General features: G+C 48.4%; 8 protein-coding genes and 2 long non-coding RNA genes across 24 annotated transcripts in view; 2 read left to right on the top strand and 8 right to left on the bottom strand.

Annotated features, from left to right (window-relative positions):
- The window catches only part of NUP93 (nucleoporin 93), a 115,967-nt gene extending 109,501 nt beyond the window's left edge, over positions 1 to 6,466 (bottom strand). Inside the window, exon 1 of one of the 2 annotated variants that reach the window (XR_014804924.1) lies at positions 6,373 to 6,455. The gene's annotated coding sequence lies outside the window, so the exon portion shown is untranslated. 2 annotated transcript variants of the gene reach the window in all.
- Positions 6,467 to 44,815: 38,349 nt separating this feature from the next.
- On the bottom strand, positions 44,816 to 46,478 carry MT1A (metallothionein 1A). Its single transcript, NM_001001266.2, is given in 3 exon segments — positions 44,816 to 45,047; positions 45,736 to 45,801; positions 46,401 to 46,478. Coding segments are annotated over 3 exon segments (186 nt in total). The 5' UTR covers positions 46,429 to 46,478; the 3' UTR covers positions 44,816 to 44,955.
- Positions 46,479 to 50,897: 4,419 nt separating this feature from the next.
- MT1E (metallothionein-1E-like) lies at positions 50,898 to 57,736 on the bottom strand. Of its 3 annotated transcripts, none has more exons than XM_084958510.1 (3): positions 57,642 to 57,736; positions 56,977 to 57,042; positions 50,898 to 51,133 (listed from the first exon to the last, which is right to left on the bottom strand). In XM_084958510.1, exons 1-3 carry the CDS (start codon positions 57,667 to 57,669, stop codon positions 51,042 to 51,044), a joined length of 186 nt encoding a protein of 61 aa, XP_084814636.1. In that variant the 5' UTR covers positions 57,670 to 57,736; the 3' UTR covers positions 50,898 to 51,041.
- LOC110260926 (uncharacterized) lies at positions 52,167 to 69,508 on the top strand. Of its 9 annotated transcripts, none has more exons than XR_014805663.1 (5): positions 52,185 to 52,315; positions 54,432 to 54,536; positions 62,515 to 62,616; positions 64,025 to 64,167; positions 69,431 to 69,508. It is a non-coding gene; the product is annotated as an uncharacterized LOC110260926 (long non-coding RNA). The 9 variants fall into 9 exon arrangements; XR_014805657.1 differs by having other exon boundaries at positions 69,346 to 69,507; XR_014805660.1 differs by having other exon boundaries at positions 52,197 to 52,315; positions 54,182 to 54,536.
- LOC100739663 (metallothionein-1C) lies at positions 60,999 to 62,616 on the bottom strand. Of its 2 annotated transcripts, NM_001444772.1 has the most exon segments (3): positions 61,041 to 61,230; positions 61,933 to 61,998; positions 62,578 to 62,616. In NM_001444772.1, coding segments are annotated over 3 exon segments (186 nt in total). In that variant the 5' UTR covers positions 62,606 to 62,616; the 3' UTR covers positions 61,041 to 61,138.
- MT1D (metallothionein-1E) lies at positions 66,267 to 67,527 on the bottom strand. Its single transcript, NM_001444770.1, is given in 3 exon segments — positions 66,267 to 66,490; positions 66,819 to 66,884; positions 67,446 to 67,527. Coding segments are annotated over 3 exon segments (186 nt in total). The 5' UTR covers positions 67,474 to 67,527; the 3' UTR covers positions 66,267 to 66,398.
- A 2,720-nt stretch (positions 69,509 to 72,228) lies between the features above and the next one.
- MT-2B (metallothionein-2A) lies at positions 72,229 to 73,109 on the bottom strand. The gene is given in 3 exon segments (NM_001444771.1): positions 72,229 to 72,460; positions 72,665 to 72,730; positions 73,009 to 73,109. Coding segments are annotated over 3 exon segments (186 nt in total). The 5' UTR covers positions 73,037 to 73,109; the 3' UTR covers positions 72,229 to 72,368.
- Positions 72,684 to 80,307, top strand: LOC146402239 (uncharacterized). 3 transcript variants are annotated; one of them, XR_014805650.1, is made up of 4 exons: positions 72,684 to 72,829; positions 72,988 to 73,156; positions 73,699 to 73,811; positions 74,378 to 74,664. It is a non-coding gene; the product is annotated as an uncharacterized LOC146402239 (long non-coding RNA). The 3 variants fall into 3 exon arrangements; XR_014805649.1 differs by lacking the exon at positions 73,699 to 73,811; XR_014805652.1 differs by lacking the exons at positions 72,988 to 73,156; positions 73,699 to 73,811; positions 74,378 to 74,664 and adding an exon at positions 78,250 to 80,307.
- A 1,763-nt stretch (positions 80,308 to 82,070) lies between these two features.
- MT3 (metallothionein 3) lies at positions 82,071 to 83,472 on the bottom strand. Its single transcript, NM_214056.1, is given in 3 exon segments — positions 82,071 to 82,321; positions 83,107 to 83,172; positions 83,413 to 83,472. Coding segments are annotated over 3 exon segments (207 nt in total). The 5' UTR covers positions 83,444 to 83,472; the 3' UTR covers positions 82,071 to 82,211.
- A 20,310-nt stretch (positions 83,473 to 103,782) lies between these two features.
- Positions 103,783 to 106,473, bottom strand: MT4 (metallothionein 4). The gene is made up of 3 exons (XM_021093888.2): positions 106,370 to 106,473; positions 104,572 to 104,637; positions 103,783 to 104,046 (listed from the first exon to the last, which is right to left on the bottom strand). Exons 1-3 carry the CDS (start codon positions 106,398 to 106,400, stop codon positions 103,955 to 103,957), a joined length of 189 nt encoding a protein of 62 aa, XP_020949547.1. The 5' UTR covers positions 106,401 to 106,473; the 3' UTR covers positions 103,783 to 103,954.
- Between the last annotated feature and the right edge of the window lie 34,911 nt (positions 106,474 to 141,384).

The following is a 141,384-nucleotide window of genomic DNA, read 5'->3' as shown; positions in this document are numbered from 1 at the left end:
ACCTTCCCCCAAATGTCTAATTGACTCATTTTCTAAATTCCTGTAGGCCTTGTAAAGTCCACCAAAGTTAGAGCTCCATCTTCCTTCTTTCCTTCATTCATTAAACAAATATTTATTGAGCATCTACTACATACTGTTTGTTCAAAGCAACAGGAGTGGAGCTATGGAAAAACCAGACAAGGTTCCCAGTCTTGAGGAGTTTAAGTCTATTAGGAAACAGACAATAAAAATGCATAAAGAGATGCATGATACCAGGTAATAATAAGTGCTATTAAGGAGCTAAAATAGGGAAATGTGGTAAAGTGAACGGTGGGACTGCTTTAGCTGGGGTGTTCTGAAAAGCTTTTGTTTTTTTTTGTTTTCTTATTTTTTTTGTTTTTTTTTGCCTGCACCATAGCATATGGAAGTTCCGAGGCCAGGGATCAAACCCACACAACAGCGGTAACCTATGCCACTACAGTGACACCACCAGATCCTTAACCCACTGTGCCACCAGAGAACTGAGAAGTTTCTTTTAAAAGGAACCTTTGGGAGTTCCCATTGTGGCGCAGTGGAAACAAATTCGACTAGTATCCACGAGGACGCGGGTTTGATCGGTGACCTCGCTCAGAGGGTTAAGGATCTGGGGTTGCCCTGAGCTGTGGTGTGGGTGGCAGACTCGGCCAGGATCTGGCATTGCTGTGGCTGTGGCACAGGCCAGTAGCTACAGCTATGATTTGACCCCTAGCCTGGAAACTTCCATAGATGTAGACCTAAAAAGCAAAAAAATAAAATAAAAATTAAAAAAAGGAAAGCTCTGAACAGAGACTTGAATGAAGTAAGGGAGTAAGCTATGGAGACATCTGTCAAGGACACAAGGCAAGTGTATTCACTCTTTGAGAGCAGGAGGCCAGAGGGCTGAAGCACACAATCATGGGGAATGGGGAAGGGTGGTGGGAGAAGAGGTCAGGGCAGGGTCAGACCTCACAGGCTTCCCAGTACCAGGCTAGGACTCTGATTTCAGCCTATGTGTGTGACGAGAGCTAGTGAAGGGTTGAGTCTTCTCCAAGGTTTCTTCCCACTGCTGTGTGAGACCAGAGGAGGGAGGGGACAAAGAACGAACCAGGCTAATCTATCATTCAGAAGACACGATAAATGAGAACAGTGTGGAACAGAGTAACAGCGGTAGATGAGACCCCCTGCCCTGCACCAAAAAAAGAACATGTTTTACATATGTTTTAAGAGTAGATTTAGTATAGACGTGAATTGTTGATATTGAGTGTGAGAGGAAAAAAGAAGTCCAAGACAATACCAAGGCTTTAGGCCTGATTAACTCAGACCATGAACGTGCCATTTACTGAAATGGGGGAGATGGGAAAAGCAGCGGGCTTGGCATCAGAGGGCTGCCATGAGGATGGCATTAGAATACATAAGTAAAGCCCATGGCAGAGATTCACATGTAGCCAGAGCTCAAAAAGTGACTGTTGTCCTTTTTTCTACTGTCATTAGTTTCTTCTAAAACTTAGGTCTCTCCTTCCCTAAAATAATTCCTCACAATAGAGGAAACTGGGTGAGGGGTACAGAGGACTCCATACTATCTTGCATGTTTTCTGTAAATCTAAATTAATTTTAAACTAAAAAGTTTATTAAAGGAGTTCCCAATGTAGCTCAGCGGTTTAAGAACCCAACTAGTATCCATGAGGATGCAGATTCTATCCCTGGTCTAATTCAGTGGGTTAAAGGATCCAGCATCGCCCCGAGCTGGTCACAGGCACAGCTCAGATCTGGCGTGGCTGTGGCACAGGATGGCGGCTGCAGCTCCAATTTGATCCCTAGCATGGGAACTTCCATATGCTGCAGGTACAGCCCTAAAAAGCAATATTAAAAAAAAAAAAAAAAAAAAGTCCTAAACCCCATGTCCTCCTCTGCCTCCCAATCTCTTCACAAAGAGATGGCCATTCTTTGCCATACCTCATTCGTTCATCACCCACTGCAATCTAACTTCTGCTTGCCTCCCTCCCATATCCTGAATTCCTGGGCAGTCACCCATGACCTAACTGCCAAATCCAATGGACTCGTCAATCCTTTCTCACACCCTCTGACAACCTGACCAGTCCTATCTTCCTGAAACTCTCTCTTCCCTTGACTTGGAGATTCTACCTTCTCCCGGTTCTTCTCCTGCTCTTCCAGCTCCTCCCTCTCTCAGCCTCCTCTGCTGTGGCTTCTTTACCTACTGGGCTCTCATATGCCGGGCTTCTATCCTTGGACCTCCTTTTCTCACATTATGTATTTCTCTGGATAACATTCACCTGGGCCATGGCTTCAACTACAATTCTGACCAGTGGCCATTATTCTTCCAGATGGCTACAGACCTCTCTGAATCCGTTCACATACACCTGCACACAACAGAACCACACCCATACTCTTGAGCTGGCAGTGTCAGGAGGCTCAACACTGCCCTTCCCCAGCAAGTCCATCCAAGGACCTCTGAGTCAGGCAAGGATCCTGACCCATTAAACAAAGGTGACTTCCATATCTCTATGCCCAGCCCTGCTCTCCCCAGGCCAATTATTTCCAACTGTCCATCTGACACCTGCACCTGGCTGATCAATGGGTGCCTCGAACTACACATACTCCTAGCTCCTCACTTCTCCCTCCTCTCAGCTGCCACCGCCACCACCAGCACCACCACTTCCTCCTCTTGCGTTTGTGATCTCTGTTGGCAAAACGGACCCAGTCAATTCAGTCAGAAACCACCTGAGAGTCACCTGAGCCAATCTCCAGCTCTACTTCTCAAATCTTTTGCAAAGGTGAACCCTCATTTCTTTTGCCCCCACTCTAACCTCTCGCTTTTCTCCTGATTACATCAATAGTCTAAACCTTTTCATTCCTCTAACTCACACTCCCCTTGTCTAGAAAGGTCTTTCTGAAGTGCTCCCCTGCTTTTATCCCCTCAGGGACTCTATCTATCCTCTACAGGAGAAGCACTCACACTTTACCATGGCCAAACAGGGCACCCTCCAAATAATGGGCACTGCCACCCTTATCATCCTCACATCTTACTGCCCTCCCCCCACCCCCGCAGACACCCTAATAATGCACTCCCTGGGGTGCTCCATGCTGTTTCCTCCCTCCACACCCCAGCACATGCAGGTACACACTACTAGAACACAAACTCACCCTGTCGCAGGGGAACTCCTATATATCTTGCAAAGTCAGCTGGGACAGTCCCACCTACCACAAACCCTCCCACACTATCCTGAACCTTGTGTTACTGTTCTTCCCAGGCCAGCTGGAAGACGTAGGATGATTTCTTCCTAAGTCTGTCCTCCTTTCTACATGGAGAATTCCTGCAGGTAAGGTCCACAGACTGCTCAGCTACTAAGTTAAGCACAAAAAAAGATACCAAATGTGAAGTTCCCACTGTGGCATAATGGGTTAAGGAGCCGCACTGTCTGGGGGCAGTGGGTTAAGGATCTGGTGCTGCTGCAACTGAGGCTCAGCTTTGATCCCTGGCCTGGGAACTTCCATATGCTGTGGGTGCAGCCAAAAAAAAAGGTACCAAATAAATGTTTGCTGAATTAAAGTGACCTGACCCCTAAACATACCTAGGGTCTTCACCTTCAGGTCTTTGATCTGAGCCCTCCCTCTCCTTAGCACATCTGTCTTTCTACCTTAGTTTCTACTTCAGTCCATCAGGAAGCAGGTTGAGACACTCAAACTCACCACATCTCCAAGTATTTGCACTTGCTATTCCCTTTCCAGGAATGCTCTTGCCCTAGATACTCCCCTCTCTGGTTTCAATTGGGTCTTTATTCAGATAACTTTGTCATCTTTTTAAAAAACAGCCCTGCTGCAACATGCTATCCCTGCATGTTTATTGCTGGTGGTGTCCTCCACAGAAACAGCAGCTCAGTGAGGGCAGGGCTATCTCAGTCACTGCCGGATCCCCAAGCCTCTAACAGTGCCAGGTACACGGATTTATTTCCTATTTATTGAGTACCTACTGTGTGCCAGGTCTAGGTGCTGAGGATACATGAGGGAACAAAACAGATTAAAAAAGAAAAAAAAAAACCTTGGAGTTCCCGTCGTGGCTCAGTGGTTAATGAATCCAACTAGGAATCATGATGTTTCAAGTTCGATCCCTGGCCTTGCTTAGTGGGTTAAGGATCCAGCATTGCCATGAGCTGTGGTGCAGGTCACAGACGGGGCTCGGATTCCCACGTTGCTGTGGCTCTGGTGTAGGCCGGTGGCTACAGCTCCAATTGGACCCCTAGCCTGGGAACCTCCATATACCGTGCGTGCAGCCCTAGAAAAAGACAAAAAGACAAAAAAATAAATAAATAAGTTATAATTTTAAAAAAACCCACTTCACATTCTAGAAGGGGAAAACAAACAATACACAAGATAAGTGAATAAAATATAAGAACTAAAGTGGTAAAGGAAGATAGGAAGCGAGAAAAGCCTCGCTAGATGACTGTTGAATAAAAACCTGAAAGAACTAAGGAAGCAAACCATGAGTACTGAACTGCAAGCACAAAGGTCTGAGGCTGAAGTGTATCTGCCATGTAGAAGAAGAGGAGGGTAGCAAAAAATCAAGGTGGAAAAGTATCAGTGGGTCAGATCACATAAAACCTTACAGCACAGTGTAAGTTCATCTTTAAATGAGAAGAAGACCCATTGGTTGGTTTAAGTAAATGAGTGATATGATCTGACTTGTGTATCAAAAGGATCCTTGTACAGTCAGCATTGCCATGAGCTGTGGTATAGGTCGCAGATGCAGCTTGAATCCCTCGTTGCTGTGGCTATGGCATAGGCCAGCAGCTACAGCTCCAATTCAACCCCTGACCTGGAAACTTCCCTATGCCTCGGGTGTGGCCCTAAAAAAAAATAAATAAATAAAAGGATCCTTCTAACTGCTGTGTTTAAAAGAGAAGTCAGAAAGTGACATGGGAGACTATTTCAGTTATCCAAGAGAGAGAGTTCCCATAGCGGCTCAGCAGGTTAAGGACCCATGTACATGCAGGGTGGATCCCTTGCCTGCCTCAATGGGTTAAAGATCAGGCAATGCCACAAATGCAGTAGAGACTGCAGATGCAGCTCTGATCTGGCATTCCATGGCTGTGGCGTAGGCCTCAGCTACAGCTCCAATTCAACCCCTAGCTGGGGAACTGCCATATGCCACAGGTGCTGTGGTAAAATTAAATAAATAAATAAAAATCCAGGCGAGAAAGAGAGCAGTCAAGCATGACTCACTGGTTATAGGTCAGAGCCTTTTACACTACTGAGAAAAGGAAAAACAGCAAGAGGAGTCTGGAAAGAGAGGTGGAAGGGAGCTTGCTATCTTGATAGGTTCCGTTTGATTCCCAACCATCTCAATGAAGATATTAAGTAGGCAACTGGATATAGATCAAGGGAGAGGCTCAGGCTGGAGATTAAAATGTGAGACCTGTTCCCTAACACATAGGTATTCAGAACTATAAGCTTTGAGTGAGATCACCATAAATGAAAAATGAAAATGTCCCAAACACAAATAAATGCACAAAGAATTATAGCTGAAAGAAAGATGTGCTAAGATGTCCAAGGACATCCTCTCACGCCCGCCCCCCCCAACGACAGAAAAGAAAGGTGACCCTTACTCATGCTGAAAGACATTTCTGTCAAAACAAAAAAAAAATCGAAACCGTCTTCTCACACCCGATAAAGGGCAAACCCCGACCAGCGGCTCTGTCAATGGGTCAGCCAAATTTTGAACAAAGACCCCTGCGGTCGGCCCGTAATTTCTTAAAAAGAGATCCGGTAAACATAGGCATTGCCTTTGCAGAGGATGAGGTGCTGTGAACCCAGAGAAAGTAAAGGCCACCTCCAGGTTCTAATTACTAGTTATCTTCCCGGATGAGAAGGAGCATTTCCCCTGGATGCAGACAGAGACGACAGGCCAAGGCTCGGAGTCATCACCCTCGCCTCAAAGAACCTTTTCCTCCCAACAGGGTGTATCCCCGAGGGGCGAGCGAGTTGGCAGGGCGCAGGCACGAAAGTTATCAGGCGCACTGTGGTGGAGGGGTGGGCTGGCAGGGTAAGGGTGGGCGTGGCACGCCGGCAAAGCGCTGCAGCGCGGGAGGAGGGCAGTCGGAAGGCCAAGGCTCTGTATTCAGAAAGAGGGCAGATAAAAGACACTGCTGAAGCGCAGCCTAACGCTGTAATGGGCGGGGGGGGGGGGGGGGCTCGACAGGGCGCTGTGTCGCCGGCGTCAGGCGTGCCGGCTGCCATGAGGCGAACGGGAAGTGTGCGCAGCACCGCTCTGAGACTAGCGACTGGGCTCTACCTAGCCTCGGGGCCCTGGGTTCAAGGACATGCCTCGAGTCGGAAGGACCCGGCCAAAACCACCCTTACCTGGCTCTGCAGCTTTGTCCGCCGCTCAGGTCCGGGCTTGAGAACGCGGCCGCCGGTTCTCGCGCCGCGCGCCTGCGCTTCCTGATTGGCTAAGGCCGGCTTTCCCAGAAGCCCCCGCGCGGCGCGCCGCCAAATGAACTTTATGGAGACCCAAGGAGGAGACACGGACAAGGACGGGGTTGGGGCGGAGCTGGGTGCTGGGTGGGGGCGGGGCCTTCGGCTGAGTTGTCAATCCCCGAACGCCAGCGGCCCTGCCCTCACCCCGCCCAAGTGGTTAGTCAGCTATAGCCTGAGAAAGCGATTCTACAATTGCCTGCGGATTTCTCGCCCTTTATTGTGCGCCATCAGAGTACCAGGCACTATTCTAGGCCCCGAGGGGCACAGTGGTGATCACGACAGGCAAGATCCTGCCGTAATAGGTTCTCAGGCTGATAGGGAAAACACAATAGAATAAATCACTCCGAGTTTGTTAAGGACAATGACGGAAAAAGCTGGGTGATGGGAGAGAGAATGCCTACATGGTCAGAGTAGGCTTCTCTGAGGTGACCGCTGAGCTGAAACGTTGATGAGAAAGGGGCGGCCCAGGAGTTCCTGTTGTGGCTCAGCGGGTTAAGATCCCAGCTAGTATCCACAAAGACGCAGGTTGGATCCCTGGCCTTGCTCAGTGGGTTAAGGATCTGGCCTCATCGCAAGCTGCAGCATAAGTGGCAGGTGCACCTTGAATCTGGTGTTGCTGGGGCTGTGGTGTAGGCCGGCACCTACAGCTCTGATTCTGTTTGACGCCTAACCTGAGAATTTCCATACCATGCGGCTGCGGCTATGGAAGGAAGGAAGGAAAAGGAAAGGAGGAAGGGAGCAAGAGTCAGCCTAGTCTTGAGTCTTGGCTGCGGAACTTTCCAAGTAGAGGGAACAAAACTGAAGGCTCCATGGAGTTTGAAGAACAGAATTTGACTGGAAGAGGATGCTCCAGGCTAGGTGGAGTAAGACAGACTTTGCAGTTGAAATTATTCCTCGTGCAAATGGAAGCCACTGGACAATCGTCTAGCTCTCTGAGTGGAGAATGGACAGTAGGCAGCAGATGGGAGCTTGGAGACTACTGCTTTGTCCAACACATAAGGATTGTGGGACTAGAATTGTCACAGTACCCACTCATACAACATATGTTAGTGCTCACAATGTGCCAAGAGTGAACAAGGCCCAGTCATGATCCGGTGAGAAAGCAGGAATTAAAAAGTATATCTTTTTTTTTTTTTTTTTTTTTTTTGTCTTTTTATCTAGCGCCGCACCCGTGGCATATGGAGGTTCCCAGGCTAGGGGCTGAATCAGAGCTTTAGCCACCGGCCTATGCCAGAGTGACAGCAATTCAGGATCCGAGCCGCATCTGCGACCTACACCACAGTGCATGGCAACGCTGGATCCTTAACCCATTGAGCAAGGCCAGGGATTGAACCCGCAACCTCATGGTTCCTAGTTGGATTTGCTAACCACTGAGCCATGATGGGAACTCCCCCTTAAAAGTATATTTCCATGTAACGTGCTTAGTGCGTGACCAGAGCTATGTAAGGATGCTGTGGAGCTCAGCCCCCTCTCTATTCCCTGATTCCCCCTATGAAATGCCCAGTCATGGAGTTCCCATTTTGGCTCAGCAGATTAAGAATTTGACTGGTATCTATGAGAATCCCGATTCAGTCCCTGGCCTTGCTCAGCGGGTTAAGGATCGAGCATTGCCACAAGCTGCATTGTGGGTCACAGATGCACCTTGGCTGTGGTGTTGCTGAGGCTGTGACATACACCAGCAGCTACAGCTCTGATTTGACCCCTAGCCTGGGAACTTCCATATGCTGCAGGTGTAGCCCTAAAAAGAAGGAAGGAAGGAAGGAGGAAAGGAAGGGAGGGAGGGAAGTAGGAGGGAGGAAGGAAGGGGAAAGGCTCACTCATCTCTATGCAAACCAAAGTTGAGTTCCACTGATGCTGGACTCTGTTCCCTACTGCAACAGTACGTTGCTGATTAAAATATGTCCTTACAACTCTAACTAGTATCCAGCTTTGTTTAACAGTTCATACCAGCATATTGTGGGTTCTGTAAAAATGATTGTTGCTGACTGACAATATGTATGGGTATGGCCCTTGTCCTAAAGTTATCAAATATATCCAGATCCTGTTGTGGTCAGATGATAACTACAAGTACAGCAGCATCTTGCATCTGAATAATGTTTTATCCCTTTACATTGTTTTTTTTTTCCATTATGTAAAGAAGAATTTTTAATGAGACAAATACTCAAGTAACACTGCCAAATGAAAAATCAGGACATTTACCTTTTGAAGGTGAGTATCTCAATATTGTAAAACCCAGCTATTCCATTCCTTGATCCACACCCAAGAAAAACTTTTACGCATGTGCACCAGGAGATATTTGCAGGAATCTTTATAGCAGCATGCTGACAGAGGAAAAAAAACAGCAAGCCAAATGTCCATTAACAAAAAAAGTATAAATAAAATGTGGATATTATGACAGTGGACTATTATCACACAGCAGTGAAAATGAGTATGCTATAGTTATAAAGACAACATGGGCGGATCATGGAAACATAATGTTAAATGGTAAAAGCAAGTAGCAAAAGACTATATAATATGAGCTCAAGTATTCTAATAAAGCTAAAAAGTAAAACCAAACATATTATGTATACATAGATACAATTGTGATAAAACTATAAAACACTGAAATAATAGGAATTTTAAGACTGTATCTCTAGGGATAGAAACATATTGAGAGGATCACCTGGGAAGACATAAGATATGTTTTAGGAGTTCCCACTGTGGCTCATTGGGTTAAGAACCTAACATTGTCCGTGAGGATGTGGGTTCCATCCTTGGCCTCGCTCAGTGGTTTAAGGATCCGGCCTTGCCACAAGGCATAGGTGGTGTAGGCCGGCTGCAGCTCTGATTCAGCCCCCAGCCCGGCAACTTCCATATGCCACAGGTGAAGCCCTAAAAAGGAAAAAAGAAAGAAACGTATGTTCTAGTTTTTAGGTTGGGTAATTGGTTCATGGTGTTGATTGCATTGTTATTCCTTATTATCTATATATTACATATAAATAACTTTGTATATATAAAATATTTTTATGGTCTTTTTGTCTTTTTAGGGCCACACCTGTGGCATATGGAGGTTCCCAGGCTAGGGGTCCAATCAGAACTGTAGCTGCCAGCCTACACCCACAGCCACAGCAACTCAGGATCCGAGCCACATCCGCAACCTACAACCACAGCTCATGGCAACGCCGGATCCTTAACCCACTGAGTGAGGCCAGGGATCGAACCCATGTCCTCATGGATGCTGGTCAGGTTTTCTAACTGCTGAGCCATGAGGAGAACTCCCTAAAATATTTTTAAATAATAAGGGAAAAATTCTCAAGAAGAAAAAAGCAGAACAATATAGCTATAATTTCAACTTTGTCAGAAATACCCATTAGAAAAGGAGAGAGAAAGAAATATGATAAAGAATGGAGTCTCTAAGGATTCACAGGCCCTTAAAAGCTGGTGCACTTTTCAAAGCTCACCAGTGAAATGACCGTGCATTCCTCCCATAATCAGAAAAAATAACAAAAACTTGGCTTTGCATTTCGTTTGCACAAGAATTAAAACTACCATCAGCTTCTCAGATATAAAATCCAAAGAATTTCCTTTGAGGATATCAAACGTACCTCCCACTCCTTGAACTGTCTTCTTGTCCAAATGTCACAGACACGAGTTTCTTTCTCCTGATGACATGGTTACTATCACCGTCATTTGTTTCTGTCTGTTAGAGTTTTCTCGAACTTTGCTTTTAACTGAGCTCAGAACCTTTCAAGCATTGCTGAGGATTGTTCTGAATGTGCTCCCGGGTATTTGTAAGACCTGCCCTTTCTCCCAGAGTTGGGAATTGCACACTCTTTCTTCCTTAGAAGAGATCTGGGAGCAGCAGGGAATCCTTAAGTTCCTCCATTTAGTCTATTGGTGTCCAAACACACTTTAACAGTAGAATCCCTTTTTCAAAGGAATTATTTGGTGAAGCAATTATAAATAATAATTTTTTTTTCTTTTTTGGTCCACACTTGCATCATATGGAGGTTCCCAGGCTAGGGATCCAATCAGAACTGCAGCTGCTGGCCTACAGCACAGCCACGGCAATGCCGGATCCTTGACCTTAACTGAGTGAGGCCAGGCATGGAACCTGCATCCTCATGGATACTAGTCAGGTTTGTTACCTCTGAGCCACAAGGGGAACTCCAAAATCTCAGTACTAAAAACTATAAGGCACTGCTGAGAGCAACAAAAGAAAACCTAAATAAACATAGGGATATACTATGTTTTTGTTTCTTCATTTTTATAAAAAGCATATGGAAGTTCCCAGGCTATGGGTTGAATCAGAGCTGCAGCTGCTGGCCTATACCAGAGGCACAGCAGCACAGGATCCAAGCCACACCTGTGACCTACACTGCAAAGCTGTGGCAATGCTGGACCCTTAGCCCACTAAGTGAGGCCAGGGAACGAACCTGCATCCTCATGGACACTATGTCTGGTTCTTGACCTGCTGAGTTACAATGGGAACTCCCTGGATTGAAGACACACCATGATAAAAGTGTCAATTCTCCCTAAAGTGATCTATAGATTCAAAGCACTTCCAGTCTTAATTCTAGGAAGTTTTTTAAGAAAATGAATAAGGTGTTTCTAAAATGTATTGGAAAATGCAAAAGGCCAAGAATGTTCCTTCTAGACATTCATAAAAAAGATAAACAATGTTGAAGGGGACTTTTTTATACTTCCAAATATTAAGACCTATTTAAAGCTATAATAATTTTAAAAGAATTGGCCCAAGCATAGATAAATAAACCAATGACCAGAAATGGACCCAGACTTATATGGTTACCTGATTTATGGCAAAAGTGATTCAGAGGGGGAAAGGATGGAATTTTCAGTAAGTAGTATTGAGCCTATTGACTATGGTGGGAAAATTTCATCCCTACATTATACCATATACCCAAAATAAATTTCACATGGATTATAGATCTGCTGTGAAAAGAAAGCACAATAAAACTTCTGAAAGATAATATAGTAGAATTCACAACCTGAGATTGGCAAGCATTTCTTAAATAAGACACAATAATCCTTAACTACAAGAAAAAGACTGATAAATTAGATACCATTGAGAGAGCAAAGGAATTGGAAGAAATCTACATTTCTCCAAGACTATATCCAGAATGTATAAAGAACTCTAGAAATCAATAAGACGGACAATCCAAATAGAAATGAGCAAAAAACTTGAATAAGTATTTCACAAAAGAGGATATTTATGATGGTTAATTTTTATGTACCAACATGACTGAGCCATAGGGTACCCAGATATTTGGTCCAGTCTTATTCTGGATGTGTCTGTAAGGGTATTTTTGGAGAGATTAACATTGGAATCAGCAGACTGAGTAAAGCAGATTGCCTTCCCCAGGGTGGGTGGGCCCAATCCAATCAGTTGAAGGCTTAAATAGAACAAAAAAGCTAAGAGAGATTCCTTGGCATGACTGCTTCCCAGCTGGTATATTGCTTTTTTTTTCCTTGCCTTGAGACACAAACTAAAACACCAGCTTTTCCTGGGCCTTGAGCCGGTTGGACGAGGACTGGAACTACTACCAATTCTCCTGGGTCTCCAGCTTGACTTTTCTGGAGAAACATGACCAGTAAAATATCAAAATAGCAATAAGTTTATGGAAGGCACTCAACATTATTAGTCACAGGGTAATGCCAATTAAATCTACCATGAATAACCACTAAATAGCCACCAGGCCTTAATGACTACATTCTCCATGAAATACAATCTCCTTCCAAAAAATAAACCTGTTTTAAAAGTATACTTGTATGTACCCAATAAATGCATGGCCATCACTACAATCAATGTATAGATTTTCTTCCTCCTAAAAAGTTTCCTTCTGTCCCTTTATAGCCAACCTCTTATTTCCCAACACACACCCCAGAAAACCACTGATCTGCTTTCTATCATCATAACTTAGTTTTGCCTGTTTCACAACTGTATGTAAATAGAATCATACCATATATTTTGTGTCTAGCTTCTTTAGCTCAACAGGCTTCTTTTATTCATCCAAGTTGATGCCTGTATCAATAGTTCATTCTAATTGAAAAGTATTAATTGCACAGATAGACTCCATTTTATTTATCCATTCATCCTGATGAATGCTTGAATTATCTCCAGTTTTTGGCTGTTTTGAATAAAGATGCTAGGAACATTCTTGTATATGTTTTTGTGTCAACATATGTTTTCATTTTTCTTGTGTAAATACCAAAATTTCTGGTTCATGTGGCATTTATGTGTTTAACTTTATAAGCAACTGCCAAAATATTTTCTAAAATGGTTGTACCATATCACATTCCTATCAGCAACATAACAGTTCCTATTGCTCCAAACTTAATACTTGGTATTATCAGATATTTTTCTTTATTTGAGCCCTTCTGATAGATGCATAGAGTATCTCTTTGTGGTTTTAATTTTCATTTCTCTGGTAACTGATGATAATGTTGAGAAAATGGCTAAATTTAAAAATTGACTAAACCAAGTGTTCAAAAGTTGTGAAGTGAGGATTCTGGGCTGATGGCAAAATAGGAAGCAGCTGCACTCTGTCTCCTCACCGGGACAGCAATTGCACTGGCACTGTTTGATGTAACTATTTTGGAATTGTGGGTCTAATGAAGCTTGCAACTTCCAGGGGAAGGCTTGGGTGGTAAATTGAACTTAACTTCAATCTATGTTAGCTCAGCTATTAATCCCCACCCCCGGTCATGTGACAGACAGCTATGTACATATTCCTGGAATATCTTACACACAGTTGCAGGAGCCAGGGTAGGCAAAGAGGGCACTGTCCTCCAAATGCTGGGGAATCTGTGCTCTGATCGCTATTTCTGATCTCAGAGGTCCAAAGAGAAGGGTGGCCACTGTTGTTACACCTGCTCCCACTGTCGCAAGTCCCTCCCCCTCTACTTAGCGGAGATGACTTCCAGTTTATTTAAAGGGCCAGTACCCTATTTCTGCCAGCTCCCCTTTATTTTTTTCTTTTTCCTCAGACGTTAAAGACTGGAATATTCAAAAGCAACTACATATAAGGGTAAAATTAAAAGGTGACCACCTGTGCCCTAGGAAAGTCACAGGCTCAGAGAAGATACAAGAAGACCTTAAGTTTACACCTCAGGCTGACCCTTGGCACAGAGATAGCCTGCAACAATCATAAAAACAAAAATAACAAAAAATGAGCAAACCTTGGGGAAGGGAAAGAATCTGATTTCCGGGGTTACTACCTTACTAGATTCAAGTGTTCACTTTTTAAAAATGGCAAAGCATACAAAGAAAATAAATAGAAAAGTATGGCTCAGTCAAAAGAAAAAAAATAAGTCAACAGAAACTGCCCCTGAGAAAACCCTAACGACAGATCTGCTAGACAAAGACTTTAAAACAACAGTCCTAAAGATGCTCAAAGAGTTAAAGGAAGATAGGGAAGAAGTCAAGAAAATGATATGTGAACAAAATGGAAATGTCAGTAAAAACATAAAAAACATATTAGAAACCAAAAAATGCTGGCACTTACTCTGAATTCAGAAATTGTGAAAAGTACAATAACTGAAATGAAAAATTCACTAGGGGATTCAAAGGCCTATTTAATCAAGCAGAAGAAAGAATCATAAACTTGAATATATGACAATGGAAATTATCAAGTCTGAGAAACAGAAAAAAAAATGATTGAAGAAAAGTGAGCAAATATATCTGTGGAACATAAGTGAACAAACATATGCACTGTGAGAGAAGGAGAAGAGAAAGAAGGAACAAAGACAAAATGTTTGAAGAAATAATGGTTGAAAACTTTCCAAATTTGATGAAGGCATGACAAACATCCAAGAAGTTCAATGAACTCAAAGTAAGATGAAGTTAAAGAGACCCCCAAAAACATACTTTATAATCGAACTTTCAAAAGACAAAGAGAGGAGTTCCCCTTGTAGCTCAGCAGGTTAAGAAACCAACTTGTATCCATGAGGATGGGGGTTCCATCCCTGGCCTTGCTCCATGGGTTAAGATCTGCTATTGCCACAAGCTGCAACATGGGTCACAGATGCGGCCCAGATCTGCTGTTGCTGTGGCATAGGCTGGCAGCTGCAGCTCCGATTTGACCCCTAGCCTGGGAACTTCCATATGCAACAGATGTGGGGGGGGGGGGAAAATCTGGAGTTCCCGTCGTGGTGCAGCGGAAACAAATCCAACTAGAAACCATGAGGTTGTGGGTTCGATCCCTGGCCTAGCTCAGTGGGTTAACAATCCGGTGTTGCCATGAGCTGTGGTGTAGGTTGCAGACACGGCTCGGACCCCGCGTTGCTGTGGCTCTGGCGTAGGCAGGCAGCAACAGCTCTGATTTGACCCCTAGCCTGGGAACCTCCATATGCCACGAGTGCGGCCCTAAAAAGACCCCCCCCAAAAAAAAAATCAGAGAAAGAAGCAATTGAGAAGCAACTTGTCACATACAAATGATCTGCAACAAAATTATCAGCAGATTTCTCATTAGAAACCTGTCAACCAAATATCCTGTATCTGGCAAATTGTCCTTCAAGAATGAGGGAGGAGTTCCCTTATGGCACAACAGATTAAGGATACAGCATTGTCGCTGCAGTGTCTTGGGTCCCTGCTGTGGCGTGGGTTCTATGCCTGGTCCAGGAAATTCCACAGGCCAAAAAAATAAAATAAAAAACAGAGGGAGAAATTAAAACATTTTCAGATAATCAAAAGCTGAGGAAACGCATTACCATTACACATTCCCTTCATGAAAAGCTCAAGGGAGTCCTGCAGGGTGAAATGAAAGGACACTAGACAACAACTTGAAATTGTGTAAAGAAATAAAGATCTCAAAAGGTAAATACAGGTGCACTTATAAAAGCAATTAGTAATGTAATAATGTAGCTCCACCTTTTGTTTTCTAAATGCAACTAGTATATGTTTGTAAATTATTAGTCTAAAAAGTTGCCACTGTGGTAGCTTTGGTTTCTAACACCACATGTTGTCTTCTACGTGATTTAAGAAACAAACGCATTTAAAAGAACTATGTTTACGTTTTGGGGCACAAAATATATAAGGATGTAATTCTGTGACACCAACAACAGAAAGGGATGGAGCTATAAAGGAGCAGAGTTTTTGTATGTTATTGGAATTAAGCTGGTATAAATTTGAGTGTTACAACTTTAGGATGTTAAACGCAATCCCCATGGTAACCATGAAGAAAATTGCTCTAGAATATACACAAAAGGAAATGAAAAAGGAATTTAAATATTTCACTATGAAAATTTAAGTAAGCACCAAAGAAGATGGTAAGAAACGAGGGACAAAAAAAAAAAAAAAAAAAAAATCTCTAAGACATACAGCAAACAGATAGCAAAATGACAGAGGTCTTGCCTTACCAGCAATTTCCTAAAATGGAAACGGATTGAATTCTTCAATGGAAAGACAGTGATGGACAGAATGGATCCAAGTATGTACTGTCTAAAAGAGATTCACTCTGGGAGTTCCCGTCGTGGCGCAGTGGTTAAAGAATCCGACTAGGAACCATGAGGTTGCCGGTTTGATCCTTGGCCTTGCTCAGTGGGCTAAGGATCCGGCATTGCTGTGAGCTGTGGTGTAGGTTGCAGACTCGGCTCAGATCCCGTGTTGCTGTGGCTGTGGCGGAGGCCGGCAGCTACAGCTCCGATTCGACCCCTAGCCTGGGAACCTCCATGTGCCGTGGAAGCAGCCCTAGAAAAGGCAAAAAGACAAAAATAAATAAATAAATAAATAAATAAATAAAGATTCACTTTGGATTCAAAGGCAGAAATAGATTAAAAGTGAAAATATAGGGGGGAAATTCCATGTAAATAATACCCCAAAAAAATAGTGGAAATGACTATACTATTATCAGATAAAATAGGCTTTAAATCAAGAAAGATGACAAGAGACAAAGAAGGACATTATACACTAATAAAGTTTCAATATAGCAAGACTATATTAACAATTACATCTTCATACCTAATAACAGACCAGTGACATATATGAAACAAACATTGACAGAATGAAGGGAGAAATAAATAGCTCTACAATAAAAGTTGCAGACTTTGATATCCCACTCTCAACAAAGGGTAGAAAAACAGAATATAAGTGAGGAAACAGAGGACTTAACACAATAGAACAATTAGATGTGACAGGCATATACAGAATAAAGACAGAATACACATTTTTCTCAAGTGTCCATAAGACATTTTCTAGGATACGCCATGTGTTATGCCACAGATTAAGTCTCATTAGATTTTAAAAGATAGATATCTGGGAGTTCCTGTTGTGGCGCAGTGGTTAACAAACCTGACTAGGAACCATGAGGTTGCAGGTTCTATCCCTGGCCTTGCTCTGTGGGTTAAGGATACAGCGTTACCATAAGCTGTGGTATAGGTTGCAGATGCGGCTCGGAACCCGTGTTGCTCTGGCTCAAATTAGACCCCTAGCCTGGGAACCTCCATATGCCGCGGGAGTGGCCCTGGAAAAGGCAAAAAGACAAAAAAATAAATAAATAAAAAAAAAAAGATAGATATCATAAAAACTACCTTCTCCAATCACGACAGGATGAAATTAGAAATCAAAAACAGAAGTAAAACTGGAAAAAAATTTAATGTGTGGAAATTAAACAACACACTCTTTTTTTTTTTTTTTCCTTGTCTTTTTGCTATATCTTGGGCCGCTCCCATGGCACATGGAGGTTCCCAGGCTAGGGGTCGAATCAGAGCTGGAGCCACCGGCCTACGCCAGAGCCACAGCAACGCGGAATCCGAGCCGCCTGCAATCTACACCACAGCTCACGGCAACGCCGGATCGATCGTTAACCCACTGAGCAAGGGCAGGGACTGAACCCGCAACCTCATGCTTCCTAGTCGGATTCGTTAACCACTGCGCCACGATGGGAACTCCAAACAACACACTCTTGAACAACTAATGGCTCAAAGAAGAAATTACAAGGAAAAATTTTAAACAGCTAAATTTTCTAAGATGAATGAAAATGAAAACACAACATATCAAAACTTATGGGATGTAATAAGAGCAGTAAAAGGGGGAAATTTATAGCTCTAAATACTTTTTTTAAAAAGTGACTTCTCAACAAATAACTATATACTTTAAGGAAGTAGAAAAAAAAGAACCAAGAGTTAGCAGAAGGAAGCAAATTATAAATATTAGAGCAGAAATACATGAAATAGAGAATTTAAAAATATAGAAAAATCAAAGAAATCAAAAGTTGGCTCTTTGAGAATATCAACAAAATGACAAAACTTTATCTACATAAGAAAAAAAGAGAACTATCATGTCACTAAAATCAGATATGAAAGTGGGGACATTACTACAGATTCTACATAAATAAAGATAAGAACACTATGAACTGTACCCCAACATATGATAGATGAAATGGGCAAATTCCTAGAAACATAAAACCTGCCAAGACTAAATCAAGAAAAAAGAAAAAGAAAAGAAAATGTGAGTAGACCTATAATTACTAAGGAGATTGTTTCAGTAATCAAAAATCTCTCAACAAACAAAAGCCTTGGCTCCACTGACTTCAGTGGGAAATTCTACCGAACATTTAAAGAACTACTACCAATCCTTCTCAAACTTCTCCAAAAAAATGATGGAGAGGGAACATTTCCTAACTCATTCTATGAGGGCAGTAATACTCTGATACCAAAGCCAGTCAAAGACACAAGTAAAAATTCTCAGCAAAATACTAGCAAACAAATTTCAGCAGCATATGGAAAAGATTATGTACCATGACCACGTAGGACTTATTTCTGGAATACAAGGATGGTTCAACACATGAAAATCAATGTAATTCTGTTATTCATTAACTGAATGAAGGAGAAAAATCACATGATCATCTCAATTGATGCGTAAATACATTTGACAAGATTCAACAACCTTTCATTATAAAAACACTTTACCAACTTAGAAATGAACATAATACAAGCCATATATGAAAACCCCACAGCAGGCATCATACTCAATGGTAAAGAGCTGAAAGTGTTCCCTCTAAGATCAGGAACAAGGCAGGGATGTTTGCTTTTGCCACTTCTATTCAACATAGTACTGGATATTCTAGCCAAAGTAATTAGGCAAGAAAGAGAAATACAAGACATATAAATAAAAAAGTAAAAGTATCTGTTTACAGATAGGCTCTTATATGTAGAAAACCATAAAGATTCCACAAAAATACCTATTAGAATAAATGAGTTCAGCAAAGTAACAGGATACCAAGTCAACACAAAAAAATCAGTCACATTTCAGTATACTAACAGTGAAAAATCTGAAAAGAAAATTATAAAAATAATTCAATTTACAACAGCATTGAAATAATTTAGAAATTCAGCTGCAGCTTAGGTTGCAACTGTGGCTCACTGGGAACTCCATATGCCTTGGGGCAGCCACAAATTAAAAAAACAAATTAGAAATTAACCAAGGAAGTGAAGAACATGCACACTGAAAACCACGAAACATAGCTGAAACAAAGACCAAAGGAAATACATTTTATGTTCATGGATTAGAAGACATAATATTGTTATGACGTCAAGGATTTCCGGTTGTGGTACAACAGAATCAGCAGTGTCTCTGCAGTGCTGAAATGCAGGTTCAGTCTCCAGCCAGCACAGTGGGTTAAGGATCTGGTGTTGCCACAGCTGCAGCATAGGTCACAACTGCTGCTTGGACCTGACCCAGGGCCTGGGAAATCCATATGCCATGGGATAGCTGAAAAACAACAAAAAAAGTCAGCATTACTCAGTTCAGTGCAATCCCTATAAAAATCCTTATGACATTTTTTGCAGTAGTACAGAAACCTATCCTTTATGGAAGATCCTCAAAAATTAAAAATAGAATTTCCATATAATCCAGCAATTCCACTTCTGGGTATACACTCCAAAGACATTATGGGAGGGTCTCAGACTGAGACCCATGTTCATGGGTCTTTGTACACCCATGTTCATTGCATTATTTACAATATCCAAATCATGGAAGCAATCCAAGTGTCCACTGATGGACGAATGGATAAGCGAACGTGGCATACAGAGACAATGGAAAATTATTCAGCTTTAAAAAAGGAAAGGGGAGTTCCCATCATGGCTCAGTCGTTAATGAATCCAACAAGGAACCATGAGGTTGCAGGTTTGATCCCTGGCCTTGCTCAGTGGGTTAAGAATCCGGCATTACCATGAGCTGTGGTGTAGGTTGCAGACGTGGCTTGGATCCTATGTTGCTATGGCTGTGGTGTAGGCCAGAGGCTACAGCTCCGATTCGATCCCTTGCCTGGGAACCTCCACATGCTGTGGGAGCGGCCCTACAAAAGACAAAACTAAATAAAATAAAAAGGAAGGAAATTATGACATATACAACCACATGGATGAAACTTAAGGGCATTATAATAAATAAGCCAGTAACAAAAAGAAATACTGTAGGATTTCACTTACAGAGTAGCCAAAATTGTAGAGATGTAAAATAAAATAGTAGCTGCCAGGAGCTAGGGAGTAGGAATGGGAATGGGGTTATTGTTTAATGGGTACAGGACTTCAGTTTCACAAGTTTGAAAAGAGGGATGGTAGTGACGGGTGCATATTATGAAAGGATTTAATACCACTGAACCATACTTTTGAAAATGATTCAGATGGCCGATTTTATGTTACATGTATTTTACCACAATTTCTAAAATGTTTTTAAGGCTGAGACCATCATATACTGCGGAGGAGTTTACATAGGAACATTCACTTTGGAAACCTGGAAAAATATACTAAATCTAAATACACACATATTCTGTGATTCAACAGTTCCATGTATGTATATTGTATATACCTGCCTGTCTATATGTCTATCTCCTACATAAATGTGTACACATGTTCACGAAACCCATACACAACCATGTTCATGGCACCATTATGGGCACTAGCCCCAAAGTGGGAACGACCCAAATGTTCATTAACAGAGAATGGATAAACAAACTGGGGGTGGTCATACAACAAAATACTACGGTAACTAAAAGAATGAACTACATCCACAAATAACCACATGAATGAATTTCACAGACGTAATAGTAAGCCAAAGAAACCAGACACCAATGTATGACTCCATTTACATCAAGTTCAAATCAGACAAAGCTAATCTGTGGTGGCAGATTGTCAGGTCGGTGGGAATTTGGAAGGGAGGAAGGATTGTTGACTAGGAATTGAAATGAGACAATTTTCTGAGGTCTGGTAATGTTCTGTTTTTTCATCTGGATGCTGAGGACATGGATGTATTCACTTTTTAAAAATTCATTAAGCAGTACATTTAAGATCAGGGTACTTTACCACACATATATTATTCATTACGCAATAAAAAGTTTTTAAAAAGTTAAACACTGTGGAATATTCAATATTTTTGCTTCCCAGAATTCATATCCCTTCCCTCCCCTCAACCATTTGCAGTTTAGAACCTTGTTCCACTTCTTTGGTATTCCCCACCACCCTCAGCATGTGGTACCACGAAGGAAAGCAAGCAATATGTCTAAATGACACACAGAATCCAGCGCCACAATTGCCTCCTATCTTGAGCTGCTGCTGCCAGAGAGGTTCTTAGTGGGTGGCAGCAAATTGCATAATGCTGTGTGATCTGTGCCTGAATGATCAGCAATATTCTTTAAAAGTCATGAAAAGCCTAAAAGGGTATGCGTCTTACTTTGCACTTCAGATGAATTTCATTTCAGCTGCACAAAAGGTGACTTGGCATAATCAGAGATGGCAAACAGGCTTTGACTGGAACACTAGCTCCTGTGTGTTCACACTTGGTCAGGTCTACCAGAAGTCCTGTGCTCAGGATGCTGAGAGCAGGTCCAGGCTCGCTGGAGGAACACTGGGATCATTCGGTGTATCGGTCAGGATGTTTGAGCTCCAGATAACCTATTGAAATTGGCCCGAACAATAAGGAAATGTTTTCAATCTAATTAGAAGTTTGGAAGGAGATGTCAGGGTGGTCGATCCAGCAGCTCACAGTATCCGGGCACTTTCCATCTTTCTTCTGTGTTATCCTCAGGGTGAACTCCATCATTTGGGCATAAAGATGTTGCTGATCAAACAAGATAGACAGTTCTTACCCTTTAAAATGGCTCATAATCCTTGGGCTCGGTCAGAGTTCCTGACCGACCCAGGACACGTAAAGATATTCTCTCCTGGATTTCCTGCCATAGTGCAGTGGGTTAAGAGACTATGATTCCTGTATTGCTGCAAATGGATCTCGGAAACTACTGTGTCGACTTGGAAGCCAGACATATAAGAATACATACTATGTGATTCTACTTTTATCAAGTTCAAGAACAAGCAAAGTGAATCTCTTGACTGGCAAAGGCACAGGAAAGTTTTTGGAGTGCCAGTAATAACCTATCTTGATCTGAATTGCAATACAGGTACATACATATGTAAAAAGGTATTGAGCTTTATACTTAAGATTCATTTACTTTACCAGATGAAACGATATCTCAAAGAAAAGATGAATAAACTTCAAATGAAAGAAAAAGTGATTCACATCTAACATTGCACTTGAACCTTGCCACAACCCAGGGGCAGCAGTGCAGGGCTAATCATCATCAAGCATCCTGGGGGACCCTAAACTCCAGGAGGAACAAATGACTTACCCAAGGCTGCAGAGGGAAGTAGTGGTAGACCAGAGCCCACACTCAAGTCTTTTGATCTCGAGGCCAGTGTTTTCTAGTCCGGAAAAAAAAAAAAAAAAGCCCTCACGGACGAACTCTGAAAGAGCTATCCAGTGAAATCCTTAAGTGGTCTTTCTTGCCAAGTTTCTGAATTGAGATTGGAAAAAAATCCCACATTCTTATTAATCAGCAGCTAACTCTCAGATGACATGGTGAAGGTGGTAGGATTTTTTAAACATCTGGTTGTTTTATTTGTTATTAAACAAACTGACTACTGCCAAAAAAAGAAAAAAAAAAAGACCATCCTTCACATCTCTTCATTGCTGCTGTTTCAAAACAGCTTTGCTGACATCTATCAACTTTGTTTATGTCAAATTGCACAATTTGTCACTGATGCTGAATTTGCCAAAAGAAAAGTGAATCTGATTGACAAGGCCCCAGGGCTTCTCGCTCTTCCTTTTCAACGTTCCAGATGTTTAAAAAAAAAAGTTGGATCCATCCACAGGAAGTCTCATGTGCAGGTGAAAAACGTAAAGGAGCCTGGGAAATATGGTTAGAGTTTCTGCAGGAACTTCGCCTCCTGGAGACCCCATCTTCTTGATTGGTTCAAATTACCCTCCGTTTTCAATTTCTGCCTTTCAGTGGAGCCATCTGTTTTGAGGCCCATCTGTCAGGGGCTCTGTCGTGGTTGATTATTAAATGTATTTGCAGCTGGAGGTTCAGAGGGGAAAATAACATATGACAAAAGAAGTATCCCCCAAAATGAAAGTAGAAAACAGAAACAGACTCCTAGCTATTACCACTCTTAGAAATCAGAGGACTTAATGTTTCTCTGAAAACCCAGGAGAAAATTAGTATCAGCAAACAAGCCTGGTGGACAGTAGTGGACACCGGGTGGCATTGGAGCTTTCCACCATAGCTTCTCCTGTCCAAGAACATGCAGGTGTATTCTGGGGGAGATTACCTCTTTCATGCTGTGAGTATCCCCACATGGATAATAATAAGATAATAATAATCTACCATGAAGGGTTGTCTAAGGATTAAATTAGTTAATACATATTAGGAGCTTAGAGCAATCTTACACATAGTAGGCGCTCAATAAATGCTAACTTTTTTCTTTCTAGCAGGGCCTGTTGCCACAATACTCTAGAATTGAGCAGAAGTGTCTCTGACCCACCAGGACAAAGCTGCCATCTGTCTTCCCACCCCACCCTATACCACGTATCATAGGACACTGCAGTTGTGTATAACTTTCATCAGACGGCGAGGCCTTAACAGCTGCAGCATGGCATGTTCAGCTTTATTCCACCAGGGGGCGCCAGGTGAATGTTAGTTGAAAAAGGTCCAGCACAACCCACTGGCCCCAGGACTCTCAGAATGGTGGCTCCAACACCCAACTGCTAAATAGAATTGGCACCCTCAGCATCTGGTCCAAGTCTAGGCTAACAGTGGCATGTGTGGCATAGTGAGGCAGGGCCAGCTCCTGTATGTGACCCTACCTTGGTGATCAGTGGTTCTGTAATATTTCTGGGCACTGGAAGCATTTTCTGAAACACTAATACCACCAGAACCTCTCTTGCCTTGAGCTAGAAGACTCCTGAACCCTCAGATTTCTGTGAACCAAGGTCAGAGCTTACCTGTATGGAAACCATTTCACATGTACTTACCAGGCTACAGCCCCTGTCTGAAGTCTTAGATGTCTCATTTTTATTTTTTTCATTGTTTTTTAGAGGAGAAAATTAAAAACACTCCTCAGAAAGTCAGGAAAGTGGCACTCAGATAAGAACAAAAGTTTCTTTATCCACCTGGCTGATAATACAGTTTTAATGGAAAATATATTTGTTTACCTTTTTAATCCATATATGTCTTCAAGACATTTACTTTTTGTAATGCACTTGATTTTGTATTATGAGAAGTCTGATCTTTTGTTTCACAGTTCAGTTTAAGCTGTTTTTTGTTGTTGTTTGTTTGTTTGGTTTGGTCTTTTTAGGGCCATACCCATGGCCTATGGAGCTTCCCAAACTAGGGGTCAAATCGGAGATGTAACTTCTGGTCTACACCACAGCCACAGCAACACTAGATCCGAGCTTCGCCTGGAAACTACACCACAGCTCATGGCAACGCCAGATCCCCAACCCACTGAGCAAGGCTAGGGATCGAACCTGTGTCCTCATGGATGCTAATCAGATTCATTTTCACTGAGCCATGACAGGAACTCCTAAACTGGACGATCTAAAGGGAGAGGTTTTAACCAACATGGTTTCAATTTTTAAAATCATCAATCAATTTCCAGGATTAAAAAAAAATTTATCCTGGCAATAATCAATGTTTCTCTTTTCTTAAAGAAATTAATTCGTGCAAGTAAAATTAAAATATGTTCATTTCAATGCAAGGCCTTGTATAAAATAAGCACTTAATAAACGTATTGAGTGAATGAAAGGAATACAATAACCTGAGAAGAAACGGACTTGAACTTGTGGATTTGACTGGGCTGGACCTAGCCCATTGTTTCATTTCACCCCAGCGGTGCCATTTAGGGAGGATCCATTATGATCTATGTTGGCAAAGAGAGCTCTTTGCTCCCTGCTTCCTTTCAGCAAGCGGGGAATGGGTGCTAACTCAATAGCTGACTCTGAGAGTGCATGGGAGTTGCTTTATCTCTACCTGGCGAATAGTCAGCATCATACTTTGTATCAGAAGATGTGTAATTAGCATACAATGAATTAACAGCTTCTCGCTTCTCTGGGACAATGAATGCTGGAGAACCCCACTATCAAAAAGAGAAAGTTTGGATTTCCCACTGTGGTGCAGAGGAAACGAATCCAAATCTGACTAGTATCCATGAGGATGTGGGTTTGATCCCTGCCCTCTCTCAGTAGATTGGGGGTCAGGCGTTGCTGTGAGCTGCAGCGTAGGTCACAGACACCGTTTGGCTCCCGGGTGGCTGTGGCTGTGGCTGTGGTGTAGGCCAGCAGCTGTAGCTCCAATTCGACCCCTAGCCTGGGAACTTCCATATGCTGTGCGTGTGGCTCAAAACTAGCAAGCGGTGGGGCGGGGGGGAGTTAGGGGAAAGGACCTTGTATGGCAGACATTTATGCTGTTTAATTTAATCTTTCCAACAACTCTTTCAAAGTATCCCTATGTTTCACAGGGGAAAGGAAGCTGAGCAGAGGACGTTGCCAAGGTCCTGTAGCTAAGGAACCAGAAAAGGATCTGAACCCAGACTGGTCAGATGCTGCAGCCCAGGGTTTTGCCTTTTTAGTAAGGATGATCAGCAATGAGGGGCTGCTGCTTAGACAGAAGGGGCTGAGCTGCACATCCCACAGCAGGGACTCAGAGGAGGCAAGAGAAGCAGTGAGGGTGGTGCCAGCGGGCACCTCCTTGCCATACCCACGTCCCAGCCCTGGCACACTGCCTGTCATTGGGGCAACAGAATTTTGCCCTCTGAGATGCTCCATGGCCAGACCTCACTGTACCACTGTGGTTCTCAGGCATTCCCATAATGCCCTGGGCAAAAAATCAGGGGATCCTATGCCTGTGACTTGTTTGGGTGTCAGGGGATAAGCAGGGGGCAATTCACTTGCCATCTGAATCTCAGCCCCACCATGTGTCACGGGAAGCCAATGCTTGTCCAAGTCCAACCCATCTGGCAGGACATGATGAGACTCCATGGAAAGATGTGCTTGGAAGTGCTTTGAAAATGCAAGAGACTGTAAGAATGTTCCAGATTCTTCAATTTCTTTCCAAAGAAAAGAAGTCCCAGAGAAATTAATTGCTGTCTAGTCTTTTTTTTTTTTCTTTCTTTCTTTTTTTTTTTTTTTTTGGTCAGCATCTGTAACAAAGGAATGAAAAGTTGATTTTCTTTTATCCTCTCAAAGAAAAACAGCCAGGTGTAGAGGTTAGTATTTGACTCAGCTGTGTAAACAAACAAAACCCAATAATGGTAACAATACCCACACCTAGTTGTTTAAACAAGGTAAGATATTACTTCTTAGTCATGAAAGGGAAGTCTGAAGAGAGGCCATCCAGACAAGGTGGTGGCTCCTTAGTCATCAAGGACCCAGGCTTCTGCAATGATGCTCTACCATCCCTAGCATCCTGCCTCACTGTCCAAAGTGGCTGCTTAGGATCCAGCTATCATGCCTAGGTTTCATCTAGCAGAAAGGAGGGCAGGGACCTGAAGCAGCTCCTCATTCCCTTCGAGGGAGGATATATTCCTCTGGTTTTACATCCTCTTCCACTTACCAGTCACTGGACACAACTTGGTCACATGGCCACCATGGGCTTCAGAGTAGGCTGGGAAATGGAATCTGAACTGGATGACCACATCCCAGGTAATCATTGGGTTCTTATTACTGAAAGGAAAGGGATGGATATTCGGGGCAAAACTATTGTCTCTGACCCATCATATCTTGAGTTCTTAGGTTCCAGATTCTTTGTTCCACATGGCATGTGTGTGTGTGTACATGCATGCATGTATTAGGAGGAAGAGTGCCAACAGGAGAAACAGGGCTTACACTATAAGAATAGATGTAAGAACTAGTGAAAATGAATAATTATTAATAATAATTTAAAAGAGAACTTCATTTTTCTAAATGGTCAAAAGACTTGAATAGGCACCTCATGAAAGACCTTATAAAAATACCAAGAAACATGAATAGTCCACATCCTTCGTCATCAGAGACTCTAAATTCAAACCACAATGACCCACTACTTCATACCCACTAGAATAACCACAGTTTGAAGTCCGAAAGTAACGAGTGTTAACAGAAATGTGAAGCAACTGGAACTCTCACATTCTGCTAGATGGAATGTGAAGGCTACAACCACTTTAGAAAACAGTGTGGCAGATTCTAATAAAGACCCAGCAATTCCACTGCTGGAGAGAAATGAAATCACATTATCTACAAAAAGACCTAAGAGTGCTCAGGAGTTCCTATTGTGGTACAGCAAAAATGAATCTGACTAGTATCCATGAGGATGTGGGTTCAACCCCTGGCCTCGCTCAGTGGGTTAAGGATCCAGTGTTGCCTGAGCTGTGGTGCAGGTTGCAGACGCTGCTCGAATCCCACGTTGCTGTGGATGTGGTGTAGGCTGGCAGCTATAGTTCTCATTTGACCCTAGTTTGGGAACTTCCATATGCTGCGGGTGTGGCCCCAAAGAGGAAAAAAAAAAAAAAGCAGCTTGGTTTCTTTCTTCTTTGGGGGGCTGGGCCCATGACACACAGATGTTCCCAGTCCAGGAATCAAACTTGCACCACAGCAGTGACCTGAGCCACAGCAATGACAACACAGGATCCTTAACGAGGCAACCAGGACCCCCTGTAGCTTTCTTCATAATAGCCCCAAACCGAAAACAACCTGAATGTCCATCAAAGAAGCATGGCTAAGCAAACCATGGAGCAGGCCTACAACGGAAGCTCGGAGATGTGAAGGAATAAATTACGGACATATGCAATAATACAGATGAATTTCAGAAACACTGGGCTGAGTAAAAGAAGTCAGAACAAAGAAGTACTTGCTGTAGGATTCCACTTACCTGAAGTTCATGAATAAACAAAACTAACATGGGATAGAAATCAAAGGATGGTGTGGGTGGGTGAGAGGGGGAGCATTTTGACTAAAAGAGGAGGAACTATTAGGGTCATGGGTATGTTTTGAGTCTTGACTTGGGTCATGGGTATGTTTTGAGTCTTGACTTGGGGGGGGGAGTGTTTTACGAATTGCCAGCCCTGACTCAGAGATTCTGATTCATGGGATCTAGGAAACTGACATTTTTCAGCTTAGGAGTTGGCTTTTTTGTTTGTTTTTTTAAATGGCCGTGCCCATGGCAGGTGGAGGTTCCTGGGCCAGGGTTCGAACCCATAACACAATGTTGATCTGAGATGTTGCAGTGACTATGCCAGATCCTTAAACTGCTGGAACTCTAGGAATTGGTTTCCCCCCACGCCTTTTTACAGCCCCTCCTGCAGCACATGAAAGCTCCGGGGCTAGGGGTAGAATCCAAGCTGCAGCTGCCGGTCTATACCACAGCCACAGCAACACCAGATCCGAGCCGTGTCTGTGACCTACACCACAGCTCACAGCAGTGCTGGATCCTTCACCCACTGAGCAAGGCCAGGAATCAAACCCACATCCTCATGGAGACTAAGTTGGGTTCTTAAACCACTGAGCCACACTGGGAACTCTAGAATTGGCATTTTTGTCACCGCCTTCCTCGGGGTGTTGAGATGCAGGAGCACAGGACAGATGTGATTTCTGGAACTGGGGAGGGGGGTGTGAAAGCCATGTGGCTCTCAAGGTTCCCCACGCTCCAAAGGACCACAAGGTGGGGATGGGGTGAAGTTCGGGAGAGAGGCCTGGGCCCACTACACTCAGGGTCCTGGAGGAGGTCCTCAGTTGGGAAGGTGCAGGAATGCGGGGGCCGCTGCTGCCTATACTGGGCCTGGGGGGTGCAAGCAGGGCCCATCACAGAGGCCCGTGGTCAGCAGGGGACAGCGGGGAGACTACCTGTGTGGCCTGCCTGGAGCGGCTGGAGCTGAGGGCCAGCGGAAGCGCACAGCACAAGGCATGGTGACATCAGTGTCCAGAGCTAGTGTTACCAAACCAGACTTGAGTCCACTCACCTGCGTGCAGTAAAGCCCATCTACGGACACCAGTCGTGGTGGACGAAGGTGCAGCGTGTATCGCAGGGCGTCCAGCATGGAGTCCAGGCAGCTGGAGCGGATGGGTTTCAGGGAAAGGTTTTTAAAGACAGAGAGAGGGTGCAGCAGGGCGAGGGGCACGTGATCGGCTCATGGAGCATCTTGATTGGTTGCTGGTGAGGTAATTGGGAGGCACGGCCATCAGCCTGCTGGTTCCAACCATTCAGGGGTCTTCGAGCTTGCTCAAGGGCAGCCTACAGTTAACTTCTTCCACCTGCTGGTGGGAGGAGTGGTGGGGGGTGGGTTGTGGGTTCAGTCTCCGCAAAACATCGGAGAAGGATCTGGCTCAGGATATTATCTCTGGCTCTTGAGGAAGACCTGAAAGCCTCTGACTTTGTTTAATGGCTGAACTATTGTTATTTTGCCTTGCTTCGCTAGTTTCCTTTGTTTCTGCACTTTTCTCATGTCTCTGATTAAATGTATTGTTTGGCACTGGGGGAAGGCCTAGGAGGCTAAAATTTTTCTGTAAACAAGAGGCAGGCAGAGGACATGGTGGGGGGGCGGGGGGGGGGGGAGTCTGTCCTGGGAAGGCCCTGCAGGTTCCTGCTCAGCTGCAATCCTCCCCTTGTCTTTGATACTCTTCCATCCTCCCGAGGAACAAGTGTGGGACAAGAAAGGGACTGAAGTGTCGAATGGAGAGATTAATCAGAAACTTGGCAGGGGAACTCAGTGTTAGGAGACCCAGTTTTACTTGGAATCACACAAATAGTTAACATTTATTGAGCACTTCACAAGGGCTAAGAACTTAACATGCGTTTATTCCATTCACTATCCCTGTATTATAGATGAGAAAACTAGATACCAGGGGACTGGGGCGGCGGGGGGGCGGGGGGGAGGCGGTGCTGAACAACCTTCCAAGCTCTCACAGCTGGGCCTGGAGTCAGGCGTTGAACCCCGACAGTCTGGGTCCAGGGCTCGCATCCTGACAGTTCATGCTGGTCTTTCCCTTCCACTCACGCCCACCCCTGTGCCTTTGCTTTCCTGGGCCTGAGATGAAATGCTGTAGCCAGGGTTAGAATATGGAGTTTCGGAGTTCCCATTGTGGTTCAGTGGCTAATGAATCCAACTAGGAACGATGAGGTTGCAGGTTCGATCTCTGGCCTGGCTCAGTGGGTTAAGGATCCTGCGTGCCGTGAGCTGTGGTGTAGGTCGCAGATGTGACTTGGATCCCACGTTACTGTGGCTCTGGCGTAGGCTGGCAGCTACAGCTCCGATTAGACCCGTAGCCTGGGAACCTCCATGTGCCGTGGGTGCGGCCCTAGGAAAGGCAAAAAGACCAAAAAAAAAAAAAAAAAAAAGTTTCAAGAGACAATATAATTGAGGTTAGACTCCTCAAATCCTTGGTGAATGGGACGCCACAATCCCCGCAGGGTCAGCAGATCTCATAAGTGAGTGAAGAGGGCCGGTATGAGGCATTAGGGAGTGGTGGTGACTGTAGTACATGCCACTTTAACGGAGGAGACCATTACTGAGATGGTCCCATTAGGGCCATGGTCTGGAGACTCAGATTTTTGCTCTTGTTTTTTTTAAATTATGGTTGCTTTACAATGTTCTGCCAATTTCTTCTGTACAGCAAAATGACCTGGTGATAAATATGCATACATTCTTTTTCTCATATTATCTTCTATCATGTTCTATCACAAGTGATTGGACAGAGTTCCCCGTGCTGTAGAGTAGGACCTCATTGCCCAGCCATTCTAAATGTAATAGTTTGCATCTACCAACCCCAAACTCCTAGGCCGTCCTGCTCCCTTCCCTCCCCCTTGGCAGCCACAAGTCTGTGCTCCATGCCTGTGTGGAGACCCTGAGTTTTAACTATTTTGATCCTTATGGTCCACATTCCTGTCCAGTGAAACATGGGGGGTGGGGTGTGATGCAGCCCCCTCCCCCCGGGGGGGGGTGCCGATTGCAGTGGTGGCTCTCCTCCTCCTCCTGGGTGTCCTGTAGCAGGACGGATGACAGGCTGATGACCTTCAGAAAGTCACGTCTCACCCTGCTAGAGATGAGGGTGTTTATCTTTAGCCCACATTCCTCTGCATATTGAACCTAAACTTTCTGAGGCAGCCAGTCGAGTCCCACACTGCCCTCCTGTCTGCGGGCACCCCTCCTTCCTGACTCAGTAGCTCCATCCCGGGATCTAAGCACCCCCTCCTCAGCGACTCCTTTGCCCCCTGCCAGCTTCCTCCAAAGGCTCACGTCTGCCAAATCTTAGGATTATCCGCCTCCCCCTTTATTCGCCCACATCTTCCCGCAGCCTCCTGCTCTATTTATCGGCTGATTTGTGTTTGTTTCTTTCCTTTCTCAAATTCCATGTGAGCCATCCGGCAGCCCCATCTTTCATCTCCTTCCATATCTCGCTGCAGCCTGAGCTTGGGTGTCTGTGGGCTCTGCAGCCGGATATGAAAAGAGGAGAGATTCATTTCCTGCCTCCCGCCTCTCCAGCCCCAAACCTTCCAGTTTAATCCAAGAGCTTTGAAGTTTTTTCGCCTTTGCTTTTGTTTTTGTCATAAACAACAGACATTCATTGTTTTCGCTGTTCTGGAGGCCACACATCCAAATTCAAGGTGCCAGCGGGTTGATTTCTTTCTGAGGCCCATCTCTGAGGTTTGTGGATGGTTGTCCTCTTACTGTGTCCTCACATGCTCTTCCCTCTCTGAGTGCCTGTGTCCTAGTCTTGTCTTAGAAGGACACTGGTCATATTGGATGAGGGCCCCCTCCGTGACCTCACCTTAACTCAATCATCTCTTTAAAGACTCTGTCCCCAAATACAGTGACATATGTGCGACTGGGGGTTAGAGTTGCTTTAACCTCACAGATAGCTTCTTAGGAAACCTCACTCATCTATAGGTGTCAGCTGGGGTGACGCAGGACGTGGGTGTGTGGGCATTCCAGACCCCCTCACAGGCTGTCACCATCCTCCTTCTAACCCTGTGGCCTCTGCCTCCCCCTAAGCTGCCAGGGAGGTTGCAACCCACCCCTGAGTAGGTGTGAGAGAATAAAAGCCCACCTCCTTGCTCACAGCAGGACAGTTCAGCGGTATGACCTCTGCCCCAGAGCACCCCATCGGGAGAGGTCAAGGATAGAGGGTCCCTGGCGACACATGCGTGCTAGGCCCCCTCATTCCCTGATCGGTTTCCCTCTTGCCTTCAGCAGTCACATGCACAGAATTCTTGTCTCCAGCTCTGCATATGGGCAGAAGAGGGTCAGTGCTGGGCACAGGAGGGAGCAGGGCAATGCCTAAAACAGGCTGGCATGTCTGCCAAATCTTAGGATTGTCCTGAACTTCTATCAATAACTTCAAGACACTTAAATCCCATTATCATAGTAAAGAAAGTCTTTTTTTTTTTGGTCTTTTTGCCATTTCTTGGGCCGCTCCTGCAGCACATGGAGGTTCCCAGGCTAGGGGTTCAATCGGAGCTGTAGTCGCCAGCCTATGCCAGAGCCACAGCAACTAGGGATCTGAGCCGCATCTGCAACCTACACCACAGCTCACGGCAACGCCAGATCCTCAACCCACTGAGCAAGGCCAGGGATCAAACCCGAAACTTCATGGTTCCTAGTTGGATTCGTTAACCACTGAGCCATGACAGGAACTCCTAAAAAAAGAAAGTCTTAATTTGCCAACCATAGGGACCAAGCTTGATACACTACAGCACACGCTTAGGACGCATATGATGCCATCATTAGCGGTATCCTGCAGAGTATGGAGAAATGTTGACATTTGTTGAAGCTGGAGGATGGGTACATTTCATTTTACACTACTCTCTTCCTTCACATATGTCTCAAAATTTCCGTAATAAAATCCTTATAAAAAGATGGATGGGGAGTTCCCGTTGTGGCTCAGCAGTAATCAACCAGACTAGTAACTATGAGGATAGGGGTTCCATCCCTGGCCTTGCTCACTGGGTTAAGTATCCGGCATTGCCGTGAGCTGTGGTGTAAGTTGCAGACGTGGCTTGGATCCTCTGTTGCTGCGGCTGTAGTGTAGGCTCTTTTAGTAAGGGAGATACTAACTACTAAAAACTCTCATTCGCAAAGGAAACAGTTAAAGCACAGAGAGGTTAAGTAATTTGCCCAAGGTCATGCAGCTAAGAAACAGTAAGAAATAAGTCAGACAAGGCAAACTTGCAAATTAAAGCGCTCCCAAGACGCCACTGATCCTATTGTGCCACAGCTGGAACTCCCTAAATATGTCTAATTACCTCCAATTGTACTATGAAATTGTCAAAAACATCTTCACAAAATGAATTCAACTGTGACTGACTATAAATTATAAATGCATTCCAAATAGGGCCATTAGCAACAGTGAAGTTGGGGGCAAAATGTGTCCTAAAAATTCAAACTAAGGCCCTAGGTAAAAGGCGAGGGGCGCCTTGTCAGTTCATGCTAACTCCAAACTATTTTCCCAAGTGTCTGTCTGTCAGCTGGGAACTTAGAACTCCCTTTTAGGATTTACACAAAGCAAGTTTGATTGTCATAACCTTTTAAAATGCTGGTTGGTTGATAAGGGTAAATTGGGATTTTCTCCAACTGGCAATGAACAAGATGACCACCAGGGGGCAGAAAACAACCAGTAAAAGAAGTCAATCCTTTTTTAAACTATAAAGTGCTCAGGCTTGCAGATTTGAACTAGAGCTGGGCTCTATGACGCCTAGAATTCTGGGTAACCTAGCTAAATTATGTTAACTGTTTCTTTTCTTTTTTTTTGGCGGGGGGTGCACATGGAGGTTCCCAGGATAGGGGTCCAACCTGAGCAGCAGCTTCTGGCCTATACCACAGCCACAGCCGCGCCAGATCCGAGTCGCGTCTGCGAACCACACCACAGCTCAGGGCAACGCTGATCCTCAACCCACTGAGTGAGGCCAGGGATCCAACGGGCGCCCTCATAGATACTAGCTGGGCTGGTTAACTGCTCAGCCACCACGGCAACTCGATGTCGCTGATTCTTGAAAAAATACATGTAGCTTTCAATCTAACTGCTATTCCTTCCACATTTTCCCGGAGTCTTGATGTAAAGAAAGATCTTAGAAGATAAATGAATAATTATGTCTGTTCTCAGCTGGAGATTATTTTGCCCCCCAGGGGAGATTTGGCAATAATCTGGAAGTAATTTTGGTTGTCACAGCTAGGGGAGTGCTACTGGTATTGGGTAGGTGGAGGCCAGGATGCGGCTAAACACCCCGTAGTGCACAGGATGGCCCCCACAAGAAGGAGTTATCCGACCCAGGGTGCTGAGGTTGAGACACCCTGGATTCAACCAACAAACAACAAAGTCCTGCCCCTGATGAAGTGACACCACGGCTCCCTGGGGCCCTGCTTTCTGTAGCCCAGCCCCCTGGCCAGTAATGCTGCCGCACTGAATTGGGCGAGAACATGGGACGATGGGCCCCATCGCTGTCCCAGAGGAACTGACAGTCTCTGGGGACTGAAATCTCAGGTGTCTCTGTGGCCAGGGTGGTAATAAAAAGGGTGAAGTGAACCAGAAGTGAGTAAAATAGGGAGTGGTGGGGACTGTGGCAAGCTGGAGGCTCTCAAGTGACAGTCACCACCCGTCCCAGCTCAATGCCACTGTGGGGAAGAGTGGACCCAGTGTTGCTAAATCTTCAGCCTTTCTTTTCTTTCCTTTCTCTTTTTTTTTCTTTCTTTCTCTTTCTTTCCTTCCTTTTTTTTCTTTCTTTCTTTCTTTCTCTCTTTCTTTCTTTCTTTCTTTCTCTCTTTCTTTCTTTCTTTCTTTCTTTCTTTCTCTCTTTCTTTCTTTCTTTCTTTCTTTCTTTCTTTCTTTCTTTCTTTCTTTCTTTCTTTCTTTCTTTCCTTCCTTCTTTCTTTCTTTCCTTTAGGACCGTGCCTGTGGAATATGGAAGTTCCAGGGCCAGGGATTAAATCTGAGTCAAATCTGAGCAGAAGCTTCGACCCACACCACAGCTGCAGCAACCCTGGATCCTAAACCCACTGCACTGGGCCAGGGATAGAACCTGTGCCTCCATAGAGACAAGCTGGATCATTAACCTGCTGCGCCAGAGCAGTAACCCCCGGATGCATTTTTTTTTGCTTAGAGAACTGGTCATTAAACGTCTACCAGCACTGCCCTGAAGTTCTAGCATTTTGTGGTGGGAAGATTTAGTGCTCTAAAGACGTCTGCTCTCATCCTCTCCCTCTGCCATGTGAGGACACAAGGGGAAGGCAGCTGTCTGCAAGCCAGGATGAGTTCTCACCAGAAACCAACCAAGCTGGCATCCTGATCCGAGAACTGCGAGAAAATACATTTGTTATTTAAGCCAGAAAGGGGGGGGGGGGAGTCTGCTTCCTCCAAATTGATCCATAGATTCAATGCAATTCTCATCAGAATCCACAGGAATTTTTTCCATGCAATTTTTATAAGATGATTCTAAAATGTATATGGAAGAGCAGGGAGCCAGGAATAGCCAGGACTTTTCTGAAGACTAGCAGGGTTTGGGGGTGGGCGGGGGGTGTGGGCAGGGGTGAGGAGAGAGGAGCTTGTCACTGCTAGCCATTAGGGCTTATCCTGCAGCTTTAGCCAAGAGAGCCCAGAAATGTTCTCCCACATCCATGGCACATTCATGTATGACAGAAGTGGTCAGTCAGATCAGTGAAAGGAAGAAGGAACTTTCACTAAATAGACCTGCTCACTTACGAGGAAAAAAATGAAATTGGATGCTTGGCTCAACACTATTGCAAAAATCCATTCCAAGAGAGATGAAGGACTTCTACTGAAAAGCAAAACTTTACGAGATATACTTTAGATATTTTGGGGTATTCAAATGTGTTTTAGACCTTGGAGTAGCAAACAATTTCTTAAACCACCAAAAATGGATTATATTATAAAATTTGATAAATCTGACTGCTTTAATATAAATAACTTTTGCCCATCAAAACAGAAAGAATACATTTCAAGAGTGCATAATGAACACTTACAATGCAGTAAAAAGGATACAAACAACTCAGAGTTCCCTCTGTGGCACAGCGGGATCAGTGGCATCTCTGGAGCGCTGGGACCCAAGTTCCATCTCTGGCCCGGCACAGTAGGTTAAGGATCAGGTGTTGCCACTGCTGCATAGGTTGCACCTGTGGCTCAGACCCGATCCCGGCTGGGGAAGTCCATATGCTACGGGGTGGCCAAAAAAGAGAGAGAGAGACAGAGAAAAAGGATATAAACAACTCATAAAGAGTAGGCACAAACAGAAAGTAATGACATTCTAGAAAGAAAGACAAAAAGACAGACAGACAGAAAGAAAAAAAAGAAAGAAAAAAGAAAATTCACAAAGACAGGGGTATGTCAAAGGGACACAGGAACCAATTGAAAGAGCTCCTGATGGCTACAGCTGAAACAATTTGAGGAACAAAATAAAGTCCTCTTGGATTACAAACCCAAAGTGTAAAATAAATACCCACGAATCCATGCTGACATAAATAAATAATAAATGAGTAAATAAATGAGGAAGATATAAATTACCTGTGTAGCAGAATTTCAACTAGTGTGTGTAGACACCTGCCCTGAAGGAGCAAAACTTCTCACTCCGTAGATGCCTAAATATAAAGTGACTTCCTTCCAAAGAGCAAAGCATGGAGAGTGGAGAACAGTAACCGTACAGGAGAGACACCTGGCTACTTCGGCCAGGTGGGCAAGGTGAAGGTCGCTTGTGCTAAGTCAAGGTGATATGTGAGGTGGTGAGGGCCTCTGTGGTCTTCCTCCCCAAATGCACAACCCCCATCTAATGATGAAAAACACATCAGACACATTCCAGTAGAGGGCATCTTGCAACACTCCTCAGATAGTGGCCAAGTCGAGCAAAGTCTGGGAGACTGTCCCAGCCAAGCGATGCCCAAGGAGACATGACGACTAGCTATAATGTGGTTTTACGGGTTTTGTTTGTTTCTGTCTTTTTAGGGCTGTACCCTTGGCATATGGAGGTTCCCAGACTAGGAGTCAATTCGGAGCTACAGCTGCCAGGCTACACCACAGCCACAGCCACACCAGGTGCAAGCCACGTCTGTGACCTACACCGCAGCTCATGGCAACGCTGGATCCTTAACCCACTGAGCAAGGCCAGGGATCGAACCCTCAACCTCATGGTTCCTAGTTGGGTTTGTTATTGTTGAGCCACACGGGGAACTCTTATACGGAGGTATTTTGGCTGGAATCCTGGAACAGAAAGAGGACATTAGGTAAAAGTTAAGGAATTCCAGATAAAGCATGGACTTAATTTAGTTCTTTTTTTTTTTTTTTTGGTATTTCTTGGGCCGCTCCCGCGGCATATGGAGGTTCCCAGGCTAGGGGTCTAATCAGAGCTGTAGCCCCCGGCCTACGCCAAAGCCACAGCAACGCAGGATCCGAACCGCGTCTGCAACCTACACCACAGCTCACGGCAACACCAGATCGTTAACCCACTGAGCAAGGGCAGGGACCGAACCCGCAACCTCATGGTTCCTAGTTGGATTCGTTAACCACTGTGCCACGACGGGAACTCCCTCACTCAGTTCTTTCAAGTGAGTACAAGTTAGTGACAGGCATTTCTCAGAAAAAAACAAAACAAAACAAAACAAAAACAGCAACCCACATTTGGCAAGAAACCTATGAAGAGATATTCCTCATCTTCAGCGACAGAGAAAATGCAAATTAAAGTTGCAGTGTGGTACCCTTTTGCACGTCTTTGATGGGCAGAAATTTAAAAGTCCCAACGTTCCAAGGGAGGATGTGTGTCCACCCGCTCTGGGCTGGCCCTGCGGGCTCTCATGAGGAGTCTGCCTTTTGCAGGGAGTGAGATGGAAACCAGTGGAGGGTTTTGAGCAGAAGATCCCTCTGGTTGCTGGGCTGAGAATAGATTACAGGAGGCAAGGCAGACATGGGAAGATGAGTCTGGAAACTAGGACGAGAGAGCAGATGGTAGCTGGGACCAGCGTGGTGGCAAGTGGGGGTGGTGACAAGTGTGGGGCATCTGCTTGATGCCCTCTATCACCCTGTGTTCTTGAGTCCCCACCCACCCACACACACCCACACTATGGACTGAGGGCCCCTGGTGGGCAAAGACTGTCTTATTCATCATTGCTAATCAGTGCTTGCCCAGCACAGTGGAAGCACCTAGGAATGAATACATGCTCAGCCTCAATCACATTGGTCCCTTGCCCCACAACCCTCCATGGCTCCCCATTATCTGGGAAATGATCAAACAAGGCTCTCATTCCCATCTCCAAGCCTTTTCTTACATTGTTTGCTCCTTCGGGAGACTCAGGGGTGCCAAGGGCCCTGCACACATGCCCTCTTTGGGCACTTTTTTCCCAGGGGAGCTTGTCTTTGAGGCTTTCATGTCGTTTTTTCCATCTGTACCAGGGACCTGGCACCATGTGGCCCATAGAGGCATGAGAAGCCTCACCTGATCGATACAAACGTTGAACCCCTGCCAGAAAAGGAAGTTTCCCAGGCCTGAGAGTGGCAGGTCCTAAGGGCAGGAACTGCCTACCTGCCCAGATAAAACCTCACCCATGGGCGTGTCTCACAGGCCCAGGCAAGAAGGAATGTGACTCAGGATGCGAGGTGGTGTCCAGGCCCCGGTCCTGCTCTGCCCTCAGAGTCTCAAACCCTGGGCATTTCTCATGGCCATTCTTGGGCACAGCATGTGGTCCTGTGATGCCACGGAGGACGCACCCTTGCCCCATCACCATCTTCGCCATACTCCTTCATTAGAAGTGATAGAACTAAGTGGAAGGTCATTTGCTGGAAGGTGGGGGACCAGGCTCAGAAAGAGGGCTGAAACAAGGAAATGCCACAGGGTTGGGAAGCAGGATCCACAGATCTGGTCTCGGGGACCAAAGGATCCCATCAACACACATGCCCGTGAAGCGTGTCCTTGGAACTCATTCTAGCCCATGTTTGCATTCCACAGGCGAATGTCTGATTGGCTGAGGCTCCCTGAAGAGCAAAGGTCTGGACCTCTAGCTTTTTTAGCTGGACACCTGGATTTCCCCTCCCTCCAAGTCTGTGTTTGATGGGGGCAGAGGGTATTCCCCGAAAGGAAGTTGATGGGGTGTTCCTTTGTGGCATAGCAGGCTAAGGATCTGGTGGTGTCGCTGCAGCAGCCACTGTGGCATGGGTTCAATCTCTGGCCCAGAAAATTTCACATGCCACAAATGAAGCCCCAAAATTAACAAACAAATAAATAAAATTTTAAAAGGAAGCTGGGGGATGGATGCTGGACAGCCAACTTGATTCATGTCCATCACAAGCCTGAATCCACTCCCAGAAGTCACTTCTCTGGATGAAGAATTTCCCTCTGTCTCTGGAGGACCACGTGACACTGGTAAAGCTTCCCAGCTGGGGTGTCCCAAGGTCACTGAATTGCTAGTGGAAGTCCTGGCTTAGCCTTGCTATGGGGGTGTGGGGGTGCAGGAGTGCTGGGGAGGTGTCTCGGGGACAGAGCAGAGGCTAGGCAGCCTGCGTGGCTGTACCCCCACCCCAGTGATGGCTGTACCAACCCCCACCCCCACCCCATGATGGCGAGGATGTATCAGGCAGGCCAGGGTGGCTGGTGCTCGGGCTCAGATCCCATCCCCCAGCTTTCGAAGCAACCTCTGGAATCCCAGGCTCTAGTCCACCTATTCCTGCATATCGCTGGAGCCTCGATGACAGCACCAGCTACCCCACCTTGCTTCTGTCCCCTCCCTTGAGTGCTCCAGAATAAGTCTGTTCAGTCAGAGGCAGAGGCTCAGAGGAGGGATTTCTGAGCCCTGAGAAGTCCCTACTGCTGGCCTGGAGCTGCAACCCAGCCAGCCTTTACATCAGACCCCAACCACCCCGCTTCTCACTAAGCAGAAGTGTCTGCAGGAGAGTCGGCAGAGGGAGCTGGGGCCGGTCGTTCGATGTGGGGGGAACCCGGGACCGGCTTTGCTGAATTCACAGCTTGGCCCCAGGGCGGGAAGTGAATGTGGGCCTTCAGCCAGCCAGGAGTGGCTGCATTGATCACTCTGAGTACCCAGCAGGGATTATGATGCCAGCGGGGCCAGGTGAGTGTCCTAAGGGGACACACAGGTGCGTGATTCAGTTTCTCTTCTACCCCCCACCCCACAGGGGCTCTGAGCAGACTTGCCTGACCCTCCCCCCAAACCCAAAGAGCTGAATTCATCCTTGGATTAGTTCCATTCTTCCAGGTTTCAAGGAAGAGACTCACGTGGCCTTTGTTGGTGGAGGCGCGCCCTGTCTGCGGGTTGCTGGCTATCTTCAGCCACGCTCTCACCCTTCCTTAAATAAGCCCAAGAGTGGGCGGGGGCAGCATCTAACCCCACACGGTATCTGGTTGGGTTCAGCCAATGGACACTGGCAGATGGGAGAGGGAGGGCAGGGGGTCACAGAATCTGTTTTCCAGGCTCCCTTCTCACAAGGTTGAATGTCAACCTATCTGAAGAGCACAGTTCTTTTTGGGGTGTCCCCTCTTACAGCTATAACTGGTCTCTCTGGGACAAAGTGACAGCCTTGTCCTTACCCTCCAGGCCTAACCTTTTTTTTTCCCTTTTTGGTTACCCCAAAGCATATGGCATTCCACTCTGCCGAGCCAGGGATTGAACTTGCATCCCAGTGCTTCAGAGATGCCCTCAATCCTGTTGTGACAAGTGGGAACTCCCAAGCCCTAAGCTTGGTAGTGGTGCTACTGCTACAGGCCTGGGAGTCTTCCCATTTCTTGTTTCTTTCTTAATCCTTCCAACTCCTTTGTTTAAAAAAAAAAAAATCACTTTATTAAACTCTCCCAGACAGCTGACTGGTTTCCCTGATGTGCTGAATTCCTGGGACTTCTTGGCACTGGAGGAAAGCCCAACTGTGGTATGCAGAGTCCTGCCTCCCACTAGGGCATCTGAAGGTGGCCACATCCTCCTCCTCTCCAGCCTCAACTAACTGGATTTCCTGGGACCTTCCGGTGGCGATGGGGGTAGGGGGGTGTTTGGGGACAGCGGAAGCAGGAGACGGCTGCGCCAACTGCAGCAGCTGAGCCAGACTGCTCCTGGGGCATGCCTGCTGCTTGCCCTCCCATAGCCCCCTGCCCATTTTCTGAGGTTAATTCTCCATTTCCGGTCAATTCCAGAGGACCCCAATACCCTTTCAAAGTATTGCTGTTTCATTTATCTTCGTTAGAGTCCATTTCTGTTGCTTTCACTCCAGGAGCCCTAAGTGATGCAGGGTTTGCTTTCGGAATTCAAAAGGAGGTGAAGTGTCATCGGGACTCTTCTCAGCCAATGTTCAGCCCCTCTGGGTCCCTACAAGACTGGGCAGCACAGCAGTTCTCTCAGAAACCCATTATGCAGCTTGGTCTAATGGTCCTCACGGCCAGCATATGGGCTGGACTCTTTACTGTCCCCGTGACGTTGGTCAGTTGTAGCATGAGTCCCATTACCCTTTGCTCCACCACCTGCACCTTGAATGCGCACTTCTCAGGAGAGAGGATATGATTGGCTCCATTTGGGGAAACGAAGCATCTGCATTGGGCCAGGCTGTCATGTCCTCTTCTTCCCTTCTTCCAGAAGAGTTAGCCTCCTGCTCTTCCAGCCTACTCACCAATGCTCCAGTCTGTTCTGGCCAAGAATTGACCATGTGAATGAATGAATGAATGAATGAATGAATAGAGAATAGGGTTTACTCCTGGCTTCCTGGTCAAATGGAATCACAAACTGAATCTCAAGGCCTCCCCACCTTTGTCCTAGCTTGTCTCACACTTGGCTTATCCCAGAGGCCCTGTGGAACGGGCTGTTCTCCCAAAGGCAGGAATGTTCCGACTCTGTCACTCTCTGCCCCAGCTCAGCAGCTGTATCTTAAGGTGATAAATAAATGCTCCCTGAATTCAACAGGCACTTGCATAAGACCTCCTCCAGCTGAAGGATTGGGTCTTATGGATTCGTTTTCTGCCCTCTTGGTGCCTCGCACAATGATTTGCAAATAGTTGGGGCCGAGTAAGTGCTCAATAAACCAAACAGAGAGCATTTATGGATCACTTTCTGATTGTCAGACACATGTCTGGCCCAGAGGGAAGGAGCACTTACTGAGCCCTTTTATGTGCCAAGAACAGTGTTGGACACGTTAAACCTCACAACGAGTGCAGCACAAATGCGCTTTTGTCCCCACTTTAGCGATAAGATGTATGAGGCACAGAGGGGCCCCAAAATTCCCTGAGTAGTGGAGCTGTGGTTCTAGCCAGGCAGTCTGGCTCCAGAGCTGATGTGTTTAATTGCTTTACTAGTTAAACAAGGTAATAACTTCTGTAATTAAACAAAACATTCTGATGCAGGCATTTAAAAAAAATTATAAATGAATCTCTCCCACAAAACGCCCATAATGGTCATGCCCGCCCCACCCCTTGGGGAGATGTCACTCCAAACACGGCTTGGAAAGTAAAAAGCTGCCAGTTGGGTGACTGTGTTTGTCAGGCCGGCTGAAAACATCATGTACCTTTCCCCAGAGAGGTTTGGCAACTGCGGTTCTCCAAAGGGGAATTGGGAAAGAACCACAGCCAGGCACATTTGCGACCTTGGCACCAGGACTTCCAGACCAAACAGAGCCGTGCCATGTCATACCCCTGCCGGAGCCCCCACAAGGCCGTGCCCGGCTCTCTCACCAGGAAGCAGTGGCTGGGACATTAGCCCACCCCGAAGGTGGTGTTTCCCTAGCCTGAGCCCGCAGGAGGCTGGAGCGCCCTCTCAGCCTGGCTTGGTCTCTGCAAAGACACTCAGACACGGCATCCCGCGTGGAGGGGCCTGCTCGCCTCTCCTTCCACAGACTGACAGCAACCAGGTTCCTCCAGGCTCCCTCAGGCCCCAGGATGGGCAGCTGTGTGTTGGGGGAATTGGCTTCCAACACCGACTGGGATGGACATAGCGCCTGGCAGAGGCTCAGTTCATTCCACAAAATGATCCTGTGTGACCGTGTCAGGGGATTGCAACCTTGGGTACCTGTCGAAAATGAGGGTTCCCCCTGCCTGTCTTAGACCTAAGAAGTCAGATTGGGGGCTGGGAAGAGGGTAATGGGATGGTAGCTTGGGACTCTTTATTTTATTTTATTTTATTTTATTTTATTTTATTTTTGCTTTTTAGGGCCACACCTGTGGCATATGGAAGTTCCCAGGCTAGGAGTCAAATTGGAGGTGCGGCTGCTGGCCTTTGCCACAGCTCAGGGCCATGCCAGATCTTAACCAACTGAGCAGGGGCAGGGATGGAACGCATGTCCTCACGAATACTAGTCAGGTCCCTTACCTCTGAGCCACAACAGGAACTCCTTTTTTCCATTATAGGTTCTTACAAAATATTGAATATAGTTCCCTGTGCTTTAAGTAGGTCCGTGTTGTTTATCTGTTCTCTATATAGTAATGTGTTATCTCTTAATCCCAAACTCCCAATTTATCTCCTCCACATCCCCTCCCTCCCAGGAGCTCTTTTGATTTAAGTGATTCTGCTGAGCAACCAGGAAGGAGTCCCTCAGAGGAACAGGCCACGTGGTCTCCCCTCTCCCCTCTCCAGAGGGAGCTCAGACTTCCCTCAGACACTGTCCCAGACACAGTGGCCTCCTTGCTCTTTCCTGAAGAGACCAAGTTCTCTCCCACGTCAGGGCCTGCGCTCAAACTGTCCCCTCTGACGGTCAAGCCCACGGGCAAACGTCTCTTCACTCAAGCTCACCGTCACAGCATTCCCAGTCACAGCCCTTTTGCTCTTTTTTCTTCTCTTCTCTTTTCCTTTTTGTTTTTTGTCTTTTTAGGGCCGCACATTCAGCATATGGAGGTTCCCAGGCTAGGGGTCTAATCAGAGCTGTAACCGTCAGCCTACACCACAGCCATAGCAATGCCAGATCCCAGCCGCATCTGCGACCTACACCACAGCTCACAGCAATGCCAGATCCTTAACCCACTGAGCAAGGCCAGGGATTGAACCTGCAACCTCATGGTTCCTCGTTGGATTCGTTTCCGCTGTGCTACATGGGAACTCCCCTTTTGTTTCCTTTATTTGGTAATTGTCTGTCTGTAGGACCATCTGTAATTGCAGGGCTTTGCAGACTCCACGTTACGTCGCCACTGAGCCCCCAGCAGGGTTATAGGGCCTACAGTGGGCACATCATACGTCCCTCTAACATGAACATAGGTGTTGATACAGATACCAGTTACCCAGTTACTCTGCAGGAGGAGGTAGAGGATACATGTTGCCATAGCTCAAAAAAGCAGAGGCAAGGGGTTCCCTGGTGGCTCAGCTGGTTAAGGATATGATGTTGTCACTGCTGTGGCATGGGTTCAAACCCCGGCCTGGGAACTTCTGCATGTGGCAAGCGTGGCCAAAAAAAAAAAAAAAAGCAGAGACTAGCCCAGGCCAGACTGCAAGTGGCTTTGACCCCGCCCCACCCCTCCTGCCTATTTTCCCAGCTTCCTCAGGGCACAGGTTCTCCTAAAGCTCAAGTCCCATGTTTCCAACACATCAGGAGGCATTTGAAGCAAGAGGAACCTAGGTGAGTTTATTGTCATTCAGTGATTTCATAGAAAAAGGAAAGAAGCATCGGGTCAAATTGAGTATTTTTAAAAATGCAGGTCTGTTCCCACTGTTCCATTTACATCTGGGGCAGGGTCTCCCCTACATCAGGCCCAGCAGCTGCACTGGTCATGTGGCCCTTTGCAGATGCAGCCCTGGGCACGCAGCACGGAGGACTGAAGGTGGCCGGGAGATGCCCACGGAATGAACATGAGAAACTGAGACGCTTCTCTGCCACCAACATTTATCGTGAAGACAGTGGAGACCTCTATGTGCCTGATGCCATTATGCCATGTATAGGAGGCTTTCCTTTGGATCTGAGAAACTGAAACTCAGCTAACCTGACTTGCTTAAGGCTCTCAGTGTGTTAGGAGCTAATCTTTGCTGCAGAAACCAGGGGTCTGTTCTTCCTGCCCAATACTCCACCCTAGTCCTAATGGACATGAAGTCTCCTGCTCAAGACAAATAAAGGAAAACAGAGCCAGAATGAAATTGACAACTTTTATTACAACTCACATATTTCACAGAAAAAGGGATGTAGCATGAAGTCAGTGCATGTGAAAAATAGCAAAATACAAGTTTGTCCAAGTTGCTCTATTTACATCTGGGGCAGGGTCTCCCCAGACTTCAGGCACAGCAGCTGCACTTGTCCGAGGCCCCTTTGCAGATGCAGCCCTGGGCACACCTGGCACAGCCCGCGGGGCAGCAGGAGCAGCAGCCTGGGGAAGAAAGGGCAGAGTGAGAGTCAGAGGACACTTTATGGGGAATTGCCCTTCCCATCTGTAGGCCTGGCACAAGCTGTCCCCAGGCTCAGGGCACCCTGACTTGAGGATGAGTGCTGTGTCCTGAGAAAAGTGCCCTCAGACTCCAGGTAAAGGCTGCCTGCTCCATCTGAGCCCAGGTCAGAGCAGTCTTGGAGAGACAGTGACAGGGCTTTCAGTCAATCAAGGGAACAACAAAGTCCTCCAGATGAGGGGGCAAAACCCTTACAGAGTTGCTTGGTGCGTGGGAGGGCTGCTGGGGGCTGCGTCTACAGCAAAAGACTCCATCCACAGTTCAGAGGAACTGCACCTTGTCACTAAGTTCAAGTATAAAGTGCTCAGGACACTGGAGGCTACAGAAAGCTGCATAGGGACACAGAGGACCTAGGTTCTGGGCTGGACTTCATCTATGACAATACTTGGTAACCAACCTGGACTCAGTTTACACTTTTAGAATGAGAGGTTGGGACACAATCATCCTTACGGCTCCTTCACATCTGACTCCAATTCAGGTGCTAAGGGATCGGACATAGGGTCACAGTCCTGCTCCTGCCTGCTGAGCTCAGGGCTCCCTCCTCTGACTCAGCCCAGACCCCAGACTCCAGGCCCCAGGCCCCCAGACCCCCAGGGAAGGCCCCACACTCACTCTTCTTGCAGGAGGTGCATCTGCAGGCTTTGCACGTGCAGGAGCCTGCGCAGCTGCAGGAGCCGCCTGCCAGCAAGGGAGAGACAGCAGTGAGCAGGAGCGGGACCCAGGAGCCACAGCAGATGTCAGCAATGCCTCCCTCCCCCTCCTGCTCTGTCAGGGCCCAGCCCTGGGAGCTCCTGCCCCACTCAGGCACATGCAGAAGCCCCAGCTTCTCTCTTCGGGTGTTGGATGGTAGGTCCCCTCCTGACTTCCTCCACAGGCAGGTCCCAGGCTCCAGACCTGACTGGGGCTGACTCCAGGCTGATTGGGGCTGAGGGCCAGCACCTTATGAGCCGAAACCCAAGGAGGCAATGTCCCTTCCTCCCACCAAGCCTTGGCAGCTCTGAGGCCTGGAAAGAGCATAGAGTCAAACCCAAATGTCCCTTGATTTGCTGGGTAACATCAAGAAGGGCGGCCTGTAGCCTCAGTACCCCCAAACTTAAAACAGAGGCAAAAGGAGACTGGAAATGCCCCCCAGGACCGTGGCTAGGAAAAAAGGCCTGGAATAATGACAGGAGTCCACCTGTGCTCCCACTCACAATTCCCCTTTCTCTCACCCCAAGGACCCCACGTCCTGTGCCTGGGATGGGGCATCCGGAGGCTCGAAGCCAGCCAACTCTTACCTGTGGGGCAGGAGCAGTTGGGGTCCATGAGTGGAGGCAGGTGAGACCAAGCAGAGAGCAACGCGGATTCACTGGTCCAGTAGGAGGCGCCTTGCAGTGTAGGCGCCCGCGTGCTCAGGTTTATACCCCAGGAGGCGGCCCGGGCGCAGAGGCTGCCCCGCCCACTTGCCCTCGCCCGGCACATCCCCGCCCGCAGCGCCGGGTCCTGGGCGGTGAGCAAACCTCAGGGCAGAGCGCACGGTTCCGGGAAGGCGGCCGGGCTCCGTGCGCACCGCGCCGGCCTCCCCCTCGGCGCCCCCAGCGGGGAGGGACTTCGCGCCGCGCGGCAAGCAGCGCCCCAGCCTCCCTGCCCGCCCCTCCCCAGCTCTCCGCGAGGTCGGCAAACGCCAGTGTTCCCCGATCTTCTGGGAACCCAGCCCCCGTGTCCTCGCCATCGTCCCCACCCCCAGCCCCCGCAACTCTGCCCTGAGGTTCGCCCTTTCCCGAAGCCCGTGCGCAACGGCAGCCTTGGCAGCCTCGCGCGCACGTCCCAAGCTTGGCTGGAGCTTGGAGTTGTGCGCAGAGATGGGTGGTGGATGTGACCTTCGCCACCTTCCCCGCCCCCCCTTCCCCAACCTGCGCTGTCCTGGTCCCCAGCGTGGTCTTGAGGCAGCGGTTCTCTAAGGTTTCACCTGGAACAGCAAGGCTGTGAACACACGCCCCTGCCTGTGGTCCCTCCTTCCCCTCTGGGCGGCTGAGCAGGTGAATGGGCACATTTCCCCAGGGTCTGCTTTGCCTACATTTGCCAGTGGTTTCCCTCAGCGTAGCTGGTCAGGTCCACTCCAGGATGGAGGTTCCCAAAGCATGGGATGTCCCCCCTCCCCGGGGGAGGGTGAAGGCATCAGGGTAGGTGACAGGCGGACCTGGCCTTAAATAACAAAGCCAGACCCGTGGATGTTTCCCTTTGGGGCTTCCTGACAATCCCATATCTTGGAGTCTGTGCCAAGGCTTCTTTAATCACTGCCGCTCTTTCAATTCTAACAGGACACTACAGGGAGGTACTAGTTGAGAGTCCTTTTCCCAGAGACAAAACTGCGTACAGTACAAGGAGGCTGCTGACTCAGTGTCACAGTGCTTGTGAAATAAGTTTTAACTGAAGAACAACACCCCCCTTGGTTAAAAGGGTAGCTGCAATCCTTTCCAGCTATGCTGGCCTCATGCCATCCTTCTTATAATAATGTAGCAACTATGTACCCAGTGTCTAAGCCAGCAGCCCTGCTAATCATGTACCCAGCATCGCTTATCAGTTCCGCTTCTGTAACCTTGCTGGCTGAGTTTCTTAGGGAGGAACACTGTCTGCTTGGGGAAGGGGGAAGGTCCCGGGGATGCTTACATGGGAAAATCAAGACCTTGTAATGTATAAAAGTTGCTGAGAACAAAGACCTGGTGCTCAGACTCTGGAGGTGACTCCTCTGAGCCGGCACCGGTGCTGAATAAACCTTGCTTTTCCACATCTCCAAGTGCCGTTTGTCTCCTTCCACTGCCACGGTCTTTGCGGTTTCCGCAACACTTGGAATAGGTGACCCAGTTCTGTGTTTTGGCATTGGCACTTCTCAACTGAAAGAGAATGTCACTAGTAAAGCCTGCCTTTGGTCCAGAGCTGTGTCTTCAGCACCTCTCTACTGCGTTTCCTCAATCCTGGCTATGACAAAAGTGGTAGAAAAGGAACATATATTTATGTGTTCTTGTGGCTGCCCTCTATGACTAGAAGTAAACTGATTCTCAGATTCAGTAGTGGTCAGGAGATTCATTTTATATAAATAAAATCATTTATATGTATATGATCGTGGTGCAGGTGGCAGCGGAAATTGCAGGCATCATCCCTCATCTGTTTGGAGGACACTGGGAGACCTGATCGTGGTTGTATATCCCTAGTGCCAGCTCCTCTTTCGTGGGAAACAGGATACCCCTCAGTGCAATGGCACATGCTCAAGGAGTTGATGAGGACGACACAAGACACACAGTCCTGCCTTATTGGTTTGGAGGTAGGAAAATATCTCCAACGATGCGAACGATAATAATAAAGCAACAGCTAATATATAGATTACTCACTGTATGCCAGGCTTCATTCTGAGTTTGGTACATCTATTCAATTCTTAAACCATATTAAATTCCTAATTCTAAATTTATTGCAGGTATTAAATTATTACATAGCCAGACACTATTGTTTTGCCATTTTACAACCCAGGGGACTAGGCCATAGAAAGGTGACATCACATGGCTATAAATGGCACAGGTGGGCGTGGCACTCCTGCAGGCTGACTGCAGCATCCTGCCCTCCCCCAGCACTGGGCACCATGACATCACATGAAGGATGAGGACACTGAACACCTGGCACAGAGGCAGCAGCGAAAAGAACACTGAGCAGGCAGATCTTCTGCGTAGCTCTGTGACCTCTCTGGGCCTCAGACTCCATCTATCTGTCCAGCCAGGAGCACAACTGGCTTGACTCAAAGGACCCTTCCAGCTCTGGATAAGGAGAGGCATGAGTCAGCATCCTGTGACATCATAGTGAGCCCCAGTGGCCGGGCGTAGGTTCAGACCTCTGACAATGAGCTGTGTGACCTTGGGCAGGTTGCTGAACCTCTCTGGAAGAATGCATAATCAGTGCCCTCTGTACATGTTCACTCTCTCACTGGTCGTGGGAGACCAGATGACATGAAGGGCGGGAAACGCTTCTGTGTTTGTCCAAATACTATGGCATCATGTGTCCCAAGGGCTTATGAGAGTCATCTGCACTTCCCTTGACATTGGATCAACAAGGTTCCAATGTCATCTCTGTCTCCACTCAGCCATGCTTAAAAATCATTGAGCCTTTCTCCAGGAGCTTGTTGGGAGCTCAAAGAATTCTCTGTGCAGGGGTGTCAGTGTGCAGGGAGTGACCATAATGGCCACTGATCAGGAAGCCCTGTTAGGAGCCAGGCCCCCCTCTCACTTCATCCCTCACGTTTACAGAAACGTGAGGACATGGAAAGGAGGACATGGAAAGTAGAGAGTGTCAGTGACTCATCCAGGTCAGGGACCCTGGGTGCCTGACACCCAAACCCATGCAGTTAGCACAGGCTGCCCCCTTAAAGCCCCTCTTCACACAGGGCACCTGGAGGCAGTCTTGGTCCTGACCTCGGAGCCACGTGACCCCTCTTTCTCTTTGATGGCACATCCACTAGCAGTTCCCTCCACAGCCAGCCAGGGGGACAAACACTTGGAATATGTTGCAATTCACTCAGCCCACCTATCTGCCTAATAAACACCAGCACACCCTCCAAACTGCAGAAAAACCATCACCCTGCAGAGGAAAACATGAGTCCTTCATCTGGACCGCTGTCTCAGGTACACCCCCTCTCACTGAGAAATGGCTGGGAGATTCCAATCTCTTGGCTGGTCTCAAGTACCCAAGGGCTGAATTTTGAAGGAAGGGCTGATTTCAGCCTGACCTAGGGAGGAACTTCCAAAGATTCATAGCCAAGTCACCAAGGGAGCTGTCAGAGGCACTGAGCAGCCAAGGGTATGTCCCTGTGCAGATGGAGGAACAGATATACTCCAGGCGTGTGTTGTCACAATGGGGCATTTGTCAAATATTTCTAGGGCTCCTGCATAATCAACAAATACATATGGATCATGTATTAATCTCTTTAATTTGTTCCTCATGTACTAATGTAATTATTTGTGTGGAATCTAAAAATGGACTTTGTATATTGCATCTGTAACACATTTCCTTAGCGATTCCTTTTCTTTTTTTAGGGCTACACCTGTGACATATGGAAGTTCCCAGGCTAGGTGTGGAACTGGAGGTACAGGCGCCGGCCTGCACCACAGCCACAGCAATGTGAGATCTGAGCTGCATCTGCAACCTACACTACAGCTCACAGCAACGCCTGGTCCTTCACCCAGTGAGCAAGGCCAAGGATCAAACCTGCGTTCTCGTGGATACTAGTCAGGCTTGCTACCGCTGAGCCACAACCGGAACTCCAACAATTCATTTTCTTTACCAAAGTTTAAAACTGTGATAGAGAATAAGAATAGCTCCCTGCATAGTACAAGTCCCTGCTTTAAAAGCAAGCCCTTTGTAGAAATCAAACAAGTGGGGATTTGGATTCCATCCCCTCTGGGTCCTTATGAAGTTCACATCACTGAGGACTGAGTTTGGCAGGAATACCAGGGAATGAAAAGGAAAACTGAGAAGTTTCTGCACCATCAGTACTCATAATGAGAAGCGAGGGGAGCCAGTGCCTGCCCGATGTCTTGATGTCATCTGGACGATGCTTTCATTTTGAACTGAGAAATTGGAGCTCAGAGAGCTAACCTGACCTACTTAAGGCTTTCAGTGTGTTAGCAGCTAATCTTTGGTACAGAAACCAGGAGTCTGTTCTTTCTGCCCAATACCACACCCTAGTCCTAAAAACATGAAGTCTTTTTATCCAAAAAAAAAAAAAAAAAAAAAGGAAAAAAGAGCCAGAATGAAAATGAATATTTGAGTTTTATTATAACTCAAATATTTCGTAGAAAAAGGGATGTAGCATGAGGTCAGCTTGTATGGAAAATATTAAAATGCAGGTTTGTCTATGTTGCTCTATTGATTTCTGGGACAGGGTCTCCCCGACATCAGGCACAGCAGCTGCACTTGTCCGAGGCTCCTTTGCAGATGCAGGCCTGGGCACACTTGGCACAGCCCGCGGGGCAGCAGGAGCAGCAGCCTGGGGAAGAAAGGGCAGAGTGAGAGTCACAGCATGTGTCGCCAGGAACCACTCCTGAGGAAGGGGACGCCAGGAAGTTTGGTCACTATCCTGCTCCTGCCTGCTGAGCTCAGGGCTCCCTCCTCTGACTCAGCCCAGACTCCAGACCCCAGGCCCCAGGCCCCCAGACCCCCAGGGAAGGCCCCACACTCACTCTTCTTGCAGGAGGTGCATCTGCAGGCTTTGCACGTGCAGGAGCCTGCACAGCTGCAGGAGCCGCCTGCCAGCAAGGGAGAGACAGCAGTGAGCAGGAGCGGGACTCAGGGGCCACAGCAGATGTCAGCAATGCCTCCCTCCCCCTCCTGCTCTGTCAGGGCCCAGCCCTGGGAGCTCCTGCCCCACTCAGGCACATGCAGAAGCCCCAGCTTCTCTCTTCTGGTGTTGGATGGTAGGTCCCCTCCTGACTTCCTCCACAGGCAGGTCCCAGGCTCCAGACCTGACTGGGGCTGAGGGCCAGCACCTTATGAGCCAAACCCCAACGAAGCAATGTCCCCTCCTCCCACCAAGCCTTGGCAGCTCTGAGGCCTGGAAAGAGCATAGAGTCAAACCCAAATGTCCCTTGATTTGCTGGGTAACATCAAGAAGGGCGGCCTGTAGCCTCAGTACCCCCAAACTTAAAACAGAGCCAGATGGAGAGTTGACATACTTCCAGGACTTTGTCTAGGAGGAAAGCCCTGGTCCAAGGACAGGAGTCCACCTGTGCTCACTCCCGCAATGCTCCCTTTTCTAACTCCAGGGACCCCACGTCCTGTGCCTGGGATGGGGCATCCAGAGGCTTGAAGCCAGAGGACTCGTACTAGCGGAGCAGGAGCAGTTGGGGTCCAAGTAGAGGCGAGGTGAGGCCTGAGGTCCAAAGCAAGAAGCAACGCAGACCTACTGGTCCTGTGGGAGGCGGATTGGAGCCTAGCAGCCCGCGTGCTCGGTTTACACTCCGCCACCCCCCCGCCCGGGAGGCGACCCGGGCGCAGAAGTCCCGCCCCCTTATCGACACCGCCCCCTTCTCGGTCCTGCCCCGCGGATCCCCGCCCGCAGCGACGGCTCCCGGCCGTGAGCAACGCAGCGGGCTGAGCGCACGCTTTGGTGCCGGCTGAAACGGCGGGACTGTGTGCCTGGCCCACCCCGCCCCTTCCCCGTTTTCCCGAGGTCAGTAGCCACCCTGGTCCCCGGTTTTCCAGGAACCCAGCTGTGTCCTTGGCGTCTTCCCCACCCCCGCCCCCCGCCCCCGAGCCGCGCTCCTCGGGTTCGCTCTGCCCGAACCTGTTTACAGCCTCTGCCTCCCGCTCTTGGCCTGGCCTGACTGGAGCCAGAGATTTGTGTCAGCGACTGTGGCGGATGTGACCGTCAGAAACATTTCCCTCAGCTGACCTGGCCTGTCCAGGTCCTCACCGTGGATCTTTGGCAGCGTATTTCCTGTCGTGACTCTTGTAACAGCAATGCCAGCAACGCTGGCTTCAGCCTGTATTTGTTCCTAATGCCCAGTCTCCTTTCCTGTCCGGGTGATGACAGGCTGGTCCGGATGCTCCGTTGTTTAAACTTTCCCCTGATTGTCCTCAGCCTGTCGGGGCCACTGCTCCTGAGTGGAGGCTCCCTAATTATGGGATTCCCCCCCCCCCCCCCCCCCGCCCCAGGGAAGGGATCCTTGCAGCTGACAGGCAGACCTGGCATTAAATAACAAAGCAAGACAAGCGGATGTTTCCCTTTGGGTTTTCCTCACAATTACATACTGCTGTCTGTGTCAGATCTTGTTAGATCACTTGGCTCTTTGAATTCTAACTGGACACTACAGGGAAATACTAGTTGGGCCCTTTTCCCAGAGGCAAAACTACATAGGGTGCAAGGAGGCTGCTAAGCCAGGGTCACAGCACTGGGAAGTGGTGACCAGTTTTGTTTTTAGGCAGTGACACGTCCCAAGTGAAAGAGAATATCACTGATAAAGCTTCCTTTCGCCCCCGGGCTGTGTCTTCAGCACCTCTCTACTGCATTAGTTCGATCTTTGGAGTGACCACAAAGTGATAGAAATAGTATATATATGATTTTATAGCCACCTTCTATGTCTGGAAGTAATCAGACTCTTTTTCAGTATTGGTTAAGTGATGTCCTTTTATATAATATTTTTAAGAAAGAAGGAATCTTTGAAAATAAATTGTAAGGAAATCCTGGTGCAGGGGCCAGCAGAAATGGCAGGATCTTTCTATGCTTCTTGGGAGGACGCAGACTGTCTGGCTCATGGCTTTGTATCTGCAGCGTCAGTCCCTCTTTGGCAGAAGAGAGGATAAACCTCTCAGAGGAACTGGTCATGTGCTCACACTGGGCAAGACAGGACACAGACTTAACATACTACCCTTGCCTAATGTCTGGAAGCAGAAAAATGTGTCTTACGCTAAAAACAATAGTAAAGAGGAGTAAACAGGAGTTCCTGCCATGGCTGAGTGTGTTAAGAAACCAACTGCAGTGGCTCATGTGCTGGCAAAGGCATGGGTCCATCCCTGGCCTGGCCCAGTGGTTTAAAGGATCCAGCATTGCTGCACCTGCAACGTAGGTCTCAGCTGGGGCTCAGATTCAATCCCTGGTCCAGGAACTTCCATATGCTATGGGTGTAGTCATAAGATAGAATTTTTAAAATTAGTAAGTAGCTAATCATATAGATTACTGACTATGTGCCAGATATATTTCCCTGTTCTTTGCATGTATTAAATTATTTATTTATTTATTTATTTATTTATTTATTTGTCTTTTTGCTATTTCTTTGGGCCGCTCCCCAGGCTAGGGGTCTAATCGGAGCTGTAGCCATCGGCCTATGCCAGAGCCACAGCAACGAGGGATCCGAGCTGCGTCTGCAACCTACACCACAGCTCACGGCAATGCCGGATCGTTAACCCACTGAGCAAGGGCAGGGACCGAACCCGCAACCTCATGGTTCCTAGTCGGATTCGTTAACCACTGCGCCACAACGGGAACTCCAAATTCTTTAAACCTAAGAGGCAGATGGTATTATTTTACTTTTTACAGCAGTGGAGGAGACTGAGCCACAGAGAGGTGATACCACATGGTTATAAGTGACACTAGGGGGAGTGGCACTCCTGCAGGCTGACTGCAGCACCCAGCCCTCATCCAGCACTGGGCACCATAACATCACATGAAAGATGAGGATACTGAACACCTGGCACAGAGGCAGCAGCGGGAAGAGCACTGAGCAGGCAGGCAGATTCCTCTGTGACGCTCTATGACCTCTCTGGGCCTCAGACTCCCATCTGTCCAGCCAGGAGCACAACTGGACTATCTCGAAGAATGCTTCCAGGTCTGAATAAACAGAAGCATGAGTCAGCATCCTGTGACATCATCCTGAGCATCCTGTGGCCAGGAGGTAAGACAGCTCTGGGGTAGGTTCGGACCTCTGACAATGAGCTGTGTGACGTTAGGCAGGTTGCCGAACCTGCCAGTGCGGCCCCTGCATGTTCACTGTCTCACTGCTTGTGGCAGTGACATGAAGGGTAGGAAGGGCTTCTGTGTTTGTCCAAATGCTGTGGCACCCTGTGTCCCAAAGGGCTTATACAGGCCACCCACACTTCCGTTGACATGCTTAAAAATCAATGAGCCTTTCTCCAGGAGCTTGTTGGGAGCTCAACGAATTCTCTGTGCAGGGGTGTCAGTGTGCAGGGAGTGACCATAATGGCCACTGATCAGGAAGCCCTGTTAGGAGCCAGGCCCCCCTCTCACTTCATCCCTCACGTGGAAATGGACTCTCCTTTACAGAAAGGAGGACATGGAAAGTAGAGAGTGTCAGTGACTCACCCAGGTCACGAAGTGGCAAGGCGGCTGGGACCCCAGATGCCTGACACCCAAGCCCATGCAGTCAGCACAGGCTGCCCCCTTAAAGCCCCTCTTCACACAGGGCACCTGGAGGCAGTCTTGGTCCTGACCTCGGAGCCACGTGACCCCTCTTTCTCTTTGATGGCACATCCACTAGCAGTTCCCTCCACAGCCAGCCAGGGGGCAAACACTTGGAATCTGCTACAATTCTCTCAGCCCACCTATCTGCCTAATAAACACCAGCACACCCTCCAAACTGCAGAAAAACCATCTCCCTGCAGAGGAAAACATGAGTCCTTCATCTGAACCACTGTCTCGGATACACTTTCTCTTGCTGAGAAGTGGCTGTGAAATTCCCAGTAGCTTTGCATTTTTGGGGGGTGGAGGGGGCCCTGAAATGTAGCAGCTTGATATGGGATCCCATTTCCCAGACAGGGATTGAACTTGGCTGCAGCAGTGAACGTGCCTAATCATAACCACTAGGCCGCCAGCGAACTCCACTTTGCTGGTTTCAAGTAGCCTAAGATGGGATGTTGGAAGAGCTGATTTCGACTTGACTTGGAAGGAACTTCCAAAAAGTCACAGCCAAGTCACCACAGAGAACTCTCAGGGAAAGCAGGTGTCCTGTCAGTGGCATTGGGCAGGTCAAGTGTTATGTTCCCTATGTGAATCCAGGGGTTAGGGCTATTCAGGGTGTGTGTTGTCACAGCGGGATATTTGTGAAGTGTTTCTAGGGCTCCTACATGCCTTCAAGGAACAAATATGCAGCATATAAAAATCTCTAATTTAGGAGTTCCCGTCGTGGCTCAGTGGTTAATGAATCCGACTGGGAACCATGAGGTGGCAGGTTCGATCCCTGGCCTTGCTCAGTGGGTTAAGGATCCGGCATTGCCGTGAGCTGTGGTGTAGGTTGCAGACGCGGCTCGCATCCCACGTTGCTGTGGCTGTGGTGTAGGCCGGCAGGTGTAGCTCTGATTAGACCCCTAGCCTGGGATATGCCGTGGGTGCGGCCCTAGGAAAGACACACACACAAAAATCTCTAATTTAAAATTTGTTCTTCATATATTAATTTCATTTGTATGGAATCTAAAAATGAGCTTTGTATATGGTGCCCTTAACATAATTTCCTTAGCAATTCATTGTATTTACCAAACTTTAAAACTGATAGAAAATAAGAAGTCCCTGCACAGTGTTTTAGAAGCAAGCCCTTTGTAGAAGTCAGACAGGTGGGGACTTGGATTCCATCACCTCTGAGTACTTTTGATGCTCACATTACTGAGGACTGAGTTTGGCAGGGATCCCAGGGAATGAAAAGGAAAACAGAAGTTTCTGTGCCATCAATACACGTATTGAGAGGAGGGGGGGAACAATTGCCTGACCAATGTCCTTATGTCATCTGGACGATGCTTTCATTTTGAACTGAGAACTGAAGCTCAGAGAGGTAGCCTGACTTACTTAAGGCACTCAGTGTGTTAGGAGCTAATCTTTGGTGCAGAAACCAGATCTGTGTATTGTTAGCCCAGTTCTCACCCCAGTCCTCATAGACATGAAGTCTCTTTGTCCAAGAAAAATAAAGGAAAACAGAGCCAGAGTGAAATCGACAACATTTATTACAACTCACATATTTCATAGAAAAAGGGATGTAGCATGAGGTCAGCTTGTATGGAAAATATTAAAATGCAGGTTTGTCTATGTTGTTCTATTGATTTCTGGGACAGGGTCTCCCCGACATCAGGCACAGCAGCTGCACTTGTCCGAGGCTCCTTTGCAGATGCAGCCCTGGGCACACTTGGCACAGCCCGCGGGGCAGCAGGAGCAGCAGCCTGGGGAAGAAAGGGCAGAGTGAGAGTCATAGCACGTGTCGCCAGGAACCACTCCTGAGGAAGGGGACGCCAGGAAGTTTGGTCACTATCCTGCTCCTGCCTGCTGAGCTCAGGGCTCCCTCCTCTGACTCAGCCCAGACCCCAGACCCCCAGGGAAGGCCCCACACTCACTCTTCTTGCAGGAGGTGCATCTGCAGGCTTTGCATGTGCAGGAGCCTGCGCAGCTGCAGGAGCCACCTGCCAGCAAGGGAGAGACAGCAGTGAGCAGGAGCGGGACCCAGGGGCCACAGCAGATGTCAGCAATGCCTCCCTCCCCCTCCTGCTCTGTCAGGGCCCAGCCCTGGGAGCTCCTGCCCCACTCAGGCATATGCAGAAGCCCCAGCTTCTCTCTTCTGGTGTTGGATGGTAGGTCCCCTCCTGACTTCCTCCACAGGCAGGTCCCGGGCTCCAGACCTGACTGGGGCTGACTCCAGGCTGACTGGGGCTGGGGGCCAGCACCTTATGAGCCAAACCCCAATGAGGCAATGTCCCTTCCTCCCACCAAGCCTTGGCAGCTCTGAGGCCTGGAAAGAGCATAGAGTCAAACCCAAATGTCCCTTGATTTGCTGGGTAACATCAAGAAGGGCGGCCTGTAGCCTCAGTACCCCCAAACTTAAAACAGAGGCAAAAGGAGACTGGAAATGCCCCCCAGGACCGTGGCTAGGAAAAAAGGCCTGGAATAATGACAGGAGTCCACCTGTGCTCCCACTCACAATTCCCCTTTCTCTCACCCCAAGGACCCCACGTCCTGTGCCTGGGATGGGGCATCCGGAGGCTCGAAGCCAGCCAACTCTTACCTGTGGGGCAGGAGCAGTTGGGGTCCATGTGTGGAGGCAGGTGAGACCAAGCAGAGAGCAACGCGGATTCACTGGTCCAGTAGGAGGCGCCTTGCAGTGTAGGCGCCCGCGTGCTCAGGTTTATACCCCAGGAGGCGGCCCGGGCGCAGAGGCTGCCCCGCCCACTTGCCCTCGCCCGGCTCATCCCCGCCCGCAGCGCCGGGTCCTGGGCGGTGAGCAAACCTCAGGGCAGAGCGCACGGTTCCGGGAAGGCGGCCGGGCTCCGTGCGCACCGCGCCGGCCTCCCCCTCGGCGCCCGCAGCGGGGAGGGACTTCGTGCCGCGCGGCAAGCAGCGCCCCAGCCTCCCTGCCCGCCCCTCCCCAGCTCTCCGCGAGGTCGGCAAACGCCAGTGTTCCCCGATCTTCTGGGAACCCAGCCCCCGTGTCCTCGCCATCGTCCCCACCCCCAGCCCCCGCAACTCTGCCCTGAGGTTCGCCCTTTCCCGAAGCCCGTGCGCAACGGCAGCCTCGGCAGCCTCGCGCGCACGTCCCATGCTTGGCTGGAGCTTGGAGTTGTGCGCAGAGATGGGTGGTGGATGTGACCTCCGCCACCTACCCCTCCCCAACCTGCGCTGTCCTGGTCCCCAGCGTGGTCTTGAGGCAGCGGTTCTCTAAGGTTTCACCTGGAACAGCAAGGCTGTGAACACACGCCCCTGCCTGTGGTCCCTCCTTCCCCTCTGGGCGGCTGAGCAGGTGAATGGGCACATTTCCCCAGGGTCTGCTTTGCCTGCATTTGCCAGTGGTTTCCCTCAGCGTAGCTGGTCAGGTCCACTCCAGGATGGAGGTTCCCAAAGCATGGGATGTCCCCTCCCGGGGTGTGTGTGTGAAGGCATCAGGGTAGGTGACAGGTGGACCTGGCCTTAAATAACAAAGCCAGACACGTGGATGTTTCCCTTTGAGTCTTCCTGACAATCCCATACCTTGGAGTCTGTGCCAAGGCTTCTTTAATCACTGCCGCTCTTTCAATTCTAACAGGACACTACAGGGAAATCTTCTTTAGGAACCAGTTTCCTAAAGGCAGAATTACATAGAGCAGTAGGGGGCTACTGACCCAAGGTCACAGTGCCTGGAAGTGGTGCCCTGGATCTGAGTCCTGTCACTTCCCAAGGCAAAAAGTCAGTGACAGTTGCCTTTGGCCCAGAGCTGTGTCTTTAGCACCCCTCTACTGAGTTTGCTCAATCCTGGCAGTGACAAAGTGGTAGAAAAGGAATACATACAAATGTTTTCTGTGGCTACCATCTATGTCTAGAAGTGCACTGCTTTCCATATTCAGTAGTGGTTAAGAGTTTGCTTTTCATATAAGTGAACTTGTGTGTGTGTGTGTGATATAATATATTTATATATTTATAATATATTATATAGTATATATATGTGTGTATATATAATATATATATAAAATATTAAGTGAAATCTTGGTGCAGGAGACAGCAGAAATGGCAGGATCCTCCTGTATATGTTAGTAGGAGCCGTGCTGTCTTGCTCATGACTCGATATCCCTATTGCCAGCCACTTTTTGTGGGAAGAGGCAGATAAACCTCTCAGGACAACTGGTCACATGCTCAAATGCTTTTTGAGAACAGCAAAGGACACACAGCTAGCATACCAGCCCTGGCTTACTGATTGGAAGTAGAAAAATACATTCTATGCTTTGACCCATAATAATTATAATTAGATAATATTATAGATTACTGTGTGCCAGGCTTCATTCTAAGTTCTTTGAATGTATTCTATTCTTTAATCCTAAAAGCCAGACACAATTATTTTGCCCTTACAAACAGAGGAGACTGAGCCACAGGGAGGTGATATCACGTGGCTATGAGTGACACAGGTAGGAGTGGCACTCCTGCAGGCTGACTGCAGCACCCGGCCCTCACCCAGCACTGGGCACCACAACATCACATGAAAGATGAGAACACTGAACACCTGGCACAGAGGTAGCAGCGGGAAGAACACTGAGCAGGCAGGTAGATCCCGCTGTGTAGCTCTGTGACCTCTTTGGGCTTCAGGCTCCCATCTATCTGTCTAGCCAGGAACACAACTGGACTATCTCAGACGACCTGGACCCTTTCAGCTCTGAATAAGGGAAGACAGGTGTAACATCCAGTGACATAATCAGCCACCTGTGGCCAAGAAGTGAGATAGTGCTGGTGTAGGTTCTGACCTATGACTGTGGGCTGTGTGACCTTGGTCAGGTTACTTAACCTCTCTGGAAGATGGCACAATCATTCAGGCTGTTGCATGTTTCCTCATTCACTGGTTCCTGTGCAGCTCAAAGGATTTGCAGTGAAGGAAAAGCTTTTGTCTGTCCAAAATAGTGTTGCATCTTATCCTGGGGGCTCTGCAGGTCCACCACACAGCCCCTGGCACTTGATCAGCAAGGCTTCAATCCATCTCTAGCCACTGCCCAAAGTAATGCTTCCAACCAATGAGCCTTTATCCTGGAGCTTTGTGGGAATTCTGTCCCCACAAATATCTTGGATACTGTCAGAATAGTGGCCACTATTGAAGCCCTAGCTAGGAGCAGCCACATCCTCATCTAACCCTCCACATTGATGTATAAGCTGCTTCATACAAATGAGGAAATGAAGGCTAAGAAAGTAGCGTGGACCTGCCCACATCACATGGCCAGGAAATGACAAGATGACTATGAACCAGGATGCTTGACATTCCAACCCATGCACTCGACACCATCTGGCTTCTGCAAACCCCTCTTCACACGGGAACCCTGTGGGCAAGTGTGGACATGACCGCGGGGCCATGCAATTCCTCTTTCTCTTTGACTGAACACCAGATAGCAATTCCCTCTAAAAATAGCCAGGGAGGACTTCCCTTTGTGGCATAGTGGAAACGAATCTGACTAGTTACCATGAGGATGTGGATTCGATCCCAGGCCTCGCTCAGTGGGTTAAGGATCCTGTGTTGTTGTGAGCTGTGGTATAGGTCGCAGACCCGGCTCGGATCCTGCGTTGCTGTGGCTGTGGCTGTCGCTGTGGCATAGGCTGATGGCTGTAGTTCCTAGCCTGGGAACCTCCATATGCCTTAGGTGTGGCCCTAAAAAGCAAAATAAATAAATAGCCAGGGAGAGAAACTGTTTTAATATATTGTAAGCCCCTGCATGCCTCATTCCTGTCTACAAACACCCCCACACCGTCCAAAATGCAGAACAGCCATCACCCTGCTGTATTCTATCTGGAAGCAACCCTAACCCTATCTGGAAGCAACTTTCAGGTACACTGCCTCTCGCTGGGAAATGGCTAGCCTATTCCCTCTAAATCCCTAGTCCCTCTCTTGGTTTTATGCAAACCAAAACAGCCAGAATGAAATCGACAACTTTTATTACAACTCACATATTTCACAGAAAAAGGGATGTAGCATGAAGTCAGCGCGTGTGAAAAATAGCAAAATACAAGTTTGTCCAAGTTGCTCTATTTACATCTGGGGCAGGGTCTCCCCAGACTTCAGGCACAGCAGCTGCACTTGTCCGAGGCCCCTTTGCAGATGCAGCCCTGGGCACACCTGGCACAGCCCGCGGGGCAGCAGGAGCAGCAGTCTGGGGAAGAAAGGGCAGAGTGAGAGTCAGAGGACACTTTATGGGAAACCGCCCTTCCCATCTGCAGGCCTGGCACAAGCTGTCCCCAGGCCCAGGGCACCCTGACTTGAGGATGAGGTGCTGTGTCCTGAGAAAAGTGCCCTCAGACTCCAGGTAAAGGCTGCCTGCTCCATCTGAGCCCAGGACAGGGCAGAGCCCTGGAGAGACAGTGACGGGGCCTCCGGGGACAGGAAAAAGCCAGCCCCCAGAGCCATCGATGAAGTGAGGAAAGTCTTCAAGACCAAGGTGGAGGCAAACCCCAGACAGAACAGCTCCCAGTACAGGCAGGGAAGCTCTGGGCCACCTTCACAGGAAAGGGCTGCGCCAGGTCAGAGAAGCCACACATGGTCACTAGTTCATGGCCGTAAAGCACTTCTGCCCCAGAGAATATTAGGAAAGCAGCATCACCAGGCAGAGAAATAGTTCTAGTGTCAGGTGGGTTTGCTTTGTGGTAACCTGTATGGGCCTCAGTCTCCCTGTTCTAGAATGAGAGGTTGGGTGCCAATCATGTCCAAGGTGCTTCTAGTCAGGATCCTGACTCACTTCCTAATGAAGGGGATGCCAGGAAGTTTGGTCACTGTCTTGCTCCTGCCTGCTCAGCTCAGGGCTCCCTCCTCTGACTCAGCCCAGACCCCAGACCCCCAGGGAAGGCCCCACACTCACTCTTCTTGCAGGAGGTGCATCTGCAGGCTTTGCACGTGCAGGAGCCTGCGCAGCTGCAGGAGCCGCCTGCCAGCAAGGGAGAGACAGCAGTGAGCAGGAGCGGGACCCAGGGGCCACAGCAGATGTCAGCAATGCCTCCCTCCCCCTTCTGCTCTGTTGGGGCCCAGCCCTGGGAACTCCTGCCCCACTCAGGCATATGCAGAAGCCCCAGCTTCTCTCTTCTGGAGCAGAAAGGTAGGTCCCCTCCGATTTCCTCCACAGGCAAGTCCCAGGCTCCAGACCCAGGCCAGGCTGACTGGAGCTGGGGGCCAGCACCTTAAGGGCTGAACTCCAACGAGGCAATGTCCCCTTCTCCCACCAAGTCCTGTAGCTCCAAGATCTCTTCAGAGCACTGCGTCTCAGTCTAGATGTGACCTGCTGGGTGATCTGCAAAAGGTTAGCCTGGAGCCTCAGTGCCCCCAAATTTGAAATAGAGCTAAATGGAGACTGGACATACTTCCAGGACGTTGTCTAGGAAGAAAGCCCTGGACCAAGGACAGGAGTCTATTTGAGCTCACACAGTCCTCCCTTCTCTCACCCCAGGGACCCCACGTCATCCTGTGCCAGAGATGGGGCATCCTAAGGCTCAAAGCCAAGGTCCTTTACCAGGGGAGCAGGAGCAGGTGGGGTCCATGCGGAGATGAGGTGAGCTGGGAAGTCCAAAGCAAGCAGTTAAGCAGACTGACTTCCTTGGTGGGAGGCATGTTGGAGCCCAGGGGTCCGCGTGCTGGGTTTATGCCCAGAGGAGGCAGCCGGGGGCGCACAGAGGCCTCGCTCCCGCCTTGCACGGGCCAGGTGAATCTCGTCCACTTGCAGTGAGCAAAGCCCCAGGCTGAGCGTCAGATTCTCCTAATGCACCTGGGACCTGGTGCACATGGAGGGCTATGTTTGGTGCCTTTTCGCCTGGAGGGACTGTTTGCTAGGAGGTACGCAGCGTCCCACCTCCCTGCCCCACCCTTCCCTTTTCTCCCAGAGGTCAGTAGCCAAAGGGGTTCCCAGGTTTTCTGGGAATTAAGCCCCCTCATTCTCGCTGCCTTCCCCACCACCCCTGACACCACCCTCCACCCCCGCCAACCCTTGTGCCCCACCCCCTACCCCCCACTGTTGTCCTCAGGTTTGCCCTTTCCTGGAACCCGTGTGCAACCCCAAGCTTGTGCTCCCGTCCTCCCAGGTATGGCTGGAGCCTGAGAGTTGTGTGCAGAGATGAGTGGCAGATGTGACCTCCACCACCAATCCCCCCACCCCCTGTCCTCGTCTCCAGGATGGTCCTTAGGCAGCGTTTCTCTGACGTTTCTCCCTAACAGCACCGCTGTGAACACAAGCCTCTGCCTTCCATCCTTCTGTTCTCCAGGGCTGAGTGGGTGGATGGCATTAAATATCAAAGCAAGACAAGTGGATATTTGCCTTTCCATATTCAACAGTGGGAAGAGCACTGGGCTGGCAGTCAGATCCTTGGCATAGCTCTGTGACTTTGCTGGTCTTCACACTCCTACCTGTTGGTCCAGCCAGGAGCACATCTGGACTGTTTCCGAGGACCTTTCCAGTTCTGAATAATGAGAGGCAGGATTCAACCTTCAGTGACATCCTAATCGGTCATCTTTGGCAAGGAGGCAGCTGTAGTCTAGGTTCAGACCTCTGAATCTGATCTGTGTGCACCATGCACCGGGGCAGGTGGCTTAAAAATCTGTGTGATTGGCACAATCACTCCAGCCCCTGCAAGCTCGGTCTGTTACTAGTTCAGTGTAGATCAAATGACATGAACGGTGGGCGGTACTTCGTCTGCGCAAACGCTGTGGCGGCATCTGATCCTAGAGGGGCAGTTGCAGGTCATCCACACTCTCCCCGCATCAGATCAGTGACTTTCCAATCAAACTCTAACCTTCCACTCACAGTAATGATTGCGAGACAAGGATTAGCCTTTCCCCAAGAGCTTGTTGGGGTTCAACACGATTCATTCCCTGAAAAGTCACTGTGAACACTATTTATTAAGTTCTAGTGAGGCCCAGGCAGCTCTCACTTAATACTACATAAAGATATAATCTCCTTTTTGTAGGAAACGGAGACTCAGAGTTGAGCGACTCATTCACAATTTGCAGCAGGCAGTGCCATACTGATCTGTGAACCAGGACTGCTTGATACCAACATGCGCTCACAGGCTGGCTCCCGAAATCCCCTCTTCACATAGGGCACCTGTGGGTAAGTGTGGTCCTGTCTCTTGGGCCATGTGACTTGTCTTTCTCTTTGACTTTACATTCCATAGCAAATCCCTCCCAAAATTCTCAGGGGGTCTGGCCATTGCCATTATTACAAGTCACTCAGTGCCTCACTCTCGCTTAATAAACACCACACAGTTTCATAACTGCCAGGTATCGAACCTGCAACCTCATGGTTCCTAGTCAGATTCGTTAACCACTGCCCTCACCCTGCTCAGGCAGACACGGAGTCTTTCAGCTGGAACCAGTCCCCAGGTCCTCTCCCTCATGTTGGGAAATGGTTTGGTGTTACCTCTGAGTTCCTGATCACTTTCCTGGTTTCAAGTAGATTTTGAAGACACCAGTTCAGCCTGACCTGAAGGAACTTCCAAAGATTCAGAGCCAACTCACCACAGGGAGATCTCAGGGGTGGTGGGTGTCCCATTATGGGCACTGGGCAAGCCAAGACTGATATGCCCTGTGGGCATGGGGGGAGGGGCAGTGCTACTCCAGGTGTGTGTGTTTCCATTATGGGCCATTTGCAAAGTCGTTTCAGTGTTCAGTGCACACCTTTGATGAATGTGTGGTTTCTTTTTCTTTTTCTTTTTTTTTTTTTTTTTGTCTTTTTGCCTTTTCTAGGGCTGCTCCCGTGGCACATGGAGGTTCCCAGGCTAGGGGTCTAATCAGAGCTGTAGCCACCGGCCTACACCACAGCCACAGCACAGCAATGCGGGATTCGAGCTGCGTCTGTGACCTACACCACAGCTCACGGCAACACCAGATCCTTAACCCACTGAGCAAGGCCAGGGATCGAACCCGCAACCTCATGGTTCCTAGTCGGATTTGTTAACCACTGAACCACGATGGGAACTCCCTGTGTGGTTTCTTTTTAATGGAATTATAGTTGATTTACAATACTGTGTTAGTTTCAGGTGAACAAATGTGTAGTTTTTAAATTTAATTTTTCCCAGGTTACTGCATTTCTTGTGTACTCATTTAAATTTGTTGAATCAAAAGTTGGGTTTTAGAGAGTTCCTGTTGTGGCTTAGTGTAACGAACCTGACTAGTATACATGAGGACTCATGTTTGATCTCTGGCCCCACTCAATGGGTTAAGGATCCAGTGTTGTTGTGAGCGGCTATGTAGTTTGCAGATGAGGCTCGGATCTGGCATTGCTGTGGCTGTGGCATAGGCTGGCAGCTATAGTTCTGATTTGGCCCCTAGCCTGGGAACTTCCATATGCTGCAGGTGTGGCCCTAGAAAAAAAGAAAGAAAGAAGGAAAAAAATTGGGTTTTGTATATTGTGTTCTTTTGAATTTTTCTTAATAACTCAATTTTATTTTACCAAAGTTTAGGTTTGTGAGGATAGAAAATAAAAACCCCAGCTAGGAGTTCCTGTCGTGGCTCAGAGGAAAAGAATCTGACTCATATTCATGAGGACAGAGGTTCGATCCCTAGCTTTGCTCAGTGGGTTAAGGATCTGGCGTTGCCATGAGCTGTGGTGTAGGTAGAAGATGTGGCTCAGATCTGGCATTGCTGTGGTTGTGTTGTGTAGGCCAGTGGCTACAGCTCCAATTTGAATCCTAGCCTGGGAACCTCCATATGCCATGGGTGTGGCCCTAAAAAGACAAAAAAAAAAAAAAAAAAAAAAAAAATCTAGAAAATTCACACCAGGCTCTCCGTGCAGGGAGTTTGAGACTCTCAGGTAGGGATCAGGTAACTAGGGTTTTGATTCCAACTTCTTTAGGGTCCACCAAGCCTAAAATCTATGAGAAACTGAAGTTATCCAGGGTTTTCAGAGAGTGGAAAATGAAGCACTGAGAAGTCACCAACCCTTGCTGTGCCACCAACCTTTGACATGAGAACAGAGGGGACCTTGTATCTGCCCAACACCTTCATATCATCTGGCCTGATGCTCTTCTATTTTACAGAAGATGAACTCAGTGAAGGAGTGTGTTTTTTTTCAAGGCACTCAGCTTATTAGGGACTAACATTTTGTCCCAGGATCCGAGTCTCTGCACTTCTCATCCAGTCTCCTCCACCAGCCCTGGATGGCACAAATATCCTTATTCCCAGTGCACAGAAAAGAAAGCCGAGTCAGAGTAGTGTCAGCAACTTTTATTATCATTCACATATTTCATAGGAAGGGAATGTAGCAATCGAGTCAGGGTCGTGTAAAAATGCAGGTTGGCCCACATTCCTCCATTTTCATCTTGGGGCAGGTGCTCCCCGACATCAGGCACAGCAGCTACACTTATCTGATGCCCCTTTGCAGACGCAGCCCTTGGCACACTTGGCACAACCCACAGGGCAGCAGGAGCAGCAGCCTGAGGAGAGATGGGGAAAAATAGATGCCGGAAATGATTTTTTTCCCAGGCACCTCCTTGCCCAACAGCAGCCAGGCCACAGCCCTCAAATCCAAGGGACCCTTGGTGGAGAAGAACATGCTCTGTTCCAAGACAATTGGGAGGACCTTTGGGGTTTGGGTTCCACTAGGAAATGGCTTCCGTGCCCCACCTAAGTCCAGGACAAGGTGGAAAGTCAGAAGCAGCTGTGACAGGTGCCGAGGGGCAAAGGAAGACTAGCCCCCTAGGGCTGTACACTCCCTCACCCTGGTGGCATCCCCCAGACACCCAGCGATGGCCCCGCACTCACTCTTCTTGCAGGAGGTGCATCTGCAGGCTTTGCACGTGCAGGAGCCTGCGCAGCTGCAGGAGCCACCTGCCAGCAAGGGAGAGACAGCAGTGAGCAGGAGACAGCGGTAGGACCCAGGGGCCACAGCAGATGGTCAGCAGTCCCTCCCTGCATCCTCCTCCTGGGTGCAGAGCCCAGCGCTGGGAACTCCTGCCCCACAAAGAAGAGTCAAGTCCCCCCACCCCCTACCTTCTGTGTAAAGGGCTGTGCACTGCCTCCTATTTACCCCAGAGCGATGGCCCCAGGCTCCAGAGCCGGTGCAGGACGCCTGGGTCTGGCGGCCAGGACCTTCTGTTTGAGCCCAGAGAACGCAGTGTCCCCTGCTCCCACCCAGCATAGGCAACTCAGAGGCCTGCAGAGAGCACGGTGGCAGACCCAGAAGCCCGTCATCTCCCGGACAATGCGGGCAGGAGAGCCGTGAGCCTCAGGGTTTCTGTTTGTGAAACTGTCGAGGGAGAAAGCTCATTTGGAGCTCACTAAAGAAATCCACCTCAGCTCAAGTTCAAAATACACCCTCCTCCAAACCCAGGGACACTTCTTGGTTTAGGGGAAGGGGCATCCGCAGTGCCAGGGCCCGGGGTCCCTTACCAGTGGAGCAGGAGCAGTTGGGGTCCATTTGGAGGCGAGGTGTGGCCGGAGGTCCAAAGCAAGTGGCGAAGAAGCACTTGTCCTTTGGGAGGCTTGTGGCCGAGGAGCCCGCGATTCAGTTTATACCCGGAGGAGGCGGCCCGGGCGCAGAGGCCCCGCCCCTCGCACCTGCCCGGCGGAACCGCGCCGCCCGCAGCGCCCGGGGCCGGGCTGTGCGCCCGCCCGGGTGCAGGCAGGGTTCCGTGAGCAAGGCTTGGGTAGGTGTGCAGCGCCCGGGCCGCCCCTTTGGCCCTAGAACTCGTGGATGGCCGGTGTGCCGGGCGGCTGTAGGTGTCCCAGACTTCCTGCCCGCCCCTCCCCAATTTTCCCGAGGTAGGCTGCGACCTTTCTGGGGGTATCTTGTCTATTTCTGCCACCCCAGCCCTCCACCCCCACCCCGTGCCATTGTCCTCAGCTTCATCCTTTCCCAGAGCCCGTGTGCAACCCCAGCCCACACTAACGTCCCTGGTTTGAAGGGAGCTGTGCAAAGACCTGAGGGAGTTGTGTGCAAAGACCCATGGTGGATGTGACCCTTGCCCCCCAGTACCTGTCCCCGCCTTGCGCCTAGAAGGCCTTTGGCCCTGTTTTTTGTTTTTTTTTTGTTTTGTCTCAGTTTCAAGGCAGACACTGGCCTCTGCTCCCATTCTTTCTCCACTCTTTAAGTTTGACCGGCTGTATGCGCACGTTTGTCTGGGTCCTTTGTATAAAACTCTCCAGAGACTTTCCACACCCTCTGCCAGCCCACCTCACTCCAGGAAAGCTGTGCAAAAAATGCTCCCAGGGGAGGAATCATTTTAGGTGACATGCAGATCTAAGGTTACATAATATATCAAGAAAAGTAATCATTTCCTTTCACTATTACTGACCACTACACAGCATTTTGTATGAGGGTTAATCATTTTTTGATCTTTCAACCCTCACAACGACTCTGAAAGAGGAATACTTTTTCTTCTTTTCTTTTTAGGGCCTCACCCAAGGTATATGGAAGTTCCCAGGCAAGGGTCAAATTGGAGCTGCAGCTGCTGGCCTACACCACAGACACAGCAACCTGGGATCCGAGCCACATATGTGACCCACACCATAGCTCACAGCAATGCCAGATCCTTAACCCACTGTGCAGGGCCAGGGATCGAACTCTCAACCTCATGGATCCTGCTGAGTCACAATGGGAACTCCAGGAATGCTATTACTTATGAGCCCACTTGGGGTCACAGAACTAGGAAGTGGTGTCATTGGATCTGAATCCAGTCTGCTTCCCAAGGGAAGGAGAAAGTCCAGGATAAGCTTTTCCTTTGACCCAAAGTTTTCCTTTGAAGTATCTTCAACATTAATGTACTGCTTGAAATCTTTTAAACAGAGGTAAGCCTCAAGCTTATCAACGCTTCAGACCTGTGTCATGATTTAGTTCTCAGGGACCTAGATTGTCTTTTCAGTCTGCAAGACATCACACTGGTACTACCTTGATGATGTTATGCTTATTGGAGCGAGTTGCAGGAAGTAACAACTACTCTAGCCTCATGGGATAAGACTCAAGGAGTTCCTGTCGTGGCTCAGTGGTTAACGAATCCAACTAGAAGCCATGAGGTTGTGGGTTCGATCCCTGGCCTGCAGCATGCTGAGCAGCCCGAGCCGCAGGCATTTGATCCTTAACCCACTGAGCCACCAGGGAATTCCGATTTTTAATTAAAAAAAAAAAAAGCCAGTTTCTTAAAATAAATCTCTCTCTGGTTGTATTTCTCTGGAGAATACTAATACAAATATATTTTTAAAACATATAAATCATTTAAAGGAAACATGTTCAGTAAAATACTGGTGCAAATGGTAGCAGAAATGGCAAGTATCTTTCTGTTTTTTCCATAAGGGCACAGACTGTGGTGTGCACGGTTATAAATCTCCAGTGCTGATCACGGTTTTGTGAGAAATGTGAAAGACTTTTTGGACCACAGGTCACGTGCTCAAGTGGTGGATGAGGACAACACAGGACACACAGCTAGGCACACCAGCACTGCTTCTTTGCCTCAAGGTAAATAAATACCCCCATATGTTATGTATAATAATAATAACAATAATAATAACCAATAGCTAACATTAAAGACCACTCACCAGGCCATGCTGAGTTCTTTACATGTATTAACTCTTTAATCCCATGAGCCATATACATTCATTTTGCCCTTTAACAAGTGGAAGAGACTGAGCCACAGAGAGGTTATGTCATGTGGCTGTAAGTGACACAGGTGGGACTGGCATTCATGCAGGCAGACAGCAGCAATGTGCCTGCCCCCGCCCCCCGGGGCACCATGCCATCACATGAAAGGTGAGGACATTGAACACCTGGCACAGAGGGAACAGTGGAAGAGCACTGAGCAAGCAGTCAGCATAGCTCTGTGACCTCTCTGGGATTCAGTTTCCCATGTGTCACGCCAGGAGCACAATTGATCCATCTCAAAAGGTCCTTCTAACTCTGAATACTGAGAGGCAGGACTTAGTATCCAGTGCCATCATGATTTGCCAGCCGTGGCCAGGGGGTACGTTCAGCTGTAGTGGAGGATCAGACCTCTGGCCTCCAAGCTGTGTGACTTTAACCTCTCTGGAACTGGCACAGTCACTCTAGCCCCTGCATGTCACTCTCTCACTGGCTCCTGTGCAGCTCAAATGACACAAAGCATGGGAAAGTCTTCTGAGTCTCTCCTAATGCTGTGGCAGTGTCTTGTCCCAGGGAGCTCATTGCAAGTCACTCAAACTTCCTTGGTACCGGATCAGCAAATTTCCAGTCCCTATCCTTAACCTCCCACCCAAAGTAATGCTTCCAAACCAGTGAGCATTTCTCCAGGAGCTCGCTGGGAGCTGAAAGGATTCCCTCTCCCGACAGCCAGTGGGGACATAATGATTGTCATGGCCATTGCTTATTAAGCCAGGAGCCAGGACACTGTCCTTTAATCCCCACATAGAGATATACTCTCCTTTTCACAAATGGACGCAGGTTCAATCCCTGGCCTTGCTCAGTGGGCTGAGCTGTGGTCTAGGTCGCAGACGAGGCTGGGATCCTTCATTGCTGTGGCTCTGGCACAGGCCAGCAGCTGCAGCTCTGATCTGACCCCTAGCCGGGACCTTCTGTAGGCCGTGGGTGTGGCCCTAAAAAGAAAAACAAAAAAACACAAACAAGTGGAGAAGGGGAGACTCCGAGATGTCGACGCACTCTCACAGGTCATACCACTTGTGGCAAAGTAGGCGGTGAATTGAGCGGCCCACACAGTCAGCGCGGGCTGGTTTCTGAAATCCCCTCTTCACACAGGGCACCTGTGGGCAAGCGTGGGCCTGACTCCTGGGCCACGTGACGTGTCTTTCCCTTTTATTTTACATCAAATAGCAATTCCCTGTACCAATAGCCTGGAGGACTAATTGCTGGCATTAATTACGAGACTGTGGGCGCCTCCTGCTTAATAAACATCCCCACACTGTTTCCAGGCAGATGTGAAATACTCATCTGGAACCAATTCTCAGGCACACCCCCTCTCCATGGGAAATGACTGGGTAATTCCCTCCAAATCCCTTGTCACTTTGCCGCTTTCACGCTTTCACGTTGCCAAGGGCAGGACTTTGGAGGGAAAGATTTCAGCCTGAGCAAGGGAAGGACTTGCAAAGATTCAGAGCCAAGTCACAACAGAGACCTGTTAGGGGTGGCGGTTGTCAGGTCACTGGAACTGGCCAAGTGTACATTTCCTGTGTGGATGCCGGGGAGGTGGCAGCAGTGCCATACAGGATGTGGGGGGCTCGTTTATGAATTGTTTCCAGTGCTCAACCTTCACTGAATGTTTATAAAATTTCTAATTTTCTTGGAGTTTCCTCATGGCACAGTGGGTTAAGGATCCAGCATTGCCACTGCAGCAGCTTGGGTGGATGCTGTGGTGTGAATTTGATCCCTGGCCTGGAAACTTCCACATGCCAAGGGTGTGTCAAAAAAAAAAAAAAAAAAAAAGCATTAAAACCTCTAATTCTCTTATTTGTTCTTCATATATTTATTGAAATTACATGTGTTGAATTTAAAACCACGGGCTTTGTATCGTTCTTTTATGGCATATTTTTGTGTGTCTTTTTAGGGCTGCACACACAGCATATGGAAGTTCCCAGGCTAGGGGTCCAATTGGAGCTGCAGCTGTGGGCCTACGCCACAGCCACAGCCATGCAGATCCGAGCTGCATCTGCAACCTATGCTGCAGCTTGTGGCAATGTTGTATCCTTAACCCACTGAGTGAGCCCAGGGGTGGAACCCATGTCTTCATGGATACTAGTTGGGTTCACTACTGCTGAGCCACGACAGGAATTCCACTTCTGTGGCATTTTTATGGTAATTTTTAAAAACCAAGTCTTGTCTGTGATGGGTAGGAAATCAAATTTGTTCCTTCACTACGGGGATTTTTTTTCTGGCACCCCATTTAGATTCAAGCAAGTGGGGGAGTTTTCCACCTCTTTAGTCACTTTTAAGCCTAAAATCCAATGAGGAAGTGAAGTTGAAATGGTGCAGAATGAGAATTCTGGATTGAGAAGTTTCTGAGCCACCAGCAGAGCAGACTCTGTATCAGCCCAACACCCTTATAGCATCTGGCCTACGGCTCTTTCATTTGATAGAAGATGAAGTTCAGTGAGATAACGTGGCTTGAAGGGACTAACATTTCCATCCAGAAACCAAGTACTTCTAGTCCATTCCCCACTCCCCTGGTGAGCAAGTCAAGGAAAACAGCCAGAATAAAGCCAACCATTTTTATTATCATTCATGTACTTTATGGGAAAAAAGAAAGGAATATAGCAAACGGGTCAGGTTGTATTTAAAAAATGCAGATTTGTACACATTGCTCTATTTACATCTGGGGCAGGGTCTCCCCAACTTCAGGCGCAGCAGCTGCACTTGTCCGAGGCTCCTTTGCAGATGCAGCCCTGGGCACACTTGGCACAGCCCACGGGGCAGCAGGAGCAGCAGCCTGGGGAAGGGAAGGAGGCAGCAGAGATGAGCGCTTGGGGTTAGGGATTAATAAGGCTTCCCATCCTCCCCAGGAGAAGTGCCGCTTTTGCGGAGGAAGAAACATCTACTGCCCTATTTAAATTCCCCTCGGAGACGCAGAGGGCTAGCAACACGGTGGGAGGGGGAGCGCATTAGGGGTAGGCGTAGAGAGAATTGCACTTACTTTTCTTGCAAGAGGTGCATTTGCAGTCTTTGCATTTGCAGGAGCCGGCACACGTGCAGGACCCACCTGCGAAGAGAAAGGCAGATGTAAGAACGGGCCCTGGAGACTTGATCGCGGGCATGCGTGCCAAGAGACCGGGTTCCACACCAATTCGTGGGATCGTAGGTAAGCCACGGACTCTGATTTCCTTAAGTGGTCAGGCAGCGTTTCCTCGTGTAACTCAGAGGAGGGCGCATCAAAACGCTTTAGAAAAGGCAGTTAGTACCCTGAACGTTAAGTGGGGAGTCAGAAATTGCTTCTCTAGCTTTACCATCGACCGTCAGCCCTGGGCCAGATCTCCTTACCAGCGGCGCAGGAGCAGTTGGGATCCATGGCGAGCTCAAGTAGAGGCTGGCGTGCGGAGACCGCTGCAAGAAGGAGGGCGAGGAGGTGGAGCGGGCGCGCTGGGGCGGAGCGCGCGGCGGGCCGCCTTTATAGCGGGAAGAAGCCGGGGTGAGTGCAAAAGCCCTGCCGGGCCGGGCGCCGCCTGCACACGCCCCACGCTGAGTCACTGGCGGCCCGTGCGGCGCACTGGGCTGTGCACACGGGCCGCGGGGCCACGGTTCCCAGAAGCCGCCCAACGTGAGCACCTCGGCGAGGGAGGGGCCGCGCGCAGATCTCGGATGCCGCGTGCGGGGCGGCCCGGGGCCGTGTGCCAAACGCCCGGCCCCTGCCACCCGCTGCGAGCAAGGTCCCCGGCCACTGCCTTCCCCCTGCCCTGTATTTGAACTTTAGAGGTTAGAGGGCAGGTGAAAGCTGGTCTCAGGGATCCTGCTAAAAAAGAAAACCGGTTGGAAGTCAGGACAGATTGAAAAAACTCTTTGTACCTGTCCAGGCTTAATAATTGTGTAGCATCATTTTAAACCCGTGGGATGGTTAGTGATGACATACTGTATACTGAGGGCTTCACCATGCTGTAGTGTGTTATGTTCCAGCGCTTGTTTAATCCTCCAACAACCCCGTGAGCTAAGGACTATTCATCATTCCCACTTTAGAGAATGGAGGCCCAGAGAAGTTAAGGAACTTGCCCAAGGTCACAGAGCTGCTGAGTGGCAGAGCCTGGTCATTCAAATCAGTGGGCCCAGCAGATGCTGAAGGCCCTCTAAGGGTAGGCATCACCAACGGGGGAGAATAAGGATCAGGAGCCACAAGCCTTGTGCTCATAAAAGCTCATAGTCATGGGGGCAGCCTCACTGGTGTGTGGGGAAGTTAATACGAGGGTCATTGGCTGGGAAGGAGGTGCGGAGAGAGGAACCCAGTCTAGCCTGGGGGGAGGTGGGCCATTGCCTGGGGCCTGAGGGTGAGAAAGTCTTTGTTGGGCAGGGGAGGGGAAGGAGCTGAGATACAGGAAGCGGCCGGCTGGAAAGTTGGCACGGCCCTGGCATATTTGGAAGGGGAAACCCCACAAGAACTTTCTTCCCCAGTGGCTGCTCAAGGGGACGAGTGGATGTGGTGTCCACATTCCTCTCTGGGGAGGCACATCCTGCCCCCCCTGCTGACACGTGTCTGGGAATACCCAGAGTGTGTCATTGGAGCATCAGCGGGTTACTGGAAAGTTCCTGGAGGGCTTAGGAAACGTTGCTTGCTGCACCGGGGAGTTTCGTGAGGAGGTGGGAGAAGGACAGGCTGTGCTTGCAGTGTTTACTGTAAAGTCCTCTGGAAATGTCTTTGCAGCTCAGATCAGACATCACTTCCTGCTGGGAGCCCATCCTGACCCCCGCGCTAGGTCAAGGTGCCTGTGGAATGTGCTGGTAAACAGCCTGTCCTTTTCCTGCCTGGCATTTCCCATGTCTGTAACACGTAGGAACGTGTGTGGTTCTTGGATTGGTATCTGTGTCCCTCTGCACCTCAGCCCGATGCTGTAAACACCAAGAGCACGCACTGCTCCGGAAATGTACCTCCAGCTCCTAGCCTAGGGCCAGGTTTGCAGGAGGTGCTTAATAAATATTTGTCGAATCGATTAATAAGGGTAATTCTCTCAATGTCTCCCTTCTTTCCCAGCCCCACCCCTTGCATTAGGACTGATTACAAGATGAAAGTAAAAAAAAAAAAAACAAAAAACCTGTTTTTCACCACTCTGGGAACTGTGTGCTTGCTTACTCAGGTAAAAATGCAGGGGAGTTGACTATGAAAAGGACTAAATTCTAATGGTCACTCTGCTGCTCACTTGCTGAAGGACCTCAGGTTGTTACGGGCTAGGGCTCCCCAAACCTCATCTGTCAAATGATCAGATTGTGCTAGAATTTGAGGGTCACATTCAAGCATCCTCTGACTTTAGAGCCAAGGGCTCAGAAATCTCCCTGCGTCTGGCAGCCCCGTGGGCTGAGCAGGGAAGGGCTGCTTTTTGGGCTATGGGCAGATTTTGTTCTTGTTTTTTATATATGCACGCACATTACAGAAGCCAGAATTTCTGGTTTTTTAATAAATCAGAGGTCACTTGTCCACTCAGGGGAAACAACTCAACTGTATGAAGAGACCATAAAACTTGTTTTTGCCCTGAAAAGTTTTGAATCCTAGGTGTGGGCCATCCGTGTGGGCAGTAAAATTTGCTTTCACATCCAAGCTGTCACCTTTGAGTCATTTTGAGTCTGTGAGGGGAGGGATGACCAGCTAAGGAGAAGGGGGGCCCAGGCCCAGTTTTGCTCATCTCTGTAACCCTGAAAGCCTCCATGTGTGGGGGACAGAGGTGGAGAGGAAGGACTTCCTAATGCCTGCGTTCCTCACATGGTAGGAGGTCAGGGAAAAGAAGCCAACCAGCCTTAGATGAGGAAAAGCACCCATCTGATCCGCAGATTTGTATGAGTCATCAGTGTGAGGCAGTGGTGTGGCCCCAGCCTGCATTAATAGAAGCATGCCACTTAGAAGGAGGGAGGTAATTTTTTTTTTTTTTTTTTTTTGTCTTTTTAGGGCCACATCTGCAGCATATGGAGGTTCCCAGGCTAAGGGTCAAATTGGAGCTACAGCTGCCGGCCTACGCCATAGCCGCAGCTGCAGCAACACAGGATCCGAGCTGCATCTGCAACCTACACCACAGGATCCTTAGCCCACTGAACAAGGCCAGGGATAGAACCCGCGTCCTCATGGATATTAGTCGGGTTCGTTAACCACTGAGCCACAATGGGAACTCCGAGGAAGGTGATTTTTCATATCTTTGATTTTTTTTTCCTTTTAGGGCCACACTTGTGGCATATGGAAGTTCCTGTGCTAGGGGTCAAATAGAGCTGTGGCTGCCACAGCCACGACAATGCTGGATCGGAGTTGCAGCCTGCAGCAATGCTGGATCTTCAACCCACTGAGTGAGGCCAGGGGTCGAACCCATACCCTCACAGACACCATGTCAGGTACTTAACCTGCTGAGCCACAATGGGAACTCCTCATATCTTTTTAACTGCTAAGGTGGATATATATAGTTCTGCTGCCCAGCTATCCATTCATCCTTCCCCTGCGATGACACCCTTAGTTTTCCTTTGTAGAATCACTCTTCCCCATTCTTAGTCCATATGGTTTGGATGGAGTAGACCCCATCCATGGGTTTCTGGGACAGTCCACCTCCCTGGCCATAGTGATTGGCTCTGATTATGTCACCCCAGCTGTGAACCAGAGGGAATCAAGAGACATGCTGGGAGAATGGCAGATGCTCTTTCCATCTAGACTTGAACCTGAAAGGATGTGAAACTGAGTTTCTAAAATCTTTGTCTTCATAATAAAAAGCCTGAGAATAAATTCATCACAAAGGAAATGGAGTCTGATAATAGCATTGAAACACCTGGATCCAGCCAAACCTGAAGCTACTGTGAATCAAATTTTTCCTTTTTTGGGAGTTCCCATCATGGCGCAGTGGAAGCGAATCCAACTAGGAACTATGAGGTTGCAGGTTCGATCCCTGGCCTTGCTCAGTGGGTTAAGGATCTGGCATGGTGTGAGCTGCAGTATAGGTCTTAGATGCGGCTAGGATCCCGCTTTGCTGCAGCTGTGGTGTAGGCCAGCAGCCATAGCTCTGATTTGATGCCTAGCCCGGGAAACTCCGTATGCCTCGGGTGCAGCACAAAATTTTTTTTTTTTCCTTTTTTGTTTAAATCATTATGGATAGATTCCTAACTGCCACCCTGAGAGCTGTATTCATTGTTGGGCTTCACTAGTTCAGAAGAAGTCCTAAGTTGATCACAATAGTCCTAAGACTCAAAACCCCATCATGTGAACAACAGCTGAGAGAGATGAGCAGGTTCAATGTGGAAGAAGACACTTACCCTCAGACATGTGGACAGTGGTTGTTCCAACTATCTATAGCTCGCAACAACTTACCTAAAATTGGCAGCTTTAGACAACAACCTATTTATTGTCTCTCCTGGTTCCCCGGGGTCAGAAATTTGAGAAGGGCTCATTTGGGTGATTCTTTTATTTCATGTATGGCTGACTAAAGTCACTCAGTGATATTTAGCTGATGGATGGGCCAGTCTGGAGGATCGAAGACAGCTTCACCCACGGGTCTGGCACCGTAGCAGGCATGGCTGGAGGGCTGAACTCAGCTGGAACTAAAGACCAGAGCTCCCTCGTGTGGCCTTTTCAGCATGGTGGCCTCAGGATCCTTAGTTCCTTACATTCAGCTCAGGGCTCCAAGGGCAGGAATACCGAGAGACAGGGGGAGTAGCTGTGAGTTACATAAGCCCTGGAGCTTGAAACTAGGACAGGTCACATCCACCACATTCGACTGGTCAAGAAGCCACAGAGCCTGCCCAGGTTTGAGAAGACAGAATGAAGACTCTGTATCTTTTTCTTTTTCTTTTTTTTTTTTTTCGTCTTTTTTTAGGGCTGCACCGGCAGCATAGGCCTAGGTTCCCAGGCTAGGGGTGGAATCGGAGCTGTAGTTCCTGGCCTACACCACAGCCACAGCAACACCAAATCTGAGCCGCAACCTACACCACAGCTCCCGGCAACGCCAGATCCTTAACCCACTGAGCGGGGCCAGGGATCGAACCTGCGTCCTCATGGATGCTAATCAGATTCATTTCCACTGAGCCACAATGGGAACTCCCAAATACCCCCTATATTTTGATGGGAGGAGTCAACACATATGCAGGTATCTCTAATCTGCCGTAGTAGTCATGGGGCATAACATTGAGCACCTACTCTGCATTGGGACATTGAGTTGATTTCACTTAGAGCGCCCCACAGTCCTACAAGGCAGACACTGTGAGTCCCTCCATTTTACAGGTGTGGCGCTAGAGAGAAATGCGGCCTGTGCAGAGTCTCACAGTTGTTAAGTGGCACATGGGGATTTGAATCAGGATGTTCAGACTCCATTCCTATGTGTTTATGCCATGCTGGTAAGACAAGAATAGACTTGTGTTCTGTGGTCCCAAAGGCAGGGCCAGGAATAATGATTCTGCCCTGGGTGGGAAAGGCCTTCTTGAAATTAGAGCTGGTCACTCCTGGAAAGGACCACTTTAGGAGATAGTTTCCCATCACTATGGCCATAGAAACAGATGCTGGTGGATTCTGGCATTCGCCAGCGGGATAGAAAGAATATATATATTTATTCATCGCAGGAAGATCATCAACACTGTGGAGGCGGTGAACCAGCCTGGGTACCTGCCTGAGATGCCCGCACCCTTGGAGATGAATAATGTGTTTGACACAGGCTTGGGGACAGGTAGCCCTACCTCTACAAGCTCTCCTTCCAAATCACCCTCGCCCTGGGCACCTCCGTCACCACCATCATGCACAGGCTTGTTCAGAACACCCGTGCCTGTAAATACAGTTTTAATTTCCCTTTTAATGTGATTAGCATTATAGTATATGTACACCTTGTTTTTCACTGAATGATAAGTTGTGGCAGTCTTTGCATAGCAGTACCCAGCCTCTTACAGGATTCTTTTTATTAGATTTCATTATGAAATTTTTGTATTTGTATTTTTGTATTTCCCTCCTGAAGGATATTTAGCTTGTTTTGAGGATTCTGCTGTTACCAGTGATGGTACATTGAACTTCTGGGTTGAAGATTTGTACATTTTATTTTTTACTTTGTTTATTTTATTATTATTACTATTATTGTCTTTTTGCCATTTCTAAGGTCACTCCCGCGGCATGTGGAGGTTCCCAGGCTAGGGGTGGAATTGGAACTGTAGCCGCCGGCCTACACCAGAGCCACAGCAACCCTGGATCCAAGCCGAGTCTGCAACCTACACCACAGCTCACGGCAACGCTGGATCCTTAACCCACCGAGCAAGGCCAGGGATCGAACCCACAACCTCATGGTTCCTCGTCAGATTCATTAACCACTGAGCCACGACAGGAATTCCTGTACCTTTTAAATCAGAGTAACTTCTGTTAAAATATCCTCCAAATATCTCAGGACCCTGCTTTCAATCCTTTGGAGTTTATACCCAGAAGTGGAATTGCCAGGTCACAAAGTAATTCTATTTTTAACTTTCTGAGGAACCACTATTTTACATTTCCGTTTTGTTTGTTTTGTTTGTTTGTTTTTGCTTTTTAGGGCCACACCTGTGGCATATGGAGGCTAGGGGTCGAATCAGAGCTACAGCTGCCAGCCTACACCACAGCCATATAGCAATGCCCTGATCCGAGCTGCATCTGCAACCTACACCACAGCTCACGGCAACTCTGGATCCTTAACCTACTGAGCGAGGCAAGGGATCGAACCTGCCTCCTCATAAATACTAGCTGGGTTCATTACTACCAAGTCACAATGGGAACTCCTACCTTTCCTTAAATAGTGCACAAGGGTTTCAGTTTCTCCACATCATTGCCAACACTTGCTCTTTTCTCTTTTTTGGATAGTAGTCATTTGCTCTGGTCTGACTGTTCGTGTGCTTTGGGGCCTTTGAGAGGTGTTTGTGTTTAAGTCATGAGGGTGGCGCTCTCATGAACGGGAATAGTGCTTTTATAAAAGAACCCCCACAGAGCCCCAGGTCCATTCCACCATGTGAGGATGCAGTGAGACGTCTTTGACCCAGAAGAGAGCCTTCCCCCAACCATGCTGGCACCCTAATCTCAGACTTCTAGCCTGTGAGAAATAAATTCCTGTTGCATATAAGCTAGCCATTCTGTGGTATTTTGTTATAGCAGCCGGAATGAACAGACACGATCCTAATGGGTATGAGGCGATCTAGCTTTATTTTAGTGCTTTTTGTAACACAAGGCAAGCCAGAAACAGAGAAAACAAGCATGGTTAGGTTTAAAGGCCTAGACTTTAGTCAGACAGCATAGGTTCACATCCTGGCTCTACCACATTCTAGGTATGTGACTTTTACACACAAGACAGCAGGTCCAAAATGGAGTCACTTAGGCTAAGCCCCATGTCACCAGACTTGGGCTCTCCCAGAAATGGAATCTTTCATCCATCAGAAATCACCTGATCAGCTCCAGTTAGATGATCTGCCTGATAGGCCCCTGCCATCCCCTAAAGGAAAACTGCAGTAACCATCCCACTTTTTTGCCTGGTCTAACGTCCTTGTTCCTAGTCCCTTTCAGCTATAAGAGTCTTTCATTTTGTGCAGCTTCTCAGAGCTCCTTTCTATCTGCTACATTGGATGCTGCCCAATACAAATTGATATTGGCTCAAATAAACTCTTAAAACATTTTAATATGGCTCGGTTTATCTTTTAACAGACCTCATGCAAATTACCCTAAGCCCTATTGCCCCATCTGTAAAATGGGTATAACAATCCTATCATTATTCTAGAATGGTAAGGATCAAGTACGATGGTGTGCTTAAAAGGATTTTGCACAAGATAATCTCATTTATCAATTTTTTTTGGTGTCTCCACTCCAAAGTAATAAGCATTCTCTTATTTTCCTCTTCCAAATTCTTGCATAGGTTTGATTTTGCTCCTGGGTGTTTAAGTCAATTGAAAATTATTTTTTAGGTGTTTCTGCTATGGTGCTGCAATAGGATTGTCTTTGCAGCGCCAGGATGTAGGGTTCTATCCCCCGCCTGGCACAGTGGGTTCAAGGATCTGGCACCACCGCGCCTGCAGTGTAGGTCTGTGGCCCAGACCCTGCCTGGCCTGGGAACTTCATATGCCATGGGGTGGCCAAAAGAAAATTACTTTTTCTGTGATATGCAAAGGGCTAGTCAATTGTTTCAACACTTTTCACTAACTAGTGTATCTTTTTGCTGCTAATTTGATCATCTCTTACTTGCAGCTGCTCTGGGGCCTGGTTTTGAACTATCCTCTGTCCAACTGTTCCATCCCTGAACTGGCACCACTTCCCAAGCTTGAGAACAAGTCCTGCTGTGTGGTTAGAGCAAGGCTTTTTTGTTACTCCTTTTCAAAACTGGCTTGGCTTTTCTTGCATGTTGTTTTTTTGAAACTCAGCTTCCTGGGTTTTAACAAAAATCCTGGTGGACTTTTGAATGGACTGTCCTGATAAAGTAACTTGGAGGAAAACTGACGTGTTTACAGCATTGTGTTTTCTGAACTGGGAAACTTTTCTCTCCCAGAGTTCTGTTGTTTCTTTTTCATTCAATCCAGGTAGATCTGAGTGTTCCCTTTCATCAAGGAATGAACCGAAACTACCACGGATTAAAGCTCTCATTACCCTTCTACCCCTTGAAGAAGGGACACAAACTGCCAAATGAGAAGATTTGAAAAGGAGCAGAACAGTCAGCAGTTGGGGAGACAAGCTATTCAAGGCGGTGACCTTGGAAACACAGTTGACATTTTGCCAAGACAGCCCCCCCCCCCCGGGAGGGGGGCCTGAACTCTCCTCTAACGACTCTGAAGATGCTAGAAAACTCGAAACCACAGGCCTCTGGGGTCTGGTTTTAACTTCCCCAACCCCATGAACAGATGAAGATAGTGAGCCTGAGAGGCTGGAGAAAGAGACAGAGCCACTGGAGTTCCCATCGTGGCTCAGTGGTTAACGAATCTGACTAGGGATCATGAGGTTGCGGGTTCGATCCCTGGCCTTCCTCCGTGGGTTAAGGATCTGGTGTTGCCGTGAGCTGTGGTGTAGGTTGCAGATGCTGCTCGGATCCCGCATTGCTGTGGCTCTGGTGTAGGCTGGTGGCTACAGATTCGATTCGACCCCTAGCCTGGGAACTTCCATATGCCGCGGAAGCGGCCCTAGAAAAGGCAAAAAGACAAAAAAAAAAAAAAAAAAAGAAAGAGACAGAGCCATATGGGCCTGGTCTCTCTTCTCTCCCTAGAGTTGAACTTGACTTGGCAAGAGGGTCAAGTGCCCGCTGCAGGTGTGGAGGGTGTACCTGCCCCCAGAACTCCAGCCCAGTCTGCAGTGGACCAGGGGCCAGCATCCAGATTTTACCTCCCACCGGGCAGTTCCCTCAGACTCAGCTTCTTCTACCCCCCACATCCTTTCCCTTTAAGAAGAGACCAGTCCTTGGTTTACGCCTTTCACAGGATTTATTGTCACTTGCCAGTGGCTAGCAGGGGAAGGGGACCAACTGCGGAGCCTCACCATGGGGACAGGTGGCACTAGGCCACCCAGCACTATTTACACACATTTCGCACGGAGGGGCACGTCCTCACTGGCAGCAGCTGCACTTCTCTTCCTCAGCTTCGGCCCCCTCTCCACCTTTACACACGCAATCCTTGGAGCATTTCTCACACTCGGCAGGGCAGCAGGAGCAGCAGCCTGCGGATAAAACAGGAGGTGCCCAGTCTGAGGGCCTCTCCTCCCCCATCTGCCCCCATCAAAAGGGAGGGAGAAGAGGAGGGGTGCCCCCTTCCTAGTCTCACAGCTGGGTTGACCCAGCATCTCTGGGCTACCCTGGGAGAGGGGTATTAGTAACTAGCCCACAGCCTCTTCTATGAGTGCAGGAGCTCAGGGATGGTGGGGTTAGGCCCACGCAGGGAGAGTGCAAGGCCCTAAGGAGAAAACATCCAGGGTAAATGGCCTTGAAGGATAAACCTGGAGGAGCAGAGATGGGACAGGTGTAGGTGTCCAGGAGATCCAGGGGGGCCCATGTCCAGTCCTACAAAGAAAGAAGGGCACCTTCCTTCCATCTCCTACTCCGTCTGCATAGGACACTGCTTTGGGGAGATTCGGGGCAGGTAAAATTGAGGGGGTTCACAAAGTCCGGAGAGGACCCGAGGGACCCTAGCTTCGGACCCCAGCCTCACTACTGGCTCCCCAGGCACTGGAGGTTTTGACGGAAAGGTTGGGCCAGGCACTGGAGGTTTTGAGGGAAGGGTTGGGCCAGGGTAGCAGTTCTCAATCCCTGCTACCCATTAGAATCCTCTGAGCATTTACAAAAACATCTTGAATTTACAAAAACATCACTGAAGGAGGGGGCCCTGCAATTGTGTGGTTCTGTGCCAGTAAGGGTCAGAAGCAACTCAACAGGGGGCCTAGGAGTCACCCCTTGTGGGACAGACGCTCTGCACAGGGGGCAGGGGCAGTGGGGTCCCCATACTCACTCTTCTTGCAGGAGGTGCATTTGCATCCCTCGCACTTGCAGGAGCCAGCGCAGGTGCAGGAGCCACCTAGAGAGGGAGGTGCCACAGGAAGGGTTAATGTGGTAAAACTCAGGGTGGGGCCAGGCCTCAAAGGAGGAGGTGGGGTGCCAAATCTCAGTGCCCGGTAGGGTGTAGCCATGCCTATCCTTCATGAAATTACAAATAGGAAATAAAGATCCCTTTCCCCAGATGTCCTTGAGCAAAGGCGAAGGGCATGGGTGCAAGTGAAGGGGCGCTCTGTGCCGCAGGCTGGGTGCGGGGGCTCACCAGTAGGGCAGGGGCAGGTCTCAGGGTCCATGTCGAGAGGAGCTGCCGCTGGAGCAGGTGGAATTGGCTTCTCCCGCAATTGGACGCACAAATGGCAGCAGGTGGCGAAGCTTTTATAGCCCCAGGCGGGGGCGCGCAGGCACGGCCGGCTGGGCGCAGGGCGCCCCCTCTCTCCAGCTGGGAGCACAAGCCTGGGCGGAGGCGCGCATTGCAGCAGCGGTTCCCCTCCCGCGCCGTGTGCAAGGCCCGGGCGCTCCGCTACCGAGTGCACAGCCGGGCGCGCGCCGCCCTCCCCACTTGCTGCCGTGCGCGCGCAGCCACCCACTTTCCTCCGTATGCACAGAGGACACTCCCCGCCTGCCCGCTCACGTGCGCCTCTGCCGCTGCCTCCACCGCAGAAAGGGCACACTCCGGCCTCTGAAAGCGGAGAAAAGGTGCTTTGTTATTTCCCAGCCCTTCTCTGCCTTTTATGCTGTCCACCCTCTTATTCCTTATTCAGGAGTCTTTGGTATGCCAGGTTCGCCCAAATGGGGGTGCTGAGCCACCCTGCTCTAGGACCCCGTTCCCTGTCTGTCTCTCGGGGGCGGGGGCCGGAAGAATCCTAAGGCCCCTGGGAGGCCTAGAGGGCAGGGCTGGGGTGACTAGTGGGAGGGTTTTTTTTTGGGGGGGGGTTATGGTGCTAGGTGGCTGCATCTCAGCTTCAGAGGGGAGCAGATCTCCTTTTATCTGTTCCTTCTGTACTATTTCTCAGAGTCCCTTGTGCCTGTGGTAGGCTGAAAAATGGCCCCTCCAGAGATAGCTGTGTCAAATCTAGGAATCTGCGACTATTATCTCATTTGGAAAAGGGGACTTTGCAGATGTAATTAAGGATCTTGAGATGAGATTATCCATGATTATCCCGGAGAGGGCCTAAACCCAGTGAGGAATGTCCTTAGCAGATCCACAGAGAATGGAAGAGGAAATGAGGTGACCACAGAGGCTGAGATGGAAGTGATGGGGAAGGCAGCCCTGGAAGCTGGACACAGAAGTTCACGTCCTTGCTATAAAGCTGTGTCCTCACCTGGTACTTAATCCCCAGGAAGCAGGGGAGCGAAGGACAGCATTAGACAACTGGTTAAGGGTTAAAGAAGTAGGAGACAGGATTGCTGGTGGCATCTCAGACGGGACAGTCACATGGTGACCCCTATGTGGAGGCCTCACTTTTCCTGCTTGTAGTGCAAGCAGCTTTCACAGGGCCCAATTGGGCTTCACAGGGGCAGGACTCAGCTAGAGATACAGCGAAAAAAAGTTACCCCAGGACCCTTGCACTAAAACATTCGAAAGGTGGCATTGGAGGGGTTAGCCTCTGGCTTTTGTTTGGAATAGCTATTGCCTCCGCAAGAGTGGAAGTTCCTTCTTGAGCCCTCCCAAAGCGATCTAATCTAAACCTCTCATACCCTATACATACTCTCACACTCATATGCACTTTTTTTTTTTTTTTTTAAGGGCTGCACTGAGGCATACGGAAGTTCCCAGGCTAGGGGTTGAATCGGAGCTACAGCTTCGGGCCAATACCACACCCACAGCAACTTGGGGTCCGAGCCACGTCTGTGACCTTCACCACAGCTCACAGCAACACTGGATCCTCAACCCACTGGGTGAGGTTAGGGATCGAACCGGCATCCTCATGGATACTAGTCAGGTCCGTTACCACTGAACAGCAATGGGAACTCCATCAAATTCCACTTTTTACAAAGAGCCACTGAGATAGGCTAGGACATAAGCCCCTCGACCACAGTGCTCACACTTGCATTTGGACAGAGATCTCCTCCAGCAATAAAATAACAACAACAAAACTGTAAGCGACTAAAAATAACTGTAGGCATGCTACAGTCAGGGCAGTTATGGGCAATAAGATACAAAAAGACCATAAACCAACTGTGGTTTCTGAGGTGCTGGGAGCAAAATCAGAGTACTACCCATGATCCCTGCACACAGCATCACCAAAGAGCAGGCAGATCTGCCCCTACCCTCACCCATTTAAGGAATCAGTCCACCCTCCTTGCATAGGGAGCAAGCACACCAGTTTCTTGTTTTCATGGGCTTGTTTCTTGTGGGCTACAGCACGAAGCCCAGTAAAGCCTTGCTTGAATTTCCCATCTGGCCTCTTAGCAATTTCTCTTGGTAAGAGTCCAAGGGCCCTGAGTGGGTACACCCCCTTAGGACTTGCAGCCCTTGCTCTTTTTTTTTTTTTTTTTTTTTCCCTTGGTAGGCCCACACCCGAGGCATATGGAGGTTCCCAGGCTAGGGGTCGAATCAGAGCTGGAGCTGCCGGCCTACACCACAGCCACAGCAACGTGGGATCTGAGCCGCGTCTGCCACCTACACCACAGGCACGGCAATGCTGGATCCTTAACCCACTGAGTGAGGCCAGGGATCGAACCTGCCTCTTCATGGATACCAGTCAGGTGCGTTAACCACTGAGCCACAATGGGAACTCCCCCTGGCCCTCCCTCTTGGGAAGTGGTCCCAAGGCTGCTTTCCAAGGAAGACAGATGTGGGTGAGTCTCCAGGCTTTGGTTTTGCTTAGTGAAGGAGACTGAGACTCCCACAGAGAGACTGGCCCCTGCTCCCAGTCTCCTCCGTGCACAAAGGGGCCTCTTCTAAATCTGAGCTGGACAAGCACTTTGGTATGTTGGTGGGAAGCTGTCCACTTGAAAAATATTAGCTTCCAGGGGGCCTCCAACTGCCCTCGACTGTGGGGTGGAGCTAGCTGGCTTCTCTGGGCTTTTGCAAGATTGCTTTCTGCTGGTGCATGAGTCTAAGTAAACTTCAGTCAAGTTGAAGGAAGAGAAAGATGAACAAAGGAGAGTCCAAGAGGAGATGATATCATCTGATACCCCAAGGTATTGAACTTGAAGCCCAAATTGCTTCTCGACATTGGCTCCTGGCAATTTTAGGTGGCAGAGCTCAGCATCTCTAGCTCGACTGTTGATTTCTTGTTTGTTTTCATTTTGCCCAAGGGCACTCTGGCCTCAGACTTATCTGACCTAGGCTCTAGCCTTGACCCCTGCTCAAGGCCTCAATATCTAGGATTTTTTGTGCTGGGTGAAATGGGCCTCCCCACACTCTCAGCCAAGGATGCCTCCCCTCGGGCCTCACAGATTTCCTGGGATCAAGGCCTCAGATCCTGGAGAACCATCTCCCCTCACCTCCTATCCCCCCCCCCTTTTTTTTTTGTTTTTTTTTTTTGCTTTTTAGGGCCACACCTGTGGCATATGGAAGTTCCCAGGGTAGGGATCGAATTGGAGCTGGAGCTGCCGGCCTACACCACAGCCACAGCAATGTGGGATCCGAGGTGCGTCTGCGACCTACACCACAGCTCACGGCAACGCCGGATCCTTAACCCACTGAGCGAGGCCAGGGATCGAACCTGCCTCCTCATGGATACCACTCGGATTCGTTTCTGCTGTGCTACAATGGAAACTCCTCCCCTCCCCTCCCCTCCCATCTTGATGGGTAATTTTATGTGTCAACCTGACCAGGCTCAGGAATGCCCAGATAGCTGATTAAACATTATTTCTGAGCGTGTCTGTGAGGATCTTTCCAGAAGAGATTAGCATTCGAATCAGCAGGCGGAGGAAAGAAGTTCACCGTCGCCAGGTGGACATCATCCACTCTGTGGAGGATCCAAGTGGAACAAAAAGGCGGAGGAGGGCTGAACTTGCTCTCTGCCTGAGCCGAGGCGCTCATCTTCTCCTGCCCTTGGACTCCTGGTTTTCCGGCCTTTGGACTTGAACTAGAACTTCCGTCAGTGGCTCCTCCATTCCCAGGCTTCCAGACCGAATGATACCACTGGCTTTCCTGGTTTTTCAGCTTGCAGGCGGCAGATCCTGAGACGTCTGAGCCTCCATAATCATGTGAGTCAATTCCTAAAATCAATCTCTCTCTTTCTGTGTGTGTACACACACACACACACACACACACACACCCCTCTCTCCTTCTGGTTCTGTTTCTCTGTAGAATCCTAATATATCCCCCGACACCAAGTGGCCAGATGTGGAGAGATCTGAGAAATGCTGCATCTTCTGAAACACCCTCCTCGCCCCCTTTGACATGGCCAGGCTCCTCCTCTTTCACTTCTCAGGTTCTGTGACCTCTGAAGAGCATTTCCTGTAGGGGTGTCACTCCAGAGAGTTCCCCAGCACCCCCACCTTTACTTCCATCTGACCTCTTGTTAATTCTCACAGTGTCAATTTCTTCTGCCTGTGCTCCTTCGGCCTCTGAGGCTCCTTCCCCCGATAGTCACGTGGCTCAGTCCCTTCTTGTGAATTTTTGCTCAAATCTTAACCCTGCATGAAGCCCACGATGATCACCCACTTTATTTTTTATTTTGTTTTAGGGCCACCCCTGCGGCATATGAAAGTTCCCAGGCTAGGGGTCAAACGGCCGCTACAGCTGCCAGTCTACACCACAGCCACAGCAATGCTGGACCTGAGCCACATCTGCAACCTGCACCACAGCTTATGGCAACGCAGATCCTCAACCCACTGAGCCGGGCCAGGGATCGAACTTGTGTTCTCATGGATACCAGTCAGATTTGTGAACTGTTGAGCCATGACAGGAACTCCTGTGATCACCCACGTTAAAATTGCAACACATGGAGTTCCTGTCATGGCGCAGTGGAAACAAATCCACTGCCGTGGTTTCGACCCTAAAAAGACAAAAGACAAAAAAAAAAAAAAAAAAAAAAAAAAAAAAAAAAAAATTGCAACACATACCTCCAACCCTCCTGATTGCTCATGCTTTGCTCTATATTTTCTTTCTTTCATAGCAATTTACACCTCCTAACTAATTTACTATGTAAAGTTTATATTCTGTCTGTCCTGCCAGAATTTAAGCACCGTGATTTGTTCACTGACACATCTGAAGTGCCTGGGTCAGTGTCCCGTACACAAGAGACATTTATTGAAGGAACGAATGAATGAGTGGCTCTGATGTCAGGCTGGCTGCATTCAGATTCTGATTGCCATTTAGGAGCAATGGGATGAGTTACTAGCAAGTTGCTAACATTTCTGTGCCTTGGGTGGCTCAAGGGTAAAATGAAAACAGGTTTGTCAGGGGCTTAACTCAGATGGCACCTGGAAAGCTCTCAGAGCAGGGCCTTAAATCACGTTGGCCCTTACCAACCATTTGCAAATGAGTCTGGAACTCGGGAGGTCAGATGAAGACTCTGCTGGAGCCTGGGATCTGCACAGCTCCCATCTGACACCCAGCTCTTTTGGTGGCCTCAGCTCTGTGCTTCCTGAGTTGCAGCTGCATCCAATTAACAGGATGACACGGGTCTGTCGGCTAGGATCACTCCTCACCCTGGGCCCTGCAAGCCCAGTGCTTCCTGGGAGAAGGGAGTTCAGGGAGATGCTTATCTTTTTAATTAGATTGGAGCCAGCAGGAGGGACCAGGTAGGTTGAGGGGTGGAGATTACTCACGGTCCCATCAACTAATGGATGGAAAACCCCCAGGTGATCTCAGAAAAAAGCAGTGAGCCCAGCAAGCCCCACCCCTGGCTGAAATCAGGCCAGTGCAGGATTAAGACTGTTGCATTACTCTTAAGAGTTTCCCAATTTGGAGTTCCTGCCATGCTCAGTGGAAAGAATCCGACTAGGAACCATGAGGTTGCAGGTTCAATCCCTGGTCTCGCTCAGTGAGTTAAGGATTCGGTGTTGCCATGAGCTGTGGTGTAGGTTGCAGACGCAGCTCGGATCCCTAGTTGCTGTGGCTCTGGCGTAGGCCGGTGGCTACAGCTCCAATTAGACCCCTAGCCTGGGAATCTCCATATGCCATGGGTGGGGCCCTCAAAAGACAAAAAAAAAAAAAAAGTTTCCTAATCTATTATCCTGGGACTGAAAATTGGCCAAGCGTTTAAGAGCCTGGGTAAACAGTTGGGTACCAAAAGAGTTGGCAAACATGCTTATCTGTAAACAAAGTTACTTATCGGCGAGGTCTAGAGATTTATTACTAGAATGATTGTGGAATGTGCAATATTGTTCACGGGGGCAGCTGAAGCAGGGGGAAGGGCACTGGTCTACAAGCCCCATCATTCCAAGTTCCAGCTCTTCCAATAACTAGCTTTGTAAACCCTAGGAAGTCTCTTGCCAGTTTGCCATTGACTGACCAGATGACTGCTCATGGCTAATATCTGCCACTTGCTGGGTGCTTACTATGCATATTGAGGCACCATATTGAGTATTATGTGAAGTAAACCCTCCATATATTATTTTATTGACTCTTTCCAATAACCCTACTGGAAGGCATTGTTAACCCATTTTACAGGTGAGGAAACGTAGGCTGGGGAGAGTAAGTGAATTGCCCTGGAGGCAGAGCCAGGACTTGAATTTAAGCACGATGCTCTTCAGCCTGCCCTGATATCTTTAATTCAACTTGCCATGAATTCTAGTTGTTAAGCCAACTGGAATTATGTGCCAGGTTCCAGAATGGCCAAAATCAGTTTGATACTCGAAGCAAACTTTGCGGAATTACAGAATCTTCAGGTCGGCAGCAAAGAAAGTCATCCTGCCCTGCTGTCTACCCACAAGGCAGATCTGAGGACCCTGAAAATGTCTCATATGGACCCTCTGTGATGTGCAGTGGCCCCGAGTCAGCCTAGCCTGGACCAGGTCCCATCCCTCTATTGTCAGGGGACCACATCTCTGAGCCTGTGGCAGTCATGAGCTGCAATATCTAGGTTCTAGGGACCCAGCTCTAGCCTTTTGTGACATTGGCTTCCCAACTGCCATCAGATTATTGATGCATTTGGGATCTTAGCCTTGATTTAGCAAAGTGCCCTTCCCCTCCCTGTCTTCCTTATCCCACTCACCCCAGGGTTTGAGGGGTGTTTCTGAGACCCCTCTCAAAAACCCATGCCATAGGTACCATCTGCCTTATTATAACAGTGGGAGGAGACCCAGAGACAGCAAGGATCTTGGCCAAAGTCACACAGCAAGGTTATAGTGAAGCCAGAACTTGAACCTTGTCTCTTGACTCCAAGTCTGATTCCCACGGTCCAGCTTCTCAAAGTGAGATGAGTGTGTAAAACAACCTGGATTCATATGACAAGGTTATTCCCCTTTCAGTTCTCCACCAGTCTTCCTAATTCAAGGAGATGCAATTTGGTGCTAGGATGTCTTTAATGCTTTCATGCTTCTCTCATCCTTGCCCAGCTCCTCTCTCTCTCTATTTTTTTTTTTTTTTGGTCTTTTTAGGGCTGCACCCTCAGCAAATGGAGGTTCCCAGGCTAGGGGTTGAATCAGAGCTGTAGCCATTGGCCTACACCAGAGCCACAACAATGCCAGATCTGAGCCGCATCTGCTACTACACCACAGCTCAGAACAATGCCAGATCCTTAACCCACTGAGCAAGGCCAGAGATCAAACTTGCGTCCTCATGGGTGCTAGTCAGATTCGTTTCCGCTGAGCCACGATGGGAAGTCCCCCCAGCTCCTCTTTTTAACAGAGAGGGCGTAAGAGCCAGGGGAAGGATGGGGAGGGAGCCTCAGCTTGCCACAGGACCTAGCTAGAAATGTCATGACCTTGCTTCATTGCCCCTCCATCTCCATGGTTACCCCCTGTTTATGGCAAATGATTCCATCCCTCCTCTACAGTAGTAATACGCAATTTCCTTTTAAAATAAATTGAAGTGTAATAACAGACCAGGTGACATGTGATTATGACTAAAATAGTACAGGTGGTTCTCGAAGGACTGCAATTGGGGAAATATGGCCCTACACCCGGCTGACCCCCTAAGTACTCAAGCCCAACCTGGCTGCTGATTCTGTCTCTTGTCCCTTCCTGCATCCTCCCTAGCCTGGCATTGGCACCTTTGTGTGAGGTCTAAACACCACAAGCAAAGTGTGCTCTTCTCCTTGGTTGCTGGTGGGATGGGGGTTGTTGGAGGAGGGAAGCAGGGAAGGGCTGCTTCCAAGCTTTCGGGCTTCATAAGGTGGTCAGGATGACCCCAGCAACTGAGCCAAAATCTTGGATCTCAGTGTGGACTCGTGGCTCTCCAGATTGTAGCATGGAGTGTTCCCTCGGGGCCCTACCTCCTCAGAAGAGGAGGGACCAGGGCCTGAGGGACGAGTCATTAAACCCTGAGAGGGTTAGAGGCTCTGGCTGAGACGATCTGAGTCTTAGTGGCTTGGGGTTCAGGGGCCACCCTCTCATGAAAAGTTCTTGTGCCTGGCTGGAGCTGGACCTCTGTGGCTCAGAGCGAGGGAATTAGGATGGGAAAGGGTGCACTTTAGCTGGGGAACCCAGAGAAAACCCTCGGGGCTCCCGAACTACAGGGACAGCTCTGGGCCTCTGCCGAACCCCCCCCCCCCCACTAGCAGAAGCACAATGGGGTTTCTGCACTGTCCACATAACCCGGACCACACTGACACCACTGCCAGAATCTTCTTAAGGGCCGTGAGTGAAGACTGAAGTTCTTAAGAGCAACTGGCTTTGGTGTCGGACCTGAGTTGGAATCTCTCTGGCACCCCTCAGCTGTGCAGTGGGGAAGGTCATACTCCGTAGCTCTTGGGGTTATGATGAGCATGAAGTGAGATTCTTCATGCAAATTGCCTAATCGTGTAAGAGATGCTCAGTGATCAGTGCTCAATGAACCCTCCTCTGTTCAGAAATCTTCCAGGATCTGGAACCAGCAAATGATGGACACCAGTTCCCTTTGTCTACTTCTCCAGTCCCTCCCTGGTCTGGTTCCCACCTACCCTGGCAACCAAATGTAATCCATGCTACCCCAGAAAAGTGCCTCCAAGCTTCTGCTTCTGCTGTTGCTTCCTCTTGGAATTTCCTGCCCACAATTTCCATCTGTTTAAAATCCTACGTATCCTTTGAGGCCCTGCTTCAGTGCCACCTCCTCCAGGAAGCCTTCACTCCTGCATGTAGCCAGATGTAACTGCCCTCTTCAGCAGACCTTCTGTGGGGGTTTGTCTAGATATTTTTTACCCCATAGGAGAAGGGACAAGGTGGTCTGATAGTCTCCCCCACAGACTGCAAGGTTCCAGAAAGCAAGGCTGAAATTCCTTTTTCTCCCCTGATGGTGTGCTTAGCAAAGCTCCCTGCACACCTGAAATGTGCTTCGATCATTGAGTGAATGAATCAGTGTGAGAACTGAGGGTCCGACTTGGTGGCTCGCTCTTTTGGTGGGACACCCTTGAAGGTGGGGTCAGGGAATGCATCAATATATAGGAATGAAGCTACCCTGTGACCCTCAGCATCCTGCTTTGCCTAATGAGTCACATCGTGGTGAATTTTTTCATTCCATACCACAATATTTATTGAGTTCTGCCTTAATGCAGACCTTGTGCTGGGAATGGCGGACATGAGCATGAGGAGGGCAACATCCCTCTTCGCTGAGAACCCACGATCTGGGTAAGGCGCTCTTGAATAAGAAATCAACACACAGTAAGAGGAACACTGCATAGAGTGGTAGCACCTGTGTCTTTTTACATGAACCAATCTCCCCTCTCTCCCTTCCATGGTGCACTCTCCTCACACTCTCGTCTGGGGACAGGACCATCGCCTTCTTCCAGGAACGACCTGAGGTCATTCTCACATCTCACCTTACCTCAGTGATTGTCTACTGTGGGCAGTTGTGCCTCCTGGGGGACATTGAGTAAAGTCCAGAAACATTTTTGGTGGCCACCACCTACTAGGGGAGAGGGGTGGCAATGCTATTGGTATCTAATGGGTAGAGGCCGTGGATGCCACGGGACATTCTACAATGTACAGGATAACCTCCCAAATAAAGGACTGCCTGGCCCCACATGGCAGTCGTGCTGAGGTTGGGAGAAACCCTGCTTTACGTGATCCTGTAACAAACCTTGAGATGAGTTTTAGCAGCTTAAACATGTAAGGAAGGGAGTCAGGGGAATCAGAAAGCTGGCTTTCAACCCGTGCCTTATCACAAGCTGGTAATGGGCCTCTGGTTCATCCTCCATTAAATGTGGATGGTCAGGACCAGCCATGCCTCCTTGATGATGCTATTTGGGGGCTGAAATACAAGAAAGTGGTTGAGAGCACTTTGCCATGGAAGAGGGGTGGTGAGGCTGGGCACAGAGAGGGTGAGAAGCCCTGATTGAGCAAATGATTGTTGAAGTCTCTTGGCCCCAAATTTCCAAAACAGTTTCAACTTCAACCCTATCCCTGTCCTCAGAAATAAATTGTACAAATCAGGCTATCTGGGCCTCAGATTTAAAAACACGGGTCAGGAGTTCCTGCTGTGGCACAGTGGGTTAATGATCCAGCTTGTCTCTGTGGTGTTGCTGATTCAATTGATCCCCAGCTTGGCCCCAGTGGGTTAAGGATCCAGCGTTGCTGCATCTGTGGTGTAGATATAGCTCGCTTTTCTTTCTTTTTCTTTTTTTGTTTATGGTAGACATTTTTCAAAAATTAAATATGTATATATATATATATAATCCTTGCGAATATAAATATAGGAGCCTAAAGCCACTGCTTTACACATGACTTTTTCCTTGCTTACCTGTAGATTATGACCATCTGGCCAGGAAAGTAGTTTGACTTCTATAATTTTGCTTTAGTAGATTCTTTCCACAATTTATTTAACCAGTCCCCAACTTTGAGACATTTTTATTGTTTCCAAATCTTCATTATCATATTCCATGCTGATATAAACATCTTGGTGTCTTTTGTGTGTGTCCACCTATAATTTTTTCCTTAGGATACAGCCTTACTTGAAGTGGAATTTCTAGCTCAAAACACACAAATGTTTCCCCTTTTTAAACAGTATTTTAAAATGCATTACTGCCGTAAATTGTGGAAAATTCAGAAAAATAGAAGGAAAAGTAAAAATGCTTTGGGCTCCCTTTCTTCCCCACCCAACCTTCTCTGGTCTCCATCCAAGTCAGAGTGTGACCCGAGCAGGTGAAGCGTCTGTCGCCGCCTCTCTGAGGTCTCTGTGGTCCCTTAGGCAACACAGGAGCACAGTCCATGGTGTGTCAGCCTCCTGACACAGCACTTTCTTGTTCCAGGCGGCTCTGCTGTAAGAAAGCTCTTCTTTTTTTTTTTTTTTTTTTTTTTTTTTTTTTTTTTTGCTGTTGTTTTTATGTTATGTACTGTTTATTTTTTTATTATTATTATTTTTTGTCTTTTTTTTGGCCATTTCTTGGGCCACTCTCGCGGCATATGGAGGTTCCCAAGCTAGGGGTCGAATCGGAGCTGTAGCCACCGGCCTACGCCAGAGCCACAGCAACTCGGGATCCGAGCCACGTCTGCAACCTACACCACAGCTCATGGCAACGCCAGATCATTAACCCACTGAGCAAGGGCAGGGACCGAACCCGCAACCTCATGGTTCCTAGTCGGATTCGTTAACCACTGCGCCACGACGGGAACTCCGGAAACTCCTATTTTTGAAAGTTTTGTAAGTGTAGTTAATTTATAAGGTTGTGATCATTTCTGCTGTACAACAAAGTGATTCAGGTCTAGAGATACCCACATCCATTCTCTTTCAGATTCTTTTCCCACATAGATGATCACAGAATATGGGGTAGAGTTCTCTGTGCTATACAGCGGGTTCCTGTTGGCCAGTCATTCTATGAACAAGCTCTTCTTTATCCTGCCCTAAAAATCAGTTTCCTTGCTGTTTCCTTGCTCTGCTCAAGTGTTACCCATTCAGGGCCATGTGTAACCAGTCTGCTCCCTTTCACTTTGGCTTTTTTCCCAGCTCATCTGCCCTCATGGTCTTCAAGCTTCCCTCTCAGCTGGTCCTGCCTGCATGAGGGAAAAGGTCCTTAACTTCTCTGAGTCTCACTTTTTTTTACCCGTAGAACAGAGATGATAATCCCTATCCTGCAGTGTTTTTGCAGACATTAAAAGACCGCTAACAGAGTTCCCATAGTGGCGCAGTGGAAACAAATCCGACGAGGAACCCTGAGGTTGCAGGTTCAATCCCTGGCCTCGCTCAGTGGGTTAAGGATCTGGCATTGCTGTGAGCTGTGGTGTAGGTCGCAGATGCAGCTCAGATCTGGCATGGCTGTGGCTCTGGCGTAAGCCAGCAGATGTAGCTCCGATTAGACTCCTAGCCTCGGAACCTCCATGTGCCGCAGGTGTGGCCCTAAAAAAGCAAAAACTAAAGTAAAATAAAATACCACTAAGAAGCTGAGTTCAGATGTTTGGTGCAAGATGGAAGGTTGAGGACATGTGTTTACCTCTCCCTCCTCCTGAAAATCCATGGAAAGAAAGTAAAGAAAGACAAAGAGGGAAAAAGAAAAAAACTCATGAAAGAGCTGGGAATTGGGGACTGGGGGAGGATGACTTGGATTCATGGACCAAATATTAACATTTTCCTGGAATACCAGAATGGGTCAAGTCATATTAACAGGTAAATGGGAGCTGAGAAATCCACAGCTCATATCAAGAAACAGAGAAGTCTAGGAGTTCCTGTTGAGGCTCAGCAATAACAAACCTAACTAGTATCCAGGGGATCCTTGGCCTCGCTCAGTGGCTTAAGATCTGGTGTTGCCTTGAGCTGTAGTGTAGATCACAGACTTGGCTCAGATCCCCCATTGCTGTGGCTGTGGCATAGTCTGGCAGCTCCAGCTCCAATTGGACCCCTAGCTTGGGAACCTCCATATGCTGCTGGTGGGGGCCTAAAAAGACAAAAAAAAAAAAAAAAAAAAAAAAAAAAGAAGAAAAGTCTCCAGGGTGGTGTGCTATATGTGTGTTTTGTTCCATTTTGGGGGAGTCCAAGTGGGAGAGCAGAAGAGAAACGAGGTGCAGAAACCAGGATGGTGACTGGTGGGGGATGTGGCTGTAGAGCCGCCGCATGGCCTCCTTCAGTCGCAGATTTGCCACTTCCCCCAGGCTGAGATAGGGATCTTCTCCAAGGAGAGGGAGCAACCGGTCTGGGAGGGGCCTGAGTTCCCAGAGGAGGGTCCCGGCAGATCCTTTCTTGTTTTCACACTGAGGGATGGGCCAGACCTGCCTGCCAGCTCCCTCCCTGGGCGTGTCCAAGCCCATTCTGCCAGTGGGCAAGCCCCACTCCCATCCACAGAGCCTGCTTTCAGCTCAAAGAAGGAGGAATAAGTCAAGAAACTATCAGAAAATTTAATAGTAAAGATGGAAAACCTTTAACTCAGGAGGGAGATTTAGGAAATAAGTTCATTCAGGGAAAAAAAAAAAAATGAGGAATTCCTGTTGTAGTTGAGCAGTAACAAACCTGACTAGTATCCATGAAGATGTGGGTTCAATCCCTGGCCTCTCTCAGTGGGTTAAGGATTTGGCATTGCTGTGAGCTGCAGTGTAGGTCTCGAATGCAGCTCGGATCCTGTGTTGCTGTGGCTGTGGTGGAGGCCCGCAGCTGTAGCTTCGATTCGATTCGACCCCTAGCCTGGGAACTTGTATGCACCATGGGTGCGGCCCTAAAAACAAAAAGAAATGAGATTATGATAAAGAGACATTCAGAGAGGTTCTTATATATTAAAATATGATTGACATTATATTTATTTATTTATTTATTTATTTGTCTTTTTAGGGTTGCACCCGTGGCATATGGAGGTTCCCAGGCTAGGGGTCGAATCATATCTGCCGGCCTACACCACAGCCACAGCAATGCTGGATCCTCAACCCACTGAGCCAGGCCAGGGATGGAACCCGCAACCTCATGGTTCCTAGTTGGGTTCATTAACTGCTGCACCACAGTGGGAACTCCTGATTGACAATATTTTTAAAGATCTGTACAAGGATTGCAAACACGTTGAGAAACTTCTCAAAAACAAACTTCCAATGAGAAATAAAAGTCCTGTCAGTGTTCATAGCAGCAACACTGACTGTTGGAAGACAATGGAGCAATAAAAAATGGAGCAAAAGAGTGCTAAGAGAAAATGATACTGAACTTAAAATGTGACATCCAGCTAAATTTCAATGGTCAATGAGGCATAAGAGAAAAAGATATTTGCTGACATTTAAGGATTCTGAAAATTTCCTCTAATTCATCGTTTCGGTCAAAGATTATTTGAGGTATACTCCAGCAAAAAGGAGTCCAAGACTGAGGATGATGGGGTATCCAAGAAGCAGCAAATCCAACCCAGGAGAGAAATGAAAAGAGAACCTAGGAGTCCCCATTGTGGCTCTGCGGTAATGAACCTAATATCCGTGAAGATGCAGGTTCAATCCCTGGCCCCACTCAGTGGGTTAAGGATCCAGTGCTGCCGCAAGCCACAGTGTAGCTCACATACATGGCTTCGATCTGGTGTTGTTGTGGCTGTGGCATAAGCCAGCAGCTGCAGCTCCAACTCAACCCCTAGCCTAAAACTTCCATATGTTGCAGGTGCGGCCCTAAAAAGAAAAAAGAGAGAGGGAGAGAACCTAGAATGACCGTGGACAGGTGATCGGGAAAGGAGACAATGAATAGTAAGTATATCATTTAACAAACAGCAAGAGGGAAAATTCCTGGCAATTCAAAATGCCAGGAAAAACGAAAGCCCTGTGAAAACAGTAGTCCGAATAAAGTCGCAGACTAAAAAGTGTCTTGATTCTGAGTAAGTCTTGGAAGAGAGTGTCCTCCTTACCTTCTTTCTCTGTCAAGTAGCCCAATTTGGGGGACGTGGAGTTACATACTCTTCTTTGTGGATCCATGATCCCCCAGTTCTCCAGTAAAGAGGATTTATGTATTCCTAATATGGCAAAAGTTCATTTCAAATGTCATAGTCAATATGCAGACAGAACATGGAGGACTTAATCATAGTCAAACAATGCATCTGATTGCATTCAGCCACACAGTGGCTTACCCACGTAAGAGGTTATTTTCCCCCTGTTCTACGAAGGCCAGAAGTGGTCACCTCAGGCCTGAAGCATTTGCTGAAGGAGGTCACCAAGCCCTTTAGTTGTCTCCATCTAGCTTCACTGTCCTAAATTATTTAATTTCCAAACGATGTAGTGACATTTTAGTAGAAGTTCCTTTGTAAAATTAAATCATTCAAAGTTCTAGAATTCAATGTGCATCTAGCTGAACATTCATATAGGTATGTAAATTTAAGCGTAATATGAGTTGCTTAATATTACAAAATATTTCTCCATTGCCTCGTGAAATGTCTACAAATAGCATAAACTCATAAATGTTTTGGAAGCACAAATTAGAACACAAAGAAAATGGAGAAAAATTCATGTGTCACACAAATGGGAAATGATAATTTGACATGAGAACTATTGCATTTGTGATTTTTTTTTTTTTTTGGTCTTTTTGTCTTTTCTAGGGCCACTCCCTTGGCACATGGAGGTTCCCAGGCTAGGGATCTAATCGGAGCTGTAGACATCGGTCTACACCACAGCCACAGCAAGGAGGGATCCGAGCCACTTCTGCAACCTATACTACAGCTCATGGTAACACCAGATCCTTAACCCACTGAGCAAGGCCAGGGATCAAACCTGAAACCTCATGGTTCCTAGTCGGACTCTTTAACCACTGAGCCACGACGGGAGCTCCACATTTGTGATTTTTAGGGAGAGGGTTTATGAGTTAATTTGTCTCTTGTTTCTTCCATTCAGACCCTCCATGTACTTTGAAAGCAGTTTCCATCTCTGACATTGGCATTGGGACAATCCATAAACATTATTGGGATTCAGATACAGATACTTAGAAAAAAATAGGCTTTATTTTTTAGAGAAATTTTAGATTCACAGCAAAACAAACAAAAGTATAGAGATTTGCCATATACCCCCTGCCCCTACACATGCATAGCTTCCCCCATTGTCAACATCCCCCACCAGACTTTGCATGTGTTATAACTGAAGAATCTGTGTTGACACATCATAATCACCCAAAGGCCATGGTTTACATTAGGGTTCACTCTTGGTGTTGTACGTTCTATGGGTTTGGGCAAATGTTTGGTGACATACAGTCACCATTAGAGTATCACACAGAGTAGTTTCATTGCGCTAAAAATCCTGTGCTCTGCCTATCCGTCCCTCCCTGCACCAACCCCCAGCAACTCCTGATCTTTTTGGTGTCTCCATAGTTTGACCTTTGTCAGAACGTCACCTAGTTGGAATTATAAAATAGGTAGCCTTTTCATATTGGCTTCTTTCACTTGGTCATAGGAATTTCAGTTTCCCACATGTCTTTTCATGGCTTGATAACTCATTTCTTTTTAGGGCTAAATAATATTCCATTTACTCTGTGGATGTACCACAGTTTATCAGTTCACCTGCAGAAGGACATCTTGGTTGCTTTTGGATTTTGGCGATTATGAATAGATCTGCTATAAACAGTCATGTGCTGGCTTTGTAGGGACATAAGTTTTCAGGTCTTTTGGTAAATACCAAGGAGGAGGATTGCTGGATTATGTCAGAGTATGTTTAGTTTTACAAGTAACTGCCAAACTGCTTTCCAAAAGTGGCTGTACCATTTTGTAGCCCACCAGCAATGAATGCGAGTTCCTGTGGTTCCACATCCTGGTGTGTCAGCCTTCTGGATTTTGTGTAGTGGTGTCTCATTGTTGTTTTAATTTGCATTTCCCTGAAGGCCTGTGATGTGGAGCATCTTTTCATATGCTTATTTGGCATCTGTATATCTTCTTTGGTGAGGTGTCTGTTAAGCTCTTTGACTCACTTTTTGTTGTTTTGAGGATATACGGCAAGAGCTGGAGAAGCATTTTCTTAGGAAAGAGTGTTAGGGACAAAAGCAGATGTTTAGGGTTAATTGATCAGACTGTGCCGATCAAATACCATATTATGAGTGACAGAGGCCCCCACGTATTCTTTAATAAACTTGTGTTTGGTGTGTTTGGACAGGCTCTCTAAAGCACAAGCCTCATGACTGAGCAGGCCATGGACTCTCCTGAGCCTCAGGTTCCTCATCTGTAAAGGGGGGTTATAACAAAGTTCTTCTCCAGGGTAATTAATTCAGGCCTTCCCTGAATTGCTGGGCCTGGGGCAGAAGCGAAAATGGAAGATTTGTCTGCAGCTCACCCCTTCTCTTCCCACCCTGGCCCCATTCCACACAGCCCCCATCCCTGAATGCAGCTGCCCCTTGGCCATCCCCTAGGAGTACATAGGCTGATGGTATGGTCCACCCTCAGGCAGGGCCGACCTGAGGAAGAGGCCCAAACAGATCCTGGAATTGGTGCCAGCTACTCAAAGCCCTGTCCAGTCAGTGGGATGGAGATGGGGAAGGGACAGGTATGAAAGTTCCAGGTGAATGTGTCCTCTTGGATCCTCAGACTCCTCACCCCTGCGGAGGAGGCCAGAGACAGACCCTCCTAGGCAAGGGGTCCATAGCAGGGTCCTGATTGTGCAGAGTCTGTGAGATAATGTCTATAAACTGCTTAGCTCGGTGCTTGGTACTCGTTAGGCTTCAGAGTGCTCAATAAATATTGGTTGTTGGTGTTATTATCATTCGGGTGAGAGGGCACCCCTGTGTGTGTCGAGGGTGATCTGCCTGCTCGCTGGAGACACAAGGGACTTCCCTGTCCCCTGGAAGGGATCATCATGTCCTTCCCAGGCCCCAGAGCTCTGCAGTCACAGAGAGTGACTTGGCAGGGGCCTTCTCCGAGATTCATAAACAGAAGCCTGAGAAGGGCTGTAACCCTCTGAAGCCCTGCTTATGGAGCACCTACTAAGCGCATAGACCTTCTGCTATGGTTTCTCCCTCTGAGGGAGCCACACTTCGCAGATATGGAAACTGAGCCTCAAGGGGTAAATGACTTGGTCAAGGTCACACATCCAGGGAGGGTGAGTGTCTGACTCCCAAGGCCCAGCTCTTTCCATCACACCATGATGCTGTGTCTAAAACACATTTCATGGCCAGAGTGGGGAACCTTCCCAGGGCGGTCCCCAACGATTTCCAAACCGGGATGATGACAGTGTGTGTTATGAGAGTGCCCAGTGCCGGGAAGCACACAGGAAGTCCTGCTCCTTGTTTTGCTGACTGAGCCCATCCCCACAGGACACCCTTGGAAAAGGCTTCATTCCCGCTGGCTCCTGGCTCTAGGTCACCTTGACCTAGGCCGGTGGTGGAGAAGGATGCTCCTGGCCTTTTCCGGGCCCTGGTCTCAGCGCCTTGGCAGCATGGATGAACACCATCCAGAGCTGGACTTTACCTTCTGCTCAGCTGAGGGCAGCGTTGTGGGTGAGTGCGAATCTCCACATCCTCCCCAGGGCAGCCTCTAGGAACTGCTGCTTTCATAGCCTTCCACCCAGGAAATTGTTTCTGTACCTCCGCTTGCTCTCAGGGCATGGCTTTGGAGTCGCTTAGATCTGGGTTCAAATCTCAGTTCTACAAAACTGGTTGGGTGGCCTTGGGCAAATCATTTAAATGCTGTGTGCCTTGATTTCTTTATCTGTAAGATGGAGTTGATCAGAGTGCTGACCCCAGGGGATTCTGTTGTGACAAATTAATGCATGGATGGTGCTGGACCCAGAGCCTGGCAGGTCTGAAGTGTTTAGTATTTTAATCTGCTATTGGATTATTTATTCAAGTGGCAAATCATGTGGACCATAGAGTCTTCGGGGTTGGAGGGGGGCTATGAATTCCCTAAGATTGTGCGTAAGGTTGAATGAGGTTGTTGGTATGGGTGTTATTATGGAAAGGAAGTTTCATTGCTGTCAGTGAATATTTATGGGTGTTGATGACCCCTGCTTCAAGTGGTCCGAGGCACAGTGCTCGGCTCTGTGGAGCAGAAAAAAACCAAAAGATGTAGTTACAGCCTTCAGCATCCTTGGGTGACGCCATTGCGGCAGAAACATGTGTGGAATATTCTCTTTGTCTCCCAGATGTTCTTTTTCTTTCTTCCTTTCTTTCTTTTTTTTTTTTAAGGGCTGCACCTGTAGTGTATGGAGGTTCCCAGGCTAGGGGTCCAAGCAGAGCTACAGCTGCCAGCCTGCGCCACAGCCATAGTAACGCAGGATCTGAGCTGCACCTGTGACCTATGCCACAGCTCACAGCAATGCTGGATCCTTAACCCAATGAGCAAGGCCAGGGATCAAACCCGCATCCTCATGGATACTAGTCGGGTTCTTAATCAGCTGAGCCACAACAGGAACAACATGTCTCCCGTATTTTCTTTAACTCTTTTGTTTTATCCATTTTTTTTCTTCTGTCACCTATTTTCCTATTGTTTGAGGTTTTAATTTTTCCACCTACCTGTTCTTCTCTCTGAAATGGAGGAAAAGGACTCGGCAGAGAGTTTATAAGAGAAAACACTTGCTCAGTTTCCCAGGTTACGTTGTGTGCGTGTGTGTGTGATGCTATGTGCCATCTGGGCTTGTGCTGCCATGGAATATCCCTGGAAGGTCACACCCGTTAGTGGTGACAGCCCTCTTGGGGAGGGGCGTACTGGGGTGCAAAGGTGGGAAGGAGTCTTACACCTTTTTAATCTCTTGTGTTTTGTACATCGAGTATGAAGACCTATTTAAATTTTTTTTTTTTTTAAATCAAGGATTCTTCCACCCCACCCACACTTTGCAGGGCTATTGCAGGCATTATGGGAGGAGCACATGTGTGTGCAGTGCTCAGCATGGGGGCTGCTGCACTTAAGTGTTGGCATAATTGCAGCACATTATCATCAAGATTAATCGGAATCGTGCTAGTGGAGTGAAAGCGCTGATACATATGCAGCAATCTGGGGGTGGGGTGGGGGTAGGGAAGATGTAACCGAGACCTCAGTATCTCTTTACATGGACGTCCATGAAATGCAAGAACATCAACGTCCATGTCTGCAGTCACCCTATGCTAACGGGGGACTCAGATAACTACACCAGCCGATGCCCTCCCTGTCTTCACCCTGGGGATTTTCTTTAGGTCTTCTAAGACTCACATGTTCTTGGCTGGTTCCGTGCAAAATCCCTTAAACAGCACCACTTACACAAGACATTCTGAGCCAATTCTATTCCAGGAGAGCTTGACTAAGATTGGGTTACCCCCAAAGTAGACCCTGTATAAGTAGTTTCTTTGAATGGGCATCCCAGGAAGCACTAGAAGGAGAATGGAGAAGAGGGGCAGGGAAGGAGGAAAGCCAATGAGTATAGTGATAAGCAGGCTACCTCCGTGGGCTATTGGAGTTCCGTGCTGCTGAGGACCTAGGGGGACAGTGTAGTACTTGACTCAGATGTGTCCCACTGTAAGGCTAAAGATGCTGGTGCTAATAATCCACTAACTCCTGTGTGTCTTCAGTTGAGGGCTGTTCCCAGGATCCGCCTGCCCAGTGCATGCATCAAGCAAGCTCATGCTGCAGGAGAAAACCCTCAGGCAGAGCAGCAGGATCTCAGGGTTCTCAGCCATCTGCAGAAGGGGTGCAGGCTGGCACCTTCTGTATCTGCATGGGGTCAGCTCTTCCTGGTCCTGTGGGTTTGGGTATAACAGTGCCCTGAGCCACCAGACAACCACAAGTGAAAACTTTATTGCTCCAAGCACTTTATAGGAATGTTATCAACACCTGACTTGGGCAAATATATAAAAAGCACAAGCTATTATACAATCATTCCAACTTCTCCACTAATGCATTATACAGATGCTTCCCAGGCCTCATCCCCAGCATGATGGATGCATTTCAGGGGCAGCAGCTGCACTTGTCTGAGCCCCCTTTGCAGATGCAGCCCCGGGCACACTTGGCACAGCCTGGAGGGCAGCAAGGACAGCAGCCTGAAAGGGGCAGGAGATTGGATAGATCAGCTTTAAGTCTACACTCTCATCTACCCGCTTGCCCCTTTGCCACTTAGAGGAAGTAGAAAAAGAAGCGCAGGCCACATGCAGACTCTAATCCACAAGAGTAGAAGACCAGGGACAAGAAGTTGTGGGATATTAGAGCTGGAACGGACCTGAGGGTTCACCCAGAATCCATCAGAGGTCTGGAATGGGGAAGGGGTTGGCCCAAGGCCACTGGATGGTGGCAGATCCCAGGGCTCATGAGGCCAGGCCAGCGCTCCATCCCCTCTTCCACTGGGCCGGCTGGAACCTCTTCCTATCCAAACCCTTGCAATGCCATGGATGGCCTCATCGCCAGGTGCACTGCAGCCCAGGGGCCACCATGTTCATGTCAGATCTCTCCCAAATGGGAGGGAGGCATCGAGAAGCCCCTCAATCCCACCACGGCTGGAGGGGTGAGGAGGGTGAGAAGAGACCCTCCCAGGTCCCGGCCAGCAGTGGCCCCGCTCCCACCACACTTACTTTTTCGACATGTTTTACAGTTGCAGGTTGTGCATTTGCAGTTGTCTCCGCAGATGCAGACTCCTCCTAGGGGAAAGGACAGAGCCACAGACGTGAACACCAAGGCAGAGCGGGACACACAGGTGTGCTGCAGGAGGTCCCGGTGACAGGGGTTCTGGGCTGTCCTTGGGCAGTGGCTGGACAGGAGCGTGAAGATGCTGCCAAGAAGATGGTCCAGTGGTTCCAAGACAGTCCACGGACGGAAACGGGGGGATTGCATTAGCGTCCCCTGGGGTACTAGTTAAAAATGCAGATTCCTAGGCCAACCTTTGAGATAGTCTGATTCATAGATCTGGGTGGGGAAAGGGAAACTTTTTATTTATTTATTTTTTTTGTACTTTTTAGGGCCTCACCTACGGCATATGGAGGTTCCCAGGCTAGGGGTAGAATCAGAGCTACAGCTGCCGGCCTACGCTACGGCCACAGCAATGCCAGATCTGAGCCACATCTGTAACCTCCACCACAGCCCATGGCAACGCTGGGTCCTTAACCCACTGAGCAAGGCCAGGAGTTGAACCCAAAACCTCATGGTTCCTAGTCGGATTTGTTTGCGCCGCACCATGACAGGCACTCTGGGAACTGTATTTTATTTATTTATTTATTTTTGTCTTTTTGCCATTTCTTGGGCAGCTGCCTCGGGATATGGAGGTTCCCAGGCTAGGGGTCGAATCGGAGCTGTAGCCGACGGCCTACACCACAGCCACAGCAACTCGGTATCCGAGCCGCGTCTGCGACCCACACCACAGCTCATGGCAACGCCGGATCCTTAACCCACTAAGCAAGGCCAGGGATCGAACCTGCCACCTCATGGTTCCTAGTCGGATTCGTTAATCACTGCACCACGACGGGAACTCTGGGGAACTGTATTTTTAAAAAGCAACCCAGATGATTCTGATGTACAATGGGGTTTGAGAACCCCTAGCCTAGGCCAACTCCACCAAGTCCAAGGCCCCCTGGTGACTGTCAAAGCCTTTCATACCCTCCTCACCTTTTCAAGGTATCAGGCAAAACAGAAACCATGAGTGGGTAGAAGGAAGGGCAGACAAGCCTGATGTGAGAGTCACAGCTTTAACTTGTCTCTGTATCATAAAACCATCTAATTAAAAAAAAAAAAATCATCCCACTTATTGTTCTGAGTTTCAAGATGCCGGAAGCTTCTGCCTTTTTGGCAAATCTGTGGGACAGACACGTCCTATTAGGGACCCGGGAGGCTGGTGAGCCTTCTTGATGCCATTTCCCAAGGCCATAAAACCCAGGGTGGCTCTGAACACCCCACCCCCACCGCCTCCTGCCAACATACTTCCGTGGAATTAAGCAGTTTCACACTCAGAGGTCCACATACGCCTCTCATAACTCCCCTGACGTTTGCAAATGCGTTGTGATTTTAGTACTTTCATAGCAGCCTTGGAAGGTGGGCAGCTGGGGATGAGTAACTCTAGTTTGCAGATAAAGAAACTGAGGCCCGGAAATAATGTCAAGAGTGGTTGGAAGCAATGGACCAAAAGCAGGTTGCCCTGGGCTTCTCCCCTGCCCTGGTGGCTGCCCCCAGAATCTTGCCCCTAGGGTCTCCCCATGGTCATTCCTAATACAGGCTATTAATCCTGGCAAATCAAGCTAGTACCCAACAGAGAGCGGGTCTCAGACGAACCCCGCTGGTGCTTCTAATTGGAAGAAAAGGAGCATTAATCACAGTTCCACAGGCTCCCTGTAGGAAGCTGGTGAGAGGTCGCCGAATCCTGGGGTGAGTGTCCTTACTCACCAGACATGCAGGTGCACTCCCCGGGGTCCATGGTCCAGGCGTTGCGAGGCTCTGTGCTATCGGCTTGGGGAAGGGAGGCTGAGGGAGCCGTTGCCAGAGGCTCCCTATTTATAGCCGTGTGGGTGTCAACTTGGGCTCACCCCACCTCTCCCCGGGGCCAGACGCCCTGCACACGGCCCAGCGACAGGCTGGGGGTTGGGAAGAGCAGGCAGAAGGAGGATAGAAGAGAGGGTGAGCAATAGAGTCACCTGGGTGACTTTCCCCAAGGGATGCGGGTGGCTGAATCTGCCCACCTGCTGGGGTGTCAGAGAGCCAGGCTCAGGCTGAAATGGCAGTCATAGTGCTCGGACTGGGAATTACCTGTGTCCCGTCTCTGAGTTCAGGCAGGCTATTTATTGTCTACCATTCTCTTCCCTCCTTCACAGGGGCTGCCTCCTGCTCAGGGTCTCACACCTTCTCCCCTGTTGACTATAAAAGCCCTCACCATGGGCAGGTGGGGGCCCCTCTCCTGGGCCCTGACTTTAGAAAGGCCCCTCTCAGGCCCCGTCCTGACCATACCCCCAGAAGTCGGAGGAAGGTGCCTACCTGGAGCCTGTAACCTCTCTTTCTAGACCACACACACAACGTCCTGGATTCTGGAATTTTCTATTATCCCAAGCACTCTTGCTTTCTAAGGGTTTGCTCAGTCCTTCTCCCCGGGCTTCCAGGGGCAGCTGCGCAGCCAGTGTGTGTCCCTCTAGGGCTGAGGAGTGGCTGGGGTGGCTGTCGGCTGGCGGTGCAAAGAGAGTTTGGATGTGGGGGCTGAGCAGCCCCAGGGGAGTGAGGGGGAAGGCGCTGTGGGGAGAGGAGGGAGGTGGGCCACAGATGGGGGGTTGGGGACTCGGGCAGATCTGGCACCTCGTGTTCTAGGTTGTGATGAAACTCTTTGTTAAGGTGGGAGGGTAGAACATACTTTGTCTATTTGCTTTCTAACTTTTAACTGTGTCTGCCAGGTGGTATGCGGACCTCTCCTTGTACCACTGCTCTACCTCCTAAGCATCAGGAGGAGCCACAGCCCTAAACCTAAAACCAGCATCAGCTACTTCCTCTCTTGCCAGAAACTTCAGTGGCTCCCACCATCTGCTGAACAAACCCCAGACGTCTTAGCCTTGCAGTCCAAGCTCAACTTAGCTTTCAAAGCTCTCCGCCCACCACTCCCATCTTCTTGTTCCTCTGAAGCCTAAGGACCACAGGCTCCCTGTCCTTGCCTCGAACTTCCCCCACCTCCAGGCCTTGGCTCCCATCAGATGTTTTTCCTTTCCCTGTCACCTTGAACCCAAATAAATCCTCACCTTTTGACGAGACAGGAGCTCAGATGCCATTTTGGGGTTTTTTTGGTTTTTTTTTTTTTTGGTTTTTGTCTTTTTAGGGCCACACCCATGGCATATGGAGGTCCCCAGGCTAGGGGTCTAAACAGAGCTGTAGCCACCGGCCTTCGCCAGAGTCACAGCAATATGGGATCAGAGCCACATCTGCCACCTACACCACAGCTCACGGCAATGCCGGAACTCTAACCCACTGAGCAAGGCCAGGGCTCGAACCCGCAACCTCATGGTTCCTAGTCGGATTCGTTAACCACTGAGCCATGACGGGAACTTCCTCAGGTGTCATTTTTTGAGGGGTAGAAGCAAGAGGGGACTTGGAGGAAGGTTGAATCCCCCCCAGTCTCCATCATAACCTCATTCTTTGATCGAGGCAGCTGACTCTTCTATTTTATATAAAGTGCCTGCCAGATGCTGTGGCCTCACGCCTCCCCCGCAAGCTGCCATTCTCACCCACTTGCCGCAGAGCAGTTCTGCATCTCAAGTGTTGCCGATCACACTATTCCAGGAAGCTGCCCCAATCTCTCCCTTTCTCCGCTGGAAAAAGTCTCTCCCTCTGTGGCCCGTCAGAGATATGTTGGCACATTTCTCCTGACACTGGCCATTTTCTACTCTGCTATACAATTGTGTTCTTGGCTCTTCCACCCCTCACCCAAAACTGGGAGCTCTCAGGGCCAAGGCCTGTGTCTAAAGCACCTCTGTATCTGCACAGAGTTCTGCACAATGCTTGGCAGCTATTGGATTAGCAAATGAATCAGGCGAGTAGTCGAGTGACCGAAGAAGACATTGGGTGAGCGCGCATGTGAGTGAAAAACCAAATGAGTGAATGAGGAACCTCCTGCACGTGCGGCCCGAGGACTTCTGCTGAAATTGTGGTCACTATTCAGAAAGGCCATACACTGGGCCTGGCCATAATCAGGGGAGATAATTCTTCCCATTTGTAGGTTCGTGGGGTCTCCATCACTCATCCACAAGGACCGCCAGGCCCTCAGTCTGATCCAGGGGGCCATGGGTGTGAGCGGAGAACTTCTGGTGAGAAGAAAGGGATTCAGCCCCATGGTCATCAGGGCAGTGGGAGGGGTAGGTAGGGGCAGCATTGAAGTGACCCCATCACAGTCCCCGCCTGAAAGGAGTTCACAGCCCAGTAGGGGATCCAGGCACATTCATTCAGCGCCTTTTGTTTGTTTGTTTGTCTTTTCTAGGGCCGCACCTCTGGCATATGGAGGTTCCCAGGCTAGGGGTCCAATTGGAGCTACAGCTGCCAGCCTACACCACAGCCACAGCAATGCCAGATCCTTAACCTACTGAGCAAGGCCAGGGATTGAACCTGCAGCCTCATGGTTCCTAGTCGGATTCGTTAATCACTGCGCCACGACAGGATCTTCTCATTCTGGGCTCTGGGGAGCCAACAGCGAGTGAACACAGAGCTAATGGTGCAAAAGGGCGGGAGGACGCCTCAGCCCAGGCCAGGAAACCCACACCCAGGCCGGGCTGCTCTCAGAGTCCAGAGGCTGGATCTGTCTTCCCGCAGCTGTGTTGCCAGACGGGTCCCAGCCCATATCCTGGCAGGGCCAGCTTCTCACCCCACCCCGGCCCCCCACCCCTCACCCTTAGATGTGCTCGGTAGCAGATAGGAACGCCTTTAGAAGGTCTGGCCAAGCAAGCGAGCCCAGAGAAAGAAAAGGATTTTCCTCCACCCTTATCTACGCTGCCTCTCCTCCTGCCTCCTCCTCCTTGGGTGACGACACTGCGATGTTGCTTAAGGCCTCAGTTGAATGATAATATCCAAATCCAATCCTCAGGCATGAAGCTCTTTCCCAATTTCTGGGTTGTGTGGATTGAAATGGTCCTGTGTGGCACGGGCAGGAGGGTCCATGTTGATGGCGCCCAGGCTGTCTAGTGCCTCTTACCTAGGGGAAGTGCCCACACAGGCCCCTTCTGCCCTTTCGGCCATCTTCTGGGTCTCAGCTCCTGAACTCTGCATGGAACTGGGAAAACAAGAACATACATGCCACCCCAAGAACATGCAATATCTGGTGGGGACAGCCTAGATCCACACTTAGAAAATGATTACACCTGGCCTCCACATCCACAGCTGTGGAAGCCGCAGCTGCAGAGAACCCACTGGATTTGGTCTTTTTTCTTTTCTGTTTTCCCTTCCTCCCTCCCTTCCTTCCCTCTTTCTTTTACACGTGGAGACAGCATCCTAGGAGATATTAAATTGTAGGTGCCACTAACCATGGAAGTAGGAATTAGAGCTCAGCAAATGGTATCCGGAAAAACTTTTTGTCACTGTCATGTCATATAGACTCATGAAAAACGGAAGCAATTTACAAGATGTGAGTGTGTGGAATGAGGAGAAAAAAGGAGCTTAGACTGCGTTTTGAGTTGTTCCAATCATTGTTTAAAGTAGGACCTTGAATATACTTTTAATATTTTAAAAGGAAAACTTCCAATACAGCTGTGATAGTTCCTACTATAGAAATCTTCTTCCTCTTAAAAGTTGTTTCTTCAAAGCATCAAACTTTTAGCAATATTATTATAAGGCACATTTTAAACCCTCAAGCTTAGTGAAAGGGATTTTGTATATAGTTTTTTAAAAATTCTGAGCTCTTGGTGTTCCCGTCGTGGCACAGTGGTTAACAAATCCGACTAGGAGCCATAAGGCTTCGGGTTTGATCCCTGGCTCACTCAGTGGGTTAAGGATTTGGCGTTGCCGTGAGCTGTGGTGTAGGTTGCAGGTGTGGCTCAGATCCTGCGTTGCTGTGGCTCTGGCATAGGCTGGCAGCTACAGCTCCGATTCGACCCCTAGCCTGGGAACCTCCATATGCCGTGGGAGCAGCTCAAGAAATGGCAAAGAGACAAAAAAAAAAAAAAAAAAGTCTGAGCTCTTATATGTCATCCAATCATGAGGATTTTTGTGTTTAAGCAAACGAATATGGAAATCTGTTTTCTTTGATATTGGCATGTTTATTTTCAGTATCTTAGTTTTGTTTTTTTGTTTTTTTGTTTTTTTGTTTTGTCTTTTTAGGCCGCACCCACAGTATATGGAGGTTCCCAGCCTAGGGGTCGAATTGGAGCTGTAGCGGCTGGCCTACACCACAGCCACAGCAACACCAGGCCCGAGCTGTGTCTGCAACCTACACCATAGCTCATGGCAACGCCAGATCCTTAGCCCACTGAGCGAGGCCAGGGATAGAACCTGCGTCCTCATGGATGCTAGTCAGATTCGTTTCCTCTAAGCCATGATGAGAACTCCCAGTATCTCAGTTTATTAGAGTATGAAAATACTTGTTTTTATAAGGGACTTCAACATCCATGGATTTGAGTATCTGCTGGGGTCCTAGAACCAGTCCATGTGGATGCTGAGGGATGATGTATTTCTTCAGAGAAGTGATTCCTGGCCTTCTCGAGGGGCCCATTGAACATGTGATGAAAGCTCTACCCAGAAAAAAAAATGTACAAATACACATTCCCCCCCGCCAAGTTCAAGGTTTTGTGGGTCTCCTAAATCCCATTGCTGGGCCTCCTCCCACCGTCCCCAGGGGTCCTGAGTCAAATGGTTTTCTCAGAACAGTGAAATGGGTTATTCCAAAGGAAGAACAAATACTCTACCTCTTAACCTAAAATGATAGGCTTTTCATCCTCGCCCCTCCCATAAAGATAAAAGCTAAATATCTGCTGTTCTTGCGCCCAGCAGTTTCTGCCAGAAGAGGTTCTGGGACCCACGGCCTGGGAGAGGAGGTGCAGCCACAGGGAGGATGGCAGAGAAAGGTCCTGTGCTGCCGCTTCACACCCTGGGCCACAGTTTGCTCCATCCTTTCCCACATGCCTATGGACATATGTGTCTTCCCGGGAGCAGCCTGGAGCCATTGATTTTATTGTGCTGGTTTGTAAACTGGCCTCTCTCTAGACCACAAGCTTCTCACGAACAGAGGCTGTGCTTATTAATCTCAGCATCCTTGTGGCCAGGCACACTGGCCGCTGCCACACAGGGGGTGTTCCGTCGATATTGACAAGCAGATGATAAAGAAATGGCTCAAATAAGAGAGTTATATGTAGGCTGTCTTCTCCAGCTCTTGTTGAAGATATTTAGGAGACCTTGTCATCCACCAAGAGCAGTCAAGGGCTTGAGATCTGGAGTCATGCTGCCTGGGTTCTAATCTCGGCTCTGCTCCTTCTTTGTTGCACGATTTGTGGCAAGTTGCTTTAATATCTCTGAGTCCCTGTTTCCCCATCCGCAAAGTATGGCTAATGAAAATGATTACCCTGTTGGAGTACCGTGGTGGCACAGCGGAAATGCGTCGGACTGGTATCCATGAGGATGTGGGTTCGATTCCTGGCCTTGCTTAGTGGGTTGAGGAGCCTGTGTTACAGTGAGCTGGGGCGTAGTTAACAGATGTGGTTCGGATCCCATGTTGCTATGGCTGTGGTGTAGGCTGGCAGCTGTAGCTCCAATTCAACTCCTAACCTAGGAATTTCCATATGCCGCAGGAGTGGCCCTGAAAAGACAAAAAAAAAAAAAAAAGAAGAAGAGGAAGAAGAAGAAAAAAGAAAATGATTACCCTCTGGTGCTGTGAGGGTTATATGAGAGAAGGCATATTTAGCACTTGGTTCAGAATCTAGTGCAAAGATATCATCATTATTTCATTATTGTTATTATTTATGCCTATTCCAACTGGTAGACTGGTTCAGCCACTCACCCATTTCAGGCTCATAGACCATTCTACAGCTGGTCCCCTGGTGCTGACGGGGGTACCATCATCAGCAGTAAATTTTGTAAAGAGTTGTAGTCTCTGGGTTCTGAGCTTTTAGGCTCAGCCTCATTCCTTTTGGATCCTGGGGCCTGGGGACCATGGGGCCCTGTCCTTTCTGGCTCCTCTCACTGGACTTTGCATTTCTTTGGAGTCAGAGTTGACCTTCCATCTACTAGGCCCTCTTATGGGGTATCTCTGACTTTCTTTATAGGACTAGGCCTAAGACGTGGGTGGACAAAATCAAAGCAGACCAGGGGCCCTAGGGGACTGCAGCTTGCCCCCAGATGGTCAGCAGTGAAAGAACCCTGAGAAGTCACAGGCCAGCTTCTTGTCCAAATCAGGAAACAGAGGCCCAGAGAGACAAGCCTAGGTGGGTGGTGGTGGGATTTGAACCTGGCTCTTTAGTGCATTCTCGGCCCTCTCTCTTTAGGTCTCAGCCCCTCATGACAGAACCATTCAGCAGTCTGGAGCCTTGTGGTTTTCTCTGCTGTTTATTCTTTTTATTATGAAAAGTTCAAACATACTGAAAAGTACAAAGAATAGTCTTACAAACACCACTGTATCCACCACCCAGAATTAAGAGATGTCAACATTGTCATATTTGTTTCTGCTCTTTTATTTATAAGACATAAAAAAAAATTTAACAGGATCATAGCTTTAAATACCACCTCTCTGCTGGTGACTTCCCATTTACATCCCCAGCATGGGCCTCTCTTTTGAACTCCAAGCTCATATTTATGGCTCTTAATCACCACCTCCAGATAGATGTCAAACAGCATCTCACACTCCCCCAATGAGCTCCTGCTCCGTGCATCACCTCCAGCCAGATCCTTGCAACATTTTGTCAGCCGCCATTGCTACCAACTGGTTTTAGCCCCATCACCTCCCGTGAATATTCATTACTCATTTCCTAACCAGCTGTCTTGAATCTGCCTTCCGCCCTGGGCAATTATACCACATTTTCTTTGCTATAAAAATGCTCCAGAAAATTCCCACCATGGCTAAGTGGTAATGAACCTGACTAGTATCCATGAGGATGCAGGTTCGATCCCTGGCCTCATTCAGTGGGTTAAGGATCCAGCATTGCCGTGAGCTGGGGTGTAGTTCAAAGACACAGCTCAGATTCCACGTTGCTGTGGCTGCGGTGTAGGCCAGTGGCTACAGCTCCAATTTGACCCCTAGCCTGGGAACCTCCATATGCCGCAGGTACAGCCCTAAAAAGAAAAAAAAAAAAAAAGCTTCAAGGAACATCCCCATTCATGTCATGTACCTGGTGTACAAAACTCACTCATCCCTAGAGGGAAGATGGCTGTGTAATAAGGGGCAATTCTGCTCCAAGGATCCTATATGCTCTTACGTTCCCTCTACTCCCTCTAGCACCCTTTCTCTACCTCTCCCTGCAATACTTCCTATATTCAGACTTGGCAATGTTTGCCCATCTGGTAAGTGTGAAGAAGTGTTATGGTACCTTGCTGAGGTATAATTTGCATGTCTCTGCCTTGCAGCTTCCCCATCTATTAACATCCAGAAAGTGAGCCCTGCCTGGTGCTCACACTGACTGCACATCTCGTTAGCCTTTCACACTCTAGCAAGAGCGAGCATAGTGGGAAAAAAATGGGCTGCTGTCTTTCGTGCATGGTTCCACTTCTGGCTCCTCCATCTGCTTGCTGTACCACCTCAGACAGTCTCCTTTACCTCTGCGAACCTCAACTAGAAAATGAGGAAAACTAGGTCTACTCATGGAATTGCAGTGAGGATGGAGAAAATGAAGATTAGGCCCTTCACATACCACGTGTCAGAGGAGTGGTAGGTATGATGAAGATTTCATGTTTATGATGGAGAGATATGGTTATAGGCAACCTGATATGGAGTCAGATGGGCCTGAAGTTCAGCCTCAGTACTTTGGCAAGGCCTGTCACCTCTCCTTGTCAGTTTGTCATCTTTAGATGGGAGCTGGAAAGAGCAGGACAGGAGACACTAGGGAAGACACCTCAAAGCCAGAGCCCAGCCTGCTGGGGTTTGGGGCTGTGTGTGGGTGCTCAGCCCTCAGGGCCCTGCTTCTCCAGGCTGGGCCGTGGGCAGGTGTGGGACATCATTGACTTTCATGTGCTTCATGGCTTCTTCCTTCTCAGGACGGAAAGGGCAAGCATCACAGGCAGCTTGGGCTTCGGGGTGGGAGGCCAGTTGAGAGGAACGGGGGCAGCACCCCTAACTCCATGCGCTGTTTCCCTCTCCCCTCCTGGGCCGACAGCGCCTCCCTCTGATCTAGGTTCTGAGGACTGTGCTGAGGAGATTTTTAAAGATCTTCTCCTCAGGAAGAGGCTGTAGGTTTTGACAAACTCTAAGGTTCTTCACTTTTCCTTTAAATATATTTTTTCCAGAAATTTGTTCCATCACCTAAGATAGTAATATGCCTCTGTGTGTGAGAGAGAGAGAGAGAGAGACAGACAGACAGACAGACAGACAGACTGAGAGAGCTGTTCTCTGTCAGGATAATCTTCTCGTCCAACCAACATATTACACACATACAGAATTCGGCTTTTCCGGCCCCCATTTCCACCCTGAAGCCCCAGCAAAGAACCCCTGAGCCCCAGTGTGACCAGCCTGGGAAGAGGTGGATCCTAGGTGGACTGTAAAAAGCAGCTAATTAGGAGCTGCCTTGCTTGGTGCCCAACCACCCATGCCCCGGGCAGGCTGCACAGACTCTCCAGGGCTGGCAGCTGCTGGTTAATTACCCGGGACTCCAGCTCCGCAGCTGTAATTCAGTGCCCACTGGGCAGGTGAAACCCTCCGCTTTGCACACGGCCCCAAGGAAGGATGAGTAAGGCCAAAGCCAGCAATTACCCGCACTCATTGCCCCCAGCAGCAAAGTGGCTGGTCCAGGTTGGCTGGCGGCCCAGATGAGGGCTTCGGAGAAGGGGCAGGAGGCTCGCGTCTGTCCTTCCTCATTTCCTTCCTTCCTTCCATCCTTCCTTTCTTCTTTCTGTCTTTCTTTCCTTCCTTCCTTTCTCCTTTTCTCTTCTCTTTTCTTTCTCTCTCCCCCCTTTCTTTCCTTCCTTCCCTCCCTTCATCAGTCATTCAGCAAACATATGTGGGACCCGCTCTGTGCTTGGCTGCTGGTTAGCCCTACGGATGGACTAAGGGAGCCAGACACAGGGCCTGGTCCTCGCGAGCTTGCTTTCCAGGAGGGCCAGTGAGCACCCTCACGAGCGCCTTCGGACAGTCCATAGCTGTCAGGAAAGGAGAACGCGAGCAGGGTTGCTGGGAGGACACGAGTGCAGGGTGGCACTTGAACAACCCCCAAGAGCGAGCACCTCCCCCCGCACTGCATCCTGAGGTGCCTCTTTTGCTCCCCTAGTCTCAGCCCTTCATTTCTCCTGCCTGGGTGACCTTGGGATCCCTCAAGGAATGTTGGGGCTGGACCAAAGGTTTTTGCCCGGGGCAGGGTCAAGGCCCAGGGCTTCCCGGAGGTGCACGGCAGGGGCTGCTGCAGATGGGATGTTAGATCCCATCCGTGTCCCTCTTTCCCTATTTAAATAGGGCAGCTCCTCATTTTAAAATTTTTTTGTCCTCGGAGTTCCCATCATGGCTCAGCAGTAACAAACCTGACTAGTATCTGTGAGGGCACGGGTTCGATCCCTGGCCTCGCTCAGGGGGATAAGGATCAGGCGTTGTCCTGATCTGCGGTGTAGGTCGCAGATGCAGGTCAGATCCCGTGTTGCTGTGGCTGTGGGGGAGACCGGCTGCTGTAGCTCCCATTCAACCCCTAGCCTGGGAACCTCCATATACTGTGGGTATGGCCCTCAAAAGAAAAAAAAAAAAATTTGTCTTGTGTACCCTCCCACCCCACATCCCTCTTAAAATGATTTTATCTGGGGAGTTCCCGTCGTGGCGCAATGGTTAATGAATCCGACTAGGAACCATGAGGTTGCGGGTTTGGTCCCTGCCCTTGCTCAGTGGGTTAAGGATCCGGCATTGCCATGAGCTGTGGTGTAGGTTGCAGACGCGGCTCGGATCCCGCGTTGCTGTGGCTCTGGCGTAGGCTGGCAGCTACAGCTCTGATTCGACCCCTAGCCTGGGAACCTCCATATGCTGCAGGAGCAGCCCAAAGAAAGAGCAAAAAGACAAAAAGACAAAAAAAAAAAAAAAAAAAAAAAAAGATTTTATCTGGGACGTAGGGGGTTGCTGAGCTAGAACCAGTTGGAAAACCATTGAACACAAACGCTGCCTTCCAGGTGAGTGGCTTTGCACAGGGGAACAGTAGGAACTTCCAGATCTGCCCCTGGAATCCTAACTGGAACTCAGGCCCAATGAGTTTTCTTTTTTTTCTAATTATTTTAAAAATTCTGAATGATTTCAAAAACTGGTAAGAATAGAAAATTGAGAGTTCTCATTGTGTCTCAGGGGTAACGAACCCGGCTAGCATCCATGAGGACACAGGTTCTATTCCTAGCCTCACTCAGTGAGTTAAGGATCTGGTGTTACCATGACTGGTGGTGTGGGTTGCACTCGTGGCTCAGATCTGGCATTGCTTGTGGCTGTGGCGTAGGCCGGCTGCTGCAGCTCTGATTCAATCCCTAGCCTGGGAACCTCCATATGCTGCAGCTATAGCCCTAAAAAAAAAATAAATAAATAAATATAGAATTTTCCCATGTTATCAGATATTAAGTTCATTTCAATTTTTAAAGGAACAAAACAATCAGAGTGGAAAACCTTGTGTTTACACAAGTATCTATGAGGATGCGGGTTCATATCTCATTCTTACTCTGCCACCAAAACCAATTTTGCAAAATGTTTATCATGCCCATGCATGTTTTTCTACCTTAACTACATATGTATGTATCTATAAAAGTTACATTGTCTTGTTTTACAGGTTTATAAACCTTGTGTAAAATGGCATCATTCTCTATGTCACATTTCACAATTTTTTGGCTTTTTTTTGCTCAGCATTTTGAATGTTATGATTTTAACTACTTTATATGATTCTCTTTTATGGCCACTTCACAATTTATCCAGATGGTGGGCATTTCAGTGTTTCTTTCTGCTTTTTCGTTGTTATGCACACTGCTGCAGTGAGTGCCCACGTGTATTGTTTCCGTACGTGAAATGTGCCAGGGGTTCCTGTTGCGGTTCAGTAGGTTACAAACATGACTAGTATCCAGGAGGACGTGGGTTCAATTCCTGGCCTCGCGCAGTGGGTTAAGGATCTGGTGTTGCCATGAGCTGTGGTGTAGGTCGATGGCACGGCTCAGATCTGGCATTGCTGAGGCTGTGGCGTAGGCCGGTGGCTGTAGCTTGGATTTGACCCCTAGCCTGGGAACCTCCATATGCCGCAGGTGGGGCCTTAAAAAAAAGACAACAACAAAAAATGTGCCTGAGTTTCTTTAGGGGGTATATCTAGCAGTGGACTTGCTGGATTGAAGGGGACGTGCTTGTTTCACTTTACTAGAACTTTCTAATTTGCTCACCACAGGGGTTTACACTCCCATGACCAATGTACTCAAGTGCCCAATTCGCCATGACCTTGTTAATACCTGGTACTGTCAGGCTTCATTTTTGCCAGGCTGACGGATGTGAAATGGCATTTCCTTGGCCACTGATGTGCATTTGCCAAATGACTACTGAGGCCGAGCATACCATCATGAGATTTTTGGCCCCTCACATCTCCTCTTTGTGGCCACTCTTCTTCCTAAAATGCTGCATTTCACCATTGCTTGATGGGTCAAGCACTAACCAAGCCCACTCTGGGGTCAGGCTGTATACTGTTTTCTCAGACACATGGCACATCTCTGTCTTCCCACAGCCCCCGTTCTTAATATGTCCCCACTCGGGAGGCTTAAAGTGACCTTGGTTGACCAGGAAGATGAACATTCTGGTGTAGCCACAGGAAGGCCACTCAGGGTGGGTGGGGGAAGTTGAGGGGCTGCCGGAGCTGCATCCTCAGCCTTTAATTCCTCTGCAAGCTGGACTCCCGGAGCAGTGTCCAACAGAGCTCACTTCAGGCTCTGACACATTATCCCCTTTGCTTAGAAGCTCTAGCTCTTCCTTTAGGTGGAAATTGATGCCTAGTGGGGAGTTCTGGAGGTGCACCATAACCCGTCTCGGGAATTCTGGAAAAAGAAGGAGGGAAGCAGAAACCCCCCTGGAATTAACATAATTCTAGCATGCCAGAGCTCTCAGGGCAATAATGCGGTCCAAGCGTTGTCTCCATCCCAATCCCTAAATGGGATTGGGAGCCCAAGACCCTAGAGGGGAAGTGCCTTGGCCATCATTTCACCCACAGGGCGAATCAGCTGCGCCTGGCGATGAATTGAGGAGGAAAAGCTCCCAGGTGATGCGGCCATTTACAGAACCACCTGCTTGAATTAAGCAACCGCTAAGGGCCCCCCATGGGGCCACATGCCTCACCCAAGGGTACAAAGAAGCAGGTTTCATTGTGTAACCGGGGAGCTGAGACATCAGAGAGGAAACGATTGGAGAGCATCACAGACCCGCGCGCCCAGATGGTGAAATACACCAGGCTGCTTGCTGTGCCCATCTCTCCCTCTGCCTCTTCTCTCTCTCTCTGTCCTTCTCCTGCTCGCCTTTTTCTTCCTCCTTTTCTTTCATTCCCCCTCTACCCACTCACATCTCACTTTTTCTCTTACAACTTCTTTTTTCTCTCTTATAGCAAGAAGACCAGTCTAGAGGTCAGGGCAGCTGAGTCCTCTAAACTCACTCACTGGCATTGCTCACTCACCAGTTCGCTGCCCTGCCCTGGGCCTCAGTGTCCCCGAAACAACCAGGAGGTGTCCAGAGCTGGGTGACTACATGGTCCTCTCCCAGCTCTGTTCTGGGTGTGGGTAAAGAGACACCTGTTTGGAGGATGCCTGCCTCTAAGATTTCTGGGAGGGGTAACCCCTCAGCCAACACCCCCCCTCTCAAAGCAGTTTGTATCAACAGCATTGGGATCAAAGCCACTTTTTGGAGAAAACTTCACTAATTGTTCATGGTCCGCAGGCACTTTTAGCCGTGCTTTTCCTCCAAAGATGTGGGAATGAATTGAGCAGCTCGGCGCCTGCAGTGTGTTCTCCCACTAGTGTTTTCGCCAAATCAACATCTCCAAAAGCTGTTCCCGGAATCCTCAGGGCCTGGGGACATCTGTTTGAACAGGCCTCTCAGATAGAGGGACCAGGGCTCAAACCATAGAGCCCTCCCCTGTCCGGCAGGGATTTCATGAACAGCTCAGAGGCCTGGTTGCACTAGTTATTGAATTTGTTGGTTTCCGCAGGATAAACACATCATTCTCTGAAAATAACTGGATCATCCCCGACTAATGTTAGGGAGAAAAAACAAAGGCAACAGTTTGAGGGTTGTATAGAGGAGAATAATTAATTACCCACTGCACTCCCTTCCTGCATTGTCAAGGGGTTGAGGGCCAAGCTTGTTGCCTCCCGCAGCACCTGCGGGGCTACTGACCTCATGACTTTGTGAAGTTTGGATCTGGGAAAACCAGCGTGAGAACCAAGAGGGCTGGCCACGACAACCCAGCTGGGCAGGAACGAGTTAGTGTGCTAGAATTCCGGGGCCAGATGCAGGTCTGAGTGGGCCTCAGACGGACATAGATTTACACTGCCACAGCTTTGATTCCATCTCCCTCTTTGTCGGTACGGCCTTGGGCGAGATGTTTGACCTCAGTTTCTCTGCCAGTAAAATGGGGATAATAGCAGACTCTTCTAAGGTGCCTTTTAAGAATAATTGGCCAGTTTTGACAGGGCGCTTTGAAGAAAATTGCAGTGGCCCTGGAAATTTCCTTGCAAATATCAAACAGATGGGGATGGCCAATGTTCTGATTCTGGCCCTCCCAGCTGAACCCTTCTCCCCAGTTCAGTTGGAAGGGAGGAAGGGGGGGAGGGGTTGTGGTCACAGCCTGGACCTGCCTGGAATATTAAAGGCACAACCCTGCCTTTGATGCCTGCCTGCAACGCTTGTTAATTTTAATAGGAAGCGAGCAGAGGCGGGAGGGTTCTGCCTGGCAGAAGAAAAGAGGTCGAGCCTGAAGAGGATTAGTGCCAGTTCGGTTTGGATCTCGTTTGCCTTTGAAGTGCTTGGCCCCAGTGCTGGAGTGACAGGACAACTCCTAGATGTCAGCAGGGGGTCTGGGGAAAGTGTGGACCTGAGGCCCCTCAGTTCCCAGCTCAGCTGGGAGCAGATGACCCCGTCTCAGTTTGGGAATCCCTGTAGAATCTCCCGAGCTGGTGAATTTCTGGAGAAACTTCAAAGAGGGGTCTCAAACGGATTTCAGGGGCTGGGTAGTTAATACCTGAGAGCAAGGAAACTGATTATGACCACAGTGCGTGGTGGGGACCGGGGCTAACTATAGCGAACTATCTAAGCTCCAAATGAACACTGGGATTTGGGGGTGTCATAGCAGCATTCATGGGTTGGACCCTCTACGGCATGCATGGATTTGAATGCCATCCTAATTCACCGTCAGAGTCCTCTCCGCCAACCTGTCCTTGTGGCTGACCCTCCTGGAGCCATTGATCCCCAAGCCTGGAAGAGGAACTTTTTCAACATGAGTCAGGTACAGCTTGGAGATGCTAGAAGCATCAAATAAATGATTTTGAATCCATTCCGCTCAGCACTCTTGCTTTGATCAGGGTCTGGTGGGCCCTTGCAGGCAAGGACTGCTGCTATGACATTCGTGCCATCACATTCATTTAACATTGGCCAACCGTTGACCACACAGTTGTAAAAGGGCCTCCAGCCCAGCCTCAGATCTGTCCCTTAGCAATGTGAAGCCTTCTCAAGCTCGCTTTTATTCTTGGCCCCTTCTGCCCTTACCTTGCGGTGAAAATATCATAAGGTCTTTCTGAGCAAAATAGGTTGGGCTCTTTTGTGTGTGGCTTTTCGTTGCCTTAAACTCTTATAAACTTCAAGGGGGACCTCTCCTTCTTCTAATAGTTGAGGTTGGTTGTCCATCAGCCCTCCCTCTGCATCTACTTTGGGATTTTATAGGTTTAATTCGAGTCAAGTCTCCTTTTCTCCATCTGGAAGAAGTCTCCTTTTGAAGCTCTGTCATCTCCTCGTCTCTTTGATCCCTTTAGTCATCTGTCCTTGCCTGACAAAGGTACCTAGGTTTGAATGCAAATGCCCCTAAGTGCTTTCACTCACCTTTCATCCTAGAGCTTCTGGAACAAGGGAACACCTGTGCCTCCCAGGCAGGGGCTTGAGCGAATCACACAGGGAGACTGGGAAAATGGCATCCTCTTACCCACCCTGCAGGAAGACAGGGAAGATAGGTCTCTTGTCACTGAATGAATGCCCCTGGGCCTGGCAGAGTCCCACTCGTGCCCTCAAGCATTCATCCTTACATTCAAGCCATAAATATTGACCATGTTTGTAAGACGGGTCAGCCTATGGCCTTATGTTGTGGATGCAGCAATCAATAACACAAAGCAATCCTTGCCCTCCTAGGATTTTTATTTTAGTAGGGGAGAAAGAGACAAATAAATAAGTACAGCTGTGGAGTTCCCACTGTGGCTCAGCGGGAGGATGCCCGTTTGATCCCTGGCCTCGATCAATGGGTTAAGGATCTGGTGTTGTCATCTGGCTGGGCTGTGAATCACAGCTGTAGCTCTGCTTCCGCCCCTAGCTTGGGAACTTCCATATGCTGCAGGTGCAGCCTTAAAAAAAATAAGTACACTCATGAATAATTATAAGCTGTGATATGTTACATGAGAGATAACTACAGACACATTAAGGGGAACCCAGTTCAGAACAAGGATGTAACCTTTCGGCTGAGGCTTGTGGAGGGAAATGTATTCCAGGCAGAGAGAATGGCATATGCAAAGGCCCTGTGGCTGGAAAGAGCTTAGCTTTTTTTTTTTTTTTTTTTTTTTTTGAGAAACCCAGAAAAGGCCGGTGCAACTAGCAGTAGCGACGAAGGGGAAGGAGATACTTCAAGGGCTGTGATTCAAATGGCTACAGGGTTCAGCAGCTTTCATGAATGAGAGAAGTGAGCCAGATTAGAGACAAGAGGGAGTAGTGGGGGAGTTCTGGTTGTGGCTCAGTGGTGACAAACCTGAATCCAACTAGTATCCGTGAAGATGTGAGTTCAATCCCTGACCTTGCTCAGTGGGTTAAAAGATCTGGCATTGCCGTGAGCTGTGGTATAGGTTGCAGACGAAGCTCAGATCCTGCATTGCTGTGCAGTAGGCTGGTGGCTTCAGCTCCAATTCAACCCCTAGCGTGGGAATTTCCCTATGCCGCAGGTATGGCCCTTAAAAAACAGAAAAAGAGGGAGTAGTGGAAACTGAGGCAAATTGGTAAACACAGACCCTGTGTAAAGGAGGCAGTTACTGCTCAGCTCCAGCCAGGCTTGCACATGTGAAAATGGACTCTTGGCCAGTATTGCCAGGCCTTTTGATTTTTCAGGAGAACTCTCAAATCTAGATTTTTATTAGAAAATCTTTTATTTTTAAAAAACACTGAGGAGTTCCTGGCTTGGCGCAGCAGAAACGAATCCGACTAGTATCATGAGGATGTGGGTCCAGTCCCTGGCCTCGCTCAGGGGATTAAGGATCTGGCATGGCCGGGAACTGTGGTCGCAAATGCGGCTCAGATCTGGTGTGGCTGTGGCTGTGGTGTAGGCCGGCAGTTGCAGCTCCGATTCAACCCTTAGCGTGGGAACCTCACATGCTATGGTTATGGCCCGAAAAAGCCAAAAAAAAAAAAAGAGAGAGAGAGACAGAGATCTTCACCTTTTTTTTTTTTCTTCATTTTTTGGTTTTATTGACGTTAGTTGACTTACAATGTTGTGATGACAACGCATGTTTAAGGGCTGAATGTGGCCTCCCTGGGTGCGCCCCTTGGCAGCCCCTGAGCTGGGTATCTCCACAGTGGAGAATTAAGGAATTGGAGAGTGGGGAACGTCCCCTTTCATTCAGTTAGGTAAACTGAGGCTTCAATACTCTCTGCTTCCAATTCTTGCGCCACCCAGTGGTTTCCTGAGGAATGAGCAGCCTTTTAGGCTGATTTCCTTTTTGGCTCCAGGAAAGCTTTTGCCAGGCAAGTTTTTCTAATCGGCAAATGGGAGGTTTGAGGCCAAGTTTGGGGGATCCCTGGGGCTCTAATAAGTGAGAGTAATTAGGGTTTAAAAATGGCTCTGGAGCTTCCAAGAGCAAAGTACACATCAGATTTCAGAAGGGGATTTTTTCTTAAAGTGCCCCCAAGTTGTATACCCCACCCCCTCCCCTTCTCCAGGGGGCCTCCCCTCCCTTAGGGATGCCGTGATTTTCCAGGGGTCCCCCAGTACCTCCCTGTCTTCCCCAGCCGGTCTCTTCCTTCCCTCCCCTCTCTTCCCTTTGTGTCCTTGCCCAGAGACTCAGGGAGCCTCTTCCTGGTCCAGGTCACCGGGAGCTCCAGGAATGTGTCCTTGTGGAACTTGCCACCCAGCGGGGAAAACACGGAGTCAGAAGTCAACATGCCTTCTGCTCACGTTACAGGATGGACCTTGCAGGGGAGTCACAGGAGCAAATAATCCATCCTGGGCTTCAGGACCCTAAGTGGTGGTTTAGTTGAAAGCCGAATGTTGAGCAAGAGTGGGGAGAAAAGTCGGGGGCTATTCCAAGGAGAAGGAGTTTCCAGAGTCAGAGGCTGGAGGAGGGGTGAGGGTGCTCCAAGTGTTCCTAGGCCCACACTTCTGGGGCCTCAGAGCCCAAGGCCTAGTGGTGGATTGGTGGTCAGGAAGGTACAGGGCTGAGCTCGCAGGGGTCTTAGGAGCCAGGGCCAGGATTATTTTTTAACCTTGAGAGTAATAGAGTAATTAGAAGTTGCTGAGTTTCAACCCAAAAGAAAATGTTAGGATTTGAATTTTTTTTCTACATTTTTTTTTTTTTTTTCTTTTTCTAGCCACACCTGCAGCACATGGAAGTTCCTGGGCTGGGGGTCGAACTGAGCTGCAGCTGAGGCCTATGCCACAGCCACGGCAACACTGGATCTGAGCAGCATCTGCAACTTATGCTGCAACTTGCCACAATGCTGAATCCTTAGCCCACTGAGAAGGCCAGGGATTGAACCTGCATCCTCAGGGACACTATGTGGGGTTCATAATGTGCTGAGCCCCCATGGGAACTCATTTCTTTCTTTTTTTTTTTTTTGTCTTTTGTCTTTTTTTTGTTGTTGTTGTTATTGTTGTTGCTATTTCTTGGGCCGCTCCCGCGGCATATGGAGGTTCCCAGGCTAGGGGTCGAATCGGAGCTGTAGCCACCAGCCTACGCCAGAGCCACAGCAACGCGGGATCCGAGCCGCGTCTGCAACCTACACCACAGCTCACGGCAACGCCGGATCGTTAACCCACTGAGCAAGGGCAGGGATCAAACCCGCAACCTCATGGTTCCTAGTCGGATTCGTTAACCACTGCGCCACGACGGGAACTCCGGAACTCATTTCTGCATCTATTATTCATCCCAAGGCACCAGCATCTCACCTGCAAAGTAGGTAGTATTGTAAATCCATATTAGAGATGAGAACACTGGCTCAGAGTGGTCATCTGCTAAGGTCATCCATCCAGGAAGGGGCAGGGCTAGGATTTGAACCCTGGTCTATCAGTTTGGAACCCCAGGCTTTGTCTACAATGCATGCAGGGTCAAGATAATGACTGTCACCTTGAAATATTCTCAGCCGTGATCCCAGGTAGGAAAAGTCCCTGTCTGTGGAGCTTTTCTTGCAAAAGTTGGAGGGAAGAAGATTTCAACTGTAAAATCAACATCCACACAGAGCTGGGTCAATGAGGGCTCGAGGAGCAGAGGCTCTGTTTGCATACTAAGGAGGCACAGACGCCCGTGGCTAATTAATAAGGACTAGGTTCTTAGGATGCCAGCTTTTGTCCCAGTCTTTGCTCTTTCTGAGAATACCGAGCTGGCTCCTGGAATTGATGCCGTACAAAAGGGCCATTCAGGGCCTCCCCTGAATGAAATGTTCTGTTCCTACCATAGCCTTTTAAAGACAAGAGGAGAAAATAGAAACCCAGAAGGAAAAAGAAGTTCTGTTCCTCAGGGCGGGCAAGCAGGAGTGCTGAAAAGTCCAAGGACAGGCCTGCCACGGGACAGGCACCTGCAGCCGGCTGATCAGAGAGCTGGGGGCTGCCCTGGGCCTGGGCTGAGTCACCTTCCCTGTACACGTGGTAAATAATTGTCCTTGGTTTACAGCTAGAAAACCCCAAAGAGGCTTGAGTCACTGGGCATGATTGTGGTCTGGATGCACCAGAAGATACAGATCCACTTCTTTCCAGTGCTTGGGCGGGGTGGGGGGAGGTCCAAAGAGGGCTCAGCCTGAGACTGATGTTGTGGGAGGGCTGGGTCTGTGGTAGACACTTTACACCATGCATATAAATGGAGTGAGAGATGACAGAGAGAACCAAAATAATACAAATGGCTTTTAGAGCAAACGATAAGATACTCATCTACCCTCATACTAATAGAAATGCACATGAAAACTACAACCAGATATCATGTAAAAATCTTTTTTATCTGATTGGCAGAGATCCCAAAGTGTGGAGTATGCCATGTGGGAGAGCTGTGGGGAATCAGGTGTGCTCAGTTGTGGATGGTGATGTGCAAACTGCAGGATAACTAGGAGAGCTCCCCAGATTTAAAGGGCATATGGGAGTTCCCGTCGTGGCGCAGTTGTTAACGAATCCGACTAGGAACCATGAGGTTGCGGGTTCGGTCCCTGCCTTTGCTCAGTGGGTTCATGATCCGGCGTTGCAGTGAGCTGTGGTGTAGGTTGCAGACGCGACTCAGATCCAGCGTTGCTGTGGCTCTGGTGTAGGCCATTGGCTACAGCTCCGATTCGACCCCTAGCCTGGGAACCTCCATATGCCGTGGGAGCGGCCCAAAGAAATAGCAAAAAGACAAAAAAAAAAAAAAAAAAAAATAAATAAATAAATAAAGGGCATATGTAGGTCGACTGAAAAAAAGAAAAAAAAACTCTGTGTGAATTTCAGTCTTATTGAGGGAACTTACTGAGGACTACAGCCAGGGAGACAGCCTCTCAGCTGTAAGGAACTGCTCTGAAGAGAGGGGAGAGAGGACATCGTACATGTGAGTTTGGCTAAGGAGCACATGCAATCTACATCTTGGTTACTGCTGCTTATGAGGAATAGATGTCTCAGCTAGTGATTTTAATGCTTTCCTATGTTTGGAAAGATGCAGGCATCTGGGTTCATTAAATACATTTCTCCTAGCGTTCCTGCTGTGACTCAGTGGTTTAAGAATCTGACTAGTGGAGTTCCCATCATGGCGCAGTGGAAATGAATCCGACTAGGAACCATGAGGTTGAGGGTCGTGCTCAGAGGGTTAAGGATCTGGCATTGCTGTGAGGTGTGGTATAGTTCACAGAAGCAGCTCGGATCCCGCGTGGCTGTGGCTGTGGCATAGGCTGGTGGCTGTAGCTCTGATTCAACCCCTAGCCTGGGAACCTCCATATGCTGCAGGTGTGGCCCTAAAAAGTGAAAAAAAAATAAAAGGGTATCTGACTAGTATCCCTGAGGATGCTGGTTTGATCCCTGGCCTGGCTCAGTGGGTTAGCTGCAAGGTGCAGCCTAGGTGGAAGATGCAGCTCAGATCCCGCGTTGCTGTGGCTGTGATGTAGGCCTGCAGCTGTAGGTGTGATTCAAGCCCTAGCCTGGGAACTGCCATATGCCATGGGTGTGGCCCTAAAATGTTAAAAAACAAAACAAAACAAAAAACAAAAAAACCTCCTGATATGTAGCTATCTAAGGCCCTGTTTTGCCTGTTTTCCCAAAGCAAAAGGGAAGCTGTGGACAGAGTTCCTGTTGTGGCTCAGCAGTTTAAGAATCCAACATACTAGTATCTGTGAGGATGCAGGTTCTATCCCTGTCTCCACTCAGTGGGTTAAGGACCTGGAGTTGCTGTGAGCTGTAGTGTAGGTCACAGATGTGGCTCGGATCCCACATTGCTGTGGCTGTGGCCAGGGGCTGTAGCTGATTTGATTCCTGGGAACTTCCATATGCTGTGGATGTGGCCCTAAAAAGCAAAAAAAAAAAAAAAAAAAAAAAAAAAAAAAGGGCAGCTGTGGAAAGTGTCCCACCCTCCCCCGAGCCAACCTTGCCATTCTCCTCCCTGAAGCAATGATTATTCCCTGTTTTTCTGTCTCCTTGCACCAATATTTTGTATAAGCATCTGGTGGTGAGACGCCACAGTGTGGTGACTCTCTAAGGAGCAGGAGGCAGGACGTCCCTGTCCATATCGTAATTTCGGGAGAGTGGCCTCTGACCTGCTGCCTCCCAGGATCTCATAGGAGGCTTCTCTGGAAACAACCCAGATCTCCTGGCACTCAGCCTAGTGGATGAAGTCGGCCAGGCCTCTGGGATCGGAAAACCAGCTCTGGCTTTCAAGGCGTGCCAGAGGGCATCTTTCCGTGGTGAATAAATGCACTTCCACAGCATCAGCAGCAGAAGCCTGATTTGCCCTGTTTCCAGGAAGCCCGAGCTCTAGGGATCAGAAGCAGGATGCGGGGGTGAGTGAGGGTCTGGCAGAACCAAGAGTAGGCCGGGGGGCCAGCCCAGATTCTGCTAGTAATCAATTGGCTGGACGATCCTCCATCCCCAGCAAGTCCCTTTTACATACCTCTTTTCCCTTCTGTAAAATAGGCATAATTCCATCCCCTACATGGGGTTGTTTGGCAGAATAAATGAGCTCATGTAACAGGAAGCCCCTGCGTTGCACTTAGTAGGTGCTCAGTAAAAGCACCGCCCCTCCACGCACACACCGAAGCCAGCAGGGAGGTGAAACCTGGGGCCATCCCTGGACCCAACAAACACCACTTTCAAAGCCAAATTGGGCAGCAGCCCCACATCCCCCACAACCCCGTCCCCAGGCTTGCTGAAATTTACCTGTTTTGATGGTAATTTTATTTCCTTTGACATGCCGTTAATATTTGTAGAAAGCGAAAAAGACGAGCTTTTCTTAGAGTCAGAGACCATTCCCTAGTCCCTGTTCCTTAGAAATACTAAACTGAAGGCGGTGATTTCTTTGGCCAGGGGTTTTATTAACTTTTCCTGGGGTGTGGAATTCTAACCCTGTGTGGGAGTCTATGAGACTCAGGATTCATCCAGTCATTCCCTTCATTCAAGAAATTTGATTTTTTAATTTTATGGCCACCCCCTAGCACATGGAAGTTTCCAGGCCAGGGACTGCATCCGAGCCACAGTGGCAACCTATACCACAGGGGCGGCAACAGATCCTTCAACCCAGGGGTTGAACCTGCGCTACCCCAGCAAACTGAGCCACTGCAGTTGGATTCTTAACCCACTCTGCCATAGTGGGAACTCCATTCAAGAAATATTTACTGGGGAGTTCCCGTCGTGGCCCAGTGGTTAACGAATCTGACTAGGAACCATGAGGTTGCGGGTTTGGTCCCTGCCCTTGCTCAGTGGGTTAACGATCCGGCGTTGCCGTGAGCTGTGGTGTAGGTTGCAGACGCGGCTCGGATCCCGCGTTGCTGTGGCTCTGGCGTAGGCTGGTGGCTACAGCTCCGATTCAACCCCTAGCCTGGGAACCTCCATATGCTGCGGGAGCGGCCCAAGAAATAGCAACAACAACAAAAGACAAAAAGACAAAAGACAAAAAAAATTAAAAAAAAATTAAAAAAAATAAATTAAAATGAAACTTTTGAAAAAAAAAAAAAGAAATATTTACTGGCAGAGCCTCTTTGCCTGCCTGCTTGCGTTTCTCACAAGCATCCTATCTTAATCTATTTCTTTTCTTTCTCTTTTTGCTTTTTAGGGCCGCACCTGTGGCATATGGAGATTCCCAGGCTAGGGGTCCAATCGGAGCTACTGCTTCTGGCCTATGCCACAGCCACAGCAAATAGGGATCTGAGCCACATCTGCGACCTACATCACAGCACACGGCAATGCCAGATCCTTAACCCACTGAGGGAGGCCAGGGATCGAACCCACAACCTTATGGTTCCTAGTCGGATTCATTTCCACTGCGCCACAATGGGAACTCCAATAAATCTATTTCTTGCCTATCATTCCCTCTCTCTCTCTCTCTTTCTCTGAATCCCTCCTGCGTGGAGGCATGAAGAACCTGGACCTCAAAAGAAGACCACCAGACCCCCGAACACTAGCTTTGAAAACAATGCAAGCTCGCCTCGGCCCTGATCCTTATCTGTGGCTCTATTTTTCACTCCCCAAACTATAAAACAATCTCCCAAGCTCTGCTAAGGGGGACTCAGTCTTTGAGGCATTAGCCTGCTGTGACCCTCCTTTGCCTGGCAAAGCAATAAAAGCTATTTTTTTCTCCTTCGCCTCCCCCACCCAAAGAAACATTTACTAAGGACCAGACAGTGTTCTATCTTGAGATACATCCGTGAACAAAACTGGTGATATTCCAGCTCTCACGGAGTTTACATTCTCAGGGAAAAGCAGGAGGGTGAAGAGAGTAACCGTAGTCAATCGACTGAGCGTACAGTTTGTTAGGAGGTAATGACGGCTGGGAAGAAAAGGAAAAGTAGAGAAGAGGGAGAGGGATCGGATATTGGTGGGGGCAGGGGACACGTGGCGTATACAGTAGGGTGGGCAATTTAGAATAGGTGCAAATTCCCTCAGCAGCCCTGTGAGGTCGTCCCCATTTTACAGATGGTGCAGCTGAGGCAGAGAGGAATTCAGTGACTTGCCTGGAGTCACACTGGCAAGAAACGGAAGGCAGGCATTCTAACCCAGGCTGATTGGCTTGAATCTGTACATTTCACCACCTTATTGTATAAGAGCTACAGGGACTTGGCAGATGGGGAAACTGAGGCCCAGAGAAATCAACGGGATAATAAACACCAGCTTTCAGATGGTGTCTGGAAAAACTTTGTTGTTTTAGTGGTTTTAATGGACTTGAAGTCATATTAGAAAGCAATGCAACTAATACGTGGAATTTATAATTGCACAAGATTTTTGCACAAATTACATTTGTTCTTAGGATGAATAAGTTTGAACTGAATCAGTGTAATGAAAAGACTGAGTAAGTTACAGCACAGGCAGTGCGCATTTATGGCAAAAATTGGGGGGCTGTGATCAGGAAACACTGAAGTTGTGGTGACTCTGCCCTAGATTGTGGACACCTCTGGATCCAGAGAAGGAACTTTTTTGAATGGCCTGGAAGCTCAGCCTCCCGGCTCCAGGCTCCTTGGCCCAGGAGTCCATACCCTGCCCCTACAAGGTCATCACCACAGCCCCTCCCCGAACTGTCTGCACCTGTCGGAACAGGCCCTTTCTAGGCACAAAGTCATCTTCAAAGTGCTTTTAACTTGTTAATTAGCTGCGATTTACACCCAGCTGACTAAAGATCCCACACGGCACCCTCCTCCTGGCCGACCAGGGAGGGCTGATGTCACTGGCATTGGGAACACCCTGCCAGTTGGTAGCTGGCCCCTACCGTGGAAAGGCCTCAGCTCTGTGGCTCTGAGTCACAGACCAGCCTAGGAAAGGATCCTGGCTTCACTTATTTTTTCAAGTTTTATTGAAGCATAATTAATGCTTTATTTTATTTCACTTTTTCAACCTTTATTGAAGTATAGTTAATGTACAAGTCTGTGATAATTTCTGCTGTACAATAAAGTGACCCAGTCTGGCTTCACTATTTTCTTTTTTTTTTTTTTTTTTTTCTTTTTTTGTCTTTTTGCCATTTCTTGGGCTGATCCTGCGGCCTACGGAGGTTCCCAGGCTAGGGGTCGAATCGGAGCTGTAGCCACCGGCCTATGCCAGAGCCACAGCAACGTGGGATCCGAGCCATGTCTGCAACCTACACCACAGCTCACGGCAACGCCAGATCCTCAACCCACTGAGCGAGGCCAGGGATCGAACCCACAACCTCATGGCTCCCAGTCGGATTCGCTAACCACTGAGCCACAATGGGAACTCCCTGGATGCACTATTTTAATGCATCTCTGGGAGCCTCAGTTTTATCATCTATGAAATGCAGTGATGACAAGGTCATTGGGAGCATTCAACATATCAAGTGGTCCATGTGGGACAGCCGCTCCATAAATGTTGGTTCCTTTTGTATCCAGGTGCCACTTCCTCCATGGGGCATTTCTGGATTCCCCATCATCCCTCCTCTAACCTCCAGAACATTCCATAAGTTCCTCTTTTTTTTTTTTTTAAATCACCAATCAGTTCCGTTTTGCATTAGGGTGAATTGTGCCCCCATTTCAATCGTTAACTCACTGAACTTGGGGCTTTTGTCAAAGCCATCATTACTTCTCTCGAAGTAGGAAGCCCAGGGCCTGGAGTAAAATTCAATACATATTTGTGTGCCCCAGAGGCAGCAGGGCGGTGTAGAGAACAAGAGCCCGAGTCTGTGGGTGCAGCCCCTGTTCTGTCATTCATGAGCTCTGTGGTCTTAGGCAAGTCACCACGTCATGCCTGGGAGTCCTGCCCTGTAAAGTGGAAATCATTAATAATAGCACCTAGCTCCTAAGGGTGTTGTGAGGGTTAAATAAGTTAATGCGTGTAGAACAGAAGCTGCCACAGGGTAGGAGTTTTCCAGCTATTGGCCGTTATTACACCAACGTCTTGCAAAGGGCCTTTTTCCATAAATGTTTGTTAAGATGAACTGAAAAGACGATACCCCCCCTTCTCCTCATGGCACATGCCCTTGGCTGGTTTCTGAAATTCTCTCATCTCTATTTCATTCTTTGGAGGTAAGATATTATGCCTTATTAAAATGCAAATGTTGTCAACTCCAACATTAGTTGAACCCTTTCTGTGTAAAAGGTTTTGTGCACGAATGCTTTCTGTGGCCTTAAAAGGAAAATGAGGCTGCTCTCTGAAGCCTATTGGTAAGTGAAAAAGCAAAAGATAAAACCCAGTGTCTCGTATACAACCATTTATGGAGAAAACAAAAGCTGGGAGAAGGTGATATATAGAGAGGACTTACCTGTGTAATCATAGGCCATCTTCAGGACCCCCAGGAAATTGGTGTGTGGGGGGGAAGGGTCTCTAAGGAGGGGATCTTGATGGCGAGGATGGGGGTAGGAAGGGACTTCCTTTTCATTGCATATGCTTTAAAAAAAAAACCATATAAACACACACATATATATTCACACGTGTGTATACAAATGTGTGTATATAGATATATACATATATGCTTTTAAAATATATATATACATGTGTGTGTATATATTCATACTTTTTTGGAGTTCCTGCTGTGGCACAGTGGGTTAAGAATCCGACTGGCCCAGGTCTGGTTGCTTCAGAGGCACAGGTTCAATCCTCAGCCTGGCACAGTGGGTTTCCACAGCTGAGGTTTAGGCCACTTCTAAATTCTATCTGGATTCAATCTCTAGCCCAGGAATCCCTATGCTGAGGGTGCAGCCATAGAATAAATATATATATATATATATATATATACATTTTATTATAGTAAAATATATGTAATGTAAATGCTATCATTTTAAGTATACGATTCAATAGCATGAAGCACATTCATGCTTAAGCACCATCTCTGCTGTTTATTTTAAGAACATTCTCATCATTCCTAACAGACACTATACCTATTAAACACTAACTTCCCATTCGCTCTTCCCTCCAGCCCCTGGTAACCTCTATTTTCTTTCCTTACATATTCGCCTATTCCAGTAACTCACATAAGTGGAATCACACAATCCTTGTCTTTTTGTGTCTGGCTTATTTCACTTAGCATAATGTCTTCAAGTTTCATCCATGTTGCAGCATGTTCAGTACTGCATTCTTTTTATTTTTTTTTCTTTCTCTTTTTTTCTTTTTAGGGTGCCCACCTGCTGCATATAGAAGTTCCTAGGATAGGGGTTGAATTGGAGCTGCGGCTGCCAGCCCACTCCACAGCAACAGCCACATGGGATCCAAGCCATGTGTGCAACGTACACCACAACTCATGGCAATGCTGGATCCTTAACCCACTGAGCGAGGCAAGGGATCAAACCTGCATCCTCATGGATACTAGTTGGGTTCTTAACCTGCTGAGCCATGATGGGAACTCCCAGTAATTCATTCTTTTTAATGGCTGAATAATATTCAGTCATGTATTATCACATATAGCCATAATTACCACTTTTTAAAAATTCATCTGTTGGTAGACACTTAAGCCGTTGCCACTTTTGGTGTTGGGAATAATGCTGCTATGAACATTGGTGTATAAGTATCTACTTAAATTCCTGCTTTCAAAACCTGTGTGTATATACCTGGGAGTGGAACTGCTGGATCATATGGTAATTCTATGCTCAATTTTTTGAGGAATCATCATACTGTTTTCCATAGTGGCTACATTGTTTTACATGTAGTGACAGCAGTGTGCAAGCGTACAGGGTTCCAGTTTCTCCGCATCTTCATGTATCTGCTTTTATAGCTTTTAATTTGGTATGATATCAAAGCGTAACCTATTCAAATAACAAATTAAATTTTTAAAAAGAACATCATGCTAAAGAGGTTAGGGGGCATGAGTAGAAAAGTAAGACAACAACAATAAAACAAAAAGCTGCCCGGATATTCAGAAGGAGTGCATGACTCAGAATCCAGAGAGTTGGAGTTCCCTAGTGGCTCAGCAGGTTAGGGGACTGGTGTTGGCACTGCTGTGGCAAGGGTTTGATCCCTGGCGCTGGAACTTCTGCATGCCTCAGGCACAGCTAAATTAATTAATTAATTAAAATACTTAAAAATATTTTAAAAAGGAAAAAAGAATCCAGAGGGTTGACTTTAGCCTCTGTATTTAATTGGCTGCATTGCTACACCCTGCTTTAGGACTTGGTTCCCTTGGGGGTCAAATAAAATAGTTGAGTTAGGTGCTCCTGAGTTCCCTTCCTGCTCTATCAGCTGAGGATGCCACACAGATAGGTCCCAGAAGAAATGAGGACAATGCCCCCCCAGGTAGGTTCTCTTGCCCTCTGGCTCCCATTGGGTTAGGGATGCAGGGGACTGGAGAGAGGAAGGAGAGAGCAATGTGTGGGGGGGTGTTAAAATCTTTTTTTAATTTTAGTTTTTTTTCTTCTTTGGGATATGGAGTTCCTGGGCCAGGGGTCAGATCTAAGCCACAATTGTGACCCACCACCCCTGCTGCAGCAATGCTGAATCACTTAACCCACTGTTCTGGGCCAGGACTGGAGCTTTCATCCTGGTATTGCAGAGATGCCGTCAATTGTGGTCTTGATGACTTAGCTCCCTCCTTGCATTGCCACCTCTATGAACACAGCTCCAGCCAGGCGCACCTTCGCTGGGCTCCTGCAGCCTAGTTTCCTTCCCTTGTGTCTTCATGTGGTGCGTTCAATGTCTAGGGCTGCCATAACAACATACTACAAACTGGGGCGGGGGTGTGTGTGCACGTGTGCTCAAACCACAGAAATGTATGGTCTCACAGTTCTGGAGGCTAGAGACTGGGATCCAAGTGTCGGTGGTGTTGGTTCCTTCTGCGATCTGAGAGTGGGGATCTATCTCCTGCCTTTCTCTTAGCTTCTGGTGGTTTGCTGGCCATCTTTGGGGTTCCTTGGCTTGTAGAGGCATCACCCTGATCTCTGCCTTCATTTTCGCATGGCCTTCTCGCAGTGAAAGAAATTTCTGTGTCCCAATTTCCCCTCTTCTAAGGGCACTTGTCGTATTGGAATATGACATCCTATTGATCTCTTTTAACTTGATTATCTATGCAAAGACTCCAGCTCCATTCTGAGGCACTGGGATTAGAAAGCCTATGTACTTTTTTTTTTTTTTTTTTTGAGGGATACAATTCTGCTCAGGTGCTTCCTTTCCCCGTGTTGGTTTCCCAAATCCTGCCCCAGCCTTCATTCAGTTTCTTGCAGTCCCAGACGACCACGCCTTCCATGTCTTACAGGGACCCCCTCAAGCCTTAGCACCCTGGCCATTTGCTTTTGTCTATTTTTCAAAAAATAGCCCTGATTTGTTTTTTTTTTTTTTGTCTTTTTGCTATTTCTTGGGCCGCTCCCACGGCATATGGAGATTCCCAGGCTAGGGGTTGAATCGGAGCTGTAGCCACTGGCCTATGCCAGAGCCACAGCAACGTGGGATCCGAGCCGCGTCTGCAACCTATACCACAGCTCACAGCAACGCTGGATCCTTAACCCGCTGAGCAAGGGCAGGGACCGAACCCGCAACCTCATGGTTCCTAGTCAGATTCGTTAACCACTGAGCCACGACGGGAACTCCTAGCCCTGATCTTTGATTCCTGCTGTTGCTGTTGGAGAATTTCACTGCTGGGACCTTGAGGCCAGCAGAGGGAAAGGACGTCTGTGTGGGGGAGGAGGGGAGGGCTCACGAGATGTCACGTCTGCTTTAAAGTTGTGTTCCTCTCAAAGCAGGCTCCTTAAGGAAGAAGGGATGGTGAAGTGTGACCAGGTTGGGTAAGGGAACAGGGCATTTCATCCCTGCCAACTCCCTAGCCCCTGAAGACTCCACCTGGGTTTGTTCAGCATAAAGAAGTCATAGATAGATGATGATATGTCTTCAAACACCCAAGGAGCCCATGTGGGGATAGTGATAAAGTCAGTCTGTTTCTACAGAGACAATGACTCATGACCTAATAGATTAAGAGGTTTCTGAGAATTGTTTTCAAACATAATGGCCCGCATTCAATCACGGGAAGTATTCAAACTGGGGTGGGATGGTGATTCTTGCCTTGGTTAGAAGCCCGGGCTGGTGATCGCTCTGGCTCCCTCCAACTGAGAAATACCACGATTGTAGAAATGGAATTTAGAGTTTCCTTTAGCCTGCTCTGCTCTGTCCTCTGAAGATAGAAGGCTCAGATCTGCAAAGCTGCACACTGCTTTTTAGCTAGAGGAGTTCAGACGAAGGTAGAAAAACTCTAGCCTTCCAGAGCAGGTGCCCCAGAAGTTGGCTTCCCACCCACATAGGTGGTTTCTAAAGCTGAGTCAAGCCTCAGCCGGCGTCAGATGCCGCCCACACCCACGTATGGCTCCAGTGGGCTATAAAGAGCACACTCCTTGGAAACTGGAACACACTCCAGCTATCAGCTTTGATCTGAGCCCTGGGGGCGGGCTGGACCAGGAGCCAGTTTCTCTGGTCCTAGGATGCTGGGCTTCCGGCATCCTGTGTGGCCTCATCTAATTTCAAAATCACCTTGAAGACTCTTGGGTCTCCATTTCCCTGGCAGAGATGATTTGTCATTGTCAACACACACCTGGTCCCACCTTCCTATCAATCAACACCACTTGCCACTCTGGGCTTGGCAGGTGGAGATGAAAGTGGAAGGAATTTTTCATCAATCATAGCAACGAAAAGATTGAGAGTAGATTTGCAGATTAAAAAATCAAAATTTATGTAGGTTATGTAAGGACTTCAACCTCAGAAGCTTATGCTTAAAGTCAGAGAATGTCAGAAAGAACCTCAACAAAAATTGATCAAAATATGTTTTTGAGTGAATTGTTTGGGAAGGCTATTATGATGTTTGAATCCTGCTAGACAAAAATCTTTTCTTTCCTAAAGAGTCTTTTAAAGTAACTTACCAAATCTTTGAATAATTGAGTATGTGATGCACTAAGGCATTACTTGTTATTTCTATAAAAAGATTAACTTCTAGTCCTCAAATATGTGCAAATGGTGGTCATGTCTCCATGGCTTCCCTTCTTCTCTTCGGGAGTCTCCAGCTCACCCAGAATCATGAATCAGGCTCAGATCATGCCCAGAATCTCAAGCATGGTCTCGTGGGTGTAATGGTACAAAACAAGAAAAAGAAAGAGGCATCACATCTTGATGCTTATTAGTACAAAATATAATATACAATCTATTTTGAATTTTTCAGTGGGGAGAAGTTTTGGAGACCAGTCCCACAGGGTGGAGTGGAGAAAACAGGATAATGAGAGAAAGCATTTTTTTAAAATGCTATTTTTAAAAAAAGCAGAATTATGAGAGAGAGAGCTCACACTAGGGCAGTGGGCAGAACTTTCTGAGAAGGAGAACATTGAGCTGAGATCTGATTGACACAAAGGAGCCAGGCTTGACCAGGTCTTAGGGCTGAGCACTCTGGGCAGAGGGAACTGTAAGTGAAAAGGCCCTGAGGTGAGACCACACTCAGGGTGTCTGGATGATTCACAAACACCAGAGTTCTATAGGCCAAGTTAAACATTTGCACTTTGTTCCATGTGGGAAGTCATTGGAGGATTTTATGAATAGGAAGGAGTGAAATGATCTTTGGGGGTGGGGGGGTCATCATAGTATTTTTTTTTTTTTTGTCTTTTGTCTTTTGTCTTTTTAGGGCTGCGTCCACGGCATATGGAGATGCCCGGGCTAGGGATCAAATTGGAGCTGTAGCTGCCATCCTATGCCATAGCCACAGCCACAGCCACAGTAACTCCAGATCTGAGCCGTGTCTATGATCCTACACCAAAGCTCATGGCAATGCCGGATCCTTAACCCACTGAGTGAGGCCAGGGATTGAACCACATCCTCATGGATACTAGTTAGGTTCATTAACCACTAAGCCACGACGGGAACTCCATTTTTTTTTTTTAATAAACTTTATTGGAGTATAGTTGACTTACAGTGTTGTGTTAGTTTCAGGAGTACAGCAAAGTGAATCCATTATGCATATACATAGGTCCATTCTTTTTCTTCCCCATATAGGTTATTACAGAATACTGAGTAGATTTCCCTGTGCTACACAGCAGGTCCTTGTTAGTTAACACTGATGGCATTTCCTACCAATGCTGTGAAATGTGCAGGCCTGGGAGGGATAAGGGGAGGAGGAAACAAAAATTGGAGTTGAAATTAGTTTCTGTATCTGTAAAACAGAGATTATAATATTACCTCTCTTGAGTTATTATGAGAACCGAGATAAGAATACAAGTAAATAATTTAAAGTCTGGCACATGGTAAGTGTGTAACAGACGTCAGCTTCGATGATGAAGATGATGGTGGTGATGCAGCTTTGCGCCATCTGCTGACCAAAAGACAGCTGTTTCTGTTTTTCCTAAGTGACATGCTGTTAAGTGGCTTTCATTTCTTCATTTCTTAAGGTGTGAAATGGGCTGTCAAAGAGACTCACCCAGATGGCCTCACCCTTATGGCCCCAGCTGGTCCCCTGCCCCGCGTCCACCCCCAGAAGTCAACGCTGTGACTAGTGGAGGCCTGGGTCCTGGGGGTCCTCTCACCCCGCCTCCCTCTAGGCCTTCAGTTCCGAGTCCTTAGCATGAGAGCTTCCATTCTTTACACCTGCACACCCCCTAGTGGGGGTGCTCTGCCTAGGCGCGGTGAGGACACAAAGGGAGAGGCTTTGGCGGCAGGGTCGCCTAAGGCCGCTCTAGGTCAGCATCTAAATTCTTGTTCTCACCTGGTCCCACCACATCTTGACTAGCTTTGTTGTTTCTTCTGACCCCAGGGCTGAGAAAATACTTGGAAAAGAACTATCTGCTAAAAAAGAAAGAAGACACCAACTTTATTACAATAGCAACCCTAACAAGTCAAAAACAGCATTTTCACCTAGAGGTTAAAATAATGACCTTATAGTGACAGTGATGATAACCATTTATGGGACCCTTATGAAGTGCCAGGTACTGCTTGATTTATATTAGTTGGTCTAATTCTCACAACAACACTCCCCAGAAGCAGTCCTATTAATGTTTCTCTTTTCTAGAAGAGACACTGGCACTTGGGGTGTTTGTCACAGGAGAGAGTAGTGGAGTGGTTAATAGCTCAGGCGTGGTAGCACCAACCACCTGGGCTGGCCATCCTGGTCCCGCCGCTGACCAGCTGTGTGACCCTGGGCTTATGTTATGTAACTTCCCATGACTCAGTGTCCTCTCTTGTAAAATGGGCTGATGACAGAATCTCCCTCAGAGGGTGGCAGTGAGGATTCAATGTGTTAGTGTGCCGAGAACCCGGCGCAGAGAAGGCACTCAATACATGTGAGCGTGAGGAAAAGATGGGCCCATTTCAGCTGGTGATTGATGGAGGAGGAATTTGAACCCAGGTCTGCTTGTCATCAAGGCTTGTGGGCTCACCTGCTGTGGAGTGCTGCCAACCTCATCTCCACCAGCTCCTCCCCTCACCCCAAGTCCTGAGTCCAGCTCTCACTGATGTGCAGTTGTGTCCCTTCTGAAGACCCAGTGATTCCTAGTGGGTCATGGTGTTACCACTGCAGGCCCTTAGACCCTTTGATCAATAGAAATTGACGAGGCCAGACAAGAAATTCAGGCAAGGCTTTATTGGGGCTCATGCTATGGCTCAAGGGAGTGAAAACAAGAAACAGGTGCCTCTGCTTGCAGGGCAAGCTCGTTCCGTAAATGGGTGAGGGTTGGGGTGGATCCATGGGCAGGGCCGGAAGGGTGGCTTATCAGTGGTCTGCCCACACCTTTGGTGCTGCCGTGTGCAGGGCTCATGGTCAGTACCCTGTTTTTGCTCCTGGCACCTCAGAAATGGCAGTTCGTTTGTGGCCTTTTTGCATCTTAATGTTCGTAATTGCCCCCACTGCACATGCGTACAGTTATTTTTAGTCCCTTACAATTTCCTCTATAAGAAACTTTTTGTTGTTGGAGGAGATGTGCAGCCTCTCTTGGTTGTTGAAAAACCTCAAGTCCCCTACCCTGATCAGGGCTTGGCAGGGAGGATGGGGATTCTCCACCCTTCTGGGGATCCATGCTGTTTCTAATTAGTGTGTGATGCAAAGAATCAAATACCTCCAATATGGTGATTGATATGTCAGCTGGGACCTAGGAGGGGTGGCTCCCTCCTAAGCATGGCAGCAGCTGTGGGAGAGACTATCAGACGTGACTCCCTGGAGTGATGCTCTTCAACCTGTGACATGATGGTAAGGACTCCCCGGGCAGAGGGCTAATGGGAACAAAGGCGGAGAGGCCAGAGACAGCGTTTCAGAAGGGACCGAGTTGGAGAGGCAAGGGGCGGCAGAGGCCAACAATGATCAGAACTTGGAGATTTTGGGAGTTCCCTTTGTGGCTCAGTGGTTAACGAATCTGACTAGGAACCATGAGGTTGCGGGTTTGATCCCTGGCCTTGCTTAGTGGGTTAAGGATCTGGTGTTGCCGTGAGCTGTGGTGTAGGTTGCAGATGTGGCTCGGATCCTGAGTTGCTGTGTCTCTGGTGTAGCCCAGTGGCTACAGCTCTGATTAGACCCCCTAGCCTGGGAATCTCCATATGCCACGGGAATGGCCCTAGAAAAGACAAAAAAAAAAAAAAAAAAAAAAAAAAAGAACTTGGAGATTTTGTGTAATCTCTCAAAGGACTTAAACTTAATGTGGTCGAAAATGGGGAGCTGGTGATGAGTTAGGAAGGGAGGAGAAAACTGGTAAGGTTTTGTCATCTGTCAAATGGGCTAACAGTGGTACCAGCCTCATAGGTTACTGTAGGGCTAAGAGAGGTGATCCCTATACATTTCACATACAAAATTACATACAAAATGCTCTTTAAATGTTAGTGATGCAGCCATTGTTGATTGTACTATCCTGTTGGGAGGAGCAACTGCAAAGCTGCAGGTCACCAAGGAGTACACAGAATAAGTAAGGCTTGGCTAGGTGGATGGCAACACTCTCTTCACTTGGCTTGCTTCTCAGTCTCCTGTTGGTTCCTACTCGTCTCATCCCAAACACACCTGAATGTTTTTATTTCTAGCAGACAACCAAGGTGATCCCTCAGTGCCTTTGCACTTGAATTTCTTCTGCTGGAACACTCTTCCTCAGAAATGATTCTTTTACTTCTTTCAAGTTCTGGCCTGAATGTCACTTTCTCAGTGAGGTCTCTTCCCCACCACCTTATTTAAAATTGTACTCCCGGAGTTCCCATTGTGGCTCAGCAGTTAAAAAACCCCGCTCAGTGGGTTAAGGATCCAGCATTGCTGCTAACCGTGAGGTAGGTCGCAGACGTGGCTCGGATCCAGTGTTG

Source organism: Sus scrofa, chromosome 6 (genome assembly GCF_054392235.1).
Source record: "Sus scrofa isolate SSC_HxYL_T2T_F1_AM1 chromosome 6, Sscrofa_HxYL_maternal_Yorkshire_Landrace_v2.0, whole genome shotgun sequence".
Taxonomy (NCBI): Eukaryota; Metazoa; Chordata; class Mammalia; order Artiodactyla; family Suidae; genus Sus; species Sus scrofa.
This window is presented reverse-complemented; position numbering and strand designations above follow the sequence as displayed.

Coding starts and splice junctions, on each gene's coding strand:
- MT1E (XM_084958510.1), bottom strand. CDS start 57,669: ATGGACCCCAACTGCTCCTGCCCCACAG. Junction 57,043..57,641: donor CAACTGCTCCTGCCCCACAG/GTAAGAGTTGGC, acceptor CCTTGCTGGCAG/GTGGCTCCTGCAGCTGCGCA. Junction 51,134..56,976: donor ATGCACCTCCTGCAAGAAGA/GTGAGTGTGGGG, acceptor TTTCTTCCCCAG/GCTGCTGCTCCTGCTGCCCC.
- LOC100739663 (XM_084958501.1), bottom strand. CDS start 62,128: ATGCCTGAGTGGGGCAGGAGTTCCCAGGGCTGGGCCCCAACAGAGCAG. Junction 61,231..61,932: donor ATGCACCTCCTGCAAGAAGA/GTGAGTGTGGGG, acceptor TTTCTTCCCCAG/ACTGCTGCTCCTGCTGCCCC.
- MT4 (XM_021093888.2), bottom strand. CDS start 106,400: ATGGACCCCGGGGAGTGCACCTGCATGTCTG. Junction 104,638..106,369: donor GGAGTGCACCTGCATGTCTG/GTGAGTAAGGAC, acceptor CCTTTCCCCTAG/GAGGAGTCTGCATCTGCGGA. Junction 104,047..104,571: donor CTGTAAAACATGTCGAAAAA/GTAAGTGTGGTG, acceptor TGCCCCTTTCAG/GCTGCTGTCCTTGCTGCCCT.